A 144,179-nucleotide genomic window follows, 5' to 3' on the forward strand; every position below is an offset into this window, starting at 1 on the left:
TTGGTTGATTCTAATACGTGAAGATTGAAGACTACGTTGCATGTTAATGTTATGTAAAAGAAAAGTAGTATTGGGTGTGAAAAAAATGACATGTAACAGAGCTGTGGATAGGCAGGTGTTTCTGGAGGGAAAACAGTGTTGTTAGTTTGCTGTAGAACGTTGAGATATGAACTTTTGACCTGTGCCTTCAGCCAGGTGCAGAATGAGGTGTTACCATGAAAACAGCCAGAGATGGCAGTGGGTGATGGATGACTTTTATGTGACATTGAAAATATTGTGAGGGACAACCAACTGAAATGTGAATTTGAATACAAAATTTTGCGGGAGGAAATATGATTGGCTGAAGAGTCATATATGAGTCTGTATTGACTGGATATCTGTGCCATTGAATTTTGGTTGCAGTGATAGCAGCATAATTGAGACTTCCGTCAAACGAATATCTATTTTGTGACTGTCACTGTGACTGTCACTGTTGTACATCGTACAAAGCATTGGTAAAGGTAAGTCTGTAACTGTTTGTTTTGTCATGTACTGTAAAAGAAAGGGTTCACGGGCTGTTATAGGCCTGTGGGTTCTAGTATGAGTAAATCAGGTCGACAAAAGAAAATATTAAGTTAGTACAGCTGAAGTTACGTGGAACTCATGAATACTGTTTCAATATACAATCATTTTAGTTGAGATTATGGATTAAAAGAGAGAACGTGTATATTTGAAATGTTTATTCAGAAATGCACTGTTTTCAAGGCAAGTTTCTTATCTAATACGAGTGCAGACATTGTAAAAAACAAAGTAATCGGTATAGCCACTAGTACATAAAATACAAACGGTATAGTTGATGAAAAATGAATATGGTTTAGCAAAATTAATTATACACTCTTATGAGGAAGTATATTGGGGCAGATTTATGAAGGCCTTGCGCCGCCGGTCGTTACTTTTAACATAAATAAGGCTCATTATATGTTAATAAATGGATGAAGGTCTCTGGCTTTTCAGTTTAGGAACGATACATGAAAATTCTAGTGGTTAGACCAGTGTTTCCCAAACTGTGGTCCGCGGACTCCCAGGGGTCCTTGACCCATTCTCAGGGGGTCCGCAGGCAGCAGTTTTAAAAGCACTTCAAAGTTCCTTGCAGAATTATCAGTTTTGGAGCAACAATAAAAGTGTCAAGATAACACCAGTGATTAATGTACCTGCTGGAGAGAGGAGAGTTTTGTCCAGTGGCAACTTCAACTTATCTAATGTAGCACAGAGGGTTACTGCAACGAATATGTACCATGTATTTAATTTAAAAAAATGTTATATGCATAGGTCAGTGGGTTACTTACTGCTTTTGTAAGTAACTCATTTTTCTTCCCAGATTGTCGTATCCTTGTGCATAATAAGGTCTTCATTTACTATTCTTTGAAAGCTAATAAAATTCAATCTGTAATGATAACTGTGTTGTAGACTGCACCATTGTTTCCCAAAAACCTTTGGGGGAGAGCATTCCAAAGCACCCTCTGTAGTGGTCAGGCTCACTCATTGCACTTGGTATGCACCGTATGGGGACTGGTCTGAAAACATTTTCTAGGGCTGCTTTTGGTTTCCAGACTGGCCCTTGCAGGAGCAGGAGCCTCGAACAGCAAAATAAAACCAGCCATGTAAAGGTTTGTCACTGGGATGCAGCACCAATCTTCCCATTAAATTATTTAGTTTTTTGTAAATTCACAGAAGTGGCGGTGCAAAAGATTTGCTATGTGGCGACATATTTACAACTTGATGCATCTAGGCAGATGTGTCATGCTGTAAAGTCCTGTGCCACATGAAACCTGCGTCAGTTTTCATATAGGTGTTTTGTTGCAAGGTATGCATTAATTTGCATGAAAGCCCTGTAAAACTAACACGGTGAAATTTAGAAAATTTCACTGAGTCAGCTTTATGGCATTGCTGAATCAAATCCTTACGCCTGTTTGAAACAGGCATAAGGAGTGATGCACCATGCAATGTGTGGCTTGCCCCTGTGCATTGCAGTAGACATGTCGCGCTTACGACGTGATTCCTGCAATGTGCTGCTTTTGCGGCACAGATGCGTGACGCATCTGTGTTGTTTTTGCTCAATGGTGCTCCACATTGTAAATGCGGCACACCATGGGTAGCAGAGCAGCGGTGCACATTAGCTGGTGCATCTCTGGGGATGCGCCAGTTAACATAAATCTGCCCCTTTACATTTAAGTATGAGCAGGGGACACAGAGTTGGTGAGGCTTATCCAAGGTTAAAAAGAGATGAGTCCTGTTTACTATTATAGTCTCTGAGATTTGTCTCTTACTCTGCAACATCTCATTGTTGTTCTCTTTCTTTAAAGATAACGACAACATTAACCATGAGTGATAATGAGCAATCCGTTGATCTCGATCTTATCGTTGAACTTGTCATTGAAACGTCAGTGGAAGTGGATCCCTTAGATGATTTAAATCCTGAGGATGATGAAGAACATGATGAGGATGCCGATTTGTCAGAATTGTATGACATAGGGTGGGAAGCTGACGTGCTTCAGCATATGGAACTATAAACATTTATTTTAAAAATTTATTGGAAATAAAAAGTGAAAATGTAAACCGTTTCATTTAAAATTAAACATAACTTGAAAAACAGGTTATGTGTAGTGTCTTTAATAAAATAGTCAAATATGCTCATAAAAATATTTCTAAACCAATGAAAAGCTTTATTAACAAGTCACATGACCTGTTATGCTTACGTTACGCGCTCCGCGCCGCGCCCCGGATTGCTTCCGGGAAGCTGCGCTTCGCGCCTCACGCACCGGAGGACTTCCGGGTGCGCTAACGCGGCGTGTCATATGACGCATTATGCAACAACGCGATACGTCGTTGGGGCTCCACCGGAACTGATTGAATTGGTAGTCTACAGTGTTTCTGGATGTTTCAGACTGAAGCTGGCGTTAGCATGAGAGCACCCCGTGGCTACGTCGTGGCCATTCTGCGAGCAATCATGGCAGAAGCTTCCCACCGGAACTCTGCGGGAGTCGGGGGCCCCGGTGACTCTTGTAGAATCTTCAAGGCTGATGGGACGCTTTTGGGAATGGGGCCCATGCCGTAGCAGTGAAGCGTTCGAGTTCCATGGTTGTCCAGAGCCATCCTTGCAGGCCAGGCCCAAGTCTGTGGAGCCGACCGCCATTTCCTGAGCTCCGTGGCAGCCGCCTGTCGCTGTACCGCAAGAGTGGGTGCAATTCAGCCGGATGGCGGGTGAGACGCTGTAATAGCAAGAGCAGGCGTAATTGAGCTGGCCGAGCGAGGCAATGTGCCGCAGGAGCGGGCGCAACTCAGCTTGTCGAGTGAAGCACTGGGCTGCAGCTGAGAAACCTCCACCTGGGGAGGTGGGGGAGGCTCGTTCGCGCCGCCTCTCCCTTCCAGTGCACCCCACGCCATCTCCTGGTGCAGGTATATGTGATGGTTGGACCAGGGCACCGCAGGACGTGTCTTCAGGTCAAACGGATTGTGGGACAAGGTCCAGAATGGAAAAGTCACCAAAAGGCTAAAAGTTCCGCCGGACCCCGGGAGCCGGCCGCCTATGTCGAGTGAAGTGCTGGGGTGCAGCTGAGAAACCTCCACCTGGGGAGGTGGGGGAGGTTCGTTCGCGCCGCCTCTCCCTTCCAGTGCACCCCACGCCGTCTCCTGGCGCAGGTATATGTGATGGTTGGACCAGGGCACCGCAGGACGTGTCTTTAGGGGTGTAGCTGAGAAACCTCCACCTGGGGAGGTGGGGGAGGCTCGTTCGCGCCGCCTCTCCCTTCCAGTGCACCCCACGCCGTCTCCTGGCACAGGTATATGTGATGGTTGGACCAGGGCACCGCAGGACGTGTCTTTAGGTCAAACCCTCAACTATGGCACCCAACATCCAGGACTTATGACATTTGTGGAAGGCTGTGACATCGAAGCATCTCAGGGACCAAGCATATGCAGAGTCCTTTCTACAGCCTCTGCGTTCCTTCTTACCTAGTTATGGTTTTTTCACTGCCACTCCAGGCTTTTAGTCTGTGGATGGCAAACTATGAACCTACACTCACCTATGAAAATCTTACTATTGATGCTTGACTGAGGACAAGGAGATCAGTGAAGCGCTGGGGTGTAGCTGAGAAACCTCCACCTGGGGAGGTGGGGGAGGCTCGTTCGCGCCGCCTCTCCCTTCCAGTGCACCCCACGCCGTCTCCTGGCGGAGGTGTTGCAGCAGGCTGCCATGTAAATAGTTATTTAATTAAACGTTTTACCATGTTACTTTGTTGGAGTGTTGTATATATTTATAATATTTGCATAGGGTTTCTCGTTATTTTGGGCGGAGTGGGCGGCGGAGCAAATTCACTGAAAAAACCATAGGTTATAGACCATATATAGTTAAATATCTCAAGTCCTTCTGTGCACTCGATGGAGATACAGGTCGTCGATCAGAAAATGTGCTGGCCACCTCTAATGGTAATAGCGTGGCCAGGGCTTTTGTCGATGCCTCTGCAAATTGCACAGGGTGCACTTGTTTGACATGCCGCACCATGGTATATATGGAAAAGGAATATTTTTTTGTTGGATTTCCTCTTGAGAGAAACGAGTCACATATCGTGCAGGTTACTTTTGGTGCATTTGCTTTCTTTTGATCTTCAGGATAAGTGAAAAATTGCCAGATGAAAGATTCTTTTTTTCTTCTTAAAGGTAGTCGATCATTTTGGAAGTGTTGTTTTCATGTTGCAGCAGGCTGGCATGTAAATAGTTATTTAATAAAACGTTTTACTCTGTTACTTTGCTGGTGTGTTGTATGTATTTATTTATAATATTTGCATAGGGTTTGTCGTTATTTTGGGCGGGGTGGGCGGCGGCGCCGAGCTATGTTGCAGCTATCATGGCGTCGAGCTCGGTTTCTCTCACTAGTTTCATATTTCTCATGAGGGGTTGTTCCAAATGTTTCTATTTTAGCGAGGTCAAAAAGAGATCCTATCAGTGGCCTACTGATTTTGCTCTATTCTTTTTGTTTTCTCTAACGATTTTTAAGTTAAAGTTTGCTAGTACGATACAGCGGCTAGTCCGCATTTTATATATATGTCTTTTTTATTAGGGGTGTCCTCCGGTGGAGTCGGACGATCTACCTCTAATAAACGGTAAGTGTTCCTCTGAAGGAATGCGTCTTGAAAGTGGCTGACTGTAATGTATGATATTTCACTCAGTGACTTTCAGGCCCAGGTTGTATGTTTTTTCAACGAAGTCCGTTGTAACGCATGCCTTTACCACGCATGCGTTACAACGGAATGCTATTTACACGCCTATCTTTTTCCACGTATTTTAGTGTGGTGACGTCATTAGTAAAAAAAAAAAACGGCCTTTTCCTTCCTCTCAGATGTCGATTGCCTGCACATCACGTCTAATGGTGAGTGTTTTTTTTGGGGGGGGAAGCCCCCCCCCAAACCCCCCTTTTTTATATGTACCCTTTACCATACATGCCTTTACTACGTACCTCGTAGTAAAAGTATGCGTGGTAAAGGTTGTCGTTGTAACCACGCATGCGTTGTAATGCATGCGTGGTTAAAGTTTTCGTTGAAACGGCCTCGTTGTAGTGGTTGTTTCCCTTCAGGCCCATGCTGTTTCAAAACTGTGCATGTGCTTGAAGCAGGCGTAGGTATTGACGCAGCATAGAAACTACTAAGAACCAATTGGAAGTGTTGTTTTCAAGTCACATGACTTCACATGCGCGTCTCAGGACGTGTACGCGGTGATAGTATCTAGTCACGTACTCCATTTGGAAGTAGCGGTCTAATTCAGCGAAGTTTCAAAACGTGAAAAGGAGTAAATTCAAACATATCCGGATTTAATATATCTTTTGAGCTCGATTCAAGCATACAATTGTTAAAGTATAAAACCTTTTATATATTTTTTTGAAAATAGCAAGGTGTGTACATTCGGTCACACACGAAAGTTTAAAAAGACATTCGGCTCCATTTAATGAAAATTTTCATAATAATAAAAAAGAAGCCTAGGTTTAGTGTCTTTGACGTAGTATAAGTTCTTTGATGGGTCTATGAAGAAATTCAATAAGTTCAGATTGCAAAGTTTTCACGAAATATGTAGGTGGGTGCGCGCACACGGTCGCTCACGAAAACCTGGAAATGCGCTATCCATTTTATTGAGAACTGTTGCCGAGAGTGCGCACACCGGGTCGTGCACGAAAGTTTAGAAAGGCTATTTTTATTTACAGACAAAATTTAATGCGTTGAAAAAAAGGCAAGGTACAGATTTTCTAATTCTGTATCGCTTTACAAGGAGTCTCTATGCAACTTGAACAGTGAAGAAAACGGCTTGTTTCCGAAAAAAATATTGCCAAAACTTTATTGACAAAAGTATAGGTTGTATACACGAGATATTTCTGAATTAGCATTTTAAAAACCAATGAAATTCACTGAAAAAACCATAGGTTTTACACACGTTATAGTTAGGAAGTAGCATTTACAAAACCTATGAAATTCACTGAAAAAAACATAGGTTTGACACCAGTTATAGTTAGCTGGAAATTTTACTGTTATAAAACCAATGAAATTCCACGTTATAGTTAGTTGGACTCACTATAACTTGCGCGTGTAATGCACTGCTGATGACGTCACATATTACATCACTCATGACATCACTGATGACACCATCCTTGTGACACAGTGACAGACCTCCTTTAACTGTAATCTAACCCTTGAAACGCATATTCAATAATAGAAACTAAAGTTTTCAAAAAAATGGAGATACCCATACCAGTTACAACAACCAATTCAATAATTCCACCATCTATATACACATGCACTAATTCACCAACAGTTCTATATAGTCACTCATACATATATTCACTAATCATATGTAGTGATACACCTACACATCCTGTTACACACCGACAGTCATCCAAAAGTTATTCACACACATACTCACACATGCAAATAAACTATTGAACATCCATTTATTTGCATAAACAGCTATACACACACTACCACTTTACTTCTAAGGAAACATACACATACTTACTCTCTTAAAAAATCACTTATAGAAACACATACTAATTTAAACAGGAACTCTTACAATACCTCACTCTCACATATACTCACTTATATACATCAATATTCACATATACTACATTAAAACATATGTAGTTACTGATAAAGACACTAATAAGAGAGTCATTCACTTGTAGTGTAGCTCCTATTTTCCCAATAGGCTCTGCGCATTGGAATAGTACCTACAGCAGTAAAGGCCTAGGCCAGACGTTAACTAGGTCTACTACTGTCGATACTAGACTTAATTTTTGGGTTTGCCAGCTAAGCTCAGAGTTCGCTAGAAACTTTCTCGAATGTTCAAGGAAGGATTAACTCCCCTGATTAGACAAGAAGGGATTTAGTTTCTGACAACCATAGAACATGACAACTTTGCTCTCCCCTAATCAAGAGTCAATCTCAAGAGTCGTGTGAGCACAAGGCAATTATTTTACTCAGTCAGTACGTGCATTCTTAGTCTCATCAGAGTGTAGAGAAAAGGAGGAGACGGGCGTGTTCAATAAAAGATGTTATTTATTGATCAGTCTCTTTTCTCGTACAAGAGAAATGGATCGATATTATTGCAATACTTATAGTTAAGTAAAGTGCATACATTAGAAGCAATAGTATAAAATAATACTGTAAAAACATTGATATGGTTTCTGAGCCATATGATGTTTAAAATGATTAAAATATATTTACATACACATATACATTTGACTAAACGTACTCAACTGGTGTTTCTAAATACGCCTACCCCGTGTACCTGACCTAAGTCTAATACGTGGGCGGGAATAGAAAGTTACAGTTTAAGTTAAGTTTGTTTTTGCCAAGTGGATAACTAAAGAATTCTCTAGGAGGGGTTATTCAGTTCTGTACCTGGAATTTAGGATGAATGAGGAATGGTATCTCTTTCTTTGCTCTCGATATTCCAGGCTGCCTGCGAGGGCTGCCCAGAAGCGCCGGTGCTGGGTCTCTCGGCTTGAGATAGCAGCGCGTCTCTCAGCGCGTCAGGAAGGCGGGGCTGCTGCCTGCGGGGTCTGCTTCTGCTCTCGGCTTCGGCAAGTATGGCTGCTCCGTCTTGTCACCACGCGTGTGTTTGCATAGGGCAAGGTCGGCAATATTTATACCTTAAAGGTGCCGGGATTGACGTAAGGATGGACATAGGTACGTCAATAAAGATGTCATACGACTTGCTCGTTAGCACATTCTTTACTAAAGTTCTCTGTGAAATCAAAACAATGGCCGCACGGATTATCCAGGTTGTCATAGGTTTGATTTGTTATGAGAACGTCGTATGCCTTATCAGGGGCTGGAGGAATGTCGCTTGTCTAATTAGATCTCAAGCGTTATGACCTAATCAGATAACACGTTCCTGTGCCGTAATGTGACTGCGTCAGATAACGGTATCTGCATCATGGGGGTTTTCTTGCCTCATGGGCTGACTCTTAGTTAACTAGCTAGTAAGTTTAACCAGAATAGGGTCAGGAATAGGGGGATCGATTCAGAACCTATAGAAATACACGACACCCACTCCACGCTAACTATGGTCATATCTACTAATCTATGCATAGTATAACATAGTACAACATACTATAGAGTATAGTGTATACCTTACCACCCCAAAATACATAAATGCATTTTGAAATTTTCAAATATACTGAAAAATTGCAGTCATATATATTGTATGCACTTAAGCTATGAATTAAATGCAAAAGTAAACACGCATTGTTATGCATTATTGCTTGTTGGTATATGAGAAATACACATGAAATGGCTCTTAATATGGCTATACAGAAAAAAAGTCGAAACCATTTCATCACATAAAATATATCGTGAACATACCAGCGGGCAGCTAAAGTCTATATAAAGTCTATAAAGTATCTAAAAAAATTGAAATCTTAGTTCTCTAGGAATAGTTTCTTACTTTAAGCAGAAGATCAGTGTCCCGGGGAAAAAATATATAGAAAAATATTTTAAGGGCTTGCTGAAAAAAGTTGCTGTCCGTGAACTGGATTGTAATTGTTCATGTGACTTTATTTTTAAAGTTGAAGGCCGAATTCAGGGAACGCCGTGTGCGAGTTTACTCAAAAGTCTCTATTTCTGTTCCGGAGAGAACATCATATCATTCAGGCTTTCGAAAAAACTGTCAACAGCTTCATGGGAAAGTTCCACTAAGTCGGAAATAGGGGTAACCATGCATTCATGCGCATGATTGTCTGCATTGACATTCTGATTTGCATTGCTGACAGAAGGTCGTACCTGTTCGATGCTGCTTTCATCTCGTACTTCACTACTCTTCAATCGCAGTAGTGAAGATTCCAGGAATGCCGTCATCAGAATTGGCAGCCTTTGAGGGCAGCACAAAGCGTGAACCTTGGTAGGAACCAACAGTGTATCTGCATCCACCGGCGCATCCGATTGTAGCGTCAGACAGGTGTCTAACACGCATTCTTCTCCGCATAGCAGACACCTTAGTACAGGTAAAACACACCTTTGCCACATTGGTCGAAATGATAGAAACCAAGTCATGTTCAGGTCTCTAAGCCGGGAGAGTCCCAGGATTTTTGATATCCGGTCCCGGTATCCAATGGCTAGGATCGTATCTTCCATTGTCGCGAGAGTTTGATCTGTGACATGGGTTGCCATATCGAAAAATAAGGACTAGGAATAGGATTCCTGCAATTAGTCCTAGTATTAGGGGAAGTCCGCCAAAAATCGAATGGACGAAATCTGGAAAAATACCCAGTATGGCTTTGAATGGTGTTAATGCCATCGAAAATACTGTCTTAAATACCTTTGAGACTCCTGTGGTATCAGAAATATTTAAGATTTCGCTCAGGATTTCCGCGAAATGTACGGGGGAATTAGTTGATAATAATGTATGTATCTCTGCTGTCGTCCTTGCGACTTGTAGATCATACGTTTCTTTTGATGACGTGAGCCTTGTAGGCGTCTGTAGAAGCACTGTTTTCATTCTGCTTAAAGTATCTATTCGAATAGAAGTAATTTTCAAATTGGGCCATGCCCTTGCCTCCCTGTCTGGAAAGGAGCTGGGGAACAAAGAACGTCCACAGCACTTGACCTTCGCCGTCGTAGTGACTAGATAAGGAGTCCCGGGCCTAAGACTACAACATCTGCGGTCTACAATAAGAATGTAACTCCCATTATAGAGTCTTTGAAAGAATGGTTCTATTTCAGTTGCAGGTGCGCCTTGCTGGTGACATGAAAGGTTGTATGAATTCCCTTCACAGGCTCCGTGCAAACTAATACCGTTACACAGAAGCGTGCCGCTTAGTGACATAGCACAATTGTTGCCACTAAGAAACACTTTCTGTCATTTATTACTGACACATGCATGTGAATAGGGCAGGTTCCAAGTTGTTTTAAGGTACCCCTTTCCCAATTTCTCGTACATGCCAGCCTGTATATATTTTTGGCAGTATTGAAACCTGAAGGTTGAGATTGGAATATTTATGATTCCGTGTATTATCCATTCACTGACAGGTCGTTCTGACATTGTCATTGGTAATCTTTCTAGTTTTTCAATGCTCAAGATTGTATAATCAGCACCCTTTTGCGCCATACCGATTTGTCTATCAGTAAGGTTAAAGATTTGGAATAGTGACGTTGTGTTGATTAAACGCCAAGGCACATAGCCTGAACGCAGATTTTGTAACGTCCAGCCAAGCTGTACAATAGAACGCAATTGTGACTGACCATGTTGTAATAACAGTAAGTCTTGCGATAATATATCGATTGCTGAAGACACAATGCTGTCCAATGAAAAAATTCTGGAGGACAGAGTCATTAACCCATTGTCCACTACAGAAAGTGATTTTTCCAAATTAATACGGTCAGTTTCCCGTATTCTTTCTGCTGTTTCAATTTGAGTAACCTTCCAGGCCTCATTGTATGCTGCATATACAGAGGCTGCTATGAAACGCTTTTGACGCTGTTTGCGTGGTCCCAGAATGAAATCACGCAAGTCAGCACCATCAGTAAGTAAAGTTAGGTGTTGCTTAATTTCAGGCAGTGTGGAAGACTGTAGCCATTGAAGGCATAATTTGCCCACACTGTAGGTTGTTATTATCCCTGGGTGATGTCTTTGGGGATATCTAGGGTCTGGCCTGGTCATTTTGAAACCCTGTGTTTTATTCAGGAATCTATCTTGACAGTGATTTGTATCTGTGGGCCAGATCAACCATTGTTTCCAATCAGGATGTGTTCTGTTTTGGTTAAGTATATGGTTTACGTCTATTTCTTCATCTGTATCAGAGTTATTGCTAAACATTGTTGGCTTTGGAATAGACGGGTTATTTAAATCTTTGATTTTGTCTAAGCCAAGACAGGTGGTTTGTTGAACAGTGTCATGTAAAAATATCATTTGTTCTGGGATCATGCAGGCTCTAAACAAAGATTCTAAACCCTGTACTTGCCATTCTTTTGTGCCCCAAACACTTTTCAAATCAACATTTTTGTCCCAATAATCGAATCCAAAAGTATTCATTTTTTCAAAGAATGAATCAGAATAAATCAATTTTGTGTTGGTTATCATGGTTTTGGTCCCTGTCTTGTTTGACAATTTATAATAAAATGTTTCAGCATTACTAGTGTTAAAACCTTGAAAGTATGAATATTTGTCATAAACGGTTCTAGAGCTCCCTTTTGGAGGTGTAGCACAATGTTCCCATTGATTAAAATTTAAAACATTTCTAGGTTGTGCAGATTTATGCAAGAAATGGTTACCATAGTGGTTATAGCAATACATACTATCATAATTTGTAGAACCTTGCAAATAATCATGTTTTGTAAATTTAGCAGACATTACTAAGTCAGACATCATATTGTTTATACTTTCAAAGTCCCAATCATCAGCAAATGAGTTTGGTTTTGCAAAGTCACTCAAAGAGATCTTAATTTGGTGTGGATATTTCAGGATCTCGACCGGACCATAAATTTCATAGTCAGTGTTGTCCCAGGCTACCCCACCAGGTATTGGAATTGCTGTGAAGTTGGCTGAAGAAAGTTCTGAAGAAAGTTCTCGTTTCTCGACGTGTGACGATGTGTGTGGTTTGAGGACCAAGTTGATGTTCTGACTTGCTGTGTCCATTTTAGCATATTTTCCCTCAATGAAGCGTCCCAAAGTAAATACCATGATGAGCCAAAGTATGAGGATAAATGCACCAAAACCCACCCAAAATTCAATCCATGGAGAAATCAGATATGTTTCTTTTAGTTGTTTCAAAAGTTCCTTCGCTTTGTCTTTAAAGGATTTTGATGATGGCTGTGTCTTTTGTTCGCTGAAGCCTTCAGAGGAATCATCGAAGTTGATGAAGTAACCGGATGCAGTTCTGTCAATTGTTCCAATTGGTTCAGGATTTTTGTTTTTTGCATTTTCACTTGGTACTTCAGTATAGATTGGTGTGTCTCTGCTAAATGTCTTTATTTGGGTTTTCAGAGGTCTCAGTTCTATTGCATTGTTGCATAGTCCTTGTTGTTCTTCTGTAGGTGTTTCGAATGTGATGAGCCTCTTTGTTAGGACCTCTGTACTGGTAGCAAACCTTGGTGTTCTGCTACTTATTGGGAGTCCACTTGGCCTACTGTTTGTTATTGGCCACATGTTGTGGTTTTACCAGGTCGATGGATACAACTCGGTTCTCCTTTTTTCCAGCAAGTGGCGGTAGTACAACTGATCTTGTCCCGTTGACAGACAAGACAGGAACTGCTTTTCTGTAAGAAGGCCCAAATTCCTTCTTTACCGCGATCTTCTCCCTGACTAGATCCCCGACTTTTGGAATCCAGACAGGTCTTGCTGGGACAGGTGGTGATTCTTCAGTGGTTGTTGGCTGTTGTTTCAACTGTATGTTGCTCAGGTCTTTTCTTGTTTTGTTTAAGTCCTGCAAAATAGCCAAACGGTCTTTGACATCAAAGCTTTTTTCTGTTACCACTGAAGTCTGACTATCAAGGTCAGAGATCAACATCCTAGTTCCGAATAATAATTCGTACGGACTGAATCCCTTCAGAGAATTTCTTGGCAAGTTATTTAGACTACGTTGGACACTTATTAGATGTTTGACCCACCCAGCTCCCGAACCTAATATCCTTTCTATTATAGATTGCTTTCTGTCTTGGTTTTTTCTTTACACCATCCCATACCCTCAGGAAGGAAGTGAGAAGATTCCCGCTGGGCTGTGCTCATTTGGCCATTCTTTCCCCCCCCAGGCTGGATTGCCTGAGAAAAAGAAAAAAAATGGTCGAACGTAGCATGCTCTTAGCGTATATGCCATTTAGACTCGCAAATCATGTATAACAGTCCGGACGTCAGCCGAGTGCTGTGGATCTACATTATAAGTGGAACTAGCCTGTGTATGTTAATCGCAAGCCATTCTTTTTGTTGGTAATATTATCTGCCTTGATACGACGGGGTATTAAACTGCTTCTCTCCCCATTGCGATCTCTGTTGCAGTTTGGGCAGTTTTTTACAAAGATGGTAAGATGGAGGCTCATGCCTGGCCACCAGTACCGTGATTGTAATTCTTCCAGAGAATCTTTTAATTTAAGGTGTCTGAGACCCTCGCCCATGTGTGCGTCTGCGATTAACAAGTTTCTCCTGTCCTTGTTTGGAATCACTCTATCCCCCACTCCAGGGATTCGAGCAAAAGGGACGGAGTTTGCATCGATTATGTATGTATAATTGAGTGGATAGTTGATCGGTAACGCTGAGCAGTCGCCTTTCGATTACGTTTTCACCGCCAGCAATGTTTCACCGTCAATGTATTTTAATGTATGCTTTTTTCGATCTACGGGAGCCGATTTAGTGGCTGCCGCTGCGGCTGTCTCAGCCAATGAATTGCCCACAACGTGAACGCCATCACGTTGATGACTCAGTGAGTGAGTCACGTGAGTCTTTGGTAGTTCTTTCTTCAAAAGAGCTACTTGTTCCCAGAGAAGTCTCTGCTTTATTGGTGCACCTGTGTCATCTTTGTAACCGTTCTGAATCCATGTCTGCAAATCCTTGTTATATGCTTTGACGCAGAAATATGAATCTGACACTATAAGTGTCGGGAATTCGCGATCCGCATTATCTAGCGCCATTTTCAAAGCTATTATTTCAGTTTGCATTTCTGAATTTGTTTCTACTGAGTGTGATTTTGTTAATAGAGGTCTTAGTTTACCTCCGCGCCACACTTCTTTTGTGATCTCACATGTGGGATTGTATGCATGTTCTCCCCAAACGGAGGGTTGAGCATGTCCGTCTGTATAGATTACACAGGCGTAATGTCGTAGAGGCAGAATGTCGATTGGCAGAGGATACGTTTTTTCATATTTTAGATTTTTTAATTCTTCTAGTTCTGGATCAAAGAAGTAGTATACTTTGTCCGTTGTGATTGAATTTACCCATTTTAACCATTCTGGATCCAATGTTGTTGTTGGTAAATTACACGGTGTTGTTAATGCTTCAAAGGCTGATTCAGCTGTTCTGACTGTGATATGTCTACCGTCAGCTATGTCTTTTTCTCTAGCTATTGCGGTTTGAACTGCTTGAACAATTTTTCCTTTGTTGCTGAATCTCTGTTCAGCTTTTGTGTACAAGTGTGATCTGAATGCAATTGGTACCTTTTCTCCCTCATTAGAGGTCAGGTATGTGAATCCGCATCTCCCTGGGATGACTCGGATCACAAGGTTGCGTGTATTATCACGGGTTTCTAATTTTGTTTTAATTTGCATGTCTGTTTGTAAGGATCTCAAAATTTCTGTGTGTGTTTGAGTCCAACTGGATCTTTTAAAGTCTGGTTCAATTAGATCGTAAAGGGGTTTGACCCTTTCTGCGTAATTTGCAATGTAAGTTCTTCCGAAATTTAGGAAGCCTAGAATTGACTGTAGGTTTTTTAGTGTTTTAGGAGCTTGGATTACGGCACATTTCTCTAGGAAATTGTCTGCCAGGCTTTTGCCTTCACTTGATAACTCATATCCTAAGAATAGGACCGTCAGATGGGCAATTCTGGACTTTTTGAAGTTGAATTTGTAACCCTCTGCAGCGAACCCAAGTATTATGGTGTTCACTCTTTTCAAGTGAGTCTCCAAGTCATCATCTGTTAAGTAAATGTCATCGACATAAGATAATGCTTCATCATCATATTGTTGTAGTAATTCTGTTACTCTCGCTGAGAATACCCCCGGGCTATTCTTGTACCCCTGGGCTAACCGACAGAATTGTTTTTGAGTGCCATTTACTGAGAAAGCTGTTAAATATCTGCTCTCTGGTGCTATGTTTTGACAAAAGAATCCGTTGGAGATGTCCAAGGTAGTTTTGTATTTTTTGCGCACTATGTTATTCATTAGTGCAGCACTGTGTGAGTTTTGCACTGCAAAAGTTTTGCAACATGTGTTAAGGTGTCGGTAATCCAAAACTAGACGGTATGAATTGTCTGGTTTGGAGACCGGAAACAAAGGATTGTTCATTTGTGAGGTGCAAGTTTCAATCACCCCCTGGTATTCTAGCTGATCTAGTATTTCATGTACTTGTTTTTTAGCTTCTTGCTTAATTGGGTACTGCCTTTGTGCAGTTGGTTGTGATTTTAACTGGATTTTGTGAGGAGGAGAATCCTCATCCCATCCTACATGATTTTTGTATAAAGCAGGTGCTAAGGCCACTGCCCACTTTCTAGCAAGTGTGTATTTTTATGAATCGGTATTTGATTCGAGAAGGCAGGCATAATTACTTCTTCGCCATGAGGGCACTCCCTGACAAACTCTGGTGGCCAGTCTTTTTCAGCTAGAAGGATGTCATAGCCTTTGGAGAGGTTATCCCAAAATAGTCCCCTAATTTTCCTAGTCTTATCTCCCTCTATACGTAATGTTATCTCGTATATTTTGTGGGGCTTGCTAACTCTGGTATCTGCAGTTTCCACTTGAAGGTATTCATTCATGTCCACTGTCTCCAGATGATTCATAAGGACTTTGCGAGCTATGCTCACCTCTGCTGCGCTGTCTAGCATTGTCTGAGCCCACTCTCCGTTTTTCAGTTGTGTCCTCAGTATTCTCGGCATTGTTAACTACCTTGATACTGGCTACCTTCTTTTTTGGAAATTGTGATTTCTTTTTCAGTTGAGCAGGTTCCTTGTCTTTGGACTTGGCGTGCTCTTCTGATCGTCCTCTTCTTTCCGATTTCTGCGAGGAATTCTGAAAAGATTGAGAGGGACGTGTATCAATGTCTTGATATCTATCAGGTTTTTTAATATTATCCCTATTTCTAAGGTTATATCTATTCCCAGAGGGTTCACTCTGAGGTGACCTTTGTCTCGGGTTTGGAGATTTCTCTCTTCGCCTAGGAGACCTTCCTCTGGACTGGAATTTCTTTTCTTTAGGATTGGATTGTTTGTTCCCATCCCAGTTCTTTTTTGGTGAATTATTATTATTATTAAAAAACATTTTTTCTGGACTTGTAGTCAGTTGCGGTTTTACTGGTATTCCACCTAGACTATCTCTGCCTAGTTCTTCATAGGATTTTTCTATGATTCTGGCAATTTCAGCTGGTTGGTCTGCTATATCTGTCTCTTTTAACCTCTGGCGGATTGCCACGTTTGCTGCTTCACCCTTTATGTTGGCTAGTAATATAGCCGATACCTGCTTGAAGTCTTTTAGTAATTTCATACCAAGAGTTAAAGCAGGTTCTGGACCGTATTCATCTTGAATTTATTTTAGCACATCTGGTATTACCGAAATGGATGGAACACCGTGCGTTTTTGTGTAGATGGAAGCAAAGACTGTACCCCAAGTGTCACAGTCCTCAATGTGTGGTGCGATTCCCATTGGGAGACATATAGTCAGAATCCTGTGTTTTTCTAATGGGGTGGTGTCAGGAAACACCGCCTCTATTTGGGTAATTTTCTGTGCCAACCAGAATGGTATTTGTTCCCGTTTAGCTGGAACTTTACCTAGGCAGGATTGGATGTTCTGTGGTGTAATTTTATTTGTGTTCCCCTGGTGAGGGGTCAGCTGTGGAAGTTTAATCGCTGGCTGAATTGTTGAAGTCCGCATTACATACTGAACTAATTGTCTATGAATTTTTAGTAGTTGTTTTAGCTGTATTAACAGCTCTGCTGCAGGCATTCTTTCGATGTCTGGATGTGGTGTGTATCCGGCTAAGACCGGCCACGTTGCTCCTGGTCTTCCTAAAGGACCGAGCCTTGTAATGTGATTGTTATGTATTAGGGCGCCATCAAATAAGAGCAAATGCTCTTGGAATTTGAGTGGTACTACCACCTCCTCGAAAGGAGTGTACTCATTAGGAGGTTCCTCTACTTTGTAATAGTGGAAGTACTTTGTTACAGCATTAGCTGCTGGAAAATGTATCCATGAATAATATACCTCTGTCTGCCGATATTCGTGTGCCTCGATTACGAATATGACTGTGCCACCTCTAGGTGTCAGTCCATTTTCTATAAGTTTTAAGGTTATAGATCTCCTTTTAATGACCGGAATGAGTGTTATATTCGGGTCTGCTGCTTGCATGGTAGCATCAGCATCTGCGAGTTCAGTTGCTAATCTAACTGTTTCTCTTTCATCATCACTTTCAGTCATTATACTGACCGGATGGTATTATAGCTGTTTGCAGATCAGGTTTCTTTATGGAAACAGAGATTAGATGCACAATATTTTGGAACAGTGTATCCTTCAACGTTGACTATACCAAGAACCATACATAGGAGTTCCCTCCTGCGAGGTTTTGGAGGATATAACCTTTCACCCACTCCAGACGTCTTTGGAGTACAATGGGAAAAGGGGTCTGAGTGAGAAAGCACGACTGAGTTACTCTAAATGTCTTACGTTAGTTTTATCGCCCTTTCCAAACGCGTTGGGCGCCATGTAGTGTAGCTCCTATTTTCCCAATAGGCTCTGCGCATTGGAATAGTACCTACAGCAGTAAAGGCCTAGGCCAGACGTTAACTAGGTCTACTACTGTCGATACTAGACTTAATTTTTGGGTTTGCCAGCTAAGCTCAGAGTTCGCTAGAAACTTTCTCGAATGTTCAAGGAAGGATTAACTCCCCTGATTAGACAAGAAGGGATTTAGTTTCTGACAACCATAGAACATGACAACTTTGCTCTCCCCTAATCAAGAGTCAATCTCAAGAGTCGTGTGAGCACAAGGCAATTATTTTACTCAGTCAGTACGTGCATTCTTAGTCTCATCAGAGTGTAGAGAAAAGGAGGAGACGGGCGTGTTCAATAAAAGATGTTATTTATTGATCAGTCTCTTTTCTCGTACAAGAGAAATGGATCGATATTATTGCAATACTTATAGTTAAGTAAAGTGCATACATTAGAAGCAATAGTATAAAATAATACTGTAAAAACATTGATATGGTTTCTGAGCCATATGATGTTTAAAATGATTAAAATATATTTACATACACATATACATTTGACTAAACGTACTCAACTGGTGTTTCTAAATACGCCTACCCCGTGTACCTGACCTAAGTCTAATACGTGGGCGGGAATAGAAAGTTACAGTTTAAGTTAAGTTTGTTTTTGCCAAGTGGATAACTAAAGAATTCTCTAGGAGGGGTTATTCAGTTCTGTACCTGGAATTTAGGATGAATGAGGAATGGTATCTCTTTCTTTGCTCTCGATATTCCAGGCTGCCTGCGAGGGCTGCCCAGAAGCGCCGGTGCTGGGTCTCTCGGCTTGAGATAGCAGCGCGTCTCTCAGCGCGTCAGGAAGGCGGGGCTGCTGCCTGCGGGGTCTGCTTCTGCTCTCGGCTTCGGCAAGTATGGCTGCTCCGTCTTGTCACCACGCGTGTGTTTGCATAGGGCAAGGTCGGCAATATTTATACCTTAAAGGTGCCGGGATTGACGTAAGGATGGACATAGGTACGTCAATAAAGATGTCATACGACTTGCTCGTTAGCACATTCTTTACTAAAGTTCTCTGTGAAATCAAAACAATGGCCGCACGGATTATCCAGGTTGTCATAGGTTTGATTTGTTATGAGAACGTCGTATGCCTTATCAGGGGCTGGAGGAATGTCGCTTGTCTAATTAGATCTCAAGCGTTATGACCTAATCAGATAACACGTTCCTGTGCCGTAGTGTGACTGCGTCAGATAACGGTATCTGCATCATGGGGGTTTTCTTGCCTCATGGGCTGACTGTTAGTTAACTAGCTAGTAAGTTTAACCAGAATAGGGTCAGGAATAGGGGGATCGATTCAGAACCTATAGAAATACACGACACACTCACTAACACAGACATATACACACTCATCCACACATACAGTCCTGCACATATGCTGTCTTCAAAACACATACAAACAGAGACTCAGTCATTCTTGCATCTATGTACTAAGTAATACCCCCACCAAACCATGCAAACACTCATACTGATACTAAGAAAAACATCTAATAACCTATATACATACACATGTATCTACTCATCAACCCATGGAGCCACTTATACACAAAGTGAAACAATAATACATATATTTAAAAATTTAAGCATTACTCAGTAATATATGTATTCACTAAGATATTCAATAATATATACATATATAACACATATTTATTTTTCAGAAAGACACACATTCACTGGATGGTGTCATCAGTGATGTCATGAGTGATGTAATATGTGACGTCATCAGCAGTGCATTACACGCGCAAGTTATAGTGAGTCCAACTAACTGTAACGTGGAATTTCATTGGTTTTATATCAGTAAAATTTCCAGCTAACTATAACTGGTGTCAAACCTATGGTTTTTTCAGTGAATTTCATAGGTTTTGTAAATGCTACTTCCTAACTATAACGTGTGTAAAACCTATGGTTTTTTCAGTGAATATATATATATACATATATGTATATATATATATATATATTCACTGAAAAAACCATAGGTTATAGACCATATATAGTTAGGAATTAGCATTTACAAAACCTTATTTTACTCACACAAAACCATTGAAATTCCATATATAGTTAGTTGCACTAACTATATATCGCGCACCCGCAATCCACTGCTGATGATGTCACATATTACATCATTCATGACATGGTCAGTGACATCACTGATGACATCACTGATGACATCTCAAATGACATCACTGATGACATCACTGATGACATCTCATTTGACATCATTCTTGTGCTAATACGATAATCCTCTTCAGACTCTAATATAACCTTAGATACACTCAGTGTATACAGACACTCACACACTGTCACTCATCCATGGAGTTACTCACACACCTAGTCAGTCATGCAAAGAAACAATCTCACCTCCATTTCCTCAACTATACAGTTATACACACCTTACTTATTCAAACATATACTAACACATATTTACTCTCTTATACAATCCCTGATACAAGTTCACAATGATCCATACAGCCACTCACACATTCACTAGCTCTCATGCACAGTTATTTATATATGCCAACTCTCACATGTACTTTGTTTTACATATGTACTTACTTTGACATGTAGCACTGAGATATCCATTCACTCACCAATACACTCATGCACACAGTCAACCGCCCATACAGGTGTTTCCACATGCACTCTTGAACTCATACACCTAGTGAATCAACTGCTCACACATCTATGCACAGAGTCACACACCTCCCAGCCACCCCCACACAAACTTAATCTCCCATACAAATACTTGGGCAACCAATCAATAAAACATATAGCCTCTCGTATAGCTAATGATCAACACATGCAGCAGTTTACATCACAACAGACATACTGATGCACACATTCAGACAGTTTAGTCACTAACCCATGCATTTAGTACGACACATTTATTCACTCACTCATACAGTCAGTCACGCACCTACTAAATCCTTCATCCAGACACTTATACATCCACTCATTCTTCAATATATCAAACATATTTAAACTTTACAGAAACACACAGTCACTGGATGATGTTATCAGTGATGTCATTTGAGATGTCAAATGAGATGTCATCAGTGATGTCATCAGTGATGTCATTTGAGATGTCATCAGTGATGTCATCAGTGATGTCACTGACCATGTCATGAATGATGTAATATGTGACATCATCAGCAGTGGATTGCGGGTGCGCGATATATAGTTAGTGCAACTAACTATATATGGAATTTCAATGGTTTTGTGTGAGTAAAATAAGGTTTTGTAAATGCTAATTCCTAACTATATATGGTCTATAACCTATGGTTTTTTCAGTGAATTTTCAAGGTTTTGTAAATGCTAATCCCTAACTATATATGGTGTATAACCTATGGTTTTTTCAGTGAATTTCAATGGTTTTTTAATAGCAAATATCAAAAGCTTTAAAATGTATTCTTCTTTAAATCGAAATATATATTTTATATGTTTTTAATACAATTTTTTAATGTATTTTTTTTAATATATTTTTTTGTTTCGCTTCCGGTCCGCGAACCGGGTAGCTTCCCGTTAGCTCAATTTCTTGCCGCGACCTGGTCCGCGAACCGGTAAACGTTCCGTTTGTGCAACTGCCACGTTCGAAAACAACATCGTGACGCATCGCGTAATCGCGAAGTATCGCGTTGTTGCGTAATGCGTCATATGACGCGCCGCTTCAGCGCACCCGGAAGCGCTCCGGTCCGCGAAGCGAAGCGCAGCTTCCCGGAAGCGATCCGGGGCGCGGAGCGCGTACCGTAAGCATAACAGGTCATGTGATTTGTCATGTGACTTGTTAATAACACTTTTCATTGGTTCATTTCACTTTTGGTTTCCTAATGTTGTTAGGCTAGGTCATGTGACCTAAAAATAACACTTTTCATTGGTTTAGAACTATTTTTTTTTCCCAAATGATGAAAACCCCTCCTTGTTTTTACCTCATTCTTACTTTCTACTTCCAGAGAGCAAGACCTATTTTTCACAATGGCTTCTGTAATAGCTGCAGCTGGTGCTTCTCAGCAACCACCACCACCACCACCACCACCAAAAGGACCACCTCCAACACTGGACTTTGGTAGAGAGGAAGATAATGAGGACGAAGAGGAGGAGGAGGAGGAAGAGCAAGTAAGGCAGTTCCTGCCAGAAACACCAAGGCAGAGCCATCTTGCTGCCAATCCCCCAAATGTCATCCCCAGCACCTCCAGTGGACAAAGCTCATTCGCCGGACCAGACAATATTCAAGCTCCTTTTGAACACTACAAAATAGTTTGTATATATTGTGGAGGAACTATTTGTTATAGAGAGAAGAGTATTACTTTGATTAACCGAGCTGGAGAAAATCATAAATGCATCAAGATGAGAAAACAATGAATCCTTTTTATTTTTTTTTGCTCCTGTTGAGACATGTTCAAACCCTGCTTTTTTGTTATTTCCTCTAAAAAAACACAAAAAAACACAAAATAGTTTTCAAAAATCAAAAAAAATTCAAAAAATTGTTCAGAAAATTAATTAAAAAAATAAGACAAAATAAAAAGAATAAAAAAACAGTTCTTTTCAGAACTACCTTCCATTTATAACAAAATTGCCCAAATTTTTATACCCTGTCTTTCTTTTTTCCTCATAGTACGCTCCTCGGACCGCTTCCCGGTGCGCGTACCGGGCGCTCCCCACGCAAAAACAAAGAAAAAAAATATTATTTTTTTTGCCCCGTGGGGCCCTTTTAAAGCCTCCACATCAAACCTAGGGGGTCAGGGAGGATCTACTATGCCCCCTTATGGTCATTTCCCCGTTTATTTTGGCCTCCTCTTGTCTCTCGATCCTACCGAGAGACAAGATGGCGGCCGCTCCGGACTGTTTAGAATGTTGACAGACACCGGAGAGCCAATCAGCTTCGCTTCGTGAAGTTCCGTTACGCGTCAAGTACGCGAACCGGGGCGCTACCCGGAGCGCGCTTACAGATATATATCTTTTTTTGAACGTTAATTTCTCAAAATCCACTGGAGCACATATCTTGAGACCTAGCAAAGGCATATCAGGCTAACAGTCCCTACAATTTTGCCAAGTTTCGTGCAAATCCATTCAGCCGTTCGGGCTAAAAGTGAGGCCAACCGCCCTATGGAAATTAACATGGGAAAAACGCGTTTTGGGACCACCCTTTTTTCTCGGCCCCCCCTTGACGAAACCCCCCCAAATTTTCAGTGGCTGCTCAGAAACAAAATGTTCCATTTTCCTGAAAATTTCAGCCAATTCCGTCCACAAACGCCAAACTTATTAGACATAGAATTTTCAAAAATCCCATAGAGAAAAAATCCTAACTATATATCTATATATACCTACTGGCGACCGCCAGTAGGTAATATATATATATATATATATATAAATATATATATATATATATATATATATATATTTTTTTTTTTTTTTTCTACGTGCAGCATATGCTCTATATCCTGGAAGACTGCTCTGCCCGAGTAGCTTCCAGTCACATCATTCAAAAGTTCAAAGTGACCAGCAAGTATGGAGGAGATAATTCTCTTGTGGAGCGCTGCAAAGTTCTTTCTTAAATGTACTGAAACAGCTCTACTATCGCATACGCGCAGTCTTCCCAATAGCTAGGCGAGTATAAACAAAGGTTGACTCACCAATAGCGGAGTACAAATACAGGACTCAAGACACCACAGAGATAGCCTCGAAAATGCTCACAAGGATGAATTCCAGTAGGACTAGGAACGTCGTCGAACTCGTCAAATCTCCAGACTGGCAGGCGGCGATAATAAGCAGAATTAAAATCGCCCCTGAGGAAAATACTTCGATGTTGGGAGAGGAATAACGAAACACATCCTCCTCACAGATATATTCAGTTGAAGTGCGTCGCATTCAGGGAACGCACTTACGAACTTGAAAATAGTTGTGGAGCACTAGACCGCTAACCTACGAGATCGGTCCAGGAATAGACTCCATATTGGATGGGGTGAAAACGAACATTAATCTTTATTTGGAGCATATCATGGAAGGAAAATGACAGAGTCTGCACCAGGGGTAACACAGCTGTTTTCTCCTGCAAGCTATTAGTTGGGAACAGAGAAGGAACACAAATTGCCGTTCCTGGCAACAAGGGGCTAACTGTTATAAATTGATCCTCAGGACAAATGTCTACGCATGATAAATTAATGCTCAGGACGAGGGATACTGTGTTATAAATGAATGCTCAGGACATGGGGCTATGTCTTATAAATTAATCTTCAGCATGAGAGGCTATGTCTTATAAATTAATGCCCAGGATGAGGGGCTATGTGTTAAAAGTTAATGCTCAGGATCAGGGGTTATAACAAAATCCTCAGGATGAGGGACTATGTGCTATAAATTAATTCTCAGGGCGAGAGGCTATGTTTTATAAATGAATGCTCAGGGTGATGGACCATGAGTTATAAATAAATACTCAGGAAGAGGGACTCTATGTTTTAAATTAATACTCAGGATGAGCGGCTATGTGTTATAAATTAATCTTCAGGACGCGGTACTCAGTGTTAAAAATGAATCCTCAGGGTGAGGTGCTATGTGTTATAAATTAATCCTCAGGACGAGGGGCTATATGTTATAAATTAATGCTCAGACACAGGGTTATGCGTTATAAATGAATGCTCAGGGCTATGTCTAATCCTCAGGATGAGGGGCTCTGTGTTATGAATTAATGTTTGAGATGAGTGGCTATACATTATAAATGAATCCTCAGGATGAGGGACTACGTGTTATAAATGAATGCTCAGGACGAGTGGCAATGTGTTACAAATTTATGATTCAGACGTGTGACTATGGGTTATAAATATATTCTCAGGATGAGGGGCAATGTGTTATAAATTAATGCTCAGGATGAGGGGCTATGTGTTATAAATTCTTCCTCATGACGAGTGGCTCTGGGCCCGATTCACAGAACTAACTTAAGACAAAATCCTAAACTTGCTACCATTTTGGTATTCACAGAAGGCACTTACTCATTTTGGTATTCACAGAAGGCACTTACTCATTTCGGTATTCACAGAAGTTAGGAGTCCTAACTTTAGGACTCCTAAATGCCTTCTGTGAATACCGAAAGTCTTAAAGTTAGGATTTTTCTCAGTTTAGGAGACTCCTAACTTTAGGACTTCTAAATGCCTTCTGTGAATACCGAAAGTCTTAAAGTTAGACTTTTTTTCAGTTTAGGAGTACTTAAATTAGGAGTCCTAACTTTAGGACTCCTAAATGCTTTCTGTGAATACCAAAATTCTAAAAGTTAGGATTATTCTCAGTTTAGGAGTAGTAAAGTTAGGAGTCCTAACTAATGCCTTTGGTGAATACCGAAAGTCTTAAAGTTAGGATTTTTCCCAGTTTAGGAGTCCTAAAGTTAGGAGTCCTAACTTTACTACTCCTAAACTGAGAAAAATCCTAACTTTAAGACTTTCGGTATTCACAGAAGGCATTTAGGAGTCCTAAAGTTAGGACTCCTAACTTCTGTGAATACCGAAATGAGTAAGTGCCTTCTGTGAATAACAAAATGAGTAAGTGCCTTCTGTGAATACCAAAATGGTAGTAAGTTTAGGATTTTGTCTTAAGTTAGTTCTGTGAATCGGGCCCTCTGTGTTATAAATTATTCCTCTGGATGAGGAGCTATTTGTTACAAATTTATGCTCTGTACAAGGGGCTATGTTTTTCAAATGAATCCTCAGGACGGGGAACTATGTGTTTTAAATTAATGCTCAGGACGAGGGTCTTTGTGTTGTAAATACATTCTCAGGACAAAAGACTATGCGTTGTAAACCAATCTTCAGGATTAAAGTCTTTGTGTTGTATTTTAATGCTCAGGATGAGGGGCACTTTGCTCTAAATTAATGCTCAGGACTAGGTGTTATGGGTTATTAATTAATGCTCAGGACGAGGGGCTATGTGTTATAAATTAATGCTCAGGACATGGGTCTATGTGTTATAAATTAATCTTCATCACTAGGGGCTATATGTGATAAATAAATGCTGAAGAAGAGGGGCTGCGTCATAAATGAATGCTCAAGGTGAGGAGTGTGTGTTATAAATGAATGCTCAGGATGATGGGGCAGGAGTTATAAATTAATCCTCAGGACGAGGGACTCCATGTTTTAAATTAATGCTCAGGTCGTGGGGCTATGTGTTATAAATGAATCCTCAGGACTCGGGACTATGTGTTATAAATTAATGCTCAGGACGAGTGGCTATGTGTTGTACATTAATGCTCAGGAGGAGGGACTGTGTTATAAATTAAGCCTCAGGACAAGTGGCTCTGTTTTATAAAGGAATCCTCCAGACGAGGAGCTATGTGTTGCAAATTTATGTTGCAGACAAGGGGCTAAGTTGTATAAATGAATTCTCAGGATGAGGAGCTTTGTGTTATAAATTAATGCTCAGGACGAGGGTCTATGTGTTGAAAATTAATTCTCAGGACAAATGGCTATGTGTTGTAAATCAATCCTCAGGATGAGGGGCTTTCACGTATAAGTTAATCCCCAGGGCGAGGGACTATGTGTTATAAATTAATCCTCAGGATGAGGGGCTATGTGTTGTAAATTAATGCCCAGGACGAGGGACTATGTGTTATAAATTAATCCTCATGACGAGGGGCTATGTGTTGCAAATGTATGCTCTGGAGGAAGGGATACATGCTATAAATGAATCCTCATGATGAGTGGCTATGTTTTATAAATGAATCCTCAGGCCAACAGTCTATGTGTTATAAATTAATCCTCAGGACGAGGGGCTATGTGTTATAAATTATTTTAGATCATTTGTATGAACAGAGGGCAACTAGTTTATGTGCAATATACATTTGTCATAATGTCCACTGCTGTAAAGGTTTCATTACTCTATTGATTGTTTATGTCTGCATTTGTGAACTGATGATATCTTTGCCGATTTTTATGTACTTCCTTTCTTCAAGTTGTGCCTTTGGAATGACATCGACTAACAATTTTCACAAGCAATTAACTTTTCTGCAGCCTAAAAGTTATGGCAGCAGGTTGGCAATTGCAAAGTTTAGATTTTTTGGCATCGTTCTGCAGAGAGCAACTTTTTCATTAACACATAAGCTCCTTAAGCTCCTTAAGATTAATGGAATTTCTATCAAATGCAGTTCCTTCTCTACTCATAACCATCCTCAATGGTGTGCTCATATTTTCTGACAACTTCTCAAAACAGAGGCCTAATCATAGCGAAGCAAACATGAAAAGAAATGTGTAACTCTCCTGCTAGAAAATAGGAGCTGATTGGGAAAAGTCATTTTCTGAGCTGGGTTTCCAAGCATATTTATTTCGCCCAGGAAACTATGCACTATAAATCATAAATTGACCGCTCTATTGATGTGCAGAAACCATACTATACTTTTACGCCAAATAAGCAAATGATGTGGTGATTACTACAATATGTGTCTTACCCTATAGACAAACATCACCACTTTATAATAAAACAGTTAAATATGCTTTGACACGTAAACCATCTTTCATGGCATTTCTGCAAACACATATCACATATTAGCAATACCATGACACACAGCAAATAAGTGCTAGAAGGCTAGGTTAGAACAAAGTTTTGAATATTGACTTTAAAGATTGCCAAACATATGTTTTAAAAAGTAGCATACACGTGGAGGTCGTGTTACAAAGCTGTCTGCATTTGTAGTGTTAGCTTTCTAACATGTGCAAGCATCCTCCTTTGCTGGTATAAACCTTTGAATATTTATATACCCATCAGAGGGCCGGACAGGTCTTTCATTACACTGGGCATTTCCCTAGTGGGTGGGCGCCCTTGGAGGCCGGTTTTGAAATCCCAGGGATGCTGCTGGTGCCTCTATCACTTTCCCCAGGTCCCAATCATTAATTGATCAGGAACAGGGAGTCCTGAAAAAGAAAAGCGAGTGGAAGAGAGAGGGGGCGGAAGGTGGAAAGAAAGTGACCAGAGAGGGAGAAGAGAGACAGGAGAGAGAGTGACATTGTATGGATAGAAGAGAGAAATAGTGCGAAGGAGGAAGGGATCAGGACTGGTTTGAGCATTTTTGAAAGGGCTTTCGGGTCCCCAATCTGGCCCTGTCTGTCCATAGAGAGTGGTCTTTCAAGAGTCTGAATACCAGGTGGGGCGTGGCTTGATGCCCACGGAAGATGGCGGACACTTCTTGAGCTCCTGAGGACCGGCACTGGTTAGGACCATTATGTGCACGTTCCATGACCCGTAAGCTATCTGAAGTGCGTCCTTTGCTTCAAAGAACACCAAAGGATACCCTGGCTGTGCATGTGGCACGTCACCAGCGAGCTTTGAAGGTATTTCTACATCCGCGCTGTTACCTCAGATGCGGCCGCCATTTTGCTGTATGCTCGTCGGAGTCAACCGCTACATTATGCTCCAGAGGTGCGCGTTTTCTGCCTGCCATTATTTTGAGTGCCACTCAACATGTTTTGCCCTGATTTCTCCATTTGCACGGCTGGGTCTTGTTTTACCTGGAAAAATTGTTAATGTTGAGGTACTGTGCATATATCTTTAAAAAAAACGTCGTTCTCCTCTCAAGAACGTGATCGCAACGTTCATTATTCATTAGGAGTTGAAGCCACAGTTGCAACTTACTTTAATATATTTCTTCCCTCATCACTATTTTGTGCACAGAAAATCACTACTTTCACTATCAAGTGATATTCTTATACTTCAATAACAGAATTTCCCCTGTTCTACCAGCTTATTCGTTCTTGAATACGTTGACTGCTCCTGGGTTCCTTTTGATTTTTGACCCTCCTCTGCAACTGATTTTTGTGCTATTATTTTACTTACACTTCTCTTAAGTTCCTCTTGCTCATTTTATGGGGAGGCTGCGGAGGCTTTCTTCCTCTACCTCATTTCAGTCCAACAGATTCATCAAGAACTCTACAATCTTCACTAAGTTTGCCATGATTGAGTCTGCTTCTTCCTCCTCACCAAAGCCTGGTGCACCTCCACAGGCACAGTCAATGGTACCCGTATTAACAAACTCAGTCAAAGCTAATTCTAAACGACTCAAAAAAGACCCTCCCTGCAAAATCACCACCACCAGCTTATTTTGACTTGCTCTTGGAGGAAATAGGAGACTTAAAAACCTTTATGGAAGAGACAAATTCAAAACTTCAATTTTTGACTGATAGATGGTCCCAATTGGATGAGAGACTTATTGCAGTAGAGAAGAGTATTTCTTCATAAAGCGAGACTAAAACTAAAGTACATGCTCTCTAATCACAAGTGACTCTTCTACAGAGGCATGTTGAAGATTTAGAAAACAGAAATCGAAGGAACAACCTACACATTTATGGCCTGCCAGCAAACATGGAAGGTTCGGATCCTCTCTCCTTCTTCAAGTCTATTCTGCCTAAAGTGTTGGGCTTACCTGTAGAAACTGTCTTAAATATACAATAGACTGGGTCGTCCACACGCTGATACTTCTGCTCAGCGTCGACAAGGTGTCATTTTATATTTTTTAGAATACACAGACCTTCTTAAAGTTTTAGCAGCTTCTAAAAAGTCACCGCGCATCACATGGTTGGGTCACATGTTGTTTTTCTCACAAGACTATGCTAAGAGTACTGCTGACTGATGTATAGATGAGACCAGATCTTGGTGATCTCGGAGCTAGATATGGCCTTTTCCATCCTTGCCTCTTTAAGGTCACCTATAGAAACAAGACAAACACCTACGAGGATCCTGTTAAACTGAAAAGCTTTCTCAATTTCTGTAGAGCTGATACTATGGACACTTCTAATGCCCCTGCCTCTCAATTTGACTGATTATAATGATTTGTTAAATGTTGTTGCTTTCTTTGTTTCTCGAACCTTCGAATAACATATTTTCTCTTTTTTTCTACACTGTTCCAGCTATATTTATTTTTGTTCTGATTAGAATGTGACCCTTCTTGTTGTCAAGTTTGTAGTTTAATGATGTTCCTTTCCCTTATAGGTACCCTTGGTGTGTGTTTATCCTGTTGTTTTTCGCACTACGTAATATTCGGTCCTACGCGTGCCTCCCCCGTGAGATCTGGATGTGCCTCCCTTCTATGTGGTTCCCCCCTCCCATTTTTGGTTGTTTGTAGGTATGTGTCTTTTCCTTTATGTTTTTCTCCTTCATTTATCTCATGCTATCCCTCCTCTCACTCACTACCCCTCCTTTATTTACTTAATATCTCACATTTCTATCTGTTATCTTACGAATTTTCCATTATTGTTACTCTCTTTCTCTCTTTCTTCTATTATTCTCCAAGCTAAGGGTATGTGTCTTTCCTTCTCTGTCCTCTTATTTTCCCCATTTTTTGATGTTGTATATTTACTTGTATCCTCTTCCCTTTTTTGTTTGTCCTCTTTGTTCCATCCTTACCCTTCTTCTTCCCTTTTCTCCTCCTCTCTTTCACAGGGTTTCTGTTCTCACACAGAACTGTGCACAGAGGAGTGGAACCTAGGCGAATTAGGGTGTCCCAAAACTCACCTTAGTATCCAACTCACCCCTTACCGAGCTAGCTACAGTGTCTCATTGGACATATCAAACTCCCAATGTTTAGACAAACCAGAACATGAACTTACTGTACCTCAGGGTACGTGGAACTCATGAACACTCTTTCGTTATATTATCATTACAAACCAGAACATGGAGTAAAGAAGACACATGTGCATTTGAAATGTTTATTTACTAATGCCGTCTTCTCAGGCGCAGTATCTTAGATAATACAAGTATACTTATTATCAGTAGCAAAATTACCAGCATAGTTACTAAGACATAAAAAGCGAATGGTGACAGCATGTTAACATGCTGTAATGAATAAGAGTTAACAACACTTATATCTCACCCTCCCTAACACATATATTATATTATTAGCTAAGAAGGTCTCTTTGGGTTGTTTTAGGGTGGGCCCATACCTTAGTGTCCTAGCATGAAGGAATCACATCAGCATACACCAGCTCTCTCTGCATGTGCATCGCATCAAGTGTGTTCTATGTGCCTCGTGCAAAGCAATATCAATCCCGCCTGAAACCAGAGTTGGCAAAGGCTGCACTTGTGTTATGACTATGAAGGCGTAGAGATCAGACCTCATAACAATTCCATATCGTGTTGTTCCTGAAACTTCAGCACTCTTCGTGCAGACATAGTTTATTAAGCAAAGCTGATACCAGAGCAATAACATATTATTCTCACATAAACCACGGCAAACTACTAGGTTGAAAGCTAAGTCAACAATTAAGTGTCGTGTGCAGAAGTTGCAAGAAAGAAAAATGGCGTTTAAACCTCAAATATACCTATGCTAACTTAACACGATATAAGGATATACAGGAGCTATATGACACCCCCCCATGATCTGAGAACGGACTAAATATGATAACAGAAGTGCCATCACATGAGAGCAGAACTCAACAGTAAGCGAGAATGAATCAAAACTAAACTTTAAAAAGTAATGCTAAAAAATAGCCCAAAAATATAACGTGGCTCAAGCCAACAGGCAAAGAAAATAAAAAGTTCTTGACAAATAAGTCAATAAAATCAATGAAATGCTATTGATCAGCACGTCAATCCGAGGCAGTGTCTATGATAAAACTGTATATGAAAAGTAAGCAGCAACAGCCTCTAATAGGAAATCACTGTCCTCATCCGAAAATAGTTCAGCTATCCAATTTAAAAGATGAAAGGAACATACATGTTCTCCTAGCACCGGATCCTCTATAACCATCAGAGGACAGCTAGGTGGGTTTTCAAGAAAACTTTGTTCCAAGAAAGTCTGTGCTGCCGACAATATATCCCAGGGACCCATTAGTCCATGCGCCACTGCTAAGGCCATAATCCTCTCGTCAGAACAAACCAACTCGTGAGCAATGATAGGACTCATCGGCTGATTAAAATCGACGTCAGGAGAAACCGGTCCGCAGAGACACAAATCAATGGCCCAATGGAAATCACAGGTCAGGCAGTGAAATACAGGCTGGACACAGGTGAAGTAGGAGAATCGAAAAGATAATCCATATGCCGTGCTCAAAGTCGCCAGCGGCAGTGTGCCATAATATTCAAGCATGCGGTTGCGAAACCGCGTCAGTAGCTGTTGCGCGGGGTCTTGCACAGAAAGGACATCCATATTTAAAAAGACAAAAAAACACTAGTGCGCCAGCCGCTAATGCAAGTAAAAACGGGAACCCTCCAAACAAGGATGAAAAAATAGAATGGAAGAAAGCAGGGACGACTCCAAAAATCTTTTCAAATGAAGTCACGAGACCACTGCTAACAACTTTAAAAAAATGTGCTAGGCCTTTTGTGGAGGATGCGTTAAAGATAGTGCGAACCATAGCTCCGAAATGCAGAGGCAAATCAGTATTCAAAAGAGCCTGAACCTCTGTACGGGTGTTTGCAATGTGAAGCACGAAAGTTTCACGGGCCGAGCTCAAGGCCACCTCTTTCTGGGACAAAAGAGCCCTTATTCTTGCCATGCCGCTGAATTCTGCTCCCAAGGTTGGTATCTGTGGCCAGATGGAAGACTCCCTATGTTCACGTGTGGGAGGATAAAGCACATTTCTGCAGCAAATAACCCGCTCACTTACTGTAACTATGAAAGCTATACCTTTAATTAACCCACAACAGTTTTCATTATTGAGCATCAAATAACTACCATTCTCTAATAATTTAAACGTGGGGATGATAGCAGGAACTGGCGTGCCTTGTAAAACGCAAGCCATATTGGGTCGGTCCTTGTTGCATGAACCGTGTAACTGTATGTGTCTACACATTAAAGAATGATCTGGCGTCTCAGTGCACTCCTCCCCTGTTAGATAAACTTCCTGGTCATCCTTAAAACATCTGTATGTGTATGGGAGTGACCAGACTTCATGAAGGAAACCGCTACCTAAAGGTTCATAACGACCTATTGGTACATATTTCATGCAATTTGAAAACTTATATAAAGCAAAAGGCAGCGTTATTAAACCGTGGATAAGCCACGTTGCAGCAGTGGCTTCAGCCACGGAAAAAGGTAAAGATTCTAACCTTTCAATATGTAACATAGAAAAGGAGGCATCACGCATTGAAAGTAAGCGTTGTTTGTCAGTCAAATTAAACGGTGCAAATAAAGAAGAAACGTTCATGTATCCCCAGGGAACCTTACCCATTTTTAGTGTTTGAAGGGTCCATGCAAACTGCATGATTGATCGTAATTGATTTTGACCATGGTATAATACTGACACTTCATCATGTACAATATCGAAGACTGACGACACAATATTATCCAAAGTGTAAATTCTAGAGGAAAGCACATTAATGCTATTGTCAACAACTGCAAGCACTTTCTCAAGATTTGCTTGATCAATAGCCCTAAGGCGTGTAGCAGCCTCAATCTGTGATAGCTTCCAAATTTCATTGTAAACCCCATATAACCACCTTTTCGACCTGCCACTAGCCAGGCCTTTAATGAAATCATTCAAGTCCACTTCTGCATTTAGTTTAGAAAGGTGATTCTTAACCGCAGGTAAAGTCGAATGTTTCAGCCAGTTTTGACACAATTTGCCTACAGAATACGAGGTGACAGTATGACCTAAGTCAAAACGGGGATCAGATCTAACAGTTTTAAAACCGTCAGTTAAATTCAAAAATCTATGTTGGCAAGAATCAGCACTACGGTGCCAAAGCAGCCAACCCTTAGGATTCACACTGGAAATGTTAAAGGAGGAATTAAGAAGTAGAGTCTGTAAGTCTCTAATGGACAACTGAGTAAAATTACTCCAACCATCATATTCCTCCAACTCCGGGAAAGAAGGAGCGTTTAATTTTTTAGAAGTAGCCAATCCAAAGCATGTGGTCTGGAAAATTGTTTCATTCAGAAACAGCATATGATTCGGGATGAGACATGCACGGTGCAGAGCCTCAGTGCCTTGTACCTGCCAGGCCTTCGAACCCCAAACTGATTTAAGGTCTATCGTATCCTTCCATAACTCATGCCTCCAGAAACTAATTGATCAAGGAAGGACTTGGAATACAACAATTTAGTATCGGTAAGTCTAACCTTGGACATTGGCATTTTTCGAAACCTAAAATAAAAGGACTCGGGATTGGACTGATTAAAGTCAGTGAAGTAAGAATACTTTCTCAGAAATGTTTCAGAACTCCCCTGATGAGGCGCTGGGCAATGTTCCCACTGAGTAAAGTTAACAGTATCCCTCCTGGATGATGATTTGTGTAAGAAGTGATTGCCATAATGTTGGTAACAGAATAATTCACCATAATTAGCAGAATCTAAATATAAATCCTCAGCATCAGATGCAGCATAGTATTGCAAATCAGAAAATAAACTTTCTACAGCATTGACATCCCAGTCATCAGAACGAATGTTTTGTTTCACCACATCCCCCATATTTACTCTAAGTACATTAGGGACATTAACAACTTCCGTTGGGCCATGAATCTGAAACCGAACTGCATCCCACACGATTCCATCAAGGACAGGCCATGCTGTGATGTTAACCAAAGTCAAGTCTCTTTTTAATCTGTGTGTAGAATGTGAAGAGGAAAGTGGGGCCAAAGTTCCATTTAAATGAGTAATGCAAGTTCTCTCCTCGACATAGTGGCCATTCATAATTCGAAAAAAATAAAACACAAAACCAATTGACATAAAAAGGTAAACTGAAAAAAGGACCAGCCAAATGTATGTCCAAGGGGGTATCAAAAAATGTTTTTTAAACAGGCTAGCATAAACTGCAATTCGAGAGGGTTTCTTCGAGGCAAGGGAAGCAGAGTCAAATGAAAATCTGGATTCCGTGGCTAAACGAGCTTGCAGGTCAGGCATGGACAAATCAGTGGGGTAGGTTTAGTCCAACTCATCAATGTTAGTTCCGGGTAAATTATTTAATAACGGACTGGAAACAGCAGGTAATTCGATGGCCACTTCAGGTTCAATATTAGAAGCAGTGGGCATAACTGAATTTCTCACAATGGAAGGACAGGAAACAGCCGGCGTCATGCTAAGAAGAATCGGCCACTCTGTGTATCTTGACATTGTCAATTGAAATAAACCTGTTTTCCTTTCGACCAGGAAGTGGTGGTAAAATGACTGTTCTTGTGCCCTTCACTCCAACGACGGGAACCGGAGCTCGATAGGAAGGACCAAATTCTTTCTTGTTATCGATCTTCTCTCGAACCAGTTCGCCAACTTGGGGTAGCCAGCCAGCTACCGGGATCTGCAACGCATCATCCGACGTGGAGGGCAAATGTTCCTTTGCAAGACTGTCTCTGGTCTTTTGTAGATTCTGTAAAACATTGCAATGTTCATCTGCGTCAAAGGAAGTGGCGCGAACCACATAGTCTAGACCGTCAAGGTCAGGGACGTACATCTTGATACCAAAGAGCATTTCGTATGGGGTCCGCCCACCCAGAGACCTTCTAGGGAGATTATTAAGAGCACGCTGCACGCCATAGAGGTGAGCCAGCCAGTTTCTGCCAGTGCCTATAACTCGGGCTGTCAAAGATTGCTTTAAATCACGGTTCATTCGCTCAACTACACTGTTACCCTCAGGTCTGTAGGGAGACGAAAACTTGACTTGGACCCCATCGAAGTCATGGCATCCTTATACGCCTTAGAGGCGAAAGCCGGACCCTGATCCGAATGGAAAGTACCACAGGCAAAAATCCCTATAAAGACACGCAAATCTCTAATGACAGTCCGTGAATCAGCGCTGCGATGTGGCCACACCCACACAAAGCGTGTGCATGAGTCAACTGCTACTAAGATGTACTTATACGCAGTATCAGATGAAAAAGGACCGCAGTGATCTAAATAAACACAACCTAGTGGTTTATTAGAAATGTACAACTGAGTCTGTGGCGGACGCGTAGCAGTTGAAGGTTTAATCTGCTGGCATATGTCACAAAGAAGGACATAATCACGCGTCTGTTTGTACAGTCCCCGCCACCAGAAACGTTGTTGTAATTGAGCTACAGTGGCCGAGACGCCCGCATGCGCAGACGCCACACCTTCATGTGCCGCTGTAATCAAGTCTGCTCTGCGATCCGAGTTGGGAATCAGCCGTTCCCCAACGTCAGGAATTGTCACAAAAGGAACCTTTTCGGGACTTAAGTGGTATTTGTATTTCGAAGGGAATCCCGCAGGACGTTTACTTCCCTTCTCAGAGGCAGCAACTGCCGCCAAGATGTCGCTATCAATCTTGGTTTTTGATCTAGTAACCGCTGCAACTAAGTATGTAGATACTGCAGATTTCGCTGCTTCATCAGCAAGCGAATTGCCAACAGCGTGTACTCCCACGCGCTGATGACCGAGAGTATGAATCACATAAACGAGTGGCAACATAGCCTTAAGCTCTGCCACTCGAACCCAGATCATTTTATGTTTTATTGTGCTACCCGTGGAATCATGAAAATCATTTTGAATCCAAAAGAACAAGTTCTCATTGTAAGACTGGACACAGTAGTAAGAATCACTTACAATAAGAGTAGTAACACTTGGATCTGCGTACTCCAACGCTAGTAAAAGAGCACGAAGCTCAGCCAATTGTGCAGTGCAATCGCCAAGGGGCAAGGTGTGTACTTCCCTGGAAATGAACTCATCGTTCAACATAGCACCCACCACAATAGCGCATGCGGAAACGTAGGCATGTTTAGAGCCATGCGCAACCTGCGCCGACCCATCAGTGTAAATGATGCAATGGAAGTCCTCCAAAGGTCGCATAGCCAGAGGAGCAGGATGAACGAACTCATACTGCAAGAACTCTTGCGACCGTAAGGAAGCGTCAAAAATGAACGTGACATCCGTGGATGTCAATGACGCAGCCCACTGAATCCACCGAGGGTGCAAAGCTTTTGAATTCGGTACACTGGCTTTCGTGACTGCCTCCAAATGAGGACAGGGTGTTACCACTAACATGCGCTTCCCCTGTGACAGAGCTCGTTCTTTAAGAATCGCCATCTGTACAGCAGTTAAAACTTTCTCCACAGTGGGAAACCGCAATTCAGCCGAAGTGTACAAGTGTGACTTGTAAGCAATAGGCACTGTGTCTCCTTCATTAAAAGTCAGGTACGTGAAACCCACCGCCCCTGGGATTATTCTTATCACCAGGTTGGTGTGGTTATCACGAGTCAGTAAGTATTTAGAAGCGAGCAGATCAGCCTGCAAGGATTGCAAAATGGCTGAATGCTCAGGCAGCCAGCATGATTTTGAGAAAGTAGGTGTATTAATGCATACAACGGCTTGATACGCTGGGCATAATCCGGAATGTATGTCCTTCCGAAATTCAAAAAGCCCAGTAAAGATTGTATTTTTTTCAGTGTTGTAGGAGCGCGCAATTGTGCGCACTTCTCTAAGAAGTGAGGAGCCAAACCTCTACCTTCATTGTTGAGCTCATAGCCCAAAAACAACACTGTGTGTTCAGCAATGTGCGATTTTGCAAAGTTAAATTTGTAACCCATGTCAGCGAAGTTGCAAATAACAGAATTTACACGACACAGATGCTCCCAAATATCGTCGTCTGTGAGATATATGTCATCCACATACGAAAAAGCATCAGGGTCGAGTGCCTCCAGAATAGAGACAATGCGAGCGGTAAATATACCAGGACTATTCTTATAGCCCATTGGAAGACGCCGGAATTGTCTTTGGACTCCAGCGCTCGTAAAACTGGTCCATTGGGAGCTAAAGCTGTCCAATCTGTGGGCATAAAAACCATTGGATATGTCAAGCGTTGTCTTGAAACGCTTACGCACGAGACTATCCACAAGGGCAGAGCCGTGGGTATTCTGTACTGCACAGTTACGGCAATGCGAGTTTAAATGCCGGTAATCTAAAACCAAACGATATGATCCGTCAGGTTTGTTCACAGTAAAAAGGGGATTATTCATCGGTGACACACACGTTTCAATAACTCCCTGATATTCCAATTGTTCAAGGATTTCCGCGACGGAAGATTTTGCTTCACGCCGAAAGGGATATTGAGGTTGAGGCTGCGGCTGAGACCGCAACGGAATTTCGTGGCAAGGCGACAATCTATCCCAACCACATTGGTTACGGTACAGAGCCGGCGCGAGAGCCCGAGCCCACTCTTCTGCAAAATGCTGTGCATGCTCTTTCGAGACAGTGTTCGCGAAACTGGGGAGGATCACCTCCTCCCCTCACGGCGCCGCAAGCACAAAAGGTGGGGGCCAGTCAGCCTCCGAAAGTAAAATATCATATGTAGAAGACAGATTTTCCCAAAATACACCTTTAACGGTACGCTGTATGTCACCTTCAATTAACAGGACAATTTCATAAAGTCTTTCAGGGGGAGCAAGTCTCGTATCTGCCGTTTCTATCACAACGTAGACATCAGTCGCTGTCACCCTCAGTAGTGGACGCAGCGCCTCTCTGACTATGGTTATCTCCGCCGCGCTGTCCAGCAAGGTCAGAGCCCACGTCAGATTCCGAAGCCGCGTTCTGACTATCTGTGGCATATCGATGCGCTGTTAAGGCTGCGACTTTCTTTTTCGCAAACTGCGGTCTCTTAGGCGTAGAATCCTCCTGCTTCCATGCGCCTTCTGTCTGGCGGGGCTGGCCACGTCCCTGTTGGCCACCACGTCCCCGTCCGCCTCCTCCTCCACCGGTCTTCTGGGCCGATGAGTCCTGTAAGGAACGAGGAGAGCGTTGATCAGAAACCTGAAATCGATCAGGTGATTTAATCATCGCGCGATCGCGCAAATCATAAACTTTCTCAGCTGGCGCAGGGACTTGTGTTGCAGGATAAGATTCCTGCGTTTGCTGCTGTTGCTTCCCCTGTTTCTGTTTCTGAGGCCAATTTTGTTTTTTGGACTTTGGTTGTACATCTGCCGCAGCAGATTGCACTTGTGGTTGTTTCTTATCCTTAACCGCGAAGTACTTTAAACCCTTACTTGTGCGACCGATAGTTTTGTAAGCGGCCACCACAATCTTCGCTAACTGGCGGGGCTTTTCGGCATCGGGTAACGCTGCCAGTGCATTAAAAACCTGGAAGTTCACCGCATCTCCCTTGATGTTGGAGAGTATGAGATCACTCACAATCTCAAAAGAACCACACAGGCGCATACCCAATTCAACCACTGCCTCAGGACCGTGATCATCCTGAACACGTTTTATGATCGTAGGCAGTACAGCCATAGATGGGGTGCCGAAGCACCTCGCATAAACAGCCGCGAAAGTCTTACCCCAGCTTTCACAGTCAACGAGTTCGGGAGTGATATCCTTAGGTAAAGTAATCGTCAACATTCTATGTTTGTCAGCAGGAGAAGAATTGGGAAACACGGCTTCCAGTTGGTCAAATTTCTCGGCCAGCCAAAAAGGAAAATCATCTTTATTATCAGGGCGTTGACCAAAAACAGAATTTACCATAACTGGATTAAGCCGTAAACCACCACGTTCCGTTTGAGCGGCCGGACCCCCCGGGGGACCACCCGGGAGATGACGACCTATGTATTGCACCAGTGCTCGAATCACGGAAATAGATACAACATGTAACCTTCGAATTTCCTGAAGGGTACAAGCACCGTGATTCGGGTGCGGGGTAAAACCACCCAACGCAGGCCAGTTAGTACCTGGAATCGAGAGTGGACCTAACCTCGCAGCGGACAAAGAGTGGGGGAGGGCGCCATCAAACCAAACGCGATGCTGCCAATGATCAATAGGTATTTCCAGGGCCCTGTACGGTGTATATTCAGCCGGGACAGCTGAGGCGGTGTAGGAGTGGAACAAACCAGAAGTTGCGTCCACAGCCGGAAACGTAACCCAAGAGTAAAACAACTCGTAAGGAAACGCCGGATCTGCACACACCACGAAAATCACAGCCATCCCATCCACCGGTACTTGGTACGTCTGAAGATGGTTGCGCACCGCCACGCGACTATGCTGCGCAATGGCCACCGCCGCCATGACAACACTGGAAACAAGAAAACACAAAGAATACTTTGTAGCACAACTGGGTAGTAATTCAAAGAAACCGTTTAAGAAAGAATCAAGCTTGAAAAAGACCTATCTCAAAAAATAGGTAGGTTTCACCGACACCCCGCTTTCCGGAAACGGAGGTGAAGGGGTTAAGGTATGAACGATATACTACTCGAGTGTCATGATATAAGACCACCGAAACCGTTGGGCGCCATGTCGCAGGGTTTCTGTTCTCACACAGAACTGTGCACAGAGGAGTGGAACCTCGGCGAATTAGGGTGTCCCAAAACTCACCTTAGTATCCAACTCACCCCTTACCGAGCTAGCTACAGTGTCTCATTGGACATATCAAACTCCCAATGTTTAGACAAACCAGAACATGAACTTACTGTACCTCAGGGTACGTGGAACTCATGAACACTCTTTCGTTATATTATCATTACAAACCAGAACATGGAGTAAAGAAGACACATGTGCATTTGAAATGTTTATTTACTAATGCCGTCTTCTCAGGCGCAGTATCTTAGATAATACAAGTATACTTATTATCAGTAGCAAAATTACCAGCATAGTTACTAAGACATAAAAAGCGAATGGTGACAGCATGTTAACATGCTGTAATGAATAAGAGTTAACAACACTTATATCTCACCCTCCCTAACACATATATTATATTATTAGCTAAGAAGGTCTCTTTGGGTTGTTTTAGGGCGGGCCCATACCTTAGTGTCCTAGCATGAAGGAATCACATCAGCATACACCAGCTCTCTCTGCATGTGCATCGCATCAAGTGTGTTCTATGTGCCTCGTGCAAAGCAATATCAATCCCGCCTGAAACCAGAGTTGGCAAAGGCTGCACTTGTGTTATGACTATGAAGGCGTAGAGATCAGACCTCATAACAATTCCATATCGTGTTGTTCCTGAAACTTCAGCACTCTTCGTGCAGACATAGTTTATTAAGCAAAGCTGATACCAGAGCAATAACATATTATTCTCACATAAACCACGGCAAACTACTAGGTTGAAAGCTAAGTCAACAATTAAGTGTCGTGTGCAGAAGTTGCAAGAAAGAAAAATGGCGTTTAAACCTCAAATATACCTATGCTAACTTAACACGATATAAGGATATACAGGAGCTATATGACAATACTTCATTACTGATTTTTCTCTACCTTTTATTATATCTGACTTTAATCTATTTGTTCTCTTTACAGTTGATTCCTTTCTTATTTACATGATCTCCCCTCCATTTATGATTATGTTCCTTTACATTTACATACTGTTGTGGTCTACCGTGTTTCAAATGTATTATCTTATCTGGTCTAATTTAACCTGTTCTCTTAATAGTTATTAGATGTCATTAAATATTGTTACTTGGAATTTCCGAGGTTTACACTCACTGATCAAAAGACAAGGTGTATTATCACATTTGTCTAAACTGAAGGCTGATATAGCCATGATTCAAGAATCACATCTCACTGAATCCGAATCCTTAAAGTTGAGAAGAGACTGGGTTGGGGATGTTTTCTTTTCTCCAGGTGACGGTAAGTGTAATGGTGTTGCTACTTTGTGCCACAAATCTCTCCATGTTAAGCTTATTTCTCAAGAAAAGGATGATATAGGTCACTGGTCACTTACGGACCTATTGATTGGGAAGGTTCCACTCACTTTGTTTAATGTTCCCACCAAGTCAATATCTAAGAATAGATCTACCCCAACTGCACCGTGGTATACTGACGAACTAAAACAACAAAAACAACAGAATAGACAGTGGGAAAGACAATGGAGAAAGACTTACCACCCAGTGAGCAAGACGCGATATAAAGACTCACTGGCGGTATACAAAACCATGATTATAAAGGCGAAAAAATCTTTTTACCAGACTCAAATTGAGCAGGCAAAGAACTCCAGCAAAAAACTATATGACATCACTAAATCTCTTTCAGGCAACACCCCTGACCTGACCCCACCCCCTTCCCAAGACATGTGCGACGCTCTGGCCAATTTTTTCTTATCAAAGGTTGATGACATCTATCAAGCCTTCACAGCTAAAACCACTCTTATAAAGGCCACCTCGGTTATTCCGGCGGTCCTAAAATCCCTGTCAGTACCATCTTTCACTGGCTTCATTCCACTAACTGAAGATGACATATCAAACATTGTTTCGACAGTTAAAACTGGATCCATGTTGGATCCTTGCCCACTGTCGGCTCTTTTACCAGTGATGGAATCAATTATACCGGTTTTGACGCAAGTATGCAATTCCATTTTGCATTCAGGGATATACCCCCATAACTTAAAAACTACATTGCTCAAACCACTCTTAAAGAAACCTGGCGCGGATAAGACCGAGTTAAAAACTACCGGCCAATAGCCAGTCTTCCTTTCATAGCCAAAGTGGTGGAAAAGGCCATGAATATACAATTATCCGAGTATATCGAGACACACAGACTGCTAGATGACACTCAGTTCGGTTTTCGGAAATACCATGGGACCGAGACTGCCCTCATTAAAGCAGCTGATGATGTCAGATCAATAAGAGATCAGGGCGGGACAGCAGTCTTGGTATTGTTGGACCTCTCAGCGGCTTTCGACACGGTCGACCACAGTATATTGGTCGACCGTGTCGAAAAGATGGGCATCTCCTCCACGGCAAGAGATCTCCTCGCCTCCTTTCTTCTAGATAGAACTCAGGCCGTCACTCTTGGACCCTACCAATCGGCTAAGTTGACTCAGCCGTGTGGGGTACCTCAAGGCTCATCCCTGAGTCCGACACTGTTTAATATCTATGTGTCGGACCTTGCCAATGTCATCAAGGCACATGGGATGAGCCTAACCTCCTACGCGGATGACACACAACTGGTTATGGCCATAAGAGGTGACGGAGGGGAGGTCGCCCAACGCTTCCAAAATGGACTGATAGAGATAGGAGAGTGGATGGCGGTGAACTGTCTGAGACTCAACTCAGAAAAAACTGAGGTTATGATTTTTGGACAACTGTCACCGGACTGGCCCTTCTCTTGGTGGCCCCAAACGTTTGGTGCCCCTCCTAAACCAGTGACTAAAGTAAGAAATTTGGGAGTTATTTTTGACGACCGTCTAAATTTCATGGATCATGCCAATAAAGTGGCTTCAACAGCCCACTACAAACTGCGCATGATTCGGAAAATAAGCCCCTACCTCCCAACGACTGCCATTAAAACACTGGTGAGTTCTCTGGTCCTCACATCATTGGACTATTGTAATGGGCTCTTCCTAAATACCCAAGTCAGAGTCATAAAAAAAATGCAGACGATACAAAATGCGGCAGCCCGCCTGCTCTTTGGTATTCCAAAGTTTGCACCTATATCAGACGCAATTACAAAACTCCACTGGTTGACGATTCAGAACAGAATCAGATTCAAATTACAGTGTATAGTTTATAAGGCTCTAAATAGGCAAGGCCCGCATTTCTTAACAGACCAGCTGTGTCCATATCAACCATCTCGTCATCTTCCAACAGTAACCAATTGACGGTTCCTCGCACCAAGACAGTCGCCTGGGGAGATCGTCGTTTTGTGGTAGCAGCTTCCAAACTCTGGACCACCCTGCCTCAGGACATAAGAACATGTCCCACTTTGCTCCAATTTCGCAAAAAACTGAAAACATGGCTGTTTACCAAATAAGTTTCATTTCATGGGGCACCGGGTTAGAGCAGTTAAGCTAAGTATCATCTGTAGCTTGCAAATTAATCAGCGCCAAGACACCTTCGGGTATATGTTGCGCTTTATAAATGTCAATAAATAAATAAATAAATAAATAAATGCACCAACCTCAGGTGATCATCTTTTTTGGTTCCAACTTGCAGAAAAACTGGTGCAATCTCCTCATAATAACCTCTTATTAGCCGGAGATTGTAATCAAATTATCGACCCCTTCATCAACCGTAACTCCTTGTCTTCCTTTATACCTTCTAAAGCTCATAAATCATTCCTGCACTCCTTTCAACAGAGACATTTAATTGATGCATGGAGACTGTGCAATCCCACTTTAAGCGAATACACATTCTTCTCCCCAGTTCATCAAACACAATCATGTATTGATTATATTTTTTATCTCTCATGACCTTTCTCAGTCCATGAGATCTGCAGACATTGGCTCTATCTCAATTTCTGACCATACCCCGGTATCACTTTCTCTAGACATATTCCACAAATCTTCTGCCCCTAGATGCTGGCGTTTTAATAATCCCTTGTAACTCGACCCTGTTTTCATGTCCTCCTTTACCTCTTTTTTTAATGAATATTTTAGCCTTAATGGGATGCTTTAAAGCTGCTGCACAGGACTTTATCATCAATTACGTTTCCAGGAAACGTCATATTACCCAAAAAACCACCACAGCTCTTTTTGCTAAGATAACAAATATGGAACATTCTTACAACACTACTAAATCAAAAGATTGTTTAACAGATCTAATAGCTGCCAAAGTTCAATTCAATAAGGAATCTACCAAAAATGCTTCTCTGTACTTACTTTAATCCAGTACAAAGTTTTATGACGGCCAAAACAAGTCAGGCAAATTATTGTCAAATTAACTCAAAGTAAAAAAACAAATTATCATTAATTCGATCCTTGATGATCAACAGTTACCCAGATTTAAAGTCTCAGAAATTTTACAAGAATTCCATACATTCTACAACTCTCTATATAAGCCTCTCTTCTGTTGCTAAACCTTCTGATATCCCTTCCGATTTTGACTCATTAGAACTTGATGTGTCAGTAACAGAACTACGCACTGTCTTGCTCGCTCTTAAAAAATATAAAGGCCCATGTCCAGATAGTCTAACTGTTGATTTCTTTTCCCTTTTTTCGTAACTCCTTCTTCCCAAGTTGCATAAGCTTTTGACTTCTTTCTTATGAACAGGAGTTTTTTCAGGCTCCTTTCTAGAAGCCCTAATTTGCCGTATTCTCAAGGATAATAAAGATTCACGCTTTTGTAAAAACTATGCACCGATTTCATTAGTGAATATTGATTACAACATTTTCTCAAAGTCCCTGGCCCTACGACTAGAATCTTTTCTTCCAGATCTTTTAGGCAAAGAACAATCAGGTTTTGTGTAAGGTTGTTTTCTCACCGATAACATGCGCCTTTTGTTTGATATACTCTCCAAATCCTCTCATTCTATCACATCTCTGGCAGCAATAGTTTTAGATGTGAAAAAAGCTTTTGACAAAGTTTATTACCCTTTTATTTTTTCAACACTTAGATGGTTTAGTTTTGGTCCCAAAATGAATAAGTTAATTTCTCTTTTATATTCAAATCCTACAGCAGCTATATTTGCTAATGGCCTTACTTTTCCATATTTCAATTTAGGTAGAGGGGTTAGGCAGGGTGGTCCTCTATCCCCCTTTTTGTTTAATCTATCTTTAGAACCCTTTCTATCTAGACTTCCTCAAAACCCCGAATTCCAGTGTTTCAAACATGGAAACGCGCATATTAAATTGCCAGCTTAAGCTGATGACATTTTGTTGTTTCTCTCTAATCCTCTCTCATCTCTACCCACTTTTCTCTCTGAAACAGAGACTTATTCTTCTTTATCTGGTTATAAACTTAATAATGACAAATGTGAAATCTAAGCTCTAACTAAATTCACTTTTAAAGATGATTTTAAAATAACAAATTTCAATTTGAATACTAACTATATAAAATACTTAAGCATATATTTCTCTACTTCAAATAAATGTCCATAAATTTGGATAAATGCTGCTTAAAGATCTCATCACTCATTGGTAGATGGCATGCCTTATATATAAATCCTGATGGGGGAGGTTGGATACAATAAAAATGATGTTATCCCCGATTGTCCTTTTTACTGTATCTAACATTCCAGCTATCATACCCCAAAAGTTCTTAAAAAAATCAATTCTTTATTATCTTCCTTTCTTTTGAATAAAAGAAAGGAACGTATATCAATTGCTAAACTTATCCGTTCAAAAACAGAAGGTGGTGTTAATTTTCCTGATTTTCAACCTATCATAAAGCTTTTAACTTGTGCCAATCATCCCATTGGCTTGTTCTTTCCCCATCAAACTTTCTTCTTTGGGTGACGCTTGAGAAATCATATATCGCACCTTTTTCCTTTCCGGAATATCTATTTTTCACCTGAAAACCTCAAAAACTATCTACCTCCATTGTTAAATATACGCACAAGTTATTGGATACATTTCTCTTAGATAGTTCTTCCAATGTGAAATCACTTTTTCAATCCTCTCTCTGGCATAATCATATTAAGGATTAAAGGCAAACCCATTTACTGGAAGTCATGGAGACAAAAAGGTCTTCTTTGGGTCCACCAGTTATTTTAGAATGCTAAAATTCTATCTTTTCTCCAGGCTAAAATTATTTGTAACTTTCCTACTTCATATTTTACTAAATATCATTTGCTTTAACAGGCTTTGAATTCAGCTGTTAAACAAGCTGATCTAACTTTGGATCAGTCGCACACTACTTCTAACATTTCCCATACATTTCTTAGTTCAGGGCCCAAAGCATCAAAAATGTATACATATCTCTGTAATTTGACCACCCTTGGACACAAATCTAAAGTGGAATTGAATTGGGAGTGTGACCTAGATGTCAACTGGTCCATTCAACTATGAAACAAAATTTGGCTCAAAATTAGGAAAACATCTAGAGCAGCTAACACCACACAGACACTTTTCTTCCTTTACAATAGGCTACTTCTTTCCCCATCTTGCTTCATAAGATAAACACTGCACTACCTGATACTTGCTGGTCATGTTCGTCCACAAACGTAGATTTAAAGCATTTACTTTTTTCCTGTCCATTTGTTCACACCTTTTGGAAACATGTCTGGAAACAAATCACCCAGATCTTTCAATATGCAGTACCTTTCTCTCTCGTTAATATTTTTTCAGGTTGTCTTTCTGAGGATTGGTCTCAATGTCCTTTACAATTGCAAATTTTGGATTTACTTTTGGGGGTAGCAATTCAACAAATTACCAAAAACTGGAAAAATTGACCTATCCTTGCAGGCCTGTTGGTACGCTGTATTTCACAATCATAGATTAGATAATGTTTATGTATATCCATTATCCTTGGCTGTACAACGTTTAAATATATGGTCCCCAGTTATGAAATGTATCGATTGTCATGCTAAATTCTCACACACACGTAAAGTTTTGGAACAAGAAGTTTCGAAACTTCCTTGACATTCAGTTTCTTTTTTTATTTTCTTCTATCTTTAGCATTGTTTGTATAGATTTAATTGAACTATGCTGTTACATTTCAAGTACATGACCAGATTTGTTTTATATTTTCATATATCTCCTTTCAATTGTTAAGATGAACACTTTTTCAGAAACATGGTATATATGTATTTTCATTCTATTTCCTTTTCTTTTACCCCCTCCGCTTTATTTCAATAAATGTACCTCTTTTCAAACTAAAAAAAGAATCTGAATAACATATGGCTTTGTGCACATCCACAAGTGTACATATTAGTGAATATCTACTAACTCTTCTCCGACCCAGCTCCGCCCTGGTACAGATGAATTTTGTTCCTGACATGGCAAAACTCACTGTGAATCCATTTGTAGGTTGGGAATAGGTAGTGAACACTGCCAAAATTGGTTGGGCGAGATGAGTGTTCTCTTTTCTCCCTAGCAAAAAACAACCAAAAATTAATTGCACAATGGAGTGTGATTTCATCTCGTGCAGTTAGTCTAGACACATAAGGAAATGCCATTGATTTTGTGCAGATGTGTACTCTGTGCAATTGTACATGTGGAAAAACCTACTCATAGTCAAAATTACAAATTCTCAAAGGTTTTCCAGGTCCTCCAACTACGTTTACTGAAGATCAAGTCCATTTAGCTTTGATTCCATTTGTCATCACTCTGTATGTGCATGTGAGACTTCTCCTGGCTGCATACCTATCTATAAGTGACTGTCAAGAAAAAGCTAATTTACCTGTGGATTCCTGGCTGGAGATTAGAGAGTGTTTATTCACAGTGGGAAGCTAGTTGCTTATAAGTAGTCTTCTGTTGAATTTGAGAATAACCGTAGCGTGTGTGGTAAGTCTGAAGCACCTGCTGAAACTAGAAAATAAATACATTTACCCAATCTGATTCTGGCTCACTTGTGCCCGTTAATCCTAAAGAAAAATAAACACAGGCTTATTGATGGATTTAGCGGATTGCTTCTGGCGGGGCTTAATTTGTAAATCAATGATTGCTGGTGCCCAAAGCTGTACTGAGAAGCCTGAGGTTGGCACTGTTAAATACCAAGGCTGCCGAACCTTCAGTCCCCCTCATGCCTTTATAATGAACTACCAGAACCCTATTTCCCTTTAACTCACTCTTGCAGGTTCCTCCTTTCCCCTTTGTGAAGGATTTTCGGTCTTTCTGTTCCTCCTCCTTTCCCTGTTTTGCCATTTTAAATCTCTTTTTCTCTGGAATAATAAATGCCAGTCCCCACAAATGAGTGCAGGTGGGCCCCACCCACAGCTACCAGCTCAAACTAAGCTCTGCTGCTGTTGACTAATCCCTGTGACAAAGGAGGTAATCAAAAAAATTGTTTATTACCTATTTTGCGAATGCATTAGGGAATCACAATTTGCAATTTCCTAAATGCAATGCAAGAGGCATTCTCAGAATGCGACTTTGCATTAGGGAATCACAAATTACCTTCAACTAGAAGTTGATGGTAATTTGTAATTCCTTGGAAAAATGGACAAAATTAGATTTTTCTAAGTGCCATGTGGTGCACACACATGCCCTTGGGGCATGTGTGTGCACCACAAAGGGCACGTGTGTGTGCCACTTGTGCACACATGCCAATTTTGGGGGTGCATCAGAATGGACTTTTTGGTCTCCTGGCACCTTTGAAATTGCATTCACAATTTGCGATTACCTATTTGGTATTCGCAGATTGCGAATTGTTTCCCAGAGGCCCATAGGAATGAATGGGAAAGCATTCCCTAATAGCGAAATGCAATTTGCGATTCGCTATTAGGATATATGTAGGAATCGCTATTTTTTAGTGAAACCTACATGCATAGGCAATTTTGATTCCATAATACCTATTCCTTAATAACTCTATTAAGGAATCCCAATTGCTTAGTTTGATGTATGTGGCAGTTAAACCATTTGTTTCACACTCTGACTGAACTTAGAATGCAGGCAGCCCTCACTGTCTAAAGGCAGCACTGCAAGAATTCTGGTTGAATGAGACAATCTAAGTAGTGCATACAGTGTTCTAATTGCTGTTGTTTAGTACTTATAATCAGTTTCTTTATTATTGATTGGTCTTATAATGAAATTTGATGTTTTTGTTTTTGTGTTTGTTTGGCTTTCTTACTTATGTTGATGCTTTACCATCTGTCGCAGGTGCCTAGGAATACTTCATTTTGTTATGTGCAGCTGAGATATCAGAAAACATCAGAAAACATAAACGTTCTTGATGTTTTGCATTAAAAGGATGGGAAAGCATGCACCATTTCTCTCTGAGTGCAGAATGTCTTCAGGTTTTCTTATAGCATTACAAATACCAGTATGCATTTGCCACTCCAGATGGTTACTTTTTGTTTGATTCCATATCCCCACTTTTTCATCTTTCAACTTTAGTGCATGTGTTCCATGCAACTGTCCCACTTACCCTTCACTTCCCCCTTTCACTTATTCATAATTTTGTCTCTGCATCTTGATCAAAGAAATATAATGTCTCTCTTCTATTTCTACAGTTCTAGTGGATTCACAGCACACAAACATCAGCATGACTGCTGAAGCTTTAGTATGACTTTGGGGCCGATTTATATGTTGGCGGAGAGGGAACTCTGTTACAATGGTGATAGAGTTCTCTCCTCGCCAACACAGTCGTCCAACCACCTGATTTATATGTTGGTGGACCAACATATGGTTTGGCTACGGAGGTCACTGCAATCAGGGAATTGTAATCAATCAATCAGGGAATTGTAAGCACGCTACTCACCCGTGATGGACTGATGCAGTAAGGGTCGTTTGAGAATTTGCTAAATGTCTGCCCGACCAATTAGGAATGGTGGATATATAGCCATTTTTTACCATCCATCAAGGCTTGGCAAACTCTGCTGGTAAGTGACAGTAAAAAACTAAAAATTCCCCCATCGCCATGGGAGGTGACTGGCAAGGTAGTGGGCATTACCTTTTTATTTTCAAAAAGAAAATCACACTTTGGGATTTTCTTTTTTAAATTAAAAAAGAAACTAGTTTGGGTAAAAGGCTACAATATGTTGATGGAGTCCTGTACCAAACTGTGAAAAGCATTCAGAGGATGGCAGTTCCTGGCAATGCTTTAGAAATGACTGCCTGCTTAGCAGTCAATTCTAAATTTACTCCGTTATCCTGTTGAAATATAAATTGAGCCCTTTGTCAGATTGATGTGTTTATATATCTAGATTTATCAAATGGAAAGATCATTAAATTAGCTAATCAACAAAACAAAATTCATCATGTTGTAAGCAAGTTATTGTTATCTAGAGGTGAGTGAAATTTGAAATGCACGAAGTTGTAGAGTTATATTAAAAATACTTCATGAATTATGTAGCTTACCTTTATTAATAAATGAGCCGTGTCTGCCTATTAAGCACCCAAACTCAGCCAACCCACTAAAAGTCCACCTAGCCACAGTCCTCTATCAGGCCACCTGGAGTACCTCCGGCCTGGCCTCACCCTTCCCACTTGTCGGACACTCCCACACCCTGCCTGCCACCTGGCCCACACAGTACTGGCCGTCCATCACTGCATGTTGCAGAGATCTGTGAGGGGGTGCAGCATTTTGAAGCCGTCTCCTGCTCCAGAATGCTCTGCTCAGGGACATCCTAAACAAAGAAATGATAAGGAATGGTGGTACATTTATAGCTGTCAAAAATGGAAACACACTCACTATTACATAATGCCGAATTGTTCCCTATTTGACCAACAGTGAAAGATCATTATACAATTCATCTGCCGCTCGTATAGTTGGATAACCTAATTTCTCCGAATCTCTTGTTTAAAAAATAAAAAAACTTTAGAAACGTGCTTCATGAATAAGCAAAGAAAACTTTAAATAAACCTGATAAAAAGTGACTTTGCATAAGCCAAAGTCTATTTTAAGAGGAGACTATTCATTCAATTTTTTTTATAGCAGAATACATTCCTACTGGCAAAGCTGTTCAAAGCTCACAAATTATTCATCATCAATTTGAACAGATGTGAACTTTTGAAGAACTTTTCTTTCGGGATTAATCTTCCAGACAATCCTGTTAAGAACCATGACACTGACACATTGAGCCTTGCAGCATTGTGGTCTCTCTGTGATGACATATTACAGTCAGTCGTTGTAAAAATCCACTATGAGGTTGTTCTTTGGCTCACAATTACAGTGTCCTGCAGCACTGTCTAAAGTGTGTTTGTTCTCATTCCTGATTGAATTGTTAAGGGAATTTATGTATAATTCCTGCCTAGGGCCTCATTCTGAAGTCCCTGTTATTCTGAAGCTAATACTATACGCTTTAAGTAATTTATCAAGGGGAAGCATTTACCACGTGTTGTATTTGCTCTTCATTTTCAGTTTGGTATCTTGTAATGGTAAACAATGAAGTAATGCAGCGTGCTTTCCCTCCAGGAATTTTGTGCCTCTTCCCCACATGCATTTCACCAGGTTTTCTTGGTGATACTTGTGCAGGAAAATCTTTTTGTGCGGTAAGTTTGTCCACAATTCAAGCAAAACCTATGTGCCTGACTGAGTCAGGATTACAGGCCGAGAAGAAGGAGGGCCCTTGAGTACTGTTGAACCCAATGGTATACTGAAGCCAGTCAGTATTTGTATCTCACAAAAAACTAATACATAACCCAATTGTGAACTCACAATATTAGCCCTGCAATGGCTCCAGCTGAATACGTTACTTGAGCAGGGAGTAATCAGTGTTAGTGTGTAAACGCCTTCCCTATGAATGTATTTGGTGGCATCACCCAATGTATGTTTTTTGTGCACTTGCAGCAAAATGCATTAAGTGATCGAACTACAGTTAAATATATTTGTAGACAACAAGGGCACCCAGTTAAGTCAGCAAGGGACCTTGGGAATTGATACTTTAAGACAACAGCGGTCCCTTTCAAGTATGGGATTAGGGTCAATAAATGTAGACAAAATTGTTACTATATTAGTTTGACGTGTCCAGCCGGACAGAGGTCTAGTATTTACTTAATAAGGAATGTAATACATAAAATACTCACAATATACAAGACGGGGCACAAGCCTGTACCCAACTTATACAGACATACAGTATAAACAGAGAAAACAAAGGGCTTTTAGGCAAAAGCTATACGTTCTGTTACACTGTTGTATTCACAGTATGTAATGAGAAACAGAACAATATTTGCACCTTTACATTTTTAGACGGAAATGTGAATTCTTAAAAAGTATAAGGTGCATATAATTGTCGATGGCGTTTCGATTCGCATTTAGAATTCACGAATCATCATCAGGACATATTTATACATGCCTAACATTATTAAGCCTCAATTGCCGCTAAGGAAAGCAAACGGAGACACGATGGTCTTAACGAGGATTTCATCAATATTATCCAATGGTGACTCGATTGTTAGAAAGCTATGGTCTGTGGCGGTGTCAAATGGCTGTAGGCACAATTGAGGGCCCCATTCCCCCTCATTCGACAATGTTCTTGGATTACCATCCTCCATGGATAAAACCACTGAAAATCAAACCAGTTTGGCTGTAATTAAAATATGTTGTGAAAGAGGTTTTGCAAAGATGTGTTTTTGACACTTTTTAGGTAAAATATTATAGGAAAGAACTTTGGGATATTTGTCTTTGGTGGTTAGTCATCATCGTTTCTTCTACTGTAGTAGTGAATGTTGAAATTATTTTTTGATAGGGAAGGTTAAGGTGTAAATCTAGATCTTGGGTCTTTGGAAATTGTCAAAAAAGTTTCCCAGTTTGCCCACAGAGCTACATTATTAACGCCATCTCTAGTAGAGTCTCACTCACAGTGCACATGCTGAGGTGCATGGCACGTATGCCAAGCATTTTTGATTGTATTTAGGCTTTAAAATTGCTAGCGACTGACAAGGCTGCCTGTTCTGCCTCAAGATTTAAGGGTTGAAAATCATTCAGACCTAAAATAGTCATTTTGCTGAAGCAAGGTCTTCCTTTATTGCAGTGTGAAACACTGTAATGAGAAACACAAATCTTATTCTCCCCATCTAAGAAAGTGCATCATTATTTGGGGTATTATGACTCCCTTGATTGGGGTAATCTGTTTGGAAGACACCAGCTGACCCTAGACAGTAACCATGCTAGTTTGTGTGTCTGGAAGAGCCTCCACCCACCTCACATTGATGGAAGGTCATTGCCTGTACTTCTTAGTATTGCCAGGCATGTGGCCCATGGGCACTATCCTATATTTACCCATGAACACTAGGGTAACCGCTGTCCACTCTTAAATGCTCACTGGGGCAACTTCTTCTGTCAGGTCTGCCCACCTGTGGGGGCTTCTTAGAACATACTGAGTCTCCTTTTGTATGCCCTGTCTTTAGAGAGTCATACAAGTGGGCCTGGTAATATGGGACCTTGGGCTTCTTTTGACCCAAACCCCCTTTTCCTTTGATCAGAAGTGGAATGGGAATCCCTCCACTTAAAACTATGTTGGTGCCCTTAGGTTAACTTGTTTGTAATATCCGTGCCTGTCCTCTCCTTCTATGGGTGGGAACCTGAACCACCTTTCAGCCTCCCAACCCATGGTTTTCTTTAGGGCACTCTAGTACTTAGACAGAGAAAACCTTATTTTCCAAGATTTCTCTGGGTTTTCTGAGCTTGGAATCTGTTAGGTGATGGTGCAACTCTGTAAAGCAATTACTCAAGATGTGCTTCTTATGCATAATCAAATTTTACAGCCCATTGTAATCCTTTACCATACTGACTTTCAAACAACCATCCATTGCCTTACTTGATAGGTCTTCGGAATCCTCGAAAGATGATGTGACTGTTTCTGGCTATCCCTGAACTTCAGGCAATACTTCTCTGAAGTCAGACCAAATTTATGTGTGAGGGCCTCCTTCATGGAGGCAAACTGAACCTTGCCAGCTGCATCCAGGGCCAACTGTGTACCCCACTCCATAAAGGGGCATGCGTTTTCACACTACTTGTTCAGGTTCAGCTTGTGCATGCTCCTCAGCTCAGCTATGCTTCAGTTCTCCACATGAGCTAGGTCCACCTCAATGTTCTCAAATACCTGAGGTGCAAAAATTAAGTGCAATAGTAAATTTGTAAAAAGTAAAATTTGACCCAGTTAAAAAATAAAAGCTAAGTCAAAATCCAAAGAGTTTATTTTTGCTGTCAATTTTAGAAAAGGATTTTTAATATCAACTACAATGTACTACAAAACACAAGACCTGGATCCTATGCTGCCACCAGTGTAAGAACGTGGATTTGAATTTGGGGAAGGAATAATAACACTGTTTATGAGGGTGGATGTTGCAAAAATACAATAAGGGGAACCAGAGATATGAATCTTTTATTTTTTATATTTTAAGTAGAAATAGCACCAAAAAACACAAAGCGCCATTGATAATTAATAGCAGGGGTAGACCGGGACCTCAGAGCAATTTGAGTCCAACTGAGATACAGCATTTGTAGGAATGGGCCTGGTGAAGTCATAGAGTCCCACTTCAAAAATAGAAGTTGTCACTTTTTTTTGAAGAAAAGCATTGATATTGCTCCCTGTGTAGGCTGCTACTGAAACTATAGCTGACATCATAGAACAGCACATTCATTATTTAAAGTTAGTTCACTCACTAGAGCTCTGAGGCTTTCGAGATTTCTCTCTGAAAATGTTCTGGTCTGTTTTTCTGAGTTGCTGGGAGCCTTGAGTGTGATGAATCTAAAATTATATTCCAAGCCATGTAATTGCCCATCAGATACTTTTAGAGCGGATCCCACTGGATCTCAGGAAGAAAAGTTTTCATAAGTTTCCAAACTTTCGTTGGTGCCTAAATAATCCAAGAAGTACACTTCTAAAGCCCTTAAAATCTCAAGGGGAGGCTCTTAGAAAATCTAAGGGAATCAGGCAGAGGCCAGCAGCAAAGTCCAATCCAAGGTCATTTGCCACTGGTCAGCTGGGTACTTCAGGGGAAAAGCCTGCAGCTTTTTATGTTCTTGTAGCAACACAGGAGATCAATCAAGTAATCCTTGGAGTCTAATTTTTGGTCCTGGGTATAAAGGGGAGCAGGTCAGGTCCTTCAGGACACTGCTCATGTCACAATCACAGGTCCAGACCTCTTTTGATATTCCACAGGTCACGTAAGTGTTCTCAAGAGGTGCCTCAGGGAGCCCTATTTATCCCTGACACCGCTGGTTGGGGGAGTGACACCTAGGGATTTTTCTAAGCAATGGGGTTAACATTCCCAGGGAAGCCTTGTCCACTTATTCAGCAGAACCCTTCTCCCCTTGTGCAGAGCTTGGGTGCCTAGCCAGAGGTATAGCCGGGTAATGAACATGCCCTTCCTCTGTGGTCACTTAAAACTGGTTCTGGAGGTAGGTTTTCTCCCACTGGGTTTTGTGCCAACCTGACTATGGGGACAGAGGCTGGGCTTTTCTCATATGTCACTTAACATATACTTGTGGCATGGCAAACCCTGTTAAAGTAAGTTACGTCAATGGGTCTACTATAACTCGTCTTCCTGCAAGGGGAAATAAACACCTTCCTACAGCCAGGCCATTGTCTCTGCTCTGGGAACAGTTTTTACACCTCTTTCATATCTCATTCAGGCCAAACAAAGGCTGGGCAGCGGGTGGAGAGCTGATGGAAATTAGTCTCCAACAGCTTCTGGAAGGATAAAGGTGACTTTTTTTATTTCCCATATCTATATAGATATAAACAAATGTATGTCTGTATGTCTGTCTGTCTGTCTGTTTGTCCTTTATGCATTACTACACCATTCATCCGATCGCCATGAAACTTTGGGAAGCTGTGGAGTACACTCCTGCAAAGGTTTCTGGCATACACATTTTTTAAATATCGGCCCCCAGGGCCCTCATAGTCTTTTGAATACTGATGTACGCACCAGATGGAAAAACAACAAATCGTGTATCCATAAGCACTCGAATAAATAAATAGAAATAAAACACCATTCATCTGATCGCCATGAAACTTTGGGAAGTTGTTGAGTACACTCCCGCGAAGGTTTCTGCCATAATTTATTTTAAATATCGGCCCCCCCAGGGCCCTCATGATCTTTCGAAAACTGATGTACGCACACGACGGGAAAAAAAAATGTATATCCACAAGCACTCAAATAAATAAATAGAATTAAAACACCATTCATCCGATCGCCAGGAAACTTTGTGAAGTTGTTGAGTACACTCCCGCGAAGGTTTCTGGTATAAAATGTTTTTAAATATCGGCCCCCCAGGGCCCTCATAATCTTTCGAATACTGATGTACGCACCAGACGGAAAAACAAAAAATCGTGTATCCACAAGATCTCGATAGAATTAAAACGACACTTTGAAATGTTTTCCATATTAAAATTAATAAGTTTCAATAAAAATGACACAATGTAAATTGAATGTTATCATAAGGAATTTCCTTGAATTTCCTTTCTTCGGAGATCGCAGCAACGCGCAACGAGTAAGCTAGTAATAAATATAAATATGACATCACCATTTTAAAAAAATATAGAAATATGTCTTTGAATAGAGTCTGTAGCTGGTACAGGTCAAAGTTATACATTAGAGTGTATTATATACATCTTTCCTGTGTGCCAGCTACAGCCTGACCATTTGCAATGTCATCTTGTGCTTAGTCACTGGGAGAACACAGCAGTTCTAATGTTACCCATAGTGAACTCTTACATATTTCGCACCCTACATGTTCCATTCCTAAATATTATGCACCCTACCTACAAAGCAAGGCAGGTTGGAGAGTAAGTCAGTTAATATTTAAAAGTAGGTTCTCCTACCTGTCCAAAGGTTCATTTTGAGAAGTGTGCTGGAGTGCAGGATTGTTAAAGCTACTGTTGTCAGAATACATAGGGTAGGTCTGAAGCCCTTTTTTCACAGCTAGTGTAGTATATGGAAAAATCAGTGCTGCACTACACAAGTAGTGTTAAATGGTAAGAGGTGTATTTCTACAGCATATATCATGGTCTTAATGAAAGTTAATTGTACCAATCAAGTTTAAGTAAATGTTGACATGTTTAAAGTGGGTTAGTTACGAACAACAGGGGCAGCCCTAAGACATGATCCAGGGGGCAAAGTAACACTGGAATCCAAACAAGGGTTCAAGTACAGCACTTAAAAAAATACAAAGCAACCTCCCAAGGAAGAACTTTATAAGTTAGGAAAGAGAAAGGGAGAAAAGAGAGAAAGCCCAATGATGTTTGGGCACAGGATATCCATGTACAAACTATTTCATTTAAGTAGAAAATGCATTACCCAATTTAAACAAACAACATCAGACATAAGACAATAATGGTGTTCATAGGATTACACAAACAATACAAGAAATACAAATAATACAATGTGTAATTAGACAAAGTGGCTGAGGTACATTATACAAAGGTGAGGTTTAGAAGAAACAGAAGCAACGCACAACAAAAAATGCGCCCTCTTCATTTAGGGCCACATTAACGCGGCAACGGCGTTTTGACCAAAATTGAACTTAAAAGGTCATCACTAGGACATGACAATAGACATAAGAGCATCCAAGGAATTTTCAATAAAACATCTAAAAAGGAATATGTACAAGGGTATCAGGAATATTAAAAATATCATATCATGAAAATACTTCTACGAACAAATTCTGTCTGAAAGAAATAATGTGCACAAAAGAAAAGAAGATCAAAAAATAATAAGTTGGACCAGAAAAACCTGCACCATAAAACCAGTAAATCAGTGCAAAAACAAAACTAACTTACGGAAAGCTAGACCACGTGAAAAAAGGGGAGGAAAGGATTAGATAAATAATCTGAGATTCAAGTACGTCCAGAAAGAAAGAGGACAGGTCTGTTACCTGAATTGGGGATCCCCAACAGAGGCAATGTGCAACAAGTATCAAACTTTGCTTCACAAGGGTAAAGTCACCCCCTATTAGAGCAAAAAAAGGGGGAGGGGGATGATTAGACCACCCTATCAGACAAGCACCAGTACAGGAGACAAAGGAATTATGGATTGAACCTACCTCATAATTAATCGGAAAGCTAGAACAGATGAAAAATCCACGTGAAGATGCAAATCTCCTTCCAGAATCAAATTAGACCGTTCCGTCGAATAAATTAAATTGTAAAGTGGAAAAGAGAAATTATAACCAAGGAAATGGCAACACTGACACAGTGTACCAGACTGTCTAAACTGAATACTTACAACCCCATAGGTTCACAACTGTTCACGGGGTCAGGAAAGACGCAAACATCAGAAAGACTTTGGGATATTTTAAGAAGACAGGGCCAGATAGACTGTTCTGCAATGCCCAAATCTGCAAAGTAAATCACAGTAAAACTGGAGGACCTCCAGGGTAATATAAGGTGGTGCCCTAAAGGAGATGAACAAAGTATACTATACCTAGTTAAGAATAATTCATGTGGAGAATTAAACATCCAAGCTGTTATTAGGGATCATGGTTGGTGAGCTCACCTAGACTAAGAGTGTACAGAGATCAGTATCAAAAGCTGCATACAACTATATATAAATACAAATAATATGACTAGCAATAGCTTAAAGATATATAAGGACCAAGGTTATTAAAGGAAGTGTATCAAGTGTGCCGAAATCACGCCCTAACACTAGAATCAATTGGAGTGGGTTAAAGGATATTGGAGCAAAAAGCCTCATCCGGAGGATGCTCCATAAGTTGACCAATTATGTTAATCATATCGTATCAATGTTCCGAATAAACTGATTCCAATATTCGACAAAATAGGGAGTTGGAGGCTAAGAGCCCAACTCCATGCTGTTTAATTGCAAGTGTCATAAAGGGCAAAATAAATAATATAATATAACAAAACAGAGTTACTGCCCCTCTTAGAAGCGCTGGTTCTACCAACATGATGAGCTAAAGCTATTGCAAAATTACAAGTCGGAATAGAGTGAAGTAGAATGAATGCCAAGCAATTATAGCATTCAGTGTTTAAACATGAAGAGTGGTCTAACAATCTCGTTTAAGCCGGAATTAAAAAAAGCGTTGGCCATTTTGGAGCAGGAAAGTAAACTGACGGTCACATAAGATGAAAAGAGGCCATGTTAAAACAAAAGAAAGGTGCCTTGCTACCTGACCGAAAAATGGGGGACCAGTGCCTTCGAAAATTGGAATAAACAATTTCTGTTTTGGAACTGTAGTGAGGTCATGGAATTAACTGCAGACATTGCTAAGTTAGGATTAGTTTGAATATGCTTGGCAGCTATTTTGCCGCTTTTGCACTCTGTACTATATGGGTTTATTCTCGTGGATAAACTGCTGGTGCATTTGTGCATGAGAACTGTCTGCCCTTCACACATTTAGCTATACACTGTGCTCCTAGTCTGCACAGCGTGTTCAAGGTCGAAAAACAAAGTATGCTGTTGGTTCACTTTGGTCAGTCCCGTGCCCATACACACCACATAGAACACAGCTGCACTACTGAAAGTCGAGTGCTTTTAATATAGCATTGCATGCATGAAAAGGCACTTGGAGAGATTCATTTCAACGAAGAAGAGCTGAACTTGTCCTGAGATGTGATTCCTGACATCTAACTTGGAGGTATGGGGTCCCCCTGACAAAGTCTAGAGGTCTTCTATACTTATAATAAACTAGCTCACAGCACGGGGAGGGTAGTAAGGCGGTGTAGTCCTGTTTCCACTATCATTATGGTATGATTTCCCCTTTTGTGCTTTATGGAATTGTAACCATGCTGATGATAATATTCGTATGCATTTTGCTGGTAGTGTTGGCTAGTGTACTGCATTATAGAGCCCGCAAGTTAAAATAAACATTTTAAACTATACTGTGTCTCTGTTACTCACGTTGTGGACAAGTATGAGTGTTTGAATGAAAGAATGTTCTTCTTCACCTGATTCCTGAAAGGGACCGAGTGACATGTTCTAGGATGTCTAATCATGAGCAGCTTCACAGTAGTATGGAGAACGAATGAGACTTATAGCTAGTCGGATTGGGGTTCTGGGAACTGAGGCGGGTTTTCTGGTACACCACTACACAACGAGGTCCTGGTTTCCTGCACATAGTTCTGTGAATGTGCAGAATCCCTGCAACAGAATCATATGAAAAGGAAAGAAATTTCAAAGCCCCATCAATTCAAACGAGATATCAAAATGAATTTCAAGGGACACTTGTTGCTTCAAGGATGGATTTGGGTACAGCGTAACAATAAGACCAGAACAAAATAATTAGCAAAAGAGTAATTACAAGAAATGTGAAAAAAAATATTACAGGGATGTACAGGTTATAAAGGCCAAATAAAGTTATAGATATATAAAGAATACTAGAGGAGGCAGAAAGATAAAGTAAAGTAAAAAAAGATCAAGACAACGTGCACCCTCAAGATGTTGGACTGTAAGTTTCCACCTCGGCCTGTGAGGCCTGCAAGACTAAATTACGTTGCCAAACCAAGTCAACATGGCAGGCGGATTGCAACACTCAGACCAGAATACACAGGGACAGCCCCCACTCTATCCCTGTGGCTAAAGCCATTTTCAAAGGATTGTTTGTGGCTGTCTGGAACTGGTCACTGAACAATGGGACTCTGATATGGTGTGCAAACAGGCCTCGAATGGGAAGGCTGAGAGCAGTACAAAGAAAATCCCCACTTGATATGGTGTGCAAACTGGCCTCGAGTCGGTTCTTCAAATGGCAGCCCAATGTGGGGCTCCATCAGAGGTCTGTGTCAAGCCCGGTGGTCGTGAGGAGTCCGCGACATGAATTCTGAAGGAGGCGCCCCACACAGAGACGACTGGTTTTCTTCGTGGACGTGAGGTTTTCTGCCGTGTACTTTCTCCCTCTATTCTGGGATGAGTAACTGCAGCCCTGACTGGAGCCCCTGTTTCGGTTCCTTGTTTCTTGGTGATTGAAACGTGGACCCCGACTGAGAGGAAGAACGATAAGTCAGGTAAGGATGGGCTCGTTACCCACCGCTTAAATCAGTTTGTTTTCTTTAAGCATATTCGATCTTTGCAAAGACCGAAGCCAGTGGGTAAAAGCGTGTTTTTGCTTTACAAGTATTGGATAGATGGGTAAGTGACCTTTTCACTTAAACATTTTTGGTACCCACTGATGACTGTTTTATAAGTATTTGATCATGCCCGGGTTTATTAAACTAAGGAAATGGTGTTGTTGTTGTTGCACACAGGACCCCCTCTTGGAGGAATCATGTCCGGTTCCCTCAATAGGGACTCCGAATTTTGAAGTATATACCAAGTGTGGGATAGGACCAATCATGTGGAATTCATTATGGCACAAATATACAAAAAGTAGTGGAGAATTACAATGGCCATTACATGGCACTTTTGGTCAGAGAAGCCTAGCTATATTAGAAGAAAACCTATTTAATAAAGTTATACCATCCATGTTTGATGCATTACGCACTTGGCAGAAAGCAACAAAACAGAAACAGATCAAAGCAGAAAAAGATGCAAGGGAGCCACAGAAATAAATCACTTACACAGAAAGCTCAAACATACGATAAATAAAAGGTCAAGAAAGATATAGAAGCGGAGGATAGGAGAGTCCGGTTACAAATGGAAGGATACTTTCCTACTTGAAAGTCAAAAGAGAGAGGAAGCCGATGAAAGTGACCCTTTAATGTCACCCATGTTGGAAGGCAGGCTGAACCCACCCTATGCTCCCACGCCTCGAGTATACCCCGCCCTTCCCCAGCAAGATGTAAATGCAGGTGCGGTTGGAGGGGTACCAGCTACTGCGCCCGCCCAAGCACAGATACAGGTCCATGACCCACCTCCTCCTCCACCTACCCCATTGGATTCGCACCAATTAACCCTACCCAGCATACACTTACTCCCCCGGTAACGGTTACACCCTCCGCAATGGAAAATATAGCGGCCAGGGTGGAAATTGATCTTTATGCCTCAGGAAGAAGTGTATGGTCCACCCATAGGCTTAGAGGCAGACAATTGAGACCTACATTTGAGGATACTGAAGAAAATGAAATGATCGATTGGCAAATCCTCAGATGAATGGACAGCCCAGAGTATTCTGCCAATGACATCTGGCACGTACTAGCTCAATGGGACGCATTAGTTCAGACCAATGCTTTCCTAGACATGTGCACCTTGCTACAAGAGATATGGGATGACCTGACCGGTGAGGATGCCCCGTACCAAATACAAACCATGTATCAAAATGTCCGGATTGGTGATATCCAGGGCGATCAACTATATGAATGTGTGGTCACCCTGTGCACCTTTAAAGATAAAGTATATGGTTCTGACCTCAATCGCAGACTCCGTCTTTGCAAATACCCGCGCCAACCCCCCATGAGAAAAGTGCCACCTGTTTTTCATCCAAGTGCAGATGCGGTTGTAGGAGAGGCAACAGTTAATCCCCCTATTCTCGCTAGACCAGCCATACTGCCACGGGTACATACGCCATGGAAAAGATCAGGGGTCTTACAAATTAAGGTTCAATTGCCCGATCCTAAAAAAAATCCGGTAGCCTATTATAAGGAACTTACGCAAACAGCACAATCGTGTATTATGACTTTGGATGATGTAGACAAGTTTTTCGGTACTGCTACACCTAATGATGTATGGTCACTGGTGCGTAATCAGGAACATGCCGAGCTGGAAACACCTGGGATGAAATAAAAAATTTGGACAAGGAAAGGAAGGGAGGTGAGAAACCAAATGAACGAATATTAGGTCTTCCAAGTTGCATTATCACCCTCATGCAGACCATGATACCCCCTCGTAGGGTTAATTGGGATAAATTGGCTGTTTGCCAACAAAAGAAAGATGAGGCAGTTTCAGATTTTTTCACTAGATTCGAAAGCACTTTCCAAGACTTCAGTGGTCAGGACACCTCCACTGAAGGAGGCCTGCGGTTATTTGTAGACCATTTTGTAACTAATCTGCACACAGATATATACACTAGGCTCAAAGCAGCCAAAAGTTCTTTGTCTACAGCTTCTGCAGCCGCCGTTTTGACTATGGTCCAATACTATGAAAATAGAGATAATGAGGACAAAGAAAAGGTAGAGAAGAAAAATAAGGATTTGAAAACAAAAGTACTATTACAGCAAGCATACCCGCAACAACTGAGAGGAAGAGATGGGCCCGATTCCAATTCCCTGCCCCCAGACAGATTCAGCAACAGATGAGAATCCTATTAGGTAGCAATCAGTGTGCCTATTGCAAAGAGGAGGGACACTGACGCAACGAGTGCCCCGTCCTCCAGAAAAATGCAGCAGGCAGAGGAAGAGGGGCCCCCAGAGGCCGAGAAAGAGGTATGCAACGCCCATCCCATTAGCAAGGTCGTGCCTCATCTTCTAATTATTTTGACAATACCCCAGACAGGAGTTATTATAATGACAACTACGAACCTGAAGAAGGAACAGTATATGGTTTCAAATAGGGTAGCCTAGGACAAGGGGAGGGACCTAGACATATACCAGTGGATCAAAAGGGACCATATGTCAACGCAAATCTCTGTGGAAAGTCTAAAAAATTTCTTGTGGACACAGGAGCCACAAAAAGCTCTGATGTACATACCCAAGTCCCAGGAGCTCCCTTCTCTGGCGCTAGGAATACTTCGGTTGGATTTTCCGGTATTCCTGTAGTCAGCCCCATTTCCAAACCCTTACCTTTAACAGCAGGTCCCTATACTATGAACACACCTCTTGTACTGAAATGTATGTGTGGAGAGAATTTGATGGGTTCAGACTTGCTTAAAAAGTTACATGCCACAATACATTGCTCCCCTGATGGTGTATATATTACTATGGGCCCGAAGGCAGTCTCTCAGCAAATGTTGGTCAAAGATGGTTCGCTGCCACCCGAGTTACTTGATATTCCTGTATCACTTTGTGCATCTAGTGATACTGATGTGGTACTTTTGCAGATATCCCCCTAATCTATTCAGATGAAGGAAAATGTTGTCCTACCCAGAATACCTCAATATAAGATACCTCAAGCTGGCAAAAAGGCACTTCTCTCCATCATCCAGGACTCAAAGAAAAAGGGTGTAGTAGAGGAGACTAGAGGGAATGTATGTAATAGCCCCATACTTCCTGTGCTCAAGAAATCCTTGGATCCGTCACAACCCGATATTTACCATTTTGTGATTGACCTTAGGAAAATAAACAAAATAGTGCTTTCCCAATTTCCCGTTGTCCCTAACATTACTGCACTCCTTACCATGATTCCATCCTCTGACACACACTACTCAGTCATAGACTTAAAGAATGCATTTTTTACTATTCCCATACACCCGGCTAGCAGACAACTTTTCGGATTCTCCATCTGTGGCCAAAGCTTCCACTTCTGTCGCGCCCCCCAGGGGTACACTGAGAGCCCTAGTATCTATAGTCAGGCCTTGAAAACCCAATTAGACTCCTTGGTGCATCCCCCTGATACTACACACATTCAATATGTGAATGATCTGTTAATAGCCTCTGACTCTGAACAAGCATGTAAGGATGGTTAAGTTGAATAGTACCTATGCCCCTCTGGTGGCAGCCGCCCCAAACTCATACTTCATATGTGGGGACAAAGGGTACACCTGGCTGGGGGTGTGGCCACGGAGGCGACCAAGATGGCCGCATCTGTCTGAAGCTCCGCCGGTAGGGCCTAAATGCTTCTTCATTGCTCGATGTAGGAGCTCCTTTCCCACAGCAGACACCTTCCAGCAGTGCCCGGAGTATTGGGGGACCATTTTGATGTCCGGCGCAGAGCACTAGGAGACACAGGACTGGAGTAGCGCAGGCCAGCGTGGTTAGCTACCGCGGCCTTGCGGCCTGACTCGACGGAGAAGATTGTGTATGCAGGGGTGGTGAGTCCTGCCCTGGCGAACACCCTGCGATGCCCTCCGCTCCTCGCACACTCCCTTCTGCGGCCTCTCCTCCCCCCGCACCTCCGCCGCGCCTCCGTTCGGTCCCCGCTGCTTGCTGTACGCTCCCGGGGCTTTGAGGCCTTGTGGGCGGTCCAGATCTGGAGCCTGTCGTATTGGCCTTGGCGGGGGAAGGGGTGGGCTTGCGAGGAGGCCCGGCTCTCCAACATGGAGCTGCGGTGGCACGGGGCCTAGTCGAGCACATGACTCCCCCCCAGTCCCTCCTGCATGCACACCGGCCAGAAAGGAGCGGCGGCCATTGGCTGCCCTGGAACCCAGTTTTTCCCCTGATACTTGGCGACAACTGAAAACCTGGCCTCCCCTTAGGGGGCTGATGCTACCTACGTCGCACTGGGGATCTTGAAGCCTGCTGGTGCACTGAGACCTGGGCCGGCCATAATTCCCCATGCCTCCTTGAGTGGTTCATTATAATTAGGCTGCTGTGCAGACCTGAGGTCACCCTGATGCTTTGTCCTGCACTGGCACTAGTCATGTGTGGCTTCCCCTTCATCACATCCTGGGAGCCTCTCTTTTCTTCATTTACTGGCTGATGTCACCGCGTCTGCCGCATTGTATTGGCTGCCATGTTTTGATCTTGCTATCTGGCACTTTGGCTGGAAGACTCCCACGTGCTCGGCGGTTGTCTCTTCGTCCTTTGGCCACATCGTATCGACAGATTTGCTTCCTCACCGGCAGGCCCCTTTCCTTTCCCTACAGGATGGGGAAGTAGGACCCTAAACAAAGCAAGCTACAATTTAAAAAAGCTGCTGGCACTGCGTCTGATGTCCCTGCTGGTCAGTCTGATGAGGCTACGGTCCCAGATGATGCGGAAACCCCTGATCTATTGCTACGGCCATGTTAGCCAAAGTGGGAGCCGGTTTTAAGGCTTAGGATGGTCGTTTTGATGACCTAGACAAGAAGTTGGGTGACACGGGACTAAACTTCAGGCACATATTCGGCAACTGGATGTCGTGGAGGCAAGTGTGTCGGACATAGAGGACGGTGCTACACCCTCCTTGAAGTGACTGGATAGGATGGAGAAGATCCTCAAGGACGTAGCTATCAAGAATAAAGATTTAGAAGCTCGCAGACACCGAAATAACATCTGAATCATTGGAATTCCGGAGACGACCGCCACTGGCCGAATGGACACTTTCGTGGAGCAACTATTGGCAGAACTGTTCGGCAGGGAAATGTTCACGCAGGGCTTCGTGGTTGAGCATACCCATAGGTCGCTGGGACCCCGTCCTCAACCGGGCCTTCCCCCGAGGCCCATCGTCTCCATGCTCATGAATTTCAGGGACAGAGATGCCGCTCTCCGCCCGCTCGTGACTTGGGAGACGTCCAATGGCAGGGTAACAAATTGGTTTTTTCCCTGACTTTATCATAATGGTTTGTATTTGTATTTTGTATTTCTAAAGCGCAACTATCGCTCCGAAAGGAGCATCCTGGCGCTAAATAGACAGTGTGCAGAAGTTACAATTAGGAGACTAAATGAAAGTCATTACATAATCATCTGGGAGGGAACAGATCCATGTTTTGAGTTGCTTTCTGAACTGATTTTCCTGAGTTAAGGATCTGAGATTATTGGGTATTGTATTCCAAGCTTTGGACAATAAGAAGGATAAAGTCTTGCCTCCTTTCATTTTATAGTTGAATTTCGGGAGCTTAATCAAGTTTTGGCCTGAAGATCTTAAAGTCCTTGGAGGATTATAGTGAGGGAATCGTCTGATAAGGTAGCTCGGGCCTGTGCGATTGAAAGCACGGAAGGCTATGACTAAGATTTTAAACAGTATTCTTTTGTGTAGTGGCAGCCAATAGAGGGTTTTCAGGGCGGCCGAGGCTGACGACCTCCTGGGTAACTTGAGAACAAGTCTGGCCGCTGCGTGCTGTACACCTTGAAGCTTTTTGAGTGTGGCTTTTTTTTTAACGATTGCCATCAATCCATTGCAATAGTCAAGATGTGCAAGAATTAAGGCCAATGCCACTGCCTTTCTTGAGTCTATAGGGAGAAAGTCGAAAAACTTTTTCAAGGATTTGATGATGTTGAAACAGCTTCCTGCAACATTCCTAACATGCTGGTCAAAGGATAATTTGGCGTCAAATAGGACACCCAAATTTCTTGCTGATGCCACGGCTTGCGGGGGTGCAGGAGAGTCCTCAGGGCACCATTTGCTGGGACAGAATTGGGGATTTTTACCCATGGGAAGAATTTCTGTCTTATGTGTGTTGCATTTGAGGTGGTTACGATCCATCCAGCAGAAGACATCCCTCAAACACTTCCTTAAATTCTGCTCAGCATCTGTGGAATTGTTCTCTAGAGGGACAATAAGCTGAGTGTCATCGGCATATGATGTCACTAGTATGCCATATGACTCAATTAAGGAGATGAGGGGGATCATATAGATATTGAACAGCAACGGGCTTAATATTGAGCCCTGAGGGACTCCAGACTGTACCTTTTTCTCCTTTGGGATCTGTCTGTCAAGAAGGAGATCATCCAGTCAAGTGCTACATCTGCAATTCCTATGTCTCTAAGTCTGTCTATCAGTATGGGGTGGGAGATGGTATCGAACGCCGCCGTGAGATCTATTAGGATCAAGACGGCGTTCTTCCCTTCGTCCTGCAATAGTTTTATGGAATCGGTGAGTTCGATCAAAGCCGTTTCCGTAGAGTGGTGTGGACGGAAACCCGATTGCTGGGGATGGAGAATATGATATGTATCTACATAGCTTTTTAGTTCTCTGTGAACCATTTGTTCAGTTATCTTACCCAGGACCGGGAGGAGTGAGATCGGACGTAAATTTGCAAGGTCGGTGGGAGATTTATTTGATTCTTTCATGGGGGTTTCACGATTGCTTGCTTCCATTCGCTAGGTACAACCCCTGAACTCAGGGAAGCATTTACAATCTCGTTTATGATGGGATTGACAACCTCAATTAATTGATGGAGGATTCGAGGGGGGCATGAATCAGAGGGGGCACCTGATTTACATGTCAGGATTGCTTCCCGAGTGTGGAGAAGTGTAGCTGGAGTGAAGGCTCTAATACAACCCGTCGGGTTCTCTCCACAATCCGATCACATGGAGGACTGGGCTCGACATGGTGGTTGGAAGTCCTTTTGTATTAATAAGATTTTTTCCTGGAAGAAGTCCGCAATCCGGTTGCAGAACTCTAAGGATGGTGGGATTTCCGGCTGTAAGACTCTTGGATGGGTAAATGACTTGACAATGCAGAATACCGTTTTTTGTTTTTGCTTGGCAGTATTGATGGCATTAATGTAGAAGTTCTTCTTAGCTATTTTGATGGCATTGAGGTAGGTTTTCCTCTGCTGAATGTATAGGCTTCTATCTGTGTGATCGTACGTTTTACTTTTTATTTTTTTCTTAGGGACAGGGGCTATCCTACTCGATTGATAAAAAACTCCTACAAAAGGGCGTCAAACAACCCCAGAGAAACACTACTGGAAACGAGAGTGAAAGAACCCGAAGATGTGACCACATTCACAAAGAACTCTGTCTTCATTAAAAAGACTATTAACAGACATTGGAACATCATTAACTCCAGGGGGCTGAATTGTTCTCGCCCAAGGTTTGCATTCAAACGCACATCCAATCTGAAGGATGCTCTGGTCCATACAAGACCAAAAAAACAGAATACAAACAATCAGAGCACCCTATGGAACCTCCCCCCAGTGATTGGCCATTTCCCTTGCGGTGGCTGCACTGCGTGCACCCACACCAGTGTCACTAAAGAGATCCAGTTATCCCACACCTGGCGAATGCAATGGCATACCAATTGTAATAGCGCCAAAGGTATTTACCTCCTCACTTGTCCTTGTGACCAACAGTACATTGGGATGACAATGAGACAGATAAAAGTACGCATTCAAGAACACAAAAGCAACATAAGATGCCATAAAACCAATACCAGACTGTATCAACACTACACACAAATGGGACATACTGCTGACAGTATCCGCTGGCTTGTTCTAGAATGTCACCCTGGCATCACCAAAGAAGGCTTGTTCAGGATTGAACAAAGGTGGGTTCATCGCCTCAAATTGGATACACTGGGTCTGAATGACGCCGTTCATTGGTCATCTATTCACAACTAGACCATCTCACTGTACTCAGATTAATTTTAGTGACCCTCACTGACCTAGCTCACTGTGACCTGACCCATGGCCCATTCCCTTATTAACTGACCATTTATGCGCTGTTAAATGACTCCGGTGACCGGCACTTTACCTTTCACCCAGACCCGCGGCTCATCCTCTGGCCGAGCTCTGCACCAGCCCTCCTCACTCTCAATCCCGCACATGTCATGTGACCAGACCAGATCGGACCTTGCCGACTTCACTATTACGAGCCATTAAGTTATTGCTTACTTGGGTTTTAATATTGTTTAGGTATATGGAATCTTTGTCCGTATACCACTGCAGCCAGTCACATTACCCTTAACTATCGAGTTTATGATTAAAAAGGAGTTAACGATAGTGCGGGCTCAATAGGCATAGTGGCGAATACCATTCCACAGACTCACCCAAGAGGGCCGACAGACATCCCCTCTACCCTCACAGAGCTCGACACGCTCTCGTTGCCAACCTCTGCGCACGCGCGGGACCTGAGCGCGCGACCACGTCCACCGTTGCAGTCACCGGAGTTTGTAGACGCAGGGTACAAGTATGCCAGCACAACGGCGACCTCGTTACCAGTCGCTCCGAATCCCGCACGGATTACACAAAGGGGTAGGTTTGCAGGCAGAGACCGCACGCCGTTGGGGTAAGTTTTTCCTTGGAATGGTGTTGGCTCACCAATGGGTTGAGCTTCATAGTTACACTCGTGGTTTTCGGTGCAGTCTGGTGCTGAGGTCTTTTGTTTAGTCTGAGATAGTACAATCTGGGGCACTTGGGCTCCTCTAGGAAATGGATGCCGTACCCTGCCATTCTTTTGAGTGGATGTTAAACTGACAGGGGAAAACGGCCTTTGCATCCCCTCGTATTCTCACGTCTCCACTCCTTGTTGACGTTGCAGACTCGAGGGGTATGGCGAGGCTCGGGGTTTTCTCCTTGCCAATCACCACACAATACAGGATGGGCGGTGCCTTCTGAGTCTACTCTGTAAGCCTAAATTTGCTACAGTTACCGCTCTAAGAACTGGACACTGGACACCAGTAGCGGGATTGGCCAGTTTAGCCCGACTATGAATGTTCTTTTCCAATAATTAATTATCGGCCCCCATTGAAGGAAACCAATTGTTCCTTTTCCACTTCCCCTCCCCTTGTCTGCTCTAGGTCCCTGACTCTTCTGTGCAGGTCCCACAGGAGCAGACTGCGGGGCACCTTAGGGACACACTTAGGGTAAGCGCTTTTTAATCCAATGTTCTATTGTTATTATTGTTTTTTGACTCGGCTGAGTCTTGTAAATAATTAGAGTGTGTGTTTCACATTTAGGGAAATGCACTTAGTCTCTAGAGGAGAATCACGTTGACAATCCCTCCTATATGTTCTCCCTTTCTCTAGGTAGCTCCACTTGAGGCAGGACAGTTGGCCTGCCCATCACAGACCTACAAAATTACGGTTGTATAAAAGTTTTTATTCACTGTGTAGTACTAAAACACCAAGGTCCTGAGGAATTGCTAGATTAGCAAGAAACATGTCGACCTAAACAGAGGGTTGCAGATACTTACGCCACCTACCTTCGTGGCGTCTATTTACCCTCCCACTGTTTTATCCAAGGGAGTCAGCCACGTTAATAAAAATCCTTGTGGACTAACTTACCTTTTTTAATCACCACCACTTAATCACGACTACACAATTTTTCTGCCCTCTCACACGCATGCACCATATGGCTGGAACAAAAGATCTCCGCTAAAGAGCCCCTTCGCGGGTGCCCGTCAGACATTGCAGCGCCAGTCTGACGAGGAGCAGGACCCATATGATGAAGCATGACACCTAGCTTGCTGGGTGTGTGAGGGTTCTAGTTCCCAAGAGGGAATTTTCCCTCTTACTCTTTCTTTCTTCTCTTTCCCTATACACTCACACTCCTTCGTTCGAGTCCTACTGGGGAACTTTGTGCTACATTTTGTTACTATCGTACGTTTTACACCAGCTACGTTCTCTTTTTTTACATAGTAGATGGGCTTTTGCTAGCTCAGGTGTGAACCACATCGCGTTTATCTTCCCACTTTTCCCCTAACCCTGGGGACGTTTAGGTGGTACTCGAGCCTTAATCTCCTGTCGCAACCAAGTGTGGAAACATTTGGAGTCCTGTACAACATCTCCAGACATATTAGAGATAAGTGCTTGAACGATAGGATTGAGCTTAAAGTCATCCTCTAGTAGTGTCCAGTTGACATGGTTCGCTCGATTTTGGCTAAGTTTTACTGGTAGTTGAGGCCGTGGAAACTTAATGTGAAAGGTAATCAAGCAATGGTCTGACCATATTTGTGGGACGGGAATCTGAGTCTCCAGAAGGGGAAGGTTAGTGCATATTCCGTCGAGGGTGTGACCAGCTTGATGGGTGGGCTGTGTGACTATTTGCTGAAGGTTAAAGATTTCTAGAGTCTGAAGAAAATTCAATGCATGTGTGTCAGATGTGGATTCCAGTTGTAAATTAAAATCACCCAGTAGTGTAAAGTGTGGGTAGTGGAGCAGGAGTTGCCCTAGGGAGTCACTAAGTGAATCTAAAAACACCGTAGCACTGCCTGGGGGGCGGTAGATCAAGCCTCCTGAGAAAGAGGCGGATTTGTTTACCTTAATGGTTTGTTTAACTTAATGGTTCAAGAGGCGAGGCGTAATACCAAGGGGTCAAGATAGCTTTGAGGAACTTGGGTCTCAAATACGGCATGCTGTATCCGGCGAGATTAAAGGTGGATGTGGAGGGCAGGTTTCGTGTGTTTGACACTTCGACGGAGGCGCAGGAGTTTTGCCAGGAATATAAAAAGAACCATGCCGGGGCAACTGGTGTGCCAGGATCTGACTCCCCACCACAGGGGGGTTCACAGAAGAGCATTGAGCTCTTCTCCCAACCCGGGACTGGTTAACTGATTTTTCATATTTCTTCACTGTGTTCTGCTATGCGTAGTTTATTCATAAATTTTTTCTTCTATGCGATGATGCTATATTTTCTATTGCCCGACTGGCGTGGCGTTGCCATGCCCTATGGTGAATACCGCAGTGCTCTTGTTTAGTGTTTTAGCTTTGCATTGTCCTTCTTTTGCTCCTACAGGTATGTTACTGATTGCAATGCACATGCACTCGGCCAGTAATGTTGGGGTGTGCCTCTTCGGGGTTTACATGAGGCTGGGTGGTGGGTGGGGGGGGATTATTTGCACAGTTTCAATGGTTTTTGCAGTCTATTTGCTCCAGTTGCTGAGTTATGGCCTGACACAGGCATGCATTGCGGCACTTTTGATGTGATGGTGTTTCAATGGTTATGCTAGGAAATCTGCCTGGTCCTTCTGTGCTTTCTTTGATGTCATGGAATGTTAGAGGGCTAAACAATACTAGAAAGTGTAGGCAGGTCCTCAACTATATTGTAAGACATAACATTGACATTGTGTTCATGCAGGAAACGCATTTGTCTGATTCCGACCATACTCCTGTTGCGGCCGGTTGGGGTACCCATAGGTTTTCTCCCAATTACAGTCGCTATGCTCGGGGGGTTGCAATTTTCATACATAAACGAGTCCCTTTTGCACTGCACAAAACCTTGCTGTATGCTGAGGGCCGTACTCTGATCGTCACTGGTTCATTGATGGGGCACAGGATTTCATTGGTCGGGGTTTATGGCCCTAATGTAGATCCCTAGAGGCCTACGGGTCCCACTAAAACCTCTCCTTTGTAAGAATAACACCCGATTTGTTGAGCGTTGGTATGCCATACTCAACAAATGCTCCTTGGATTTAATCCTTTTAATCATAGAGGAACTTTCAAAGACCTTAGAAGAACTAACTACCGAAATCAAGAATACACACGCCGAATTGACCGACACCATGGATGCTGCCGCATTAACCAAAATGTTGGATGACATCAATGTACAACTGGATAAACACATTCCCGAAACCCAAGAACGTAAAATCCGCAAGTTCAAACGAGATACCATCGACTATAAACTCGGCGAGGTGTACACCTGGACAGAGGTGTACGCCCGCCGACGCCCGAATAGACCTTATAATCCCTACTCTGAACAGGAAACATCATCGTCCGATGGTGACACTAGAGCGAAATCAACGAGACAAGCACCGAGCTCGGAAGAACCACAACCACAACCTGGCACATCTAATGATGCGGTGCATTTTTTGGAATCAGGCCCAGAACAACCGACCGACCCAGGCGGGGCAAGACCCGCAGAGGCAGAAAAAACACCAACAAAACCAAAAAAACAGAAAGGCAACCGCAACAGATAAATAAACAAGAAAACCTGGTGATTAACATCTCATCACACCAACTCACTAAAGAGGAGACCCGCACCTTACAAAAAGGACAATCATTTGTCCCTACTACTAAGACGAACACTCTAGAATTGGAGGTCAGTGCTTTTAAACTAGTACGCAACATTCGTCTGCGTCACTACTTTCAAAATGTGGTATCTACACCTACACTAGCGGAAGATGACTTGAGAGGACTTCGTCCCCATAGTACTTTTTTGGCTCCACAAAGCCACAAGATAATTGACACCTTTGAAACTTTGATAAAACAAGACATAGCCAACCTCCCATTCCAACCACCAGTGAAACATAGCAATCTCACCAAGAAGGAGTTAAACACCCTGCAGAAACTGGCTAGTAACAAATCCATCGTGTGCCAGACGGCCGATAAAGGGGGAGCCCTAGTAATCATGGATGCGACATACTACCAGGAACAGGTTGAGGCCCATACATCAGATAAAAATACATATGCCCTACTCACTACGGACCCCACAAATGAGTATACTAACATACTGAATGGCATTATCAAGCAGGCATTTGACAACTGCACCATCTCCGATAGAGCCAGAAGATATCTTACACCAAGCTGCCCAACTACTCCGGTGTTACATATGGTACCCAAGGTGCACAAACACCCTACCCGACCTCCACTGAGGCCCATAGTATCTACCAAAGGGAGCATACACGAGGCCACGGGTAAATTTTTCGACAAATACCTGCAACCCTTCGTACTCCAAACTGACTCCTACATCAGAGACACCACCGACTTTCTAGTCAAACTTAAAAGATGCACTGAAAATCTCACAGACCAAGATCTAGTACTATGCACAGTGGACGTATGTTCATTGTACACGTCCATACCTCACGATATGGGGATTGAAGCCATAGAAAAAACATTCGCCGGATCAACCTTGGATCCAGACCTGAAAGTACTACTGATGGAATTGATGATTTTTACATTATACCACAGCTACTTCACAGTCAACAACAACTGCTTCCAACAATTATGCGGTACCTCCATGGGTAATTGTTCAGCTCCATGCTACGCGAACATCTTTATGAAGCACTTTGAAGAGACACACATACTCAAAGACCCCATGTGGCTCACCCATGGTAAACTTTACCTGAGATTTATAGATGACATATTCATCCTATGGTCAGGCCACACTAACACCTTGGCAGAATTCTTGAACAACTGGAACAAGATCAATGCAAGAATACAATTCACCTGGAACTATGACAAGGAGCACATCCACTTCCTGGATGTAGAAGTACTGAGAGACGGATCCAAGTTCAACACGACCATTTTTCGTAAACCCACGGACCGGAACTCTATTTTACACTTCAACAGTTTTCATCGGCCAGCCCTTAAGCACAATTTACCATACTCCCAACTCTTGAGAATCAAACGCATAGTCTCCAACGTTGCAGAATGTGACAAAGAAATTCTCCACACCGTGGATCGATTCACTTCACGAGGATACCCACCCACAATACTCAAAGAAGCGGTTTCCCGCAGCAAGAGGAGTACACGGAAAGATCTACTACAGGTCAAACCAAAACTAGACAACACTCGAATAGTAGTGGTATCCAAATACACCACCATCAGTAACCAGTACAAGAGAATCATATCCAAGCACTGGCCACTTTTGAGTACAGAACCGGATTTCCAAGGAGCCTTTGCACAACCACCCATATTCGCGTACACAAGAGGAAGGAACATTAAGGAGATTCTGACCAAACCCAGAGAAACTATACAAACAGAGTCATACAAAGGACTGTTGCCATGTCTTAACTGTAGTAACTGCCACAACATCATACCAGGGAATTCCACCAACCATCCTATGAAAGGTTACCAGATCAAACTCAAAGTCAATGCCACATGTAACACCGCCAACGTTATCTATATGCTCAAATGTCCGTGTGGCCTGAGCTACATAGGACACACAGAGAGAAAGATACGAGCACGCATATTGGAACACAAGAGTAACATCAGGACCAACAATCTGAAATCCTCAGTGGCAGCACATTTCAGTGAAAAACACCACACAGTGCCACAATTGAAATTCTTGATTTTGAAACAAATTAAACCAGGCAGAAACAACAAAAATACATTATTGAAACGTGAGAACTTTTGGATCCGACATATGGCCACGATGCAACCGAACAGACTTAATGACCGGATGGAATTTCTTTGCTATTTGTAATGATGCTACTGTATTTACCATTAGTAATACTTGTTTACACATTGGCTACTTACATTTATGCCTTTCGAATTTTTATTTTTATTTTTTATGTTTATTTTTATTTTTCATTCTTATTCTTATTTTCACTTTCAATTTACTGACCCTGTTGAACCCCTGTCACTAGATAGCTTTAACCCCATTCACCGCTCTATTTCAACACTCCAATATGGCGCCTGTTTACACTGCTTACGGATTAGTCCTTCCACAGTGTTCACGTATACCAACGTCTGTTTAACTACCCCACTTACTAACGCGTAACACGCCTGCATCCTCACGGACGTATGCGACAATGCTCACAGTCCCGAGTAAGTACCCGTAGTATGGACCTGTAACTTATATGCATGTTTCACCCGCTAGTACCCATGGCACGCTCTGACCATTCAATTTTGAGCACTATCCTAGTATGTTTTCACCCCGTTTCTGAATAGTTTGTGCACCCGCCTTTAAAACACCATTGAGCACCGAGCACGTCCAACCCTGCAACTTCAGACCACATCCCGGATACTTGTAACCTTAAAACTCTCACCTCAGGCACCCTTCCATAGAATAATTGCACGTTTAGCGAGCACTCTATTCATTTGCACAATGCAGCACAGGATCATTCACCATCACGCCATGTACGAACGATGTAGCTATACTTCAGTTTACTGATGGACATTTATTTTCTTGACTTGTAGAGTAATCCCCTGAAGAAGGGCTGACAGAAAGCCCGAAATGCATTGGGACACTTGATATTTTCAGTCGACATGAGGATGTACCATGTATTATAACCATGAAATGGAATGAGTTATACAATTTACTGAATGAAAAGAAATAAATACAGAAATGAAGCAACCTCACATTCATTGGCAAAGTGATTGTTGTGTAAACCCTAACCAGGGTCCAGAGCAGAAACATTAAGACTTTGTCTTTGAAGCAGTGCGCAGAGGAGTCTCCCCCTTTGACAGGGGAAGCCACGTATTAGTCCTAATGTAGACTCCCCAGCCTTTTTCCATGAGCTGCAGGTACGGCTCCTGTCACTTGATCCCGGGCTGTTAATCCTAGGGGGTGATTTTAATTGATTGTTAGACCCAGCCAGAGACAGCACTTCCACTTCCCTGATACAAAACCCGAGCTCGGCAAACCCTCAAAGACATATGTGCTCAGTTCTCTTTGATAGACATTGAACACAAACTGCATTCCCATCTTCCGGAATTCACACACTTTTTGGGGTTTCATAACACATTGACCAGGATAGATTTTTGGTTGGTTTCCCCGGGGGTGGCGGTTGGCTGGGTGGTATTCTTACACTTCCCCGCACACTTTCGGACCATTCCCCAGTGGTGCTCCAATTGAATATCCCCAGCCCGGGGGGTTATGAGAGACAATGGCGGTTTCCCGGAAGCGCACTGTTAGATCAGGTTTTTAATGAGGAAGTCAGACAGGTGATTGAGGACTACTTTGACATCAACACTGGGTCTAAGGACACATGGGCGGTACTTTGGGAAGAGTTCAAAGCATATATTAGAGGTATCTGCATTGCTAAACACGCTGGGGTCCTACGAGATCTCCGTCCACTTTGAATCGCATTGAAGGTGACATTGCTGCTTTGGACCGGGAATTACTTGCCGCGGTCTCCAGCACAGGAGAGGCAAGGCGCCTGGCCCTGCTGCTTGATTTTAGAGAGGCGGCAGAGCGGGAGTTGCTGATCCTCAATAAGCAACACGTTGCATGGCGATATGGCGAAGGCGAATGACCCGGTAAACTATTAGCACACACTCTGTGCCCCCCGCGAGACTCCGCTTACATCACTGAAATGACTGGCCCGAATGATGCCCCACTATACTCTACCCCGGATATCTCTGGCTATTTTCTTTCCTATTACAAAACGTTATATAGTTCCATAATCACTGGGGATCTACGAGACCAGGGGGACTACCTGGCAGAAATCGCACTGGTATATTAAGAACATTACATGCAGGACTTTTTGTCAGTTTCCATTTCCCCAGATAGCATTGTGGAGGCCATCGATGCCTTGCGGGGATCTTCAGCTCCGGGTCTTGACGGTTTTTCTGCCAATTTTTATAAAGCATATAAGGACATCTTGGTTCCGCGGTTGGTGGAGGTCTATGCGGAGGCGCTTGAGGTGGGCATCCTTCCACCAACATTCAGGGAGGCGGTCATTATTCTCCTCCCCAAATCAGGGAAGGACCCTATGTCATAGTGATTCGATTGTCTTTATTAATGGAATCGATCATTTCGCCAGCGCAGTCTGGATTCGTTCCACATAGATCCACTTCCCTTAATCTAAGGACCTTATTCACTGTTTTGCACAGGATCGATCCTTCCACTCCTGCTGCCCGTGCCTCCTGGATGCGGAAAAGGCAATCGACTCCCTCGAGTGGCCTTTTTTGGGCATATGGGCGTCATATGGGCATGCCGGAATGCTTTGTCTCTACAGTGGCTCTTCTGTATACTGGACCAACCGCTAGATTGCGCCAGAACGGCACTCTGTCCGACCCTTTCTCTTTATCTTGTGGTACGAGGCAAGGGTGTCCCTTATCCCCACTGTTTTTTTTCTGGCCATGGACCCTTTAGTGCGCCATTTTCAGGAGAATCATTTGCACCGTAGCCTCCAATGTCATACATGCTCTCTTTTAATGTCACTGTATGCGGATGACACTATCTTATATGTTTGGATGCCCCATATTAATCTGGAACCCCTGATTCGGGAAATTATTGGGTTCGTTAAGTTTTCTGGGCTCAGCATCCACTGGCATAAGTCAGTTATTTACCCTCTCAGAGCTAGCACGACTGCCTGGACTTGTGAGTTTCTGCTAGAATAGTGCAGTGACGCGGTTAAATATCTTGGTGTATACATCCATCTCGATACTACTACAATGATTAGGCTGAACTACGGGAGGGCGATAAGCTCCCTTGAATCCGAGATCGTGAAATGGCAACGGCTTCCGCTGTCTATGGCTGAGAGAGTTGCTATAATTAAAATGGTGGTCCTACCCCGATTTCTCAATCTTTTTAATAATATCCCTATCCCTCTTATGAAGACATTTTTCTCGCAGCTGTGAACGCTGCTGTTACGCCTAGTGTGGGGAGACAGAACGCTTCGGGTCTGCTGGCAGACTCTGACTCTACCATATGAGATGGGGGGTTTCGGGGTCCCGGATTTTTACTTTTTATTATCTAATAGCACAATGTTGCTACGCACATGTCTGGTTTCACCAGACCGGAATCAAGCATCCAAGGACCGGTTTCTGGCTATCAGCCTTCATCAGCCTGGATAGCTTGACTCCAGTGGTGTGGAGAGCCGGGGACTCACGTCTGAGCATACCCAGCCCACTCGGGGTGAAAATTGTAAAAAACACAGTTGATGGACAGAATGTAGAACAATGTCATACATTCACCCCAGTACAAGGATCTGGGCCTAAATCCATCGTTTTTTTGCACTCAACACCACCCTGGGTTAGACACTGGCTATATGCAAATCAGCTCTGACCCTGTGCCTCATGGGAACAGTCCAGTCCGAATTACCAAGCCATGTCTTTCCCAGACCGGAATCAAGCATCCAAGGACCGGTTTCTGGCTATCAGCCTTCATCAGCCTGGATAGCTTGACTCCAGTGGTGTGGAGAGCCTGGGACTCTCAACTGTGTTTTTTGCAATTTTCACCCGAGTGGGCTGGGTATGCTCAGACGTAAGTCCCAGGCTCTCCACACCACTGGAGTCAAGCTATCCAGGCTGATGAAGGCTGATAGCCAGAAACCGGTCCTTGGATGCTTGATTCCGGTCTGGGAAAGACATGGCTTGGTAGTTCGGACTGGACTGTTCCCATGAGGCACAGGGTCATAGCTGATTTGCATATAGCCAGTGTCTAACCCAGGGTGGTGTGGAGTGCAAAAAAACGATGGATTTAGGCCCAGATCCTTGTACTGGGGTGAATGTATGACATTGTTCTACATTCTGTCCATCAACTGTGTTTTTTGCAATTTTCACCCCGAGTGGGCTGGGTATGCTCAGACGTGAGTCGCAGGCTCTCCACACCACTGGAGTCAAGCTATCCAGGCTGATGAAGGCTGATAGCCAGAAACCGGTCCTTGGATGCTTGATTCCGGTCTGGGAAAGACATGGCTTGGTAGTTCGGACTGGACTGTTCCCATGAGGCACAGGGTCAGAGCTGATTTGCATATAGCCAGTGTCTATCCCAGGGTGGTGTGGAGTGCAAAGAAACGATGGGTTTAGGCCCAGATCCTTGTACTGGGGTGAATGTATGACATTGTTCTACATTCTGTCCATCAACTGTGTTCTTTGGGATTACATAGCCAGACACAAGTCGGCACAGGATTCACAGGTGGCAAGTGGTATAGTTCCTGAGGGGGTTGGCTAGATGTCCTCTTTCAGATGCATATTGTGTGATACGTCTGACTTTGCTTATTGCCATTATTCCATACTGTTGTCTGGTTGATTTAGATTGCTGTAGAAGTTATTGTATCCTTCCACTGTAAACAGATATATTGCTTGTTCTAAAATGTATGTCTTCGATATATGACCATACTGCACCTCTCACTTCCAATGTTGTATGTGAACATGCCATACTTGGTTTGCTATACATGCGATTTGCTATTATTATTGTTGTAATCTGCAATGCACCAACTTTCCAAAGCATGTATGTCAAAACTGGAAAATAAAGTTAAAAAAAAGGTACACCTGGTTCCCTGAGGGCTGGGGAGGGACGTGCTATGTGGCCTTTATCATCCCACCAATATATAGTGCTGGTTTGATGCACCATGTCCAGAAGAGAGCAGGAGCGGTGGACCAGACTGACACTATTGGACATGGCTAAAGGGTGGTTGCCTTTCTGGCGTCCCATGATGAATAGTGGGGCCATCCGACACCTGACCCGAGTGGTCAAAGCCACCATCAATGTGACCGCTGGCGCCCTGAGTAATATCAATGCAGAACTCAAAGCGAACCGCCTTGCTACACTTCAGAACAGGCTTGTGCTGGATATCATCCTAGCAGATTGGGGAGGAGTATGCAAATTGATCGGGACCAGCTGCTGTATATATATTCCAGATTATGCTCCAACAGTTTATGAGGCCATCGAGAACTTGCACATCATATCCTCGGAAGTACACGAGGATAATGGGACATGGTCTATCACATCCTGGTTCTGGGGCCTAGTGTCTACATGGGGCTGGAAGATCTTCATATTCCTCTGTGGCCTCTGTGTCTCTGCTATGCTCCCAAAGCCTACTAATGCTCACCAACAGAATCAGAAGATAATGCTCCAACAACAAGTGGATGACCTGATGAGTATTGAAATCGACTGAGATAGTTGCCTTGGTATGGCAACAGGAGGGACTGTTGGACTGTATATTTCCACCTTGGCCTGTGAGGCCTGCAAGACTAAATTACATTGCCAAACCAAGACAACATGGCAGGCGGATTGCAACACTCAACCCCGAACACACAGGGACAGCCCCCACTCTAACCCTGTGGCTAAAGCCTTTTTCAAAGGATTGTTTGCAGCTGTCTGGAACTGGTCACCTGCACTGATTCTCTGTCAACAAAAGGATAACCTTCAAGCTCCTCACCCATGCACACAAGGCACTCCACAACACCGGATCATCGTACCTCAACAGATGACTCAGCTTCTACACCCCCACCCGCCAGCTCCGCTCCGCCGACCTCGACCTCGCCACAGTCCCCCGCTTCCAATGAGTGACCTCCGGCAGCAGATCGTTCTCCCACATCGCCACCAAGACCTGGAACACCCTCCCCATCCACCTACAGCAGACCCAAGACCTGCTGACCTTCAGAAAACTCCTCAAGACCTGGCTTTTCGAGCAGTAGCAGCAATCCCCGCCCCAGCGCCTTGAGACCCTCATGGGTGAGTAGTTACAAATGATATGATTGAGTGTGTAAGAGGCTGTGTAAGTGTCTGAGTATGGGTATATAAATGGGTATTTGAGTGGCTGTACAGGTGGGTGACTGGGTGTGTGAGTCGTTGAGAGGATATGTGAGTTAATGTATCAGTGTCTCTGTGAGTGTGTTACTGGATGTGTAAGTAGCAGGTAGCAGTATGGGTGTGTGAATGGGTGTATTAGTGACAGTATGGATGTATAAATTGCTATGTAAGTGGCTATATAAATTTGCAACTGGCTGTCTTAGTGGGTCTTTGGGTGAGAAACTGTGTGCATGTGGCTTTATTAGTGTTGGATACAAAAGTGCTGTGTGGGTGTGTAAATGGATGTGTAAGTACCTCTGTTGTCTGGCGGGGTGTGTGAGTGGGTGTATGATTTTGTCAATAGGCATGCGAGTTGCTTTATGGGGGTGTAACTGGGTGAAAAACTGGGTGTAAAATTGGGTGTGTAAGTGACTGTTTAAGTGATGGGTACATGAACGGATATATCAGTGTGTGAATGGGCGTGACAGTGCCTGTATGGATTTGTGAATGATTATGTAAGTGGATGTATTTGTGAGTTAATGGGTGTGGGAATCATTTTATGAGTGTGTGATGGGCGGTGTCAGTCACTGTCTGCCTATATGAGTGGTTGGTACATAATTGCTTATGTGAAAGTGCAACTGGGTGGATTGTCATCACAAAATAAAATAGGAAATAACCTGGAGATCATTGAGGAGTCTTGCGAATATAGTCTATTTTCTGTTGTTGCATCTATGCTTCATTATTCTTTTTTTCCCCTAATCCAGAACATTCCAGTGCATTCTTACTCTTAAGCAGAGGAAAGGAACAATTAAACTTTCAACCAATACTTTCATTGCATACGGCAAACATGTTTTGGTGACAGTAAATTTGAATGATTTCTGCATTGCACATGGGTTGCTCTGTGAACATTAGATATGTGAAATTATGATGGCCATAAGTGTCAACATTTTGAATGAATTTATTAAAGGCCTGGGTGAGTGTCACCCATACACTAAGTTCTGATAACGGATACTCCATGGAATAATTAAACTGTGAAGGGGTATTTCGGTGTGTTAGACCCAACGATATCACCTCAGGGTAATAAGAACAAGGAATTCAGTAAGCAGTCAGTATGGAATTTCACATGTAGTTAACCCTCAGTTGAACCAGCTGTTAATGTTGGCATTGGAACATGGGACATTTGGGAAAGGTTTTTAAGGATTTCTGGATGTAGATTAGTGTCATTATTGGAAGAGATGGTGATCAAATTGGAAGATATCTAGTGATGGCAAAAGATGTCAAGATGTTGGCACCTGCTAGAGATTTTCATTGATAGAGTCCTGAGTTTTTTTTAAAGACATTATGTATTACATGAATTTTGAATAACACACCTGATTATGTTGCTAATCCCTCATTCTCTCATTGGAATTCATAATTTGTCTGCTTTCAGATGCTGGAGTCAATTGGTGAAACTTGAAAGCTTGGATGGTACTCGTAATTCCCATTACTGGCCCAGTGGTGAACTCAATAGAGGTCAAAGTTTGGTACATCATGGTTGGCATGAAGAAATCCTGTGTGAATAAATCAGACATAATCCCCAGTGGGCTTAGTGTTGCACTCAATAAAATATTAGCAAATGTTTAGTGTGAATATGGAGTTTTCAGAGGGTCAAGTGCCTCATTTACAAAAAGGATATTAAGAGATTCCTTAATTGTAATAAATACCAAATTGCAAATTAGTAATTGCTAAATACGAATAACATACCTTTCCTGTAGGTAAATAGTGATTCATAGTCATTTGTTATTTTTAAATATCAACTCTGAATTTGTGAATCTGTATGGTTTGCTAATTGTGACTGTTTCACTGGCATTGAGTAATGACTTAATCTCTTTCATGATGTACATTTACTTTTAGCTGCACAGTTTAAACAAAAACTCCACTTCCCACACAGGACTGCCTCCTAACATCATGACCAACCAGAAACAACAAGCAGAGGTGAACAGGAAGAGAAAGTGCAAATTCAGCAAACAAGTGCTAGAAATACTAGTGGAGTAGTGTGTTTCTGAACAAAACAAGCAATATATCAAAATATCAATGTCTGTTCGAGAGACAACCAGAAAACAAATTTGGGAAAGGATTCAGCAACTAATTACTGTCATGGATGTCACTAAGAGGCCGGTGGAAGAAATCAGAAAGCACTAATTAGACGTGTTCCCGTACCAAGGTAAAGACAGCAAAAATAAGAAAGAAGGCTTAAGCTACAGGTGAGGACCAAGTACAAAGCCATCACCCACCGCCATAGAATAATTATTTGAGAGCAGCTTCCTGCCTCAAGCCATTTGTGGAGTCTCTGATGTTCCAAATCAGTTATTTTTTCAATGTATTTATCAATGCAAAAGGAACAATTGATAGACAGAATGGAGAACAATGTCATACATTCACCCCAGTACAGAGATCTGGGCCTAAATCCATCGTTTTTTTTTGCTCACCATGACATTCCAGTTTGAACCCAGCCATATACAAATCAGTCTTTATCCTGCGCCCAATGGGAACAGTCCAGTCCGAACTGCCAGGTCAGTGCCTCCCTGGACTGGAAACAAGCATCCTAGGACCGGTTTCGGGGTTTCACCCTTCATCAGCCAGCCAGGTTAGCTTGACTTCACTGGCATGGAGAGCACAGGACCCCCATCTGGGCATACCTGTCCCACTCGGGGTGACAACTGCAAAAAGAACAATTGATGTACAGAATGCAGAACAATGTCATACATTCGCCCCAGTACAGATATCTGGGCCTAAATCCATAGTTTTGCTCCCCATGCCATTCCAGTTTGAACCCAGCCATATGCAAATCAGTCTTGACAATGCGCCCAATGGGAACAATCCAGCCCGATTCAAGCTAGCCTGGCTGATGAAGGATGACATATCCCGAAACCGGTCCCAGGATGCTTGTCTCTGGTCCAGGGAGGACCCAGCATGGAAGTTCATTCTGGACTATTCCCATGAGGCACAGGGTCAAGACTGATTGCCATATGCTTGGGTCCAAACTGGAGTGGCGTAGTGGGCAAAAGAACGACGGATTTAACCCAAATCTCTTGACTTGTGGAGAATGTTTGAATCATTCAGTATTCTGTCCATCATTTGTTGCAGTTTCACTTTTTGCCCTAAGTGGGATGGGTATTCCCAGATGTGGGTCCCTTGCTCACTGTGCTACTGAATTCAAGCTAGACTGGCTGATGAAGGGTTACATACCCTGAAACTGGTCCCAGGATGCTTCTTTCCAGTCCAGGGATGACCTTGCTTGGCAGTTCGGTCTGTACTGTTCCCATGAGGCACAGGGTCAAGACTGATTTGCATATGGCTGAGTCCAAACTGGGTGGCGTAGTGGGCACAAAAACGATGGATTTAACCCAGATATCTTGACTGCGGGAGAATGTTTGAATCATTCAGTATTCCGTCCATCATTTGTTGCAGTTACACTTTTCACTCTGGGTATGGATGGGTATGCCCAGATGTGGGTCGCTTGCTCACTGTGCCACTGGATTTAACTAGCTTGGCTGATGATGGGTGGACATACCCCAAAACCAGTCCAAAGATGCTTGTTTCCTGTCCAAGGAGGACCTGGCTTGGCAGTTCGGTCTGGACTATTCCCGTGAGGCACAGGGTCAAGACTGATTTGCATGCGGCTGGGTCCAAATTGGGGTTGGAATAGTGGGCAAAATAAAGATGGAATTAACCCAGAATTCATGACTGGGGAGAAGGTTTAAATCATTCAGCATTCTGTCCATTATTTGTTGCAGTTGTATTTTTCGCACTAAGTGTGATGGTTATGCTCAGACGTGGGTCCCATGTTTACTGTGCCACTGGATTCAAGCTAGGCTGGTGGATGAAGGGTGACATACCCCGAAACCAGTCCCAGAATACTTATTTCTGGTCCAAGGAGGACCTGGCTAGGCAGTTAGATCTGGACTGTTCCCATGAGGCACAGGGTCAAGACTGATTTGTAATGGCTGGGTCCAAACTGGAGTGGCATGGTGGGCAATATAAAAATGGATTTAACCCCATTCTCTTGACTTGGGGAGAATGTTTGAATCATTCAGTATTCCATCCATCATTTTTTGCAGCTAGACTATTCCCCCTCAGTGGGCTGGGTATGCCCAGACTTGAGTCCCTTGCTCACTGTGGCACTGGATTTAAGCTAGCCTGGCTGATGAAGGGTGACATACCCAGAAGCCAGTCCCAGGTTGCTTTTTTCCAGTCCGCGGAGGACCTGGCTTGAAAATTAAGTCAGGACTATTCCCATGAGGCACAGGGTCAAGACTGATTTTTATATGGCTGGGTTCAAACTGAGGTGGCATAGTGGGCAAAAGAACAATGGATTTAACCCAGATCTTTTGACTGGGGGAGAATGTTTGAATCATTCAGCATTCCGGACATTATTTGTTGCAGTTACACTCTTCGTCCTAAGTGGGATGGGTATGCCCAGATGTGGGCCCCTTGCTCACTGTGCCACTGGATTCAAGCTAGCTTGGCTGTTGAAGCCTGACATACCCCAAAACCGGTCTCAGGATGCTTGTTTCTGGTCGAGGGAGGACCTGGCTTGGCAGTTCGGTCTGTACTGTTCCCATGAGGCACGGGGTCCAGACTGATTTGCATATGACTGGGTATAAATTGGAGTGGCGTGGTGGTCAAAAGAATGATGGGCTCAACCCAGATCTCTTGACTGGTGGAGAAGGTTTGAATTATTCCACTTTCCGTCCATCATTTATTGCAGTTACACTTTTCGCCCTAAGTGGTATGGTTATGCTCAGACGTGGGTCCCTTGCTCACAGTGCTACTGGATTCAAGCTAGACTGGCTGATGAAGGGTGACATACCCCAAAACCAGTCCCAGAATGCTTGTTTCCAGTCCAGAAAGGACCTGGCTTGGCAGTTTGGTCTGTACTGTTCCCATAAGGAACAGGCTCGAGACTGATTTGCATATTGCTGGGTCCAAACTGGGGCGGCATAGTGGGCAAAAGAACAATGGATTTAACCCAGATCTCTTGACTGGGGGAGATTGTTTGAATAATTTATTATTCAGTAAATCATTTGTTGAAGTTACACTTTTTGCTCTAAGTGGGATGGGTACGCCCAGACGTGGGTCCCTTGCTCACTGTGCCACTGGATTGAAGCTAGCCTGGCTGATGAAGGGTGACATACCCCAAAACAAGTCCCAGGATGCTTGGTTGTTGTCCAGGGAGGGCCTGGCTTGGCAATTCGGTCTGGATTGTTCACATGAGGCACAGGGTCAAGACTGATTTGCATATGGCTGGGTCCAAACTGGGGTGGTGTAGTGGGCAAAAGAACAATGGATTTACCCCAGACCTCTTGACTGGGGAAGAATGTTTGAATCATTCAGCATTCCATCATTCATTTGTTGCTGTTACACTTTTCACTCTAAATGGGATGGGTATTCCCAGAGGTGGGTCCCTTGCTCACTGTGCTACTGGATTCAAGATAGCCTGGCTGATGAAGTGTGACATACCCCGAAACCGGTCCCAGGATGCTTGTTTACAGTCCAGGTAAGACCTGGCTTGGCAGTTCGGTCTGGACTGTTCCCATGAGGCCGAGGGTTAAGACTGATTTGCATATGGCGTGGTCCAAATTGGGGTGGGATAGTAGGCAAAAGAATGATGGATTTAACCTAGATCTCTTGACTGGGGGAGTAGGTTTGAATCATTCAGCATGCTGTCCATCATTTGTTGCAGTTACACTTTTCGACCTTAGTGGAATGGGTATGCCCACACATAGATCCCTTGCTTACTGTGCCACTAGATTCAAGCTAGCCTGGCTGATGTAGGGTGATATACCACAAAACCAGTCCCAGGATAGTTGTTTCTGGTTCAGGGAGGACCTGGCTTGGCAGTTCGGTCTGGACTGTTCCCATGAGGCACAGGGTCAAGACCGATTTGCATATGGCTTGGTCAAAACTGAATTGGCGTAGTGGGCAAAAGAACGATGGCTTTAACCCAGGTCTCTTGACTAGGGGGGGAATGTTTGAATCATTCAACATTCCGTCCATCATTTGTTGCAGTTAAACTTTCACCCTAAGTGGGATGGGTATGGCCAGACGAAGTTCCCGTGCCCACTGTGCCACTGTATTCAAGCTAGCCTGGCTGATAAAGGGTGACATACCCCAAAACCAATCCCAGGATGCTTGCTTCCAGTCCATGGAGGACCTGGTTTGGCAGTTTGATCTGGACAGTTCCCATGAGGCACAGGGTCAAGACTGACTTGCCTATGAGTGGGTCTGAACTGGAGTGGCGCAGTGGGCAAAAGAACAATGAATTTAACCCTGATCTCTTGACTGGGGAGAATGTTTGAATCATTCAGTATTCCAGCCATCATTTGTTGTAGTTAGCATTTTTGCACTAAGTGAGATGGTTATGCTCAGACGTAGGTCTCTTGCTCACTGTGCCACTGGATTCAAGCTAGCCTGGCTGATGAAGGGTGACATACCCCGAAACCAGTCCCAGGATGCTTAGTTGGTCCAGGAAGGACCTGGCTTGGCAGTTCCATCTGGACTGTTCCCATGAGGCTCAGGGTCAAGACTGATTTGCATATGGCTGGGTCCAAACTGGAGTGGCATTATGGGCAAAAGAACGATGGATTTAACCCAGACCCCTTGACTGGGGGAGAATGTTTGAATCATTCAGCATTCCGTCCATCGTTTGTTGCAGTTACACTTTTCGCCCTGAGTGGTATGGTTATGCCCAGACGTGGGTCCCTTGCTCACTGTGCTACTGGATTCAGGCTAGACTTGCTGATGAAGGGTGACATACCCTGAAACCGGTCCCTGGATGGTTGTTTCCAGTCCAGGGAGGACCTGGCTTGGCAGTTTGGTCTGGACTGTTCCCATGAGGCTCAGGCTTGAGACTGATTTGCATATGGCTGGGTCCAAATTGGGGTGGCGTAGTGGGCAAAAGAACGATGATGTAACTCAGATCTCTTGACTGTGGGAGAGTGTTTGAATCATTCAGTATTCTGTCCATCATTTGTTGAAGTTACACTTTTCGCACTAAGTGGGATGGGTATGCCCAGACGTAGGTCCCTTGCTCACTGTGCCACTGGATTCAAGCAAGCCTGGCTGATGAAGGGTGACATACCCCAAAACCAGTCCCAAGATGCTTGGTTGTGGTCCAAGAAGGACATAGCTTGGCAGTTTGGTCTAGATTGTTCCCATGAGGCGCAGGGTCAAGACTGATTTGTGTATGGCTGGGTCCAAACTGGGTTGGCAAGGTGGACAAAAAAACAATGTATTTTCCCCAGATCTCTTGAATGGGGTAGAATATTTTAATCATTCAGCATTCCATCCATCATTTGTTGCTGTTACAGTTTTTCACCTTAAATGGGATGGATATGACCCGAAGTGAGTCCCTTGCTCTCTGTGCCACTGGATTCAACTAGCCTGGCTGATGACGGCTGACATACCCTGAAACCAGACCCTGGGTTTTTGTTTCTGGTCCAGGTAAGACCTGGTTTGGCATTTCGGTCTGGACTGTTCCCATGAGGCACAGGGTCAAGACTGATTTGCATATTGCTGGGTCGAAACTGGGGTGGCGTAGTGGTTAAAAGAACTATGGATTTAACCCAGATGTCTTGACTGGGGGAGAATGTTTGAATCATTCAACATTCTGTCCATCATTTGTTGCAGTTACAGTGTTTGCCCTAAATGGGATGAGTATGCCCAGACACGGGTCCCTTTCTCACTGTGCCACAGTATTCAAGCTAGCCTAGCTATTGAAATGTGACATACCCAACAACCGGTCCTGGATGCTTGTTTCCTGTCCAGGGAGGACCTTGCTTGGCAGTCCAGTCTTGGCTGTTTCCATGTGGCACAGGGTCAAGACCGATTTGCTTATGGCTGGGTCCAATCTGAGGTGGTATAGTGGGCAAAAGAACAATGGATTTAACCCCGCTCTCTTCACTGGCAGAGAATGTTTGAATCATTCAGTATTCCATCCAACATTTGTTGCAGTTATAGTTTTCGCCCTAAGTGGGATGGTTATGCCCAGACGTGGGTCCCTTGTTCACTGTGCCACTGGATTCAAGCTAACCTGGCTGATGAAGGTAGACATACCCCGAAACCCGTCCCAGGATGCTTTTTTGCAGTCCAGGGAGGACTTGGCTTGGCAGGATCCTGACTGTTCCCATGAGGCACAGGGTCAAGACTGATTTGCATATGGCTAGGTCCAAACTGGAGTGGCGTAGTGGACAAAAGTACAATGGATTTACCCTGAATCTCTTGAATGGGAAGAATGTTTGAATCATTAACTATTCCGTCCATCATTTGTTGCAGTCACACTTTTTACCCTAAGTCATGGGTCCCTTGCTCACTGTGCAACTGTATTCAAGCTAGCCTAGCTATTAAAATGTGACATACCCCACAACCTGTCCAGGACGCTTGTTTCCAGTCCAGGGAGGACCTTGCTTAGCAGTCCAGTCTTGACTGTTTCCATGTGCACAGGGTCAAGACCGATTTACTGATGGCTGGGTCCAAACAGAGGTGGTATAGTGGGCAAAAAAACGATGTATTTAACCCAGATCTCTTGACTGCAGGAGGTTTGAATCATTCAGCATTCTGTCCATCATTTGTTTCTGTTACAGTTTTTCACCTTAAATGGGATGGGTATGACCAGAAGTATGTCCCTAGCTCTCTGTGCCACTGGATTCAAGCTAGCCTGGCTGATGATGGCTTACATTCCCTGAAACCAGACCCTGGGTGCTTGTTTCTGGTCCAGGGAGGACCTGGCTTGTCATTTCGGTCTGGACTGTTCCCAAGAGGCACAGGGTCAAGACTGATTTGCATATTGCTGGGTCGAAACTGGGGTGGCATAGTGGTTAAAAGAACGATGGATTTAACCCAGATGTCTTTACTGGGGGAGAATGTTTGAATCATTCAACATGCTGTCCATCATTTGTTGCAGTTACAGTTTTTGCCCTAAATGGGATGAGTATTCCCAGACATGGGTCCCTTTCTCACTGTGCCACAGTATTCAAGCTAGCCTAGCTATTACAATGTGACATACCCCACAACTGGTCCAGGATGCTTGTTTCCAGTCCAGGGAGAACCTTGCTTGGCAGTCTAGTCTTGACTGTTTCCATGTGGCACAAGGTCAAGACCGATTTGCTTATGGCTGGGTCCAATCTGAGGTGGTATATTGGGCAAAAGAGCAATGGATTTAACCCCGCTCTCTTCACTGGCGGAGAATGTTTGAATCATTCAGTATTCCATCCATCATTTGTTGCAGTTATAGTTTTCGCCCTAAGTGGGATGGTTATGCCCAGACATGGGTCCCTTGTTCACTGTGCCACTGGATTCAAGCTAACCTGGCTGATGAAGGGAGACATACCCCGAAACCTGTCCCAGAATGCTTTTTTTCAGTCCAGGGAGGACTTGGCAGGATCCTGACTGTTCCCATGAGGCACAGGGTCAAGACTGATTTGCATATGGCTAGATCCAAACTGGAGTGGCGTAGTGGACAAAAGTACAATGGAGTTACCCTGAATCTCTTGAATGGGAAGAATGTTTGAATCATTCACTATTCCGTCCATCATTTGTTGCAGTCAAACTTTTTACCCTAAGTCATGGGTCCCTTGCTCACTGTGCTACTGGATTCAAGTTAGACTGGCTGATGAAGGGTGACATACTCCCAAGCCAGTCCCAGGATGCTTGTTTCCAGTCCAGGGAGGACTTGGCTTGGCAGTTCGAACTTGACTGTTCGCATGAGGCACAGGGTCAAGACTGATTTGCATATGGCTGTGTCCAAACTGGGGTGGCTTAGTGGGCAAAAAAATGATGGATTTAACCCAGATATCCTGGCTGGGGGTGAATGTTTGAATCATTCAGTGTTTCATCCATCATTTGTTGCAGTTACACTTTTCACTCTGGGCATGGATGGGTATGCCCAGAAGTGGGTCCCTTGCTCATTGTGACACTGGATTTAAGCTAGCCTGGCTGATGAAGGGTGACATACCCCAAAACCAGTCCCAGGATGCTTCTTTCCGGTCCAGGGAGGACCTGGCTTGGCATTTCGGTCTGGACTGTTCCCATGAGGCACAGAGTCAAGAGTGATTTGCATATGGCTGGGTCCAAATTGGGGTGGCATAGTGGGCAAAAGAAGGATGGATTTAACCCAGATCTCTTGACTCAGGAAAAAGGTTTGAATCATTCAGCATTCCATCCATCATTTGTTGCAGTTACACTTTCCACCCTAATTGTGATGGGTATGCCCAGACAGGGATCCCTTGCTCATTGTGCCACTAGATTCAAGCTAGCCTGGCTGATGAAGGGTGACATACCCCAAAATTGGTACCAGGATGCTTAATTCCAGTCCAGGGAGGACCTGGCTTGGCAGTTCGGTCTGGACTGTTCCCATGAGGCACAGGGTCAAGACTGATTTGCATATGGCTGTGTCCAAACTGCGATGGCGTAGTGGACAAAAGAACAATGGATTTAACCCGGATCTCTTGACTGGGGAGAATGTTTGAATCATTCCTTCCATCATTTGTTGAAGTTACACTTTTCACTCTAATTGGGTTGGGTATGCCCAGAGGTGGGTCCGTTTCTCACTGTGCCACTGGGTCAAGACTGATTTGCATATGGCTGGGTTCAAACTGGAATAGCATGGTGAGCAAAAAACATTATGGATTTAGGCCCAGATCTTGTACTGGGGTGAATGTATGAGATTGTTCTGCATACTGTCCATCAATTGTTGTTTTTGCTACTGGATTCACACTAGCCTGGCTGTTGAAGGGTTAAATACCCCAAACCGGTCCCATGCTCTCCATGCCACTGGAATCAAGCTTTCCTGGTTGATGAGGGCTGAAAGCCCAAAACTAGTCCTAGGATGCTTGTTTCATGTCCAGGAAGGACCTGCCCTGGCAGTTTGGACTGGACTGTACCCATGAGGTACAGGGTTAAGACTGATTTGCATATGACTGGGTTCAAATTGGAATTGCATAGTGAGCAAAAAAATGATGGATTTAGGCCCAGATCTGTCTAGCCTGGTGAATGTATGTCATTGTTCTGCATTCTGTCCATCAATTGTTGTTTTTGCTACTGGATTCACGCTAGCCTGGCTGTTGAAGGGTTAAATACCCCCAAACCAGCCCCAGGATGCTTGGTTATGATCCAGGGAGGACCTGGCTTGGTAGTTAGGTCTGGACTTTTCCCTTGAGGTACAGGGTCAAGACTGCTTTGCGTATGGCTGGGTCCAAACTGGGGTGGCGTAGTGGGCAAAAGTAGAATGGATTTAAGCCTGATCTCTTGACTGGGGGAGAAGGTTTGAAACATTCAGCATTCCAGCCATCATTTGCTGCAGTTACACTTTTCGCCCTAAGTGGGATGGGTTTGCCAGGGTGACATACTCCGAAACCAGTCCCAGGATGCTTGTTTATGGTCCAGAGAGGACCTGGCTTGGCAGTTCTTTTTGGACTGTTCCCATAAAGGCACATGGTCAAGACTGATTTGCATATGGGTAGGTGGAAACTGGGGGGGGGGGCATAGTGGGCAAAAGAACAATGTATTTCACCCAGATCTTGAGTGGAGGAGAATGTTTGAATCATTCAGCATTCCATCCATCATTTGTTGCTGTCCAATGTATTTATAGAAATATATCTACATTGAACATTAGTATCAAAGTTTTCAAACGGGACAGTAAGAACAGAGGTGTTGATAAAATGTCATTTATTTAGGAAGTAATGTTTTAAAAATTGCATTACAAGTTGTGAAATGATACAATTTTAGGCTTTCACCTTTCCATTGTGTTCGAAATGATAAATTGTGGGTGATTTAGGTCACATGAATAACACCAAAATTGACATAGAACATTTTTTTCTTTACATGTCTCCTGTGATGGTCTCTATAAAATATCTTGGGAATGGTACATATATGTTTAAGAATGTAATACAATCATTAAATTAAACATTAATGTGGATATTGACTTACTACTGGCAATTCCAAACATGCTTATCTCTAATATTAAAAAACATTATTTTCACTGAGTTTTGGCCTATTTCAGCTCACCCTACCCATATAACGTCACCAGAAACAGAAGGTGTTGGTTATTATTCATCCTGTCAGACAGAAGCATAAACTGCTGAAATAGCGATTATCATTCTTACCGCTACTGAAAGTCCATCCAGCAGCTAAAACAACGCCCCTACACCAGGAGACCCAACTACAGCTATTGCTTCATTTGCAGTAATTCAATAACAACCAACACAATCTCTACATATTTAAGGCCTATTGTAAGGACCAGAATCATAGAAGTCCAGAAAAGCTCCACTACTCCACCACAGTTCCAGCATTAGAACAATCAATGTTGAAAATTCAAAGAAAGAACCACTGAATCGAGCCAATGTGTATTGTAACAATTTGCATTATTATGTGGAGCACAGGTCAGATATACCAACCAGGTTCATCCTGGTCAAGGATTTTACCTTCTGACTTAAGTCTTTTGAGTCTCTGTTTAACACAGTAGTACACCTCTAAAGCCCTCCAGGATCTCGTGATAAGCACTTAGAGATTCACAGTGTGTCAGACAGATGCCATCAGCAGAGCAGGTCTAATCCAGGTCCAGTTCCCACTGATCAGCTGAGCAGTTGCAGGAGAGAGGTCAGACTTGTGAGCCTTGGAGTCTAGTTCTTTGTCCTGGGTTCAAGAGGGAGCATGCCTTGTCCTAGGGAGTTCCACCCAGGTCACAGACAGCAGGTCCAGTCCTCCTCTGTTCGTCTCACGTCCAGGAGTGTTCTTCTATTCTTCTGCAGGTTCAAGAAGTGTTCTGAAGTGGGACCCTAGAAATGCCACATTTATGCCTGACATGAGCTAGTGGATAGTAATTACTCCTGGCATGCCCTAGCCAACGGTGTAATAGTTCCAAGGCCCAACCGTACATGCTTTGTCATTTTTCAATATGGTGAAGACTTCAGCCACACAAATCTTGGCATCTGAGAGCTGCAGACCTTCCAACTCACACAATGCCACATTGTGTCACACAATATCGGTTCTCCTCAAAGAGTCACCCAATAAGAAGCCGACATCACACGGTAGGAGGGAAAACAGCTGTGTATGTTGGTGCGTATTATGGTAATTCTTGTGTCCTCCTAGATCTAACACTGAAATCCAGTTTGGGCAGTCACTGCACCCTCAATAACCCATAGACACATGTCTGGAAGAGAAAAAGTAGGGTTTTGCAGTAACCAGATAGAACAGTGGATACATAAGAATTATTTTCACGCATCCCTTTTCACTTCCTTTCGAGTATGCAACAAGGGGTTATATGTAAAGCAGCCGACCTGTCAAACAGGGATTGACATTTAAACAGGATTTGACACTATAAAGGATGTGCACTTTCCCACCATGCATATTTTAGGAGGTTTAGAGGAGTCACCCTTGCCCAGTTTCAAACCGAGTCAAATGCTAATCAGTGGCTGGGAAAAGTTAGAGAGCAAACTGAAATCGGCCTATAGGAACTGTAGATAACAAAAAGGTAAATTTCCTTAATATTTGTTTAAAATCCGACTTCATCATTGAATTGGATTTTTAATAACTATTAAAAATAGCTGTTTAATTATTTTTATAGCTAGTCCTATTTCTGAGATACAGTATTAAGATTTTTATATGTACTCTGGTCATCCTTTGCAAGGTCAATTGGGAGTCTCTTATGAATAGGTAGATTATGCAGTACAGCACAAGCGGCTATGATTTTGTAGCACATTGCTTGATCATACTCTAGGGCAACCCAGGTTTGCACATATATCGGAATCTGTCTTCAAGTAACCCAAATGTCCGCTCAATAATGTTCCTTGTTTGTGCATGAATAGCATTATTAATTCTTTGTCTAGTGGTTTGGGGACGAAAGTATGGAGTCACGATTCATGGTCCTAATGTATATGCACTGTCACCTTAAATTTAACAAACCGGTTTTAGAAATTATATAATACCCAAAGGTACCCAGTAATGTTATACAGCCATCAACCTCAAATCCCTGATGTCAGAATCGTGAGTGGTCACAGAGTACTGAGCAAGTAAGTCTGTGATCAGACATATGGCATTAAGCACTACTTGGATAATTAATGAATATTGACTATTCTATTGTGATATACACACTCTGTACCACCCACAGAACCGGTCACTTGGGGTAAATGTGCAATAGCCTAATGTTCGATTTTAGTAGCTTCCAAAGGATGCTTGGAAATGCAATGGGTGAATTTATTCTTGCCAATATTGTGTTAATTTTTTTTTAAAACCCTGCAAAAGGCACTCTGGATATATTTCTCATGTCATTTTAACAGTGCCTTCATAGCTACCAGATGATAAAAGGTGTTGTTATGTTATTATTGAATATATGACGTTACAACGCAAACAATTACTGCGCATTAAAGCGCATGCCTTTACAACGTGGATTTTACATCAGAGCTACCTTTACCATGCATGATTTACATTACAGCACATTTTTAGAAACTACCTTTACAATGCATTACAACAAAGCATACCATTACAACGCATACCATTACAATCCATAATACTTTAGGGTATCATTGGGGTAAGTGTTGGATAACGTAGGGGTATAAACTAATATTCCCTCTCCAGTGAGTGCAATAGTAGGGTAAGTGTTGGATAGTGTAGGGGTAAAAATTACTATTCCCATGTACCCCCAAACCCATACCCACCCTGAAACAAAACAAAACTCCATTACTTACCGTATAATGCGTTATAATGTCTGCGTTGTAATGGAATTCGATGTATATGCAATTTCGTTGTAACAGCTGCGTTGTAAAGGTAGTGCATTGTAATGACTGCGTTGTAATGGTTGTTTCCCATTGTTATTATTAATTTATTTTTCGTGTGGGGCGACACTCTTCCGACTTTGTGGCAGAGCCGCCACTGATGTAGGTATAGAGAAGCAAAATCTTTCTCAAGCACATCGACAGCAGCTTCAATCAGAATGGAAATGGAACAATCAGCATAAAGTTTACATTCAGCAGAGTTCCTCATCAACGACGTGCTTGTAGCACTGGTGATGAGATCAAACGGCATCCTCAAAAAGTGAAATACAGGCGTTGATATGGTGAAACTCATCGTGTGAATTATTATTCAGAAAACTAGGATGAGACCCACTATAACTGAGATGGTTAGGAGGAGGGAAGAATGATAGTGTGTGAGGCGCTAAAATGTACACTTGTTAGTAAATGTAAGGTAGCATGTGAAGTTCAATGTCAGGGGCAACTATTGTCAATTGCCAGTGGGACAGCAGGAGCACATGCAATATACTCCTTGTAGTACCGACTTGTATAAAGCAATATCATTTCCTCGGACAGGTTTGAAATTCATGGCTCGGAGTTATTTCAAATACACGCTTTTTCTCAGTATTTTCATTTTTAATATAATTCTAACGTTGTCTTTCCTACCACTTCATTGTGACAGTCATAATAAGCCATTCAAATGTGTTACATTTTGAGGACTTTTTTTTTATGGGAATTTGTAGGCGGTCAAATTATTTAGTTTTTCTGCCTAGGCAGGTTGTGAACATGCGTTTCTCACGTCGTAGGAATGCTTAACATTTTCCAAGATTAATCTGTTCACTGCCAGCAAAATCGGAGTAATTCGTTCCTAAGTAATCTAGATGGACAATTGCACCCAAAAAATAAAGGTTTCAGTGTAAATATCACTGACTTAATTATAGCTCAGTCGAGGCAAAACAAGATACTAAAGCTTATTAACAGCTGTGATAATACATTCTTGCATTTCTGACATTCTGAAGAGAACCTAGCTGAGTGCAAAGATTTTTGGATAGTTTATTTTCTAGATCAGTGGAGCTGAATGTAAAAAAGATGAGATTTCCTGTAGAAGAAAGGACGTATTGGAATGGAAGAACTCTCTCTATTTCATCTATGATGTGGAAATTACTGTAGGTTTTTGTTCTATATTCCGTTTTTCACAACTTTTCATTGTAAAGCATGGGCGCATTTACTATTATTTCACCGAACAAGGTGCCGCAAGGGAGCTTGCTGGGTTGCATTGCATGAAAGGGAGAGGGCAGAAATGCAACATTTTTGCAGCGGTCGGAGCATTTCTGCTCTCTCCTTGGGCTGGCACACTATGTGTTGCCTAGTGACAACACAGGGACCCTTGCACGAAAGGGCAGGATTGTCTTTGTACAGGAAGGGATAACTTCCTTTACAAAAAATATCCAAATAGGAAAATGCCTCTTTCCATGTGTGATGCAGACTGCATCATGCATAAAAAGACAAAATAATGAAGGGGATACAGATGTTTCTCCTTGTTCTGCCATCATATGGGAGCAATTCCAGATTTACAAACTCTTTAAATATAAAATTGCAGGAGTGCCTATGCTCCACCTATGGAATGCCTCTCCCAGTTCAAAATGTAATGTAACGAGGCGCAAGCAACTGCGTTGCGTTGCATTTCTTCTCAAAGCCACACAAGGTGCCACAAATCACCCCTTGCGTGGCTTTATAAACCTAAATTATGTAATTGCACTGCCTTATGCTACACCTTATTAAATCTAGCCCATCATGTTTATATTTAAATTTGCTTAAGAATATCAGCCACCTTGATTCCTTTCAGAGTTGCCAACATGTCCGTTCTTCCTATTTTAATTTAATATAAATGATTTAATTACAAAAAATTATCTAATGCATCTCTGTGCATATAACATAGTTCATGTGCAATTTTTAGGTCACTTCTGAAGATTTGATCATGACCTCCACCAACATGGGAATTTCTTCTTGTGGTAATATTGCCCCCAATCAAAACAGGCTCTAATAAATAATACAAAATTAACAGGCAGTGGCAAAGCCAGTAGATTCCATCAGTGAAACCATTCACAATGCTAGTACTTTCTGGTATCCTAGATCTGTGGTGGGAATCTTGAAATATCATTTTTGCAAGGATGTTCCATAATGCATAAAAAAAAACTGGCTGCTATGGAAGCAAGCGCATCTCAGCGGCCATCTTTGAATCTGATATGTTCAAATAAAGGAAATCCTATTTTAGATGTCTTCCATGCATTTGTTCACAAGTGAATGCAGGGAAGGCCATTTTGCATTGTTTATAAAATAATGTTATGATTGCCGCTTTTCAGTAGTGTGGTGGAAAGAAAGATCTTTAAAAAATTAAGTCAAGGACGCTTGGGGACTAGAGGCTTAGGGAGTAGAGGAGACAAAAAAAGATAGAACCATGTATTGCAAAAAGAGTCCCATGCACTGCAAGCAAGGTTTGATGCCAGCAGTAAATAATGCAAACAGAAAAACTCCTGGGTGGGACGTACACAAGAATAGGGAGATAGACAACAAAGCCATCCATTCATGAACAAGGGGCTAACTCAAAGCTCACTTTAAGTATATGCAATGTACTGAAAACTATTGATCTTAAAGCTGCAACCAAGAATTGAAAACCATAACTAAAAATGAATTTCAAAAATAATATATATAAGCCTTTATGGAAAAAAGACACCCTTTGCAGGGCCACGAGGCAAGTAGGGCCGACCAGGTCTCAACTTTGGGGGCCGAGGTTGTTTGCATTTAATGTTCCGGGGTTCAACCTATTATGGCTCTTCAAACTGAACCACAAACATCATCTTCAGCACTTGAGTCTAAGCGTCTTATTATGCGTCTGATGGTGCCTGGACCCCCTAATATGACTAGGGAAGTTGGGCTGCCCTGGGAACAACGCAACTGCCACAACTGCTGCAGCTGCCTGGAAACAATCATTCTCTGGTGGTTGCACGGTGGTCCTGAGCCCGTGATATGCTTGACGGTACCACTGCAGTCCCGCCAAGTATATTACAAGTTTCCTCTCGGCCACAGTTTTTATGGTGGTGAGCTCAATGTGAAAATGGTGGTGGAGAGGAAAGAAAGGGGGCCCTACGGGGTTCCCTGGTGCCTCACACCATTTGTATGCACACAGGGGACACAAGTACCTGCATGGCAGGGACTATAGCAGTCCATGCCGTTCAGGTACTGCCTTTGATGTTCTCATTGCAGTGCCTATCTCATAGGCACCGCACTGGGAGTGCCAAAAAACTGCCTGCCAGACCAGGAGGCAACTCCTGATCTGGCAGGCGGTTCGAAATAGGTATGGCAGTGTGAGAGCGGGGCAGTCTCTCTACAGTATCGCCAATCTCATAACGATGCCTTAAGTGGTAATGATGCTGCGCAGTCCCAGTCTTGTCAATGAGGTTCTGTTGGAGGGCTTGAGCTCAGTCATTAACAAACACACAGAAGTGCAATAACTGATTGTCCAATTGCATGCATTTCTTTCCTACAGATAGGCAGGTGACCAGGCAAGTGGTTGGGTAGTCAGAGATATGTTGACACACTCTTAATTTCACAACACAGAGTTCTAAAAAAAAAAGAAGGAACACCAATGCTCTTTCGAATTCTGGCAATTTTTAGAGATCATCTATCTTCAGTCTCATCAGAGCTCCATATATATCCAAGTTTTACAGGAGAGTGTGTCCACGTTGTGTGTGGACACAAGCGTCTGAGAAAATTGGCATACGGTAGCTGTTTAATGAGCTTTGATGAGTCAGAATATAGACGACCTCTATGACTTGCAACAATTCAACAGATCATAAGTCCTGACGAAGTCAAGGCACTACAATGCCTGATGTCACCCATGTTGCCTAGATGGGTTGTTCTGAATAAAAGAATAAAACAGGGGGCCCTCACATTTCTGCCTGGTGACCTGTGGACCTGCTGCTGTTGTGCCGAGTGGTGGGGGACGCCCGCTTCTCGCGTCTTGTATCTCCTGCTGCCCTGGTGGGACTCGTGGTCCCAGGGTGCACTGCATTCCCCTTGCTGCTGCGTGAGTGCCTGATTGGAGACAACTGCTGCTGCTGGGGGAGGCACTGTCATCGCGCTTAAAGCGCCGCCTTCCCTCACGCAGTGCGGGCCCATTCCTGCCTGGTTACCTGTGGACTCTGTGGACCTGCTGCTTTTGTGCCGAGTGGTGGGGGAGGCCCGTTTCTCGCGTCTTGCACTTCCTGCTGCCCTGGTGGGACTCGTGGTCCCAGGGTGCACTGCATTCCCCTTGCTGCTGCGTGAGTGCCTGATTGGGGACAGGCTGCTGCTGCTGGGGGAGGTGCTGTCATCGCGCTTAAAGCGCTGACTTCCCACACGCAGCGCGGGGCCCTCACATTCCTGCCTGGTGACCTGTGGACCCAGTGGATCTGCTGCTGTTGTGCTGAGTGGTGGGGGACGCCCGTTTCTCGCTTCTTGCACCTCCTGCTACCCTGGTGGGTCTTGTGGTCCCAGGGTGCACTACATTCCCCTTGCTGCTGCGTGAGTGCCTGATTGGAGACAGCTGCTGCTGCTGGGGGAGGCTCTACCAATGAGCTTAAAGCGCCGCCTTCCCCCGCGCTGCGCGGGGCCCTCACATTCCTCCCTGGTGACCTGTGGACTCTGTAGACCTGCTGCTGTTGTGCCGAGTGGTGGGGGATGCCCGTTTCTCGTGTCTTGCACCTCCTGCTGCCCTGGTGGGACTCGTGGTCCCAGGGTGCACTGCATTCCCCTTGCTGCTGCGTGAGTGCCTGATTGGAGACAGCTGCTGCTGCTGGAGGAGGCGCTGTCATCGCGCTTAAAGCGCTGCCTTCCCCCATCCAACGCGGGACGCCCGGGACAAGGGCTGGGCCGTCTGCGGCTGTCAGAGGTCGACTGAGGCCGGGCTGGTCAGTACATGTGGTCATGTGAGTAAGCTTATTGGCATTCAGAACTTTTGAAACAGTATAAGGATCAACGTTATATGTTTTGCTGAAAAATTGAAAACTACGGACATCCTGTAAACACGGAAACAGACTATTAATGAGTTACTTTAATTTTTTCTTTTAAAGATACCATTGTGGAAATTTAGTATTTATTTTTGAGCTTTTTATTCTCTAACTTCTTTACGGTATATATGCAGTAATATGGTATAAAACATTGTGTGTTTCTTGTAAAAGTCAAGGATTGTGGTTTGCCTTAAACAACCTAGGTTTTATTTTTTTACTACCTTGGTTAATTAGCCTTATTAATCCTTGATTATTTTATGTACTGGGGTATTTACTGTCCTAAGTATTTTATCTGGATCTTCTGAACCGATTGTACTCTATAATGAGTAAACGGAAAGTAGGAGTAGGCTTGGGAATGGTTGGAACCCTAGATGCATACTTGACTAGGGCTGAGTCAGTCTATTATAAAGAGAGAGCTGAAACCTTTGAGGCAGGTAATCTCAAGGAGTACAGCACCAATCACAACACCCAATACAGAATTGTAAAGGGGAGTTACAGCAGATGGACATAGGCTATACATCTGGCCACCATATACATTACAAAGGTCAAACAACCTTAGGGGTAAAGTAGTCCCTTGTGGGCGTTGGCGTTCTGCTGTCAGCGATGGACGTGTCAAAGTTGCGTGGGCGTGTCAAAGTAGCGATGGGCGTCTCAAACTACACTTTGTGGGCGTCACCGTTGTCAGAGGGGCCTGGCCCAAAACCAAATACGATAATAAAATATGCGCGCACATTCACGCTCCATGACTGATACTGATAACACTCACAGTACTAGCAGCGCTAACTAAAACAAAGCTTTACTCGTTTGTGAGCCTCGGCGTTGGCAGAGGGGGCCGGCATCAAAAAAAGGGGCGCGGCTTCCAAAAGCGCACTATTCACTTGGCGCAACATTCACACCTTTGTGGGCATCACCGTTGTCAGAGGGGCCGGGGCTGGCATAAAGAAAGGGGCGCGGCTTTCACAAGCACGGTATTTCACTCGGCGACACATTCACACCTTTGTGGGCGTCAACGTTGTCAGAGGGGCCGAGGCTGGCATGAAGAAAGGGGCACGGCTTTCACAAGCGCGAAATTCACTCGGCGCCACATTCACGCCTTTGTGGGCGTCATCGTTGTCAGAGGGGCCTGGCCCAAAACTAGAAACAATAAATAAATGGCCCCCGATTTCACTGTGAAAGCCCATTCACGCTCCATTAATGATAACACTCACAGTATTTGCGGCGGGAACAAAAACAAAGCTTCACTCATTTGTGAGCCTCGGCGTTGTCACAGGGGGCAGGCATAAAGAAAGGGGCGCAGCTTTCATAAAGACGCCGGAAGCATTGCGGAGAGGGGGAATAGCGTCCTTGGAGTTGTGGCGTTTGGCAGTGACGCTATGTGGGGCGTTTAAGTGCACCAAGCAAGTCTTTGGGGAGTGCGTGAACCTACTAAGGCACACGCCCTCAGTGTGCATGCCAGGACTGATCAGGGGCATTGGCAGGAGCGGACACACACGTTCGCATTCTGCGGAAAGGACAACAAACCGCAGAGCACACGCTCACCTTCCGTGCAACAGAAAGAGGGTTTCTGAGCAGCCGCACAGGCAAGTCGCATGAAACAATAAATGTACTATGCCATGAACTTTTAAAAAAAACTTTGCCTTGCCTATTCTAACCAGTTAAGACATTCTTTTTCGTACCCGGACAACTTCGGGACGGGCTGCTAGTACTTAATAAGGAAATTATAATGACCGTAACGTAGGTTATCCCTGGACCCCACATTTGGTAGGCTATCCACTATCCCCGGCCCTACCCGAAACTCTGGATCACACCACCTCGCCCCTAGTTTCTGGAAGGTTACAAGGCGTATTTTGTTTCAGCGATTTCATCCAACAGGGGGAGACCTGGGGGGGAACGGTCATTTATGTTTCTGTAGCTGTGGCATGCAGAATCTGTGTAGTACCCACCTCTCACTTGGGCATCCTTGCATTAACATTGCATAGTGGGAATTGTATATTAGGTCTGGTAAACTTTTATAATTCATTCTCATCAAGTCCTGATCAAAGTAATATACTCTCTCTGAATGATTTTATCAATAACTCCATGATTCATAGATTACATAATCTTATGGTTGTAGGTGATTTTAATACTCATCCCTGTGGTAACCCCTTATTGTCACGTATCTCCGAGTTGAGTTGTCCATGAATGTATGGATTTCACTTTGAGCACTCGGTCAAAGGGGATCGGCTAAATGACATGAATAATGAATTAGATCTGACCTCTACCATGGCCATGTCGGACCCATATACCCGATTCACGGTGCCCACGTTTAAGGGCCACGGGAAAGGGACCGTTATCGACTTTTTGTTAATATCATCTCTAATGAAATCATTTGTACATTCCTTTCTAATCTACGAGAGCGAACTTAGTGATCACAACCTTCTATCATTACATCTAACTGTCCCGGGGGTAACAAAAATAGGAGAAAACCCTAAACTGGATGTATTGTGTACAACAGAAGGAAAACGTAGATTAAGATGGTCGCAAGTAACCCCAGAGCTCATTTTTAACAACATAAAAACTGTATGCGCAGATGAAATAGTCCTTTGCACACAGGGGCGGCATCCATCTAGTAAGGTGTTAGCGGCCTTCCAGACTATCACTGAAAAGGTTACAGAGTTGTTGTCAGTACCAGCCTAGAAACAGACAAATGTGGGCCCCAGATGGTTTGATCAACACTGCTCAAAGACAGCAAAAAGACTCAGGGAAGTCCTAGCCATCATCCCCAGAGTGCAAGCTGATGTTACAGCGTGTCGTAGGGATTACAAAGTAGCACTAGCTAAACGCAAGGGAGCCTTAAGGGATGAGGCTTGGGAGGAGCTATTGGATCCTGAAACTCTCAAGAATCGCTCTAAATTTTGGAGTGTACTAAATAAACCATTCCTTGTTCAGGAGGCAGGAGTAGGCCTTGAATGTCAAGGAGGAATGGAAGGCTCATTTTGAGCAGATGTATGCCTGTTCCTCTGAACAGAATGATAAGTTGCTGGCCTCAATGTTGCAGAAGTTAAGTTTGTGTGGGGTGAAATACTGGAAGGAATTGTAGGCTTAACAGCTGGCAAAGCTCCTGGTCCCGAATGGATCCCCCCAGACCTTTTTAAGTCTGACCCCTCCTTTTGGGCACCAATACGGGAATCTGTTTTTAACGCTGCGGCACAACACGTCTGCCCACAGTCATGGCCGGCTTCCACTATAGTCCCCGTTTTTAAAAAAGGGGACAAAAGTAGTCCGCACTGTTACAGACCCATATCACTTATAGATTCTATGGTGAAAGTAGTGGGGAGGGTTCTCCTGCAAAGGCTTACATCGTGGGCAGAGGACAATAAGATCATGTCCGACTCCCAGTATGGGTTCTGCAGGTGGCGATCTACCACTGCCCAGTGCCTTAATCTCTTTTTGATATTAAGTAAATATACAGTGGCACACAAGGGGACTATACACCTTGCCTTCATGGACTTGTCCTCAGCTTTTGACTGTGTGAATAGAAAGAAGCTTTGGCAGTCCATGAGGGCAAAGGGGATTGAATGTGGCATTGTAGATTTTTTAGAAGGTTTACATAGGTCCACCAGAGCAAATGTTAGGTTTTCCCAGGACCTGTGTGTGACAAAGGATTTTAAGATCAAAAAGGAAGTCCGTCAAGGATGTATTTTGGCTCCCTTTTTGTTTAATTTTTATATTAACGACCTTGAAAGCGTTTTAAGGGAGGTGGGGGCTGACTGTCCCAGAGTCGGACGTCACGGCATCCCGGTTCTGCTATACGCCGACGATGCGGTCCTCATATCCAGGACAGAAAGAGGTCTACAAGCACTTCCATTTGCCTTTGAGGCTTTTATGACAGACAGGGATTTAACAATAAATAACTCCAAATCATATATTATGCAGGTAGGACAGCCACCAAAAAAGAACTTTCAATTTAAAGTGGGAGATGCTAAAATTCCCCTTACTAGCACGTTCTGGTATCTTGGAGTCCTTTTCGATAATAAGCTGAATTGGGGCCCTCATGTCCTGAAAAAGAAAGGGGACGTTGCTAGGGTGAATGCAGCAATTTTTAATTTTGCATCTAAATTGGGGAAAAAGCCTACTGGCGCAACGTTGCAATTATATTAGACTAAATCACTGGCTACCACATTCCTATGGCAGCGAAACTTGGGGGTATATCGCGGGAGACCGCTTACAAATTGTGGAGAATGCCTTTTTGAAACGCTTATTGTGTCTCCCACAAGGAACATCAAACCTAGCTGCTCATGAGGATCCAGTATGTCAGTGACACATTCTCCATGCGCCCCCTGACCTGCTGGTTAAAAACGTGGTTAAACCCTGATATGATTTTAAAAGACTGTCTGTCAATGGATAACTCATTGGCAGTACCGTGGCTGAATTATATCAGTAAAGGCCTCATAAGTCTAGGGCGGGGTGAGTTATTTGATATCCTTGAATGTATTAACAAGGAGGATGTGGAGGCAATAAACATGGCTTTCCTCCTAGAAAGAAAATTAACTAGGGAAGCTAAAGAGGTACAGAAACCTAGTGTCAGGACATGCATTATGTAAAAAAACAACACCAAACACAGAGTCTTATCTTTTGGGTACCTTGTCCACGTATGAGACATTTTTATTAACCCGGTTTCGGATGAACTTGTTTCATCATTTGCTTGTAAGGCCACAATGTTCTGTTTTTAACAAAGAGGCAGCTCCCTGCGGCTGCGACGGAAAGTCTCCGCAGGACATGCTGCATTTAATGTTTTTATGTAAATTGTATGAATTCCCCCGCCAACGCTATCTGGTACCTCTTTTAAAAAAACGTAACTTTTGTCAGATTAGGCCAGCTATGATGTATTTACAATTATTATACAGTGACTGTATACTTTTTATATTACAATGTTTAAAATCAGTTGTTAAATACAGAAAATCATTGGACTTATAATGAACTTCTTTCAAAATTGTTAAAGTATTTTATAACTGTATGCTGCTATACGGTAAACAGACATAATATCGACTACAAAATATCGAATGGACATAATATCGAGTTCAAAATATAGACTGGACAAAATATCGAATGGACAGAATATAGACATGAAAAATATCGTTTTTAAGGTAAGTAATGTAATATCGAATGTTAAAAATATAGAAAGTTAAAATATCGAAGTATATAATATAGGTTATTAAAATTATCGAATTTTGAATAGTATCGAATTTATTATAGTGTTTTTTATGTTATTATATGTGCGAAAATTGTGTATTTATGTTATAATTAAATTTAAATAATGAAATATGTTTTTTTAATTTTTGCGTAATTAAATTCTGTAGCGGGTTGTGGGTTTATAGGGGAATAGGGTGGGAAGTAATTTAATTATGATTAATTAAATATGTAAATTTATTTATTGGTATTCATTTTTAATTAATAGTTAATTAATGTATATTATGTAATTAATTAAATTTTAATTGGCAATTAATTTTAATTAATTGATTAATTGCTAATTATGTTAATTTTACTAATTAATTTTCTGTAGCGGGTTGTGGATTATAGGGGAATTAAGTGGGAAGTATTTAAATTATAATTAATTAAATATGTAAATTTTTTATTGGTAATTCATTTTTAATGGGTAATTAATTAAATTTTATTTGGCAATTAAATGTATTTAATTGATTAATTGCTAATTATGTTAATTTTACTAATTTATTTTCTGTAGCGGGTTGTGTGTTTATAGGGGAATAGGGTGGGAAGTAATTTATTTATAATTAATTAAATAATTCAATTTATTCAAATGTATTTAATTTGAAAAAATTGTTAAATAAGTTTTAATTTTTAATTAATTAATTTTTAATTTTTAATTAATTTGGATTAATAGGTAACTAATAGTAATAATTATTTGTAATTTGTAAGTTTAATTGATTAATTGTTATATTATATTAAATTGGTAATTACTTTAAATTATTTTTTTATAGATATTAATTTATATATATATATATATATATATTTTTTTTTTTTTTCAAAAACCTTTATTTGAGCAAGCATAGAAAAATACAAGAATGGGCCTACAACCTCACGGGCTGGCCGCTAATAATAAGGCACAAGGCATGAATCAGAAATGTACACCCTTGGTCAGGTACAAATCCAGCACAAAGCATTACTCCTCACATGTCACAGAGTATTTTGAATTTTTATTTTATACAAAAAGCAAAACAAACACTAAAAAGGCGAATGCATGGTAAGTAAGGTCAGCCCAAAGAACGGAGGGGATGGTCCACGAAACAGGAGAACATACCCAGAGCCCTGAGGCTCCAACAAGGTCGGGGGGGAAGGGGAGCAGCGGGGAGAATCGAAAATGCAAAAAACAGCATGAAAGGGTTCCGGGAACGCTCGCCTAGGGAGATAAGAGAACCTCAGCAGTGCCTACAAGGGGAGGGGTACAGATATCCCCACGATATTCATTCCACTGGCCCCAAATCTTCGTCCACGCCCTGGGTCTGCCCCTGGCCACATAAACAGTCTTCTCACGAAACATGGACCAGTCCATGTTATCCTCCCATTTCGAGACCTCAGGGGGCCTGGAAGCGCCCCAGAGTTGCGCGACATCCCGTTTCGCAATCATGTAACCCAAGGTAGCCCATCTGGTCTGGGCCACAGAGTAGTCAGTGGGCTCCCACACATTCAACAGACATCGTCGAGGCTCCGGCCGCAGGGCCACACCAGTCACGTCAGTCATCACCTCAAGCACAGCAGTCCAGTAAGCCGCCACAACCGGGCACTCCCAAAGAATGTGTAAAAAGGTAGCACTCGACCCACAACCACGCTTACATAACCCATCCAGGGAAAAGCCCATTGTCACCAGACGCGGACCAGTGACATACACTCGATGAAGGATCTTAAGTTGAACCAAACGGAGACGGGCAGGAATGGCTACCTCCTTGGGAGAAGAGAGTGCCGATTGCCAATCTTCGTCGTCCAGTTCCAACCCATCGCTGACCCAAGCCTCCCGAAGTCGAGCCAATAAGTCCGCCCGATTATTGATCATATATATTTTTTTTTAATAATATATGAAGTATTTACTTTCCCTACTGTTGCACTCTCTGGAGTGGGAATAGTAATTTTTACCCCTACGCTATCCAACGCTTTCCCTATTGTTGCACTCTTTGGAGTGGGAATAGTAATTTTAACCCCTACGCTATCCAACGCTTTCCCTACTGTTGCACTCTTTGGAGTGGGAATAGTAATTTTTACCCCTACGATTTCCAACTCTTTCCCTACTGTTGCACTCTCTGGAGTGGGAATAGTAATTTTTACCCCTACACTATCCAACGTTTTCCCTACTGTTGCACCCACTGGAGTGGGAATAGTAATTTTTACCTCTACGCTATTCAACGCTTTCTCTACTGTTGCACTCACTGGAGTGGGAATAGTAATTTTTACCCCTACGCTATCCAACGCTTTCCCTACTGTTGCACCCACTGGAGTGGGAATAGTAATTTTTACCTCTACGCTATCCAACGCTATCCAACGCTTTCCCTATTGTTGCACTCTTTGTAGTAGGAATAGTAATTTTAACCCCTACGCTATCCAACGCTTTCCCTACTGTTGCATTCACTGGAGTAGGAATAATAATTTTTACCCCTACGCTATCCAACGCTTTCCCTACTGTTGCACCCACTGGAGTGGAAATAGTAATTTTTACCTCTACGCTATCCAACGCTTTCCCTACTGTTGCACTCTTTGGAGTGGGAATAGTAATTTTAACCTCTACGCTATCCAATGCTTTCCCTACTGTTGCACTCTTTGGAGTGGGAATAGTAATTTTACCCCTACGCTATCCAACGCTTTCCCTACTGTTGCACTCTTTGGAGTGGGAATAGTAATGTTTATCCCTACGCTATCCAACGCTTTCCCTACTGTTGCACTCACTGGAGTGGGAATAGTAATTTTTACCCCCACGCTATCCAACGCTTTCCCCACTGTTGCACCCACTGGAGTGGGAATAGTAATTTTAACCCCTACGCTATCCAACACTTTCCCTACTGTTGCACTCTTTGGAGTGGGAATAGTAATTTTTACCCCTACGCTATCCAACGCTTTCCCTACTGTTGCACTCACTGGAGTGGGAATAGTAATTTTTACCCCTACTCTATCCAACGCTTTCCCTACTGTTGCGCTCTCTGGAGTGGGAATAGTAATTTTTACACTTCCGCTATCCTACGGTAATAATATTGATTATTATTTAATTATATTATGTTACTATATATATATATATGTTTTAACAAATATGATTGTAATTTTTTTTATAACTTTCATTAATTATTTAATTATTATAAGGTAATTTAAGTATTTCTAAGTATATTTTAGTAATTAATTTTTAATATTAATTTAATTTAACACTGTTTTTAATAAAGTCGATATTTTACTAAACTATATTTTTGTAAACGATATTTTGTACTCGTTATTTTTGTACTTACCTGTTTGTAGATACAAACTCGATATTCTGTCTGTCGATATTTTGTCAACGATATTTTTGCAACTCGATATTATGTCCCTCGATATTATGTCAGTGATCCCTGCTATATGGATCATCTAAGAATGCACTGTCACTTTCCTCTTCTTTTATATACTGATGTGCCAATGTAATGTAACAATTAATTAGTCTATATTGTAAATTAATTACTGATTGTATTTTGCTGTTGACATTTTTCCCCAATGAATTTTATTCCGATGTATTTGTTTGTGTAACTTTTATGGTTTGCAACTCAAAACCGAAAAAAGGTTCTTAACTTGACTTGAATAAACCAGTTAACTACCCTGCTCAAACACAAGAAGAGTAGGGCAGTGATCAATACAGCCTTTCTAGGAGAGATCTTGACCTGGACCATGCACAGGCAAATTGTCAAGGTCAGTGAGGCCAGGTGTAGGTAGGATTAATTCAGATGGACAACAAAGCCACTCACTAACCTCAGTTCTTCTGGGCAAGGCAGCTCGGGACAGGACAACATTTCTTCTGGCTTGACTGCTAACGTAAAGCCTCAATTTGTTCTGGCACGGTGGTTAAGGTCAAGCCACAATTATCTGGCATGACAGCTAGAGTCAAACCACAATGTCTTCTTGTCACAACAGCCATTCTTCTCTTTGCATGATGGCAGTGTAGGCCACAGTGACACAGAACGTTGGGTCATGTTAGAGTTACCAACATGTAAGATATAAAACCTGTCTCCTATACACAAATGTTCTCATTTTTGTTTATTACAAAACAGATAAGCACTCTCTTCATTGGTCATATAGAACTTGGAACTGAAACAACAAGTGGGGCAATAGGTCACACATTTATACATTTACAGCAAGTAGGAAATGTGTTTCCACTTCCAGCACTTTCAGAGGTGTTTGGACAAAATATTGAAAAAATGTTGTGATACAAAAATATAGTCTCAAGAATATCGGAATACCAATAATAATGTCTTCAAGAATAGTAAAGGTAAAAATATAATTTTCAATATTGTTCTTAATATTTTAATAAATAGCGATAGCTTTTTTAAAAATGTGTGTTTTCAATGTAAAGTCAATAATTTTAAATGTTCGAAAATTTATCATTTTGATTTGTTTTAAAATAAATAAATATTTTACATTTATTTAAATGTTAGGTTAACTAAGATAGATATTAATAGTCTGACAAAAGGGCAGGCCCGATAAAGGGCCTGCCCGTGATTCAGAAATGTTAAGAGGGATTTCGGGGAGGCTTATCAGCACAGTTTGTACACAGCATGTCCCCTACGGATCACTGACATAATATCGACCTCAAAAATATCGAGATACCAAAATATCGAGTCTAAAATATCGAGGGACAAAATATCGACTGCCTATCTTCAAACATATCGTCAAAATATCGACTTACAAAAATATAGACTGTAAAAATATCGATTTTTTAAAATGTCTTAAAATTAAGTTAAAAATAATATATATATAAATATATTTAATATAAACTTAGAAATAATTATTAAATAAATGTAATATTAATAAATAATTAATATAAATTAAAAAATTATATCACCAAAAATAATACATATATATATATATATATATATATAAACATATTATTAAATAAACATAGTAATATAATATAATTTAATTTAATTTAATTTCATTAAATTGATTTAATTTAAATTTAATTTTACTTTATTTTTAGACTGTACCCCTGTACCCCAAAAACCCAAAACTGACCCTGAACCCTAAAAATACCCCTTTATCCAAAAACTAAAAACTGACCCTGAACCCTAAAAATACCCCTTTACCCAAAAACTAAAAACTGATCCTGAACCCTAAAAATACCCCTTTACCCAAAAACTAAAAACTGACCCTGAACACTAAAAATACCCCTTTACCCAAAAACTAAAAACTGACCCTGAACCATAAAAATACCCCTTTACCCAAAAACTAAAAACTGACCCTGAACCCTAAAAATACCCCTTTACCCAAAAACTAAAAACTGACCCTGAACACTAAAAATACCCCTTTACCCAAAAACTAAAACCTGACCCTGAACCCTAAAAATACCCCTTTACCCAAAAACCCAAAACTGACCCTGAACCCTAAAAATACCCCTTTACCCAAAAACCCAAACCCGACCCTGAACCCTAAAAATACCCCTTTACCCAAAAACTAAAAACTGACCCTGAACCCTAAAAATACCCCTTTACCCAAAAACTAAAAACTGACCCTGAACCCTAAAAATACGCATTTACCCAAAAACTAAAAACTGACCCTGTACACTAAAAATACCCCTTTACCCAAAAACTAAAAACTGACCCTGAACCCTAAAAATACCCCTTTACCCAAAAACTGAAAACTGACCCTGAACCCTAAAAATACCCCTTTACCCAAAAACTAAAAACTGACCCTGAACACTAAAAATACCCCTTTACCCAAAAACTAAAAACTGACCCTGAACCCTAAAAATACCCCTTTACCCAAAAACCCCAAACTGACCCTGAACCCTAAAAATACCCCTTTACCCAAAAACCCAAAACTGACCCTGAACCCTAAAAATACCCCTTTACCCAAAAACCCAAAACTTAAATTTAATTTCCAAAACCAATTACTTTTATTTACGAAGTAAATTTTATTTAATGGTCAATTATTAATTAATTAACAATTAATAATTAATTAACAATTACTATTATATTACAGATTTAATTAATTATATTTAAATTACTTCCCACCCTATTCCCCTATAAACCCACAACCCGCTACAGAAAATATTTTATGAAAATGTAATTATTGATCAATTAATCAATTATTATTAATTACCAATTATATTTTAATTAATTATCAATTAATAATTAATTAACAATTACTATTATATTACAGATTTAATTAATTATATTTAAATTACTTCCCACCCTATTCCCCTATAAACCCACAACCCGCTACAGAAAATATTTTACGAAAATGTAATTATTGATCAATTAATCAATTATTATTAGTTACCAATTATATTTTAATTAATTAACAATAAATAATTAATTAACAATTACTATTATATTACAGATTTAATTAATTATATTTAAATTACTTCCCACCCTATTCCCCTATAAACCCACAACCCGCTACAGAAAATATTTTACGAAAATGTAATTATTGATCAATTAATCAATTATTATTAATTACCATTTATATTTTAATTAATTAACAATTAATAATTAATTAACAATTACTATTATATTACAGATTTAATTAATTATATTTAAATTACTTCCCACCCTATTCCCCTATAAACCCACAACCCGCTACAGATTTATATTACACAATTATTACAAATTATAAAACACTTACCTTATTTTCGATATTTTTGTTGTCTATATTCTATCTAGTCGATATTATGTCTAGTCTATATTTTTGATTCGATATTTTGGCTATTAATATCGATAGTAATCGATATTTTTGTAGTCTATATTATGTCTGGTCGATATTTTGTCTATTCTATATTTTTACCTCGATATTATGTCCAGTCGATATTCATGTGGTCGATATTATGTCTGTTCACCGTCCCCTACAACCCTTGTGTGATGCATGTAGCGTGCATTAGACTTCTAATCATGGGTAAGTTTCAAGACCCATATTGAAACTGGACAATAATCTAACAACAAGAGGAATAGTGGTTGTGGGCAAGAGGCCTACGAAAGAGAGTGGTGAGAAGCAGACAAGTAAGTAGCAATAGAGAGAAAAATCCCTATGGCGAGGAGGCTATGTGGAAAAGAAGATGGTGGGGAAAGAGCAGGCGAGCGGGGAGGAGAGCGAGAGGAGCCAATGTTGCATACTGACCAGGCTATGGTTGTGAAGGCAATCTATCAGGTTCAGGTGGAGTCACAGCATCCTCAAATAGGCATAGGGCTCGGAGTTTTGGTGGCAAGAGGCACGCATGTTCTATTTTACAGAGATATGTAACTAATGGATTCCAGATTTTGGTGAAGCTGGTGTCGCGGGACTGCAGCCATGCTGTGAAGAGTTCCATAGTCACTATGTGCCATAGGCACACAAACCAGGCAGCAATTGGGGTGGTCTCAGCTTTTTTCCGGTATAGCGCTATGAGTTGCTTGGCGGCTCCTTGCATATGGAGAGCTATGGGCCAGTCGTTACAAATAAGAGCTTTTAGAGTGGAGAAGTGTGGCTCACTGGTTAGAAGAGGCAGACCCTGAAGCAGAGGTCAGACCCGGGACCAGGGTTCAATTCCCAACGGGGCAGGGTCTTGAGCCCAAATATCCTCGGACTCGATAATTCTCGTTTCGGTGCCTACTCGAATCACGGGTTCACACTCTGCAGCTCTGGGCATTAGCCTGCTTAATCTCCACTACAGCCCCCCTGCAGCGGGATGCCTGGCTTTCACCTTGGGGAAGCCAGGACGGGTTCCCAAGGCAAGCGCCGAGATGCCTACGGGTAATCGAGCGCTATATAAGAACGCATAATAATAATAATAATAATAGATTGTCAGGCTTAAGGCCTAAAAGGACTAAACGGCTGTGTATTCAGGCAGAGGGAAGCCCAGTACCTTCTTAATATTACTAAGAACTTTCTTCCAGAACAGGGTCAGAAGAGGGCAAGCCCACCAGATGTGAATGAAGTCCCCAGAGGCATTCGAACATCTCCAGCACAATGGTAAGGATTCGCGAAACATCCTGTGCATTCAAGAGGGTGTATAATACCATTGTGTCATGATCTTATATACAGTTTCCCACTGCGATATACTGCGATAGACCTTCGGTATGTCCCGCAACAGGCGGCTCCACTGAACTGGCATAATTTCGGTGGGGGCAATGATTGCCACTGGCGCTGATATGGGTGAGTGGTTACTAGCGGGGGGTGTTGCAGGATCTGGCACGTCCGAGAGATAAGACCCTTTGACTCGTCAAAGGAGCGTACCAGCCTGTTACATCTCGGGCGAGGATACCCAATGTCGCAGCTGTGCGTATTCAATTCCTTCTCCCACTGGGAGTTGGAACACCTCTCAGCATTGAACAAATGTTTTGAGCATGCCCCCAGTGTACAGGTCGCTGATCGTTCTGCAGCCACCTTTCAGTCACTGTGAAAACACCTTTAGGTTTAGGGTTGGAGGGAATAACGGGTTGTCTGCTATGGGAGTGTGGGGAGAGGGGAAGGTCGTGAGCCCCATAGATACGGCCACTTTGTCCCATATATCTAACACTGTCTTGGTGGGCACGGCAATATAGGCGCTTTGAGAGCATGCAGTCCGATGAAGCCAAGAAATATCCCAGATGGTTCGTCCGGTTACCGCCCTATCCATATGAAACCAGATCTTCTCGCTCTCAGTCGTTGTCCATTCTGAAACAATACGAAGATGGGAGGCCTAATAATAACCCAGTAGATTGGGGCCTGCTAGCCCTCCTCTATCCCGCGAGAGCATGAGGACTTTGTGGGAAAAACAGGGCCTACGGCCACCCCATATGAAACTGGTGAGATCTCGCTGAAGGCTCTGGATCTGGTGCTGTGGGATCGGGGTGGGTAAGCATTGGAACAAAAACAGTATTCTTGGGAGTATCGACATTTTTATAGCGTCTAGACAGCTTAGACAGGAGAGGGTCAGAGATTTCCAACCCCTCAGGTCTTCCAAGACAGCTCTCCTACGTTCCCCCCAATTCGTTTGGGTCCATGTGGCAAGAGAAGGGGTCAGCTGGAGTCCTAGATATCGAATGGGGTTAGTGGCCCATTGGTATGGGACAAGTGCTTGCAGGATCGGTATCTCAGCCTCAAGAATCGTAAGGTTCAGGGCTCAAGACTTCCCATGATTGATTTTAAGACCAGAGGCTCAAGGACTGCAGCAAGGAGTGTAACGCCGGGGGAGATGTGTGCGGGCGAGATAGCGTAAGGATGAGATCGTCGGCAAAGAGTGCCACTTTGGTCTGCAGTCCCCCGAGGAAGAGGCCATGTATGTCCGCAGCTTCTCTAATCATCACAGCTAGGGGCTCTACCACGAGAGCAAACAACAGAGGGGACAAGGGGCAGCCCTGCCGGTCCCCCTGTGAATGGAGATAGGGTCTGTAAGCTGACCATTGATTCGCACCCAAGACTGCAGGGAGAGGTAAGGGGCTATGATCCTAGCTATCATGCTCTGGCCCAGTCCGATTTTCTTCAATACCGCTCAAAGGAAGGCCAAATCAACCCAATCGAACGCCTTCTCCACATCTACATCTAGCGATAGAAGGCATGGTGGTATGTTCCAGTGTTCTGCCTTCCCCACAAGATGGGGAATTCTGCTTACATTATCTGCTCCCTGTCGATTCCGGATGAAGCTGACCTGATCAAGTTCTACAAGGCCCGGCATGTGGGGGTTGAGGTGTTTGGCCAGTATTTTGGTATAGATTTTAAGGTCTGTAATCAGGAGAGCTATAGGACAGAAGGATGAGCACAATGTGGGATCCTTCCCTGGCTTAGGAATAAGGGCTATTTCTGCCATTCCCATGGAGGTCGATGGTCCCTCCGTGTCAGAGAAAGAATTAAACAGCCGCAAAAGATGGGGTTTGAGTTGTGCTAGGAACAGGCGATAAAAGGACAGTGGAATGCCATCCGGGCCTGGTGATTTCCCAAAATGGAGGTCCTTTAGCGCCAGCGCCAATTCCTCCAGGGACATTGGTCTAGGATAGCCTTGATCCGATCCAGGTACGACTCACCACCTCGTATAGGGCTGAGTAATATGCCCGGAAGGCCTCGCATTTAGCCCTTTCTGCATTGGCCCTCCTACCATCAGGGAGCTGGATGTTATCTATGTATGCCCTCACAGTGCGCGCTCTAAGGCGTTTCGCCAGCAACCTTCCCACCTTGTCCCCTCCTCGAAGTGTCGCTGCTTTAACTGTAAGAGGGCCCTCTCAGCCTTGTTAGAGCAGAGAGAGCGAAGTTGCCCCCTAATGTTTACGTGCGAGTGTAAGACATCTCTGGTTCTGTCTCTCTAGCTCTTTAATGTCCTTGGAGAGATTATTCTCCAGGAGGCGGGGCTCTCACACCCGTGCAATTGCCAGGGATGCGATATGACCACAGATCGTAGCCTTAAATGTATCCCATACTACAGGGAAGGGTGTTTCGGGGATATCATTAGTCGCAAAGTACGAGTCAATGGCAGTCCGTATACTCTCCACATCCACTGTGTTGAGTAGAATTTGCGGCAGCAGATGCCATCGTGGAGTACGGGATGTACCAGCGGCCGGGTCCTGCAGCAGAAGTTCAACATGAGCGTGGTCAGAGAGCTAGATGGCGGACATGGATGCCGAAAGCGTGTCGCTGATCAGGGCGTGAGAGATAAAAATATAATCTATGCGGGAGTACTAGCGGTGAACGTGCGAATAATACGAAAAATCATGTGTCTCAGGAGAGTGGTACCTCCAGGAGTCCAGCAAACCAAGTTCCCCTATTTGTCTCCGGAGGGCTGAGGACATGGCCCCCGTCCCATGCGAGGAGGCTTCACTGCAGTCTATTTTAGGGTCCCACGCCAAGTTAAAGTCAACCTCCAGAATTAGCGAGGGATCGTCCTGTGGTACATGCTCCCTCAAGGTTGTCTGCAGATAGGAGTCCTGCATCTGGTTAAGCTCATACACATTACATAGCGTGAACAGGCATTGTCCAATCTGAACCACAGCCCTGATGAAGTGGCCATCCATGCTACAGAAGACCCTGGATTCCCCCTGACTAATGCCAGTTCTGCAAAGGATTACCACCCCAGCCGTTTTAGTGAGTGCCGTAGCCCAGAATTGGAGGCGATATTTAGGTGGGCCATGCGAGGGACATCAGCTTTTAGAAGGTGAGTTTCTTGTAGGAAGATAATGTCTGGATTGTGTTGTAGAAGGGAGTGCCACATTTGTTGCCTCTTGTTGGGGGAATTTAGTCCCTTAACATTAAGGGATACAATCTTCAGGAGGCAAGGCGTAGTCATAGTTGTGCCAAAATCTGTATTAGTCCATCATGCCACCATAGACAACAAGATGGGATTGTGGGGAGAAGTCGTAGGGGTTTGTCACACTCGTCAACGGGTGAGCACCATCGGGAAGGGGTTCTCCACTTGCCATAGCCAGAGGAGAAAAGAAAGTGGAAGAAGAGAGAAAGAGTGCCATAGATAAGGAAAGACAAAAAGTAGTGAACCAACATTGGCCAACCGGGCCACATTGTCCTGTTCCAGTTGAGGGTCAGCCTAGACCACCAGGCTCGGGTGATCCCAGAGATGTCACTCTCTCAAGAACAGGGGTGGGTCATCAGCCACTCACGGGATTATCTGGGCGGATAGTCCGGTACCATTAACACTGCAGGTAGGGAACTAGGGTATGGGCAAGTCCTTAGATTGATCACCAACCCCAAGAGGGTCAAAGACACTGACCAAGGGCATCATGTTCATTTATTTGCAGAGATGGGGTTGCAGTCGATCAAGGAGATGAAGAACGGGAGTTTGTTGTAGACTTGTCCCCCTCCAGGGATCTGATATGTTGGATAATGTCGTTCTTCGCTTGCGAAGACGAGTGTTCATCGGGGGATGGCGAGCGTCTGTGACGGCGCACGGTGGACCATGCTGGCTTGGCAGGCGCCTGCACGATAGGTGGGAGATGCACAGGGCTGGCAGGTGGCGTAGAATAGAGGTGGAGGAGCTGCACCGCTTCTTTGTAGGACCTTATCTTCCGGCACTTGGATTCTCATTGGAAAGTGAGAGTGAACGGGTGGCCCCACTGATATGAAATATCCATGCTTCGCAGTTTGTCTGTGCCCTGCTTAAAATCTCAGTGTCTTCAAAGGCTGGCTGTCGCAAGGTCCTGGAAGATCTGGATCTTGATCCGGTTGTAGGTGAGGTCCAGCTTGGCATGCGCAACCCTGAGAATCGCCTCTTTTTCTGTTAAGAAGTGGACCCGGGTCAGGATATCCGGTAGAACACCGGGCCTGCTGGCAGGGCCAGAGACTCGGTGGGCCCAGTCCACGGCCGGTGGGGAGGCATCTTCGTCATCCCAGACCTCATGCAGGAGCAGCGCCACGTAGGTCATGATGTCATTCCCTCCCGCCCCGAGAGGAACCCCCCAGATGTGGAGGTTATTCTGCTGGCTCCAATTTTTCAGGTCCTCCTGCTTTAGTTGCAATTCGATGTGCTGCTCCTCCAGGGTGACAAGGTGCTGCCAACCTCCCATGTCCCATAGGAAAATAGGAGGTTGTGTTCATCAATGCACCTGCCACATGGTGCAGGGATCAACAAGGTGCACCATAGGTGCCCCCCTCAGCCACCAACCGTAGGCTGCTGGCTGAAGGGGGCCCTGCTAGGGCCCCCTAAACTCACTTTTCAACAGGCTTTCCAAGTCAGAAAGCTCTGCATGGAAAGCCTGCCGGAAACTGAGCATCGTAAAATGCCATCCATATGGATTACAGGCCAGTCTCCGAGTGCCCGACAGCTTCCTGAGCTCTTCGGAAGCCAGCTGAAAAGACCGGCTTGTTTCACTTCTGACTACCTAAATTGTGTTTAGACAGTCGGAAGTGAAACCAATGATCTCAGTCAGAAAGCCTCTGACCTAAGGTTTTTTGATGTTATTTACCTAATTATTGGCAGATTACTATTTGTTATTGCGTGGATACAGAGAGAGAGTAGGTTTTCTTTCTTTTGAGTGGGAAATGTGATATTGTATTGTTTGTGACAAAATTATGTGATTGTTATGTGGAATTGTTTGATATATGTGTTGCAGTTATTTCATGTGATGGATTGAGTTAATTGGCAACTATCTTGGTAGTGATAGATGGTGATGGTTACATTTAAAAAAATTTATATATCATTTTATTACATCAGTCTTTATTAACAATGGGTTTTTAACTAATTATTTGACTGATCTAGTAGAATACCATATTTATTATTAAAAAAATAAAGGTTTGGTATGTTGTTTTAGAGTTTTTCATAGTTTTTGTGGACTTTGGTAGGATGCTATTTATTTTATAATATGCTTTTGGCTATGATTTCTAAGTAATCTACTCCTTGGTTCTTTAGGACATTGTAGCATCTTGTACATTTATTTGGCTTGTTTGCTAAGTTTAGGGCAATTTGGCTGACAGATTGCTACATTAATAGTTCTTGTTAGCATTGCTTTTTTGTAATGCTTCTATAAATTTGCCGAGTGTAGGTTGAGTCCTGCCTAGTGTGGATTGCAAGGCATTGTGCTATCCTTCCACTGTGTTGTTTGCTTTGGCTTCTTGTGCCAAGGTGCTGTCAGAGACATTCCACCATGGTATTTGGAATTTGGGTTGGCGTATGTGTCTGGAGTAATGCAATCTGCCAACCAAATAGTCCATTAGGGGACTACGGGGCATATTACCAAGCAATAGCGATAATTATCGCTATTGCTTGGTTAGAGACAAAATGTTACCGCTGAGCTGCGGCGATTTTTATCGCAGATAAACCTTGGTATTACCAAGGTTTATCGCAAATGCGATAAAAAACGGCCGCAATGCATGAATATCGCTGAAAAGTCAGCGATATTCATGCATTACCGAGCTAATGCTCTTAGCCATGTTATCCACCTCCCATTGGATAACATGGCTAAGAACTGCTCAGGGCAGGTGTTAGCTTTTGGAGATATTCACGCTTAGCGCGAATATCTCCAAAAGTTGGTAATAGGAGACAGCGATGTTAGCGACTGTTTCCAGTTGCTAACATCTTGGCACGCCCACTTTGCATGTCATTAGTGATAAATATCACTGACATGCAAAGTGGGGCCCAAGATGGTCGCTATCTCCTACTAGCTGTCGCTAACTGGTGTTAGCGACAGCTAGGCAATAGGGAGATAATTTTATCTCCGCTTTCTTGGCTTTTAAAGCCAAAAAAGCGGAGATAAACCCCCTTGATAATATGCCCCTACGTTTGTTGGCATTTGGTTGATAGAAAGTGCTTTCTATTAGTGAATTGCAGTGGTTGGATACTTCTGTGACAGGGACATGTGCTAAGGCTACCATCATGGTTTAATTTCAAGGCATATTGTCTGATTGTAGAATATTCTACACCTAGGGCCTGATTCCAATCTCTTTCGTGAGGGCTCCGAATTGGACAGAAGCAGGATTGAAATTGGTCCAGCAATTGGAATTGTTCAATGTGCCTACATGGCTGGGTGTGTTTACTTTTCTCTTGGAGCCTTGTCAGAGTAAAAATGTTGGAAATTGGATGAAAATTGTGAAGGTTAGTATGGTCTGCCATTGGTTTTTTAAGGATGGGGTTGACCTACCCTGATTTTAGGTAATCCGGAATCGTACCTTGAAGCAGAGAGGCATTAACAATCTTCATACAAAGAGGGTGTATGGATGATCTAATGTCATTGAAGATGTTCGATGGGAAGGGATCGCGGAAGTGGTTGGATGGTTTCGGAGCAGCTAGAGTTTTGCAAATGGTGCTTTCGTCCAAGGTTTGGGATTTGCTCCAAGCAGCATTGTTTTTGAGGGGAAGAACCAGAACGGGTGGGGCACCCCAAACCCAGATGGAGGATAGGGGACTGGTAGATTTTCCAAAGCTACCCGAATTTCAAGTTCGATCATTGTTGTTTTTTCATGGAAGAAGGAGGCAAATTCCTCAAAATTAGGCTGCAAACAGAGTTTCATTGCGGGAGGGGTAGTTTGTCTCTTTGATTGAAGCTTCATGATTTCAAACAATTTTTTGGGCCGGTGTTTGGCTTGCTCTAGTTGCTTTTTGAAGTAACTAGCTTTAGAGCATCTGATGTGTTTGTTATATATTTATGTCTCAGAGATCTCAGCTGAGTGAGATAGTCAAGGGAGGGAGAGGATCTCCACAAATCTTCCACCAGTCTCACATTTCCTCTTTCAGTATTTATGCTACAATTGTACCAAGGTTTTGAGATTTTGCAGGGCATTCTTTTTAGCTGTAGGGATCTAAGATGTTAGTCATGGAGTGATTATAGTGGTCTGTAAAGTTGCCAACATCAGACATGTCCAAGGGGTGGGGGGCAGGATGTTATCAGTGCTGGAAGTCAGATCATATAAGTTAATGTTTCTGAGACTTCTTTGCCAGTGCCTGGGTTTCTTTTTGCAATGGTGGCCCCTCCAGTCACTGGGGGTGACAGATTCAAGTTGAATGGAGTTGATCTTACCAATAACCAGATTTAAGGTAGTTCCCTTGATGTGAGTAGGGCTATCACTTATTGGAGTGAGGTTGAAGTCTACTAAGAAAGATGTGAGGCTATTGACCGATGAGTCATTGATGTCATTCCAATGGAGGTTAAAGTCTCCTAGGAAGATCTAGGTGCTGAGACACTCCACTTTCGTTAAGATGATTTCCATGATCTGTTTTGTGAAGGGGAGATTGTCTCGTGGAGGGTGGTAGAGCGCATGCTTGCTTGTTCTTGCATGAGACCTCGAAGCACAGGTATTTGCATGACGCGACATGGAATCTGAGTGCAGTTGTCTAACTGAAAGATTGTTACTATGTATACATATGATGTCTCCACCTTGTCCACGTGATCTATCTAGCCTGATGATGTCAAAGCTATGGGGCACTAGTATGTCAATAAAATGTGCAGATGAATTGTTAAGTCAGGTTTCCGTCAACACTAGAATGTCTGGATCATGAACATGGATGAGGGCAGCAATGTCAGCAGCATGTCGTATTGCTGATCTGCAGGTGAGAAGCATGTATTTAAGCTGTGTTTTGGGATCTTCTGAAGGAGGAATAGTGGTGGGGACACAAGTGAGATTGTTCTTATTTATGGATCTAGAGTTTACCGTAGGTTCTCTAAACGCGTCAGAGTGGATCGCTTCCATTTGGCACCAATTCTCTATTTTAATAGCATATGATGGGTCATAAGAGAGTAGAAGGGTTAAAATATCCTTGTCTTGAAGTGGGTGTTTAACTCTGAAAGGCCAGGAGAGGTCATTTGGGAGGGGTGAGGTTTTCCATTATGGTGTGTACGGGCCAATTGTGATGAGGTCACAGTGGGTAAGGGACGCGCAGAGAGTATGGGGCAGGATTTAGAGGGATGTGTGTAGTTGAGGCACTCCGTCTTCTGGGGCCCTGTAGACTTCTGATTATCAGATAACTCGGAGGTGAGGTGTAAAATGCTTTGAACATCAACCCTGAGTTGTTGAAGGGCAAGTGAAATCTAGTCCAGTCTTAATTCAAAAGCTGTGTGGGAGTGGTACTTGGGAACATAAGCTGTGAGAGGGTGGTCTAGGGGAGGAAATGTTAGAGAGAAGCGGAGGGGAGGTAAAGATGTGTAGTGCATCGCAAGGTAGGAAGAGTAGAAACTGGTTATGAAGAGGTTCAAGGGTCTTATGAGTCACGTTGCTGGCCTGGTTAGGCAGATCAGAATATGGAAGTGACACTGGTGTGGCTATTGGATAGACATGGGCACTGTAGGAGTGTCTGCCATAATGTGCATGGGGGTGAGGGGTGTAGAAGTGGTGATGGTGTGCCATAAGGGGCTAAGTGACTCTGACCTAATTGCTCTAGGAGAGTGGTGAGCATGTTGACTATTTCAGGAATGGGGAGAGGGATTTTGTCCCACCTAATGTCATAGAAGAGATGCTATTTAGTAGGCAGGTCCCTAATGATGATCAAAGAAGGGCAGGGGTAGGTTCATCTGAGATGTCAGGGTTGAGAGAGGACAGATTATGTGGATTTTGGGGGTTGCCGGAGGAAATAGGGAGACCTTGGGAGGGTAAGGTTTTGTTACTAGACATTGTGTTCTTGATGATGGGGAAAATGGTGCAAAAAATGACCAGGTTGTGGGCAGATGATTGAATAAGGATAGTCCCATTGTTGTAAAGTGAGATGTAAAGGGAGATTGTTGCTTCTATTTCTTAGATAGGGGAGAGGGCAACCGCAAGTCAGAGCCCATGAGGGGTCTTCTTGGATGTGATAATTTGGAGCAGTGAGTAAAATGTCAACCTCTATTTAGCACAACTTTTCGAAAAGAAGATAAGATCAGTTATTGTTGCACTAGAAGTGGGGATCCGAGATGAGGGTTTCTGGATGTGCTTTTAGGAGGCTGTGTTTGAGGTTTATGGATGCCTCTTTTGATGGGTTCAGCGGGTATATAATTGTATAAGGGTTATGGCCCCATGGCTCCAAATTCGTAAAGGATAGGTCTTAAGGTTTTTGAATCCATGACCAGGCTTTTGACAGCTGTTGAATGAGAGATAGCAATTGCAGGCAGATAGGGTCGTAGAACAAGGTGATAATGAGTGCAGAGCTCTTTGTGATTCTTGAGCCTGCTAAGGCGTGCCAAAGAGTGAGGAGAACGTGGTGACTATGCAGGAGTATGATGGAGCAGGATGTGACCACCAATGAGAACTCAGGGAAGCAGGCACTGATTCAGGCAAGGGTCACGGGGGAAACTCAGAGGAAATGTCTGTCTCTTAGCGCTCCTGGCCCTCAAAATCACTTTCCACAATAAAGCTCACTCCAATATGAGCTAAAAGGCTAGGTAGTTAGTCAGAACAGAGGAAAGAAGACAATGTGAGGAGAGTAATGTGTTCTAGTGGACGGGGGCAAAATGGGAACAGTCCAGCCTGAACTGCCAGGCCAGGTCCTCCCTGATAAGATTAAAAGCATCAGAGTGACCTGGAACACCTCTAGGAGGAAGCATCAACAGGGCAACACAGTCATGAGTAGAAACCAGCTTGCACAGAGTCCGTAGCTGAAGAAGGCGGTCATGGGTTCAGGGAAACCACATGCCATCTTCGTAGCCAATTATGTTGAAAGAGATCTCTCCCCAAAGGACAGGTTGAGACCTCAACCCGTACATCAACAAAGAAGCCTTTATTATTGCTTTATATGTAGAGTGCCTCTGTCAGACCTTCAGTGCCGCCTGGTTTGCAGCTCTGCAGTTAGAGCGGAGGAGGAGACTGGACAGTAATTGATATTGCATGCACCAAATGCTCATTGGTCCTCAACCTGTTAGGGGTACATGATGACTCCGAGATAGGGGGTCTCTGGGCTAGACCTTTGTACTCCTCTACTTGGTCTGGCTCATATGAATGGAGTGAACCCCAACCTCACCTTGGAAGCTGGGTTGCATGCTGTAGCAGGAAGAGTCAAGGTTACTGGCTTTGCTACACTGGGTTCTGCATCCGGAAGTAACTGAGATAAGACGTTATAATGAAGCCTCTTTCAGTGACATTGATGTGATTATGGGGCACACTATGTGCAGTAGGCAAAAGGATGCTCTACCTAGTATAACCACCCATATCATTATTGGCATCCAAGTGCCTCAAGAAATTATGAAATATCGAAAGGTGATGGACATAGTTCAACAAAGTACACAACATGTCTGACATACCAACATATCTGATCAGAAAACGAGCTTAAGAGTAAGATGGGAGGTAGCGGAAATCATGCTGTGCATATAAGAATCCTTGATGGTAAGGCTCCTATGAATTGTCAAGGCACCACTCACCAGGAAACTCAAAGGTCTGCAGGAGCAAAGACGTCCCGCCCAAGCCCTCTGAGAACAACCTTTAACACTTCACAGGAAAAAGAAATGCAGCTGATTGTCCCCCTTAGGGAAGGGGATAGGATGAGGTAGTTGGAAGACAGCAGGGTAGGATGGTTGACAAGCCTTCTGGTTCTCTGAACTGTGAGATGATGAGTGGCCAATCGGTGGCCTGAGCCTCCTTGCTGCTCTCAAGAATCCCACTGGACGTAATACAACACAGATACACGTTAGGTAGCAGCAAATTAAACATACATAAGATCCAAAATTGGCTGTCTCAAAAACACCACTGTCGCTTTGTCACTCACCAGCATTTCTGTGAGGTGCTAACTCAAGCTTCGATAATTTCAAAACAGAGAATGAGTTTTGAATTCACTCACTTCTCACTGTCCTGAAAAAATTCTCCTAATTCCTTAAGTACTTTTACCAAAACCTTCTGTTTTTGTGCGTGTGTCCACAAGTTAACTCTCACAGTTAGGCTCAGTACACTGACCTGCACACAGACATTAACACTCTTTTCTTTTCCTTGTACTCGTTCTTTGCAGGTTGGGATGTCAGGGAGATGCCCACAGAATCAGCGCTGGAGCAGGAACGTTGGATCCAAGTGGCTCACCAAACTGGTAATTCAGGGCAGGTTCACTGACCTCCTTTCTGGAGGAATTTTGAAGCCAAGCAGAGGCTTCACCTGTGGGGTGTGGTATTAATAGTATAGAGCCCAAGATGTCCACCAAGTCTCACAAGATTCTGAACTCTCGTGGGATTTTGACCTTAGTCAAAATTGAGTAGCAAGAAGGAGGGTGCTGTAGTATTCAGGAGTAAAGGGTGGTGAAGGGTTTAACCACAATGTAAAAGGAACAAAAGAGCTTAACCTCTAATGAATCATCGGGGTGCCATCACACAGAAGTGGTGGGAAGGTCACTTTTTGTAGCATCTGAGAGACATTTTCTGTGAAGTTCTGGCCTAGAGGGTCACATTGTCTCACGCAGGGTTCCAATTCCTTGTAGTCGTCCCCAGACCTTCAAAACTAGTGCTTTTTATACAGAAATTATGCAAATCTACCATAGTATGACCATGGTTATGTCACATTGGCAAATCAGAAACAGACACGTAATTACTAAAGTTTATTAACACTAACGCATTGCTTAAGGTCAAATAAATCTTCTGCTTGCTTTCTCAGCAACTGCACTACGGAGATGTACATCATAATCTGAAATATTTCACCACAATAGTTCATAGAATTATGTTCTTTTTATCACAGCTGTATCATGATTGAAAGTTTCATTCACAATAGTTTTTCTAGTACACTTATCCTCTTGTTTCGTGCTCCGCGAAAGTTACAGTTTGTCTCATGTTTCGTGCTTCGTGGAAGAATCTGAGAGAAATTACTTGTGGCAGGACACTGTTTAGGAGGGGAAAAGACAGGAGTAAGATGAGCTAATTTACAGAAACTGCATTCATTTTAAAATAATAGTGTCTTTCACAAAAATGTGCATAACTGTACTGCATTATTAATCACATTTCTAAACAAAACAATCATGTTGATTCAAGTGTAACATCATTAACTTGCACTAATGATTAATCACCAAAAACTGCAAAAACTGCACATCAGAAAAAACGTCAATGGCGTGTCAAGGGATTGAAAAGCACCAATAAACCACAGCTGTTGGAGGAGGATACCCAAGGTTTTAAGGCTAGTATTGTATATTTGTAGGAGACAAAATTACTCATACAAATTGGCGTTGACTTTATCATCTCAGATATAAATTTATCCTTCGCACCCCTAACCGAAAATCTGCTTAGGGAGTTGCATATTGGGTCCGCCATAACTTTGGCAGTTTAGCTAGGTGCTGTTGGATGATCATTGAACATAAAGAATTTGCAAATTGCTTAAGGGTTCAAACCTAATAGTAATTTGTTTGGTATATGAGCGAAATGCAGTTACCATTATGGAAGCTTGTTTATCTCATGCAGGGACTTTAATTATGCATTGAACAAGGATAGGGGCACCACCAATTCCAGAACCTCATAATGTGTAAAAATAGGTCAGATCGAAAATCTGATTCATATTCTGAAATCTGTTTCTGCATTTCTTAACCCCTGCTATTGAGCTTTCAGTGTTAGTCACCCTTTTTGCTTTCTTTCTTGATCTGCCCATAGCAGATTCGGATTGATGGCCTATCTTTTGTTCCACTGAATTTCTGCAATGCCTTAGGAGAATGAGAATACCATGCAGTGTGTCCTCTTTAGGTCTCACCTTGGCAGTGCATGCACTGCAGGCGCTGTTTTAGCGAGACAGCGAGACATAAAGTAATCTCTATATGTTGGCAAGCGGCCAGTAGTTTCTCCGGCCACTTGCCATTTGCTGAATGCTTGTATTGCTTTTGTTAGCTTAGTTTTGACTGGCTGTTGATGGCAAACTGACTCTCGTGTAGTCCGGAAGCAGCGGCCACCAACTACAGTTTTTGTCCGCCAGATCGCACTTTTTTTGTGTGTCGCGCATCACTGCCTGACGTAAATATGGCAGTGGCACATGCGGAAGCCTGCGGCAGGAGCCAGTGTGCGCATGTTGCTTGTTCTGTTTGTTGTCAGTTAATTCGCGAGACTTTCACTCACCAGCTTCTGGCGGCCAAGTCGTGCACTACATAATGGGTCGGAGTGGGGGTGGTGCCACAAAAATGTTGGTATTATCACGAAGATGAGGAGAGCACGGGTCGGAAATAATAAGGCTCCCACTAGCAAAACCGGACAGGGTGGTGGGGGCGCAAAGCGCATTACAGCTGCTGTTTATTTCTGGGGGATACGATCTGAGTTGGGACGGGTCTGTGAGCAGTGCTTAGGGCTAGCAGAGGCTGGAAGACAACATGGCACAATAGGCTGGCACAGGTAGTGGATTGTGCAGCATGAGATTTGCTGCAGGTAATGCCAGAGTATCCCCGGAAAACCCTCCCAGCTACGGAGCTACCGGAATGTGCCAATGGGTAGGTTTTCAGAAATGCCCATGGACTTTAAGCAGTGACAACAAGTGTGTGCCACGGTGTGTGTGTCCAGCCATATAGGGGTTTGCAGGTGGATCAACGGTGCCCAGGCGAAGATAGGCCTCACATGGGCTCCCTAGGCCAACACAGCGGTGCTTAGAGGGGCGGCACAGTCAGGGCCAGATAAGGTTACCGGAGCTACTGCACATAATAATGCGGTAGAAACAGTCCATCTACCTGTGATCGGGACATCTGTGGCTAGCAGGCGACGCAGCAAAGCCAAGGCTACTTTGCTACCGTACAGAGCGCTGCACCGTCCCCTCGAAAGGTAAGAAGGGAAAATGCTCTGCGTACACATATCAGTAGTTGCAGATCAGTGGAAAGGGCTTCCACGCTTGATGTCATGGGCACCAGTAAGGCACATGGTCCAGCAGTGGTGGCAAGGTCAACTTTTAGGTCAACTTTTAGGGCCGTCTCTGCATGTTGGTACCAATTGGTCCATAAAACTCTAATATTTTGAAACCTGTTACCTGACTGCATAGTAACTTCACATTTGCAGTGTCCTGGTGGGTAATGTGTAAATGACCAGCTCGAAACTTTGAGTGACATTCCAGTGTAAGTTGCTGAGATAGCCCAATGGGTAGTTTTGATGTGAAGAGCGGGGTATATCTATGTACATGAAGGAGGTGACTCGATTAAGTAACCAGACTTTGCGCGTGACAAGTTATGTATGATCCTCGAATTGAGCCATCTCTTATCAGGCCCAGATGCACTCTTTGGTGCTCAAGTCAGATCTCTCGGCTTAGGAAAGGGTCCTTTACACAGACTTGGTGGCCTCCTCAAAAGTGACATTGCATGATCTGTAACTTAAATAATACCTGAAAGAATTATGTTATTGGAAACACTAAAATGTGCACATTAGTTACAGTTGCACTAATCGGATGGTGCCTTGATGGGTAAAATATATCCCCTGGGAACATCAATCAATCACCCTCATTCTTTTAATTAAAGCAACAGTGTTCAGGATAGTGCAGAAAAACCTTGGGGCATATTATCAAGAGCCTTATCGCTGCTTTTCCGCGACATTTTCCCGCTAAAGCGGCGATAATTTTATTGCCCTATTAGCAAGCTGTCGCTAACAGCAGTTTGAAGGCGATAGGGATATTTATCGCTAATGACATGCAAAGTGGGCGTACCCAACCTGTCGCTAACATCGCAGTCGCTAACATCGCTATCGCCTATTATCAACGCAGGCGTAGGGATAAAAAATTTGCGCTAAGCGCGAATATCGCTAAAGACTAACGCCTGCTCAGACCACTTAACCTGTATATCAAATAGGAGTTGGATATTCAGGTTAAGACCCTATTGATGTTAATGCCTGAATATGGCTGGATTTCCAGCAATATTCACGCATTAAGCCGCGGTCGCCTGATATGTTATCGCATTTGAGATAAACGTTGCTAATAGCACGTTATCTCTACGATAAAATCCGGTGATGCACGGCGATAGAAAAAAATTTCGCTAAGCTTATTTAGCGATAAATATCGCTAGTTGTTGATAATATGCTCCCTTGTTTGATAAACCTCTAAAGTTCACTGAGCTTCTCACACCTTGGAGCAAAACCTGCAACAGCCCCATCAATCTACTTTATAAGGTACCCCAACTGGGTGCATCATTAGCTTAAAAAAAACGTCTACAAGTGGTCCAAAAAACTTCAGATGTCACTGCAGTGGACATTTGGGGTCCAAGCTTTTGGGAAGACAGCAAATTACCGGGACCAACGGGCCAACCATTCACAATAACAAGCATTTGCAATGCAATAGGTCTCACATTTGCAAGAATTTGAGCTATTGGCATTGTAAATGACAATGCCTTTTATTTATATCTTATGAAAACCTGCTAGAGGTGCGTAAATACACACTTTGAGCTTTAGTCCTTGCTTACAGAGAAGCAAGCCTGGCAGTAAGAAAGGCACAGTTACTGCTCGCCTTACTTCTTGTAAGCAAGGACAAGTACAAAGTGCGTGTTTACACACCACTAGCAGGTTTTCAAAAGACTGAAATGAAAGGCATTGCCATTTACAATGCCAATAGCTCACACTCTCAGAAATGCGAGACCTATTGCATTGCAAATGCTTGTTTCAGTATTGTTTCCTTTTCTTATTTTTGAGATGTCTAATGAGTTATCATTTACCAGGTGAATATTCAGCTTAGTTGCATTTTACCTTCCCATCCCTGTTGTTTGTTGTTTGTAGGGGACTTGCTGAAGTATTGTCAGGTGTGGTGGCCTGTTTTTGAATTGTCAAGTCTATTTTGCATGCACTGACGAATCACGGGCCCAGATTCCCAAATAAATCACAGAACGCTGTGCAGCAACCACAAATGCTGTGCTGAGTTGTGTGACAGGGGGGGAAGCAGGAGAGCACCATATTTACAAAGATGTGGCTCTCCCCTCCCCTCCCCTCTCCCTCGAGCTGGCGCAGGTTTTATCTGCTGTGCGCCAGGCACACACCTTAGAGCCATAGTGCTAGGGTGCGTGCCTACGTCTACTATGGGTTTTGTACAGGAAGGGGCTTCCTGTGCAAAATACTATAGCTGGATAAGTTTAAAACATTTTCCTACTTTGTGTGTTTGCTGCACTGTGAAGCACACATGAAAAGTTGGAAAAGCTAGGAGATAGAAAACATTTGTCCTTTTAACGCCTGCTTTTCAGCGTCTTTAATTATTGCCGCTAAACCCTGTCTACTAATGTTAGTAGATATGGTTTAGTATCAAAAAGCATGGGTGGTTGCATGGAAGCACCCATGTACCACCTATGTTACGCCTCTTTGACGTAAAGTAAAGCATCGCAGTGTTTTGCGCTGCTTTGTGTTATTTTTTCATAAATACCATCGCCAATACCAAATTACGATAGTGTGTTAATCATCAGAAAGGTTTTTCTTTTTTAGAAAGGGTTTCAGAAAGGGATAGCATTGGTTTAGCGTTAAAAAAGTAATGCTAAACCTTTGTTAATCTTGGCCTCAGTGGCTGTTTGGATGTCCTTGTGCCTACACCTAGCTACATGCTGTTTTGAAAATGTTATATTTCTGGATGCTTAGCAAGCTGTTTACTTTAGCCTTAATGTGCTGCTCACGACATGGCTTCTTGGTATGGGACAGGGAAGCGGCAGGTGGGGGGAGTTGTAAGAGGAGAGGAGAAGGTGGAGAAGAAGGCACCTGAGATTATGCTATATTCTTTCATCTTATTTCACAACTTTTTGTGTTTTTTCTTGCTGGCCACTCCCCCACCTGACTACACCTTGTAATTACTTCACCCTTGACAGGATGATCTAGGAGTGTGTAACATTTGCGTAATTTGCATTTGTATAATTATGCAAAATGTGAGTAAAATTACTTGAAATTACAGCTAATTACATGAAAACCAAATTGCCATGTGCTATAATATAGCCCAACATGTGTCCTCACATTAACTTTTGTCACATTGCTATTAGTTGTTCCCGTGAGTTTGCCATAAAGTTTAACCATGTGTAGTGTTTTTGTGGAAACTTTTTACCGTGAACGACTCATAATTGACGGATTTGACACAATTGTGTAATATCAGGAATTTTGCATGAGAAGCATAAAGTAAAATTCTCAAAATTTCGGCATAATTTACATTTGCCCAGGCTTAATTTTTTGGTATCAGCCATTCTCCTCTGCAGTGTGGGCTCAGCTGCCCACCTCCATCTTTGTAGGGTGCTGTCAGCACTCAGGGGCATATTATCAAGGGGGTTGATCTCCGTTTTTTTGGCTTTAAAAGCCAAGAAAGCGGAGATAAAATTATCTCCCTATTACCTAGCTGTCGCTAACACCAGTTAGCGACAGCTAGTAGGAGATAGCGACCATCTTGTGCCCCACTTTGCATGTCAGTGATATTTATCACTAATGACATGCAAAGTGGGCGTGCCAAGATGTTAGCGACTGGAAACAGTCGCTAACATCGCTATCTCCTATTACCAACTTATGGAGATATTCGCGCTAAGCATTTGAACTGTGCCAGGTATAGCTATTTTAAGACTTATCTTTGTGTTTAATAAAAATTCAATCTAATGATATGGACTGAATGAGGTGTGAAGGAGGTTTGAAATTACCACCAGGAGCTACATGATATGTGAGCCTGTTGACATTGAACTGAAAAGGTAGGGATGACTCCTATCAGCTCAGCAGAATCATCAGCTGTGCTGTGGATAAGCAGTTGGCGCAAATTGTCAAATGCTTCCTGACCGGTCTTTCTGTCGCACAAGTAATACTTGCCAAGACAATTCTTGTGTAGCTCCTGTACAGGGGCTGTAGGACCCTGCTTTTGTCTTACCAAACTTGTATCATCTGCTTTGCTGTGGGTACAGAGTGTGCTTAAAGTGGATGTTAATATTAGATGTGAGAGGATGCTGGTGATTTCCCAGTGCACTTTAATACACACCCACAGCCTTAGAGACCAGGTTTAGTGTAGTCAAAGATTTTCACCATCTTGAAATTGCCCTGACAGATGACATATTGGGCCTGTTTGCTGGGCCTGCATACAGTACTCACACAGGAACTACTGAAAAAGTGGGAAGTGTTTCCCATAGAACTTTTATCCCATTGGTTAGGGAGTGCCCATGAGTGGACTCTACCCAATTGGTGTTGTCAACCATAAATGTTGCACCAGAGGTACCGTCCTCAGAACACTTTCTGCACCTGCAGGACAAAGAGTAGACCCCCAGGGTCAGTTGGCTGACCTGTTTGACTGCAAGAATACAACAACCTACAACTGCCCACCTGACCGTAGCAACTGGACTTAAACTGCACTTTGCTGTTGGACTCTGCCTCACACCCTGCCTAACACCCTGAGAGTCTCAACGTGCAAATACTTGAGTATATCCTGTGCTAAATCCCACAAGAGTAATTGTCCTTAGTAAATCAAAGTCGAGACTATCTTCTTTTGTTCTCCATTTATTTGTCACTGTTGTTCTTCACACATGATCCTAGCCAACACGTGTATTATAATATTCTAGCCCTGATGAAGTCTGTGGTTTACACCACGAAAGACGAAACACGTGTTGGCTAGGATCATGGGTGAAGAACAACAGTGAAAAATAAATGGAGAACAAAAGAAGATCGTCTTGACTTTGATTTACTAAGGAAAATTACTCTTGTGAGATTTAGCTCAGGATATTCTCAAGTGTTGGTGTTTATAGTAGTGGATCATTCCACACTATTTGTTTGATGGTGGAAGGCCATCACCTTATCCTTTGAGCTTTGTGATTGTGACTTAACTTACTAACTGCAACTCAGCGCAATTGTCACCCAGCCATCTGTTCGTAAATGTAGAGTGTCAACGTGCATTCCCCTGAAATCCTGGTAGTCTTAGAAGTGCACTCTTGTGGTCGATGGGCCACTAGAAGAACGTTACGAAATGTTTGAAAACCTGTGCTCCACAGCTTCAGGGGGACCTGCCATAAAATGAATCAAAACCGAAGTACTCATCATAGGCCCACATCCTGATGCCTGGAATGACACCTGGTGGCCCACCACTCTCAGAAACCCACCCAAACCCACAGACCATGCACACAACCTCGCAATCATCCTGGACTCTGCACTCAAAAATCAGGATCAATGCCGTCTCGTCTTCCTGTTTTCACACCTGCCAATCAATCAATCAATCAATCAGGGTCGGTAAAGCACAGCTACTTACTTGAATGGGTCTCAAGCACTGGAGAAGGGAGGGAGTGTGCGCAGCTCCTCTCCATTCAGAGTGAGCATTGGAGGCCAGCGGTTGGTAGGAATTCCCTGTCCTATCGGGTACATGCGGAGCTGGCGCTCATGGTGATTCATCGAAGAGCCAGGTCTTGAGGTCCTCCAGGAACTTGGAGAGAGTTGGTGTCTGGCAGAGGTGGAGAGCAAGGGTGTTCAATGCTTTGGCCGCAAGGAAGGAGAAGGATCAGCTTCCTGTTCTGGTTTTCTTGATGCGTGGTACCATGGCGAGGGAAAGCTGGGTTGTGGAGAGGGATATTTGGGGTGTGGGGACGAGAGGCAGTGGTTGATGTAGGTAGGCCTGTGTTGTAGAGGGCTTTGTTGACTTGGGTGAAAAGCTTGAAGGTGATTCTCTTCTCGACGAGGAGCCAGTGTAGTGCCCGCAGTTGTTGGGTTATGTGGCAATGGCACGGTAGGTTAAGGAGTAGTCTGGCGGCGGTGTTTTAGATATTCTGGAGTTTGCGTGTGAGGTTCTTGTTGATCCCGGTTTAGAGTGCGTTGCCGTAGTCCAGTCTGCTGCTGATGAAGGCATGGGTGACGGTTTTCCTGTGTTCTAGGGGGATCCAGTTGAATGTTTTATGTCGGAGTAGCAAGAAGAACAACAACTGCAAGCTCTCCTCTCCCCTTGACCCCCCATGGCCCCTTCACCTACCGGAACTGCTGTCATTCCTTCAACACCGCCATAACCCAAGGACCCTCCTCCACCCATCAGCAACATCTACACCACAGCTCATACCCTGCAATGCATTCTCCTCAATGTACACTCCCTCCACAGACACGCCACAGAAATCTGGGACCTCCTCGACAGCAGCTCTCCGACGTCCTTTTTCTCACCGAAACATGGACAAGTGCCACCTCGGGCCTGGACATCGCGATTACCATCCCCGAAGGATACAAAATCACCCGGAAGGACCGCTCCAGAGGCAGCATCGCCATCGCCCACAAGGCCAACCTCCACCTGAGCATGCACACCGAAGGGCCCACAGACCTTATGGAACACCTTCACTTCAAGATACAGGTCAACCTGGCCCCCACCCTACGAAGCAGCCTCATCTATCGACCTCCCTGACCCTGCGCACCCTTCTCCGACTCCATCAACCAACATATTCACACCGCATGCCATCACCTCCACAGACTACATACAGATGGGATACCTTAACTTCCACCTCAACAACCACCAAGACCCTCTTGGCCGACCTCCACGTGATCGGACTCAACCAGATTGTACCAGAACCAGCGCACTCAGCAGAACTCACCCTCAACACTATCTTCACAGCAGGACAGTCCATCTCTTTCAGCTACACCTTTCAACTCCCCTGGATGGACTACCACTCCATCCACTTCACCTACAAAGCAAAGATCCCCAGCAGACACCCACCCCAGCTCCAACGCAGGAATTGGAGCAAGATCTCCAACAAGCAGCTCACCACTACCCTCAGCGACTCCACGCCGGCACCACACGCACCCTCATGGGCTGTGGTAACCTTCTGATGATTCTCTGAGAGGGCTTAGGAGCTGCGCGTCCACCACCCCATCACCCCCCAGTGCCTTGAGACTCTTACGGGGAAGAAGCTGCACTTCACAAACCCTGTTTGATTGATTGATCGACCAGCAATTCCACAGAATCAGATTGAACTTCAGCTTCCTCCTGCTCAAGGCTCCAAGACTTACAACATTTTCAGCCAGAAATCTCCAAAGCTCCATTGCTCCAGCACGAATGTGCGGAACCTATTAGTTTCAAGCATCTGGCCTTCGGTTCCATGAAGGAGGCTACAATTTCAGTGGAAGCCTGCTCAAGGAGAATTTTTCTGTTGTAAAAAGTTTAAAAGTCCCTTTCTATGTTGGGATTTGGAAACTTTATCAAACTTTGTGACTTACAGACTTTCACTGGGACCAATCCGCATGATGTATCTGATAAGGGCTCAATCACCCTCGGTCTCAAATCACACCAGACAGAAAAGTTTACTGCTTCCCTAGATTATCATTGTTGCTTTCCGCTTTTCTACTTAAAAGTTTAGAAATTCACATCTCCTGTTTCCTTATTAGACTTTTGTAGAATTGGTGTAATTTTAATAATTTTCTGTCTATTTTTTTAAATTAAGATTGGGATTTTTTATTTCTTAGGAGCATATTCACAAGGAGCCATCGCCGAATTAACAGCACTTTACCGCAGCCAAAGTCGTGATGAATGTACCCCCCACATTCACAGGCTGGTGCTAACAGCCCACAGCACCAGTTTACCCGTGCTAGCAGCCGCAAAAAACATCGCCACATTCACAATGACCAGACAGAACCGTGATAAGAACACAAAACAGGCGATAAGGTGCGTTGGCAACAGGAAATTAACACCTGCTCTAACCTGGTGTAAAGTCGGACCACAGTCTGCACCACAAAAGAGCACACAGCCCAGAGCAACACATGAAGAACAACAGATGCCCCGGGGCAACTGAACATGCAGCATAGACACCCAAGAGGGCCACAACACCCACCAACACCACACCCAGGCCTGCAACACCCCCCCGGGCCCACCACCAACCCCAGACCAAGAAAATGTACACCAACACCACAAATCCCTAAACAAATATTTTTCCTGATGTCGCACAAGCAGGAAACTCAACATACATGCGTGGCCAGAAAATGGAGAATGAGTCATACAACAATGCAATCACCAACATAAAACACCATACAAACAAAAGCCAAAACAACCATTCGGATGAGTCCTAGCGGGTTCACACTGGGCAATCCGTAGGACACAGCATGGAAGACTAAATCCAAGAGAAATCCAAGAGAAGAAGGTGTGCCATGCACCCAACAAAGGAAAGAGAGAGAGAGAGAGCGAGGGAGAGAGACGGAGTGAGATTGCACAAGCGGCGCAAGACCTTGCAGGGCACCTGGCTCCACATGCCAACATGTGTGTTTGTGTATCACCATCTGTACCCCATGAGCCCAAGGCCGTGTCCCAATCTAAGCGCCAAAGCCACATCACATTCTGAAAATGCAAGTAGTAGTCAGACAAACAACAGGGATGAAAGATCCATTGTTCCAATGCAGAAGGATGGAGGACACCTGCTCCTCTGAACTTGGTCCAGAACGTGCCTGGAACCCCATGAGAGAGAGGCTATGGCAGATGTGGATGACTCCCACACCACGCATTGAGCAAATGAACTATCCGACGTATCCACACCCCACACACAGAAGCCCCTGCCTAAGGGACCCCCACATGTGATGTCATTGACACTCACGGAAACAGCAACCCATTCAGCCCAACGTTGCACACACATTGAATCAGTGCCCAGAACTGTGGCATATCCTCCACATAACTGTCGCAGTTGAGAAGAGTGCCTGTTCCACGAGACTCAACGTGGCAATGGCAGGCCATACCAGGCACATGTACAACCCTGTCACGTGGAACACTACCCTGCATGTATGCTGCATTTAATGGGTGCAAAGCCACTAGCAGTGCTGCGGATCAGTTACTGGCTCAGCTTCTACATTGCCTACGTCACCTGCGTCCAGCCCTGGTTCCACTGCCGAACATGCAGATTCGGGTGTCCCATGGAAGTCTGCCAATCCAACACAACCGTACATGAATTGGACTATGACTTGTGTCTGCACCCCCTGTTGGATCATGAACAGGAGTGTAACCGAGTCACCGTGTATGGGATGCCTTGACATACTGCGTATGTATTGGCAGTTGTGCATGGGTGATTGCACAATTCCTCGTGTGCAGTGACCACATCCAGGTGCTTCCCTATCGAGCTGAAATGGCGTGGGTTGAGCACTCCTGCCCGGACCAGTTAATGGATTGGCTCACCCTGATGTTCCTTGAACACGACAATGATGTAATATTGCAACACATTGCACATGAAGCTGCGCGGGCATTCATGGACAAGTAACTATGCTCCTGCAGCCACATCCGATTGTTACCCACAGCACAGGTCACAACACTTGTTGCATCATGGGGATTGCTCACATATCCCACACAACAGTGGACATGTCTGCCATCGTCCGGACTATGGATGCATGTGCGTGAAACAAAGCGTGTGTGCACACACCTGTGCAAGGTGATGCAGGTCGATGGTCGGAGCAACACAGCGTCGTTTTGCAGCGTTGCTAATTCGGACACACTGCTGGGGTAGAGCACACACATGGCAACCTAGCACGACATGTGAACCTGTAGGACCCTTTCACCTGATCACTATCAGAGCAGACAATTGGCGCACTCTGGTGGCAAAGCACTATGCATATACCAAGGGCAGTGAGTCATGCCCCATCACACGGGGCAATGGGCAGACGCCAAACAACACATGACTCATCCAGCAAGGCAAGGTCGGGTGGGGTGCTGCCATACGTGATGATTGTTTACCATTTTGGCACCAACATTTTCTAAACCTCGACATGTACCCAAGCTGCGTCTAAGTGTCTTAAGCATGTCCCTGCCTGTTGTGTCCGTTGCCTCGTTCGTACTGACCCACACATGCCAAAGTCTATGCCACCCCACTAGTGTCTAACTGTGAGGTGTGTTCATTAGATTGTCCACTCGTGTGCCACAATGAGCATCGTCCCTACACAGGGAGGAACTGACTGATGCATGTGCAGGGGTGGGTCCCTTTTGCAAGCACAACCTCTGTGAGCCGGACATTTTTATAGGAAAGGTGCTGGCAGACATTTGCACTTACATGACTTCAGCAATGTGAGTATGGATTCCAACCTCTGACCATGTGGAGCAATGTCATATATCATAACAGAATGTGTCCACACAGATGTGTGTAAGTAGGGATGCTTCGTGAAGTTCTTGTCACATGTGAAGTAGGACACCACTCCTGGCTTGATACCGATTTGGTCACTTCTACACACAGCCCAATTCAACACATGGACGTGGGTCTATGGTGGGGGGTCATGAAATTGTTGTTGATGTTGTGCAATGGGGACACAACTAGTACTCACCTTCACAGTCATCCAATTTGCCATGTGTCTCAGGGATATACATGCGCATAGATGTCAGTTACCATAGTGTACTTTCATGTGCAGTCATTGTCCCTTTATCAAGCCATACTACCACACATGAGTGAACATGGTAATGACACATCTGTGTGATATAGAATGTTTTATTCACATTCAGGTGATTGACGGAGCTGGAGCTGTACATGGCCATCCAAACCCACATCACATGAAAGCCCAGTGGTGGACCAACCAGAGTCCTTTGGGGATTGTAAAGTGACTAGGAAGTGGGAGAGTGCAGGCCGCAGCAGGATTGCTGTGTATTTGGCCAGCAGTGATGAAATGGGAGTCCGTGTCGGGGTCCGGGTGAATGTCGCAGAGTGTTCTGGGGGTCAGTAGGAGGTATTTCCCAAGGCATGATACATAGGTCATAACCAGGCAGGGACAGGGCATATGGCGGTGATGGATGCTACTGCCTCCTTCCTCACACAGTAATTCCCATCCCCTTCTTACTTCCCTGATACAGGTTCTGTGTCCGGTGTGTCCAGTGTATGTGGCGGGGTGATGGCTGCATCACTGTGTGCCACTGACACAACAGACTGCGAAGGTGAAGGGGCAGCATCGCTGTGTGCCACGGACACATCAGGTGTCGGAGCTGTGTGTGTCAATGTTCCTGCTGCAGTCATCTGGGTACGGCTCAGTGGCAGCAATGGCAAGATGAAGTCCTGCAGGGCATTGAAGTTCCGAGATACTACTCGCTGGTGTCCAGGGTGCATCTGCTCCGTGGTCTCCATTGACCTCCGCTTCAGCGCCAACTCTGTGCTATAATCACTGGTGCCTGTCTGACCAGACAGTTCTTGTATACGATTAATGGCCGCAGAAAGGTCAGCTAAGGTCTGTGGTGGAGCATGGTGCGTAGAGGGGGAGTCCGATAGGGACTGTACGTGGTCCCTGATGGGATCCAGACACCCACATATGTCATCGAGTTTGGCTGCCACAAGTTTGAAACCCACCTGCAGCTGTTCCGCCAACTCCACCTGGCAACCCCACACACGTTGTTGGAACTCCATGTATTGGTTGGGGGTGCTGGTAGACAGCCGTGGTGGTGTGTGTTTCCTGCTGTGTGGTATGTGTAGGTGGTGGGCTTACCTCAGGGCAGCTGGCCTGCCCTGCTCCTGGGGATGGGGTGCCGAGGCTGTCCATTATCCGTTGAAGGGTGTCTTGACATATGTGCAGGTTGCCTCTTCATCATCAATGATGTGAAGCGTGGAGTTCCCTGCAGGTGGTGTTGTTTGTCTCTCTGCAATGTAAAAGGGGAGATGCAGGCTAACATATTTACACATGTATGTTAAGGATTTGCAGATGGTTCCATTCAGACTGCATGCCAATGTACATTGTCACTGTTTTGGTGGAGCTGGCTATTTGATGGCAATCAGTCTGTTTTTTGACTACATGACGGATGTGTGGTAGTACCCGTGCTTTATCATCACACAGTGTCAGGCAATGCCATATGTGAGTGGACAGTTACTACGCACGTGCGGGACCTGTTGGGAGCCCTGCCCTATGGTGTTGCACTTTGTACCTCATTGACGTGATTGCTAATGTTCTGTGATTGCTATGTGTGTGTGCTGCATTTTGGGGGAGTTGCCCCTGCAGCTCTGATTTCGTTTAGCCTTCTCCCTTTGAGGCGGAGTGTCTTTGAATTGTGAGCTTTTCAGGGCATAATTTGTTTTTGACTTGGGTCATATGTGCTCTCGGACAGGTTTTGTGGCCTGGGGTATGGTTTGTGTGCTGCGTGTATAGTACGGCATGGGTTGTGTGTGCACGTGAACATGTCAGGGTGTGACCTGCTACTTTACAGATGTGATCCGCACTGGGCTACCTCCATGTCGATTCATTGGCCATCTCATGTTTTTGGGCTACTGCCATGCTATCGGGTATGCAGTGTTACTTGCATAGTCAGTGTGGGTTACAGAGCCGCTGCTTTGCTGGATTCAGCACATGTGCATGGGTCGGTTGTGATATTGGTGATGTGGAGGGAGGCCCCTTTGTGCACATTGTGGATGGGGGCCTACTTGGCATTTCTATGTGTACTGCAGTGTGCCAAGGCTATGTTTCACAATCATTGTGGGTGTGCAGTGTTTTACACATAATTGTGTATGTGTGCCATTGTGCCCATCTCACTCAGTCCCCCCCCGGCCCTGGTCGTTACTCACCCTGTTGCCGTTGGGTCCAATCATATCATGCTGTGTCCAGTCCCCCAATTCCTGCCACTGTCTCCACACTGCTGACTGTGGCCACCATTTCCTCCTGCTCCTCCTGTGTCGCAGGACTCCCACCTCCAGTGGCCCTTGCCGCCTTCCTGTTGGTGGACTTAACCCCGTCTTCCTCTTCCATTTGTCCATGGCCTTTCCCGAACACAGGATTCCTGGCAGTACCTCCTTGCGGCTTGTCGAGTTCGGCTTCTTCTCTGCACTCCGTGCGGGTACATCCATGTTGCAGAGCAGTTTGATTTATTTATTTATTTTATAGTGCATTTTCCCACCAGACTCTTGGGATTTGCAGGCCTGTGGCTGGTTTTCTCAGATTTTTGTACCGCGATTGGCCTCATCGCATGTTTTTTTGCATTCGTGTATCGCATTTTTGCAGCGTGGCGTTGATTTTCACACGGACATTAGGCATGTTATCTGGTGTCTATCGCATGCTACCGCCTTGTTGTGATTCCATGTTGACACAGGGTTATTTTCCCGTGACCGGCTGCGATGTTGAAAGTTGCATTACGCTACTCTTGCAGTAGTTATCACATGTTCTTGTGAATATACCCCTCAGTGTTTTGACTTTATTATTGACTAGCAGCCCATCCCGACGTTGTCCGGGTATGAAACAGAATGTGTGCAATGTGTGTAATAGGCAAGGGAAATTTATTTTAAAATCTAGCGGTAGAGAACATTTTTAGCATGAATCGTCACAATAGTTAGGCATGTGTGTGCAGATACTGTGTGTACCTCGGAGTAAGAAGTATTAGCAGATGTCTCTAGTGTGTATGTACTCCACTCCTGTAGGTAAGCGTGTGTGAAAGTGCATTCAGTTGTAAATTTCGTATCCCCGCAGGCATGCTGAATCGCGTCATCCCCCGCTTGAGGCCCGGCTCCAGTTTTGTTTGATGTTGTGCTTGTGGTGTAAAGTCGTTGATGCAGAGAATTGAGTGGGTGACAGCGCGTGCTGGAGACGCTCGCGTGTGGGAAAGTGCAGTCAGTTCAAAGGTTAGTGTCCCAGCAGGCGCTCTTAGTCACGTCATCCGCCGCCTGAGCCCGGTTCCAGCCCTGGTTGATGTTGTGCGCCTGGTGTCAATTTGTTTATGCAGAGAGTTGAGTGTGTGACAGCGCGCGGGAGACGCTGCATTTAGTGTCCCCGCAGGCACTGTCCTTTATGAAGAGAGTTGACTGGCTGACAGTGCGCAGGATACTGTGCAGTTGTTGTCCCCGCAGGCACGATCAGTCGCTTCTACCCCCGCCTAAGCCCCGGCAATTGCCTCGCCCATTGGCCAGGCCCCAAGGCACGCTTTTGTTTGGGAGGATGTGCCGCGCGATTGATGCCGGTTGTCACGCCCATTGGCCACACCCCTTGCTGCCGCGCAATTGCAATTGCTGCACCCATTGGCCTTGTTCGCGCCCCCAGCACACGCCCCTAGCACAACGCACACGTTTAAGGAACGCTTTTTTTTGTCGTCATGCCGCACCCCGCCCACGCCCACAAGGGACTACTTTGCTGGTAAGGTTCTTTTACCTTTCAAATGTATATGGTGGGCATCTGTATAGCCTATGTCCTTCTGCTGCAACTGCCCTTTCCAATGCTGTATTGGGTGTTGTGATTGGTGCTGTGGTTCCTGAGATTACCCGCCTCAAATGTTTGGGCTCTCTCTTTATAATATTAGTATAGATATAGATGTGGTCCTTCATAAATACTTTACACATAGGCCTTACAGCTTCTCTGCTCAGTGCCATAGCTACCAAGCGTTTAAGCTCAGGTAATTTAGTGAGTTTGAGGGTTAGACATGAAAATAGTTTTTATTCCGCTCACAACAAATTTCTGTAAGAGCTAAATTAATAAAATAGCGTGGACAAATAAATAAACCAGACATCTGAATTAAGGCAATTTGCGCACAAAATGTAACAGCACAAACATTCTTGCTAATGTTTAGCTGGCTGAATAATGCTATTATTCTGCTTTGTTTCAGTGTGTACAAGTAAAACACACCCACGCTACAGTAAATATGCATGAATAGATGACATTGTTCTAACCTGTGCAGCGTGCAATGCAGCTAATGACTGGTTTCTGGAGTCGGGTTGTTATGTTCCTGGTGTTACACATCAGTTAGGACGATAGGAAGACATTAACGTGCAAGATTAATGAGGACCTTTTACAACACAGAATCGGCAATTTATTGAGCAAGGACTTATTACAGTATTTAGGAGTACGTACAACTGTGGCTATTTCTCATTCATTGAATAGACTAGCAGATTACAATGCACATTATCACATTTGGATTCAAGAACAAGAATAAATGACTTTTATTATTGCTTGCTAAAAGAAGTAATTACACCAGCATTTAACCATTCCCAAATCAGTAATCACTTTTAGAGTTTAATAATCAAAGCACAGAACCATATTTCTCTAACTCGATGAATAGAAGTTGCGCCTTAATAAAGATCTATTCTACACTTTAGACGTGGCCACAAAAAACATTTAGGGGCAGATTTACAAGAAAGTGACTCAGTGCGTGCTGCAAGCCATTTGGCTGTGCCGCACTGTTTAACTTTCATAGCACAGGGATGCAACATATTTACAACAATATGTTGTATCTCTGTGCTCTCCCCTGCGCTGGAGCACAAACAGCTGCCTTGCACCGGCGCAGGCATCCTTGCACCATGCGTCTTGGGGAAGATTGTTTTTGTTGAGGAAGGGGCACCTTCATGCACAAAAAACAATCTGTAATGCTGTTTTTCAACTTCTATGTGTGCTGCATCAGCACACATAGAAGTTGAAAAACTTAATTGTTTCAATGATTGTTTATGTGCAGGAAGGGACACTTTCCTATACATAAACAATCATTAGAGGTGATTTGTATATT

This window comes from Lissotriton helveticus, chromosome 4_1 (genome assembly GCF_964261635.1).
Source record: "Lissotriton helveticus chromosome 4_1, aLisHel1.1, whole genome shotgun sequence".
Classification (NCBI taxonomy): Eukaryota; Metazoa; Chordata; class Amphibia; order Caudata; family Salamandridae; genus Lissotriton; species Lissotriton helveticus.